The sequence below is a fragment of the Bemisia tabaci genome, chromosome 2 (assembly GCF_918797505.1).
Source record: "Bemisia tabaci chromosome 2, PGI_BMITA_v3".
Classification (NCBI taxonomy): domain Eukaryota; kingdom Metazoa; phylum Arthropoda; class Insecta; order Hemiptera; family Aleyrodidae; genus Bemisia; species Bemisia tabaci.
Window position 1 is genome coordinate 21,672,394 of NC_092794.1, and position 104,272 is coordinate 21,776,665.

The 104,272-nt window shown below is 37.6% G+C and overlaps 6 protein-coding genes across 10 annotated transcripts; 2 read left to right on the top strand and 4 right to left on the bottom strand.

Moving 5' to 3' along the window:
- Positions 1-17,652: 17,652 nt before the first annotated feature.
- Positions 17,653-30,045, bottom strand: pyd3 (beta-ureidopropionase pyd3). 4 transcript variants are annotated; one of them, XM_019060969.2, is made up of 10 exons: positions 29,904-30,045; positions 25,190-25,329; positions 23,592-23,696; positions 23,051-23,205; positions 22,064-22,158; positions 21,124-21,324; positions 20,425-20,549; positions 19,931-20,123; positions 19,015-19,101; positions 17,653-18,159 (listed from the first exon to the last, which is right to left on the bottom strand). In XM_019060969.2, exons 2-10 carry the CDS (start codon positions 25,309-25,311, stop codon positions 18,079-18,081), a joined length of 1,164 nt encoding a protein of 387 aa, XP_018916514.2. In that variant the 5' UTR covers positions 25,312-25,329; positions 29,904-30,045; the 3' UTR covers positions 17,653-18,078. The 4 variants fall into 4 exon arrangements, with proteins under 4 accessions (XP_018916514.2, XP_072153022.1, XP_072153024.1 ...); XM_072296921.1 differs by lacking the exon at positions 29,904-30,045 and adding an exon at positions 25,921-26,064; XM_072296923.1 differs by lacking the exon at positions 29,904-30,045 and adding an exon at positions 25,954-26,040.
- On the bottom strand, positions 26,767-30,003 carry Arl2 (ADP ribosylation factor-like 2). Its single transcript, XM_019060970.2, has 2 exons — positions 29,214-30,003; positions 26,767-27,107 (listed from the first exon to the last, which is right to left on the bottom strand). Exon 1 carries the CDS (start codon positions 29,770-29,772, stop codon positions 29,218-29,220), a length of 555 nt encoding a protein of 184 aa, XP_018916515.2. The 5' UTR covers positions 29,773-30,003; the 3' UTR covers positions 26,767-27,107; positions 29,214-29,217.
- A 3,098-nt stretch (positions 30,046-33,143) lies between the features above and the next one.
- Positions 33,144-64,580, top strand: LOC109043642 (sodium-independent sulfate anion transporter). Of its 2 annotated transcripts, XM_019060925.2 has the most exons (13): positions 33,144-33,440; positions 46,904-47,079; positions 52,120-52,346; positions 54,701-54,896; positions 56,094-56,314; positions 56,883-57,051; positions 58,588-58,752; positions 59,364-59,525; positions 60,244-60,384; positions 60,911-61,056; positions 61,434-61,601; positions 62,470-62,623; positions 63,141-64,580. In XM_019060925.2, exons 2-13 carry the CDS (start codon positions 46,944-46,946, stop codon positions 63,233-63,235), a joined length of 1,980 nt encoding a protein of 659 aa, XP_018916470.2. In that variant the 5' UTR covers positions 33,144-33,440; positions 46,904-46,943; the 3' UTR covers positions 63,236-64,580. The 2 variants fall into 2 exon arrangements, with proteins under 2 accessions (XP_018916470.2, XP_018916471.2); XM_019060926.2 differs by lacking the exons at positions 33,144-33,440; positions 46,904-47,079 and adding an exon at positions 50,258-50,509.
- Positions 63,969-78,961, bottom strand: Wdr81 (WD repeat domain 81). Its single transcript, XM_019060924.2, has 7 exons — positions 78,760-78,961; positions 77,457-77,602; positions 75,873-75,999; positions 75,051-75,210; positions 74,153-74,376; positions 73,025-73,216; positions 63,969-71,732 (listed from the first exon to the last, which is right to left on the bottom strand). Exons 2-7 carry the CDS (start codon positions 77,564-77,566, stop codon positions 67,377-67,379), a joined length of 5,169 nt encoding a protein of 1,722 aa, XP_018916469.2. The 5' UTR covers positions 77,567-77,602; positions 78,760-78,961; the 3' UTR covers positions 63,969-67,376.
- A 154-nt stretch (positions 78,962-79,115) lies between these two features.
- On the top strand, positions 79,116-84,661 carry LOC109043670 (uncharacterized). The gene is made up of 5 exons (XM_019060962.2): positions 79,116-79,375; positions 80,071-80,169; positions 81,362-81,508; positions 83,053-83,231; positions 84,208-84,661. The coding sequence occupies exons 1-5, from the start codon at positions 79,268-79,270 to the stop codon at positions 84,365-84,367; spliced, it is 693 nt and encodes a 230-aa protein (XP_018916507.1). The 5' UTR covers positions 79,116-79,267; the 3' UTR covers positions 84,368-84,661.
- Positions 84,662-85,134: 473 nt separating this feature from the next.
- Positions 85,135-103,781, bottom strand: Bx42 (Puff-specific protein Bx42). The gene is made up of 12 exons (XM_019060961.2): positions 103,622-103,781; positions 102,229-102,364; positions 100,842-101,009; positions 99,562-99,744; positions 98,610-98,734; positions 97,996-98,065; positions 96,876-96,941; positions 89,616-89,732; positions 88,812-88,953; positions 88,506-88,605; positions 87,368-87,646; positions 85,135-86,529 (listed from the first exon to the last, which is right to left on the bottom strand). The coding sequence occupies exons 1-12, from the start codon at positions 103,633-103,635 to the stop codon at positions 86,325-86,327; spliced, it is 1,605 nt and encodes a 534-aa protein (XP_018916506.1). The 5' UTR covers positions 103,636-103,781; the 3' UTR covers positions 85,135-86,324.
- Between the last annotated feature and the right edge of the window lie 491 nt (positions 103,782-104,272).

Consider the following 104,272-nt stretch of genomic DNA (forward strand, 5'->3'; position numbering starts at 1 on the left):
GCGTTTCAAAATTTTCCCTTCACTCAAAAAAATGTATGACTTCGAGACCCATAAAAAATGGCTTGGGGATCCATAATTTCTAACCAAAGTGACTTACCGTCTACAATATGGCTTTCTGAGCCATACCTTATTGGTCGTGAACCTATAAGCATGGCTCCACGAACTATATTTCATGGCTCCATGATCCATAACTCGGCTGGTAAGTCACTCTTCCCATACTTGTTTTTTGAGTGTTCTATTTTGTTTTTTAGAAGAAAATTAAACTGGCCTCATACCTTGAACTTCATATAGAATATTATAGAGAAGAGAGATCAAGGCGAAGGTTTCAAGAAATTATGTTGACTAGATTTTCGAAGAAAATGTAAATAATTACATTATCGTGATGTATTTATTAATAGCTGAACAAGGCCATATTACTGCGAGCAACTATTACTACTCCTAGGCCGCTCACATTGCCTACTTTCGTATTGAAGGCGAACTGGTCACAATTAGCGCGCAACGATGCACTGCTGATAGTAGTCCACTAATACAATGTTGAATGCGAATAAGCGTGGTTAGCGTTACATTGGTATTACTGCGATTCCGCGGTTTTCATGTTTACCTAAATTCCTTCAGATAATACCGAGAGATCACCACGTATGGAGTTTTGTTTGCTTGTGAACTTGGATCAAAAATTCCTTACCGTATGACATCTATGAGGCTTAAGAATGACGTTTCACCAGCAATTTTTTTAGTGTATTTTCCAAGGGAAATGCACTATTTTTTCTTTTTTAGGTACCGATTTCCGAAACCATCGTAAAGTCACCTTAGCTGTAGAAAGTTTTCCGATTAGTGATAAAAAGGTCACCCGGTAAAACCACCTTGGCAGTATACGGAGAAAATTTTCTGGTTAGGGATATGGGCATCACCTTCCGGCCAAAGTATATCACAAGCGCTATGCAACGTTTCCAAATTTTCGACACCATTTTATTTTTTTTTTTCGGAGAAATTTTTCAACGAAGTCGTCCGAAAATTTCACTAAATTTTCTTTGAGCTGCCCATTAAATTTGATGAAATTTTCAAACAGATTCAACCAACAAATTCTCTATAAAAAATAAAATTGCGGCGGAAATTTTGAAACGTTGAATGTCGCTTGTGATATTTTGGCCGGAAGGTGACGACGTGGTAACAACGTATAGGTACCGTTTTATTTAGAGGTATGCGGTTCTCACGACTAACGTTTTATTTGATGGCAATGTACCGACAAATAACGTCAGCCCTAGATAACTTTCAAAGATTTTTCGTTCCCCCTTCCTGTCATACATTAAACTGTAATTTTACTGCCGTAATTTTGCGGAGATTTGGCAAGAGTGTGTGACAAGCTGTTGAGATGAGAAAATGATGCACGCAGCGACGCAGCCTCATATAATGGCGCTGAGCACGTGTTACACCTCTCAAAATTAAGTAATCGGTCATTCGGGTTGTTTCCGTAATAATAAAGTCATTCCATTGTGTAGAACATAAGTGGATTTGACATGCTTTGTCTGTGATGTCATGAATTTTAACTTAACTTAACTGTTTTCAACAGTAAAAAAAAAAAACAATTTTAGCATGATACCTAATTCAAAATCTTGCAGACGGAACTTCAAGTTAAACCTTCAAACGATCGAAAGGCTATATTCTATAAGTATATAAAACATACTTTAGAGGCCCACTACCTGACCTCCCCCCCCCCCCCCCCTTCCGGTGCATCAGATAGATGACCGTGCAAAATGCTGCTTGTCAGTCTTCAATAATATTTGTACACAGCGAAGATTTTACCTTTCAATTTATTTTCATTTGTATGTCACGGCGGACATTCGTGAGCTATCTTTGATAGAGTGACTTGCTCGTTTCCGTATGGACGCAAATTATATTTGCTTTCTATAAACTTAATCTAATTGGCTGAGTTTTGATTACTTTCCGATCCAGTTATGCTCGAAAAGTACGGGTAACCTTGACCTCAAAGTCAACGATGTCAGTTGCAGCTGCTGTGTTATCACTGTGTTGAAAAATTATTATTTTGTACGTTCGAACTTTTACTTATCTTCCTGTGTCGTCGAGAACTTGGGTTATAGAGGGACCGTTTGTAAATTACATCAGGTTTCCGTTAGTTGATACCCGCATTGCAGGGGGTGAAGGGGTGAGGGGGTGACTTAAACAATTGAACGAGGCATTTCGTAAAATATTTTCTAAGTATAACTTTATCCAGAGCATACATCTGAGTATTTGATGATGGTTACTTTAAAAAATCCGTTCATTCCTTGATCGCGGGGATTTACAAAAGCGCTTCCTCAATTCAGAGGGAACAGAACACGAAGGGGGCTGAGGGAGCATAGTATTGCACATGCTATTCCCCTTCAATTTTCAAGGTAGGCCACGAAACATATCCCGTGCAGTTAATGTATTGCCTATTGCATTGCATGTCTTCATAGTTTGTCTCGCTATCATGTTAAACTCTGCTTGATAATTTTGAGACTAGCTCTGTGAATGTATTTTTCGAGCGAAATACACTACTGCGCTCTTCACTATATTCAAATCTAGACCAAGGACTATGAAGGGAATGAACATGGCTGGAGGGATCGTAAATTACGGATGTGCATACAGCTCAAATTCATTTTTAAATGTATTTACAAAGGTAGCACAAAACTGCGTCTTGAGTTCAACAACAAAGAGGACGACTTAAAGAATTACGTAAACGAAAAGAAGGGGGGTATTTCAAAATTAAAAAGATCACCTGCACATTAAAAACACCCTACGGGCTCAAATCGTGACAGCGGGCAATGATATGAAAGAAACTTTTCTTCTCATTCGCTAAATCATTGTCATGGCCGGCATGGGGCCGAGTAAGGGCGGTAGGCAGCTTTAACAGTTCGGAGGAAGAAAAAGGAGGGGAAAGTCCCTAACTAACCAGTGTTGTTCATTGAAATAATTTAGGATGTTTCCAGGGCTGGATTTACTTACTTGCCGCCATGGGCCGCCTGGATTTTGCCCCTTCCCCTCCCATTCATTTTGAAACATCAATAAAAAAAACCATCAAGTGAACGTGCCGGAGGGGGAAGGGTGCATAAGACGCGTTTACTCGTGTTTGACACATTTTTTGCGAAAGCCCTGTCAACACTACTGGCAAAAGTTCACGGAACTTGGCGCGAAAGTTAAGTTCCGTAAACCTATCTCTGTGCGGACAAGGCCTTCCATTTGTATAAAATGAACGAAAAAAATATGAAAAAACAAATATAAATGTATAGTTTAATAATTTTAACTTCCGCCGCTGCGCCCCGCTGACTGCACTGTGAAAGACGCAATGCGTGAAGTATTCATGCAGTCTTGTAGGCGCTATGCGTTTCACGCCGCTGGCTGCTGACCGCAGCGACCGTGGTGTCTTTGACGCAATGCGTGAAGTATTCATGCAGTCTTGTAGGCGCTATGCGTTTCACGCCGCCCGCTGCTGACCGCAGCGACCGTGGTGTCTTTGACGCAATGCGTGAAGTATTCATGCAGTCTTGTAGGCGCTAATATGTCTTACATGCCGACCGCCGCGCCGAGGGTTTCTCTTTTTCATCTCAAGTCTTCGTCATCATGCTCTCTGCGCCGCGCTGTTCCAGGCCAAATTCCGTGTTCGGTTTCTCTCTTAGTCTTAACTCGACTAATTAAAGGTGCTGTCTGTTGTATCACAGAAAGACGATAACATTAGAGATATACTCTCAGGAAATGAGAGATTTGGTCACCTTTTCTCGTTTGTAATTTTTTTTTCTGAATCCGATTTTTCTTTATAGCTACATTTAAAAAAATTGCAGAATTTGCCGCCCCCTAAATTTGCCACCCTCTAAATCCGGCCCTGGATGTTTCAGCCAAAAAGAGTCTACGCAGCTGTATTTCTCCTTTGCGATAGACTCATTGAAAAACTAATTTAAATTAGTTACTATCAGTGACTCGTTTCTAAAACACTAACACCGCTAATTATTCGCCAGGCGCACGAGGAAATCATAACTGTTCTTCCCGCTCAAAAAAAAAATATTATCACGAAGCAATTTGCATTTTAGACTCTTGGTCACGCATCAGCGCGGAATGGATGAGCAATGACCCTAATAAACGACGGGGGGGGGGGGGGGGGGGGTTACGTCGCCTGTTAATTTGGCTAGTGTCCAAAACGAAAATGGATTGTTCGCAGTATATTGCACCGATTAGCACCACTTAATTTGAATATCTCGGCAGCCGATAGCGGCTCATGAGGCGGGCACTTAACCTCCCCAGGTGAAATTTGTGCGGGCGGTACATTGACATTGCATTGCCTTGGCCGGTCGAATTTTACAAGTTCAAGCTCACACGCGTAATGAATGAGTCACTACATTTTTCACAGAATCGGATTTTCATGATTTCATCCTGCGGGCACCGGCACGTGCCACAGAATCGTGTTTTGATACCTAAATTGAGGCACTGGATGCAAAAAGGGCACTTCTTAGTTACAATGTTTCAGAGTCTCCTCTAATATTTCATTCATTCTAAGGAAAAGAATGCATCCATTTCATTAAACATTTTACTGGATATTCCTTTAGATTTTACAATTTTCTATGGAAAAATTACCCATTAAATTCTTCACTAAAGGATTTATGAGCACCGCAATCGAGAAGTGCCCTTTTCGCATACAGTGCCTCAATTGACCTAAATTGATTCCACTGAGTATAGCAATCATAAGTCTATCTACAATTCTACACGCCTTTGTGTTACTTTCCGTTAATACAAGAAAAACATATTTTATTCATCTGTTTATTTTTTGTCATAGGTTCTTATAATGATCCACCGACCTCCTTTTTATGATTTTTCTGCTATCCACGAGTAATAATCTTTCTTTGAGCTGGCTGACTTTGAATAATAAGAGAGCGACTACGGGGTCATTTATTAACACACAGTGGCCCTTTGAGGGTTGGCCAGGGTCTACATCCTAGTAAAAACATAAACTTAACTTATTCGACGCGCAAATGTCATTACGTGAGCTTTGCAGAATTCGGATATTACGACACAGAGGCAATAGATGATATAACCAGACTGCATACCAGATTGACGACTAATTGGACGTATTTCTGTCAAACGGAACTATGTGCATTAAGACATGAACCCTGAGGCCCATAAGCACACATGCATCGCAGGGCTCACGTCGTATTGCACATAGTTCCGTTTGACAGAAATACGTCCAATTATGACGTGAGCTTGTAAGAGCTATTTATGCGCCCACAGATGTAGTGCATCGGCCTTAATAATTACTAGAGCCAAAATCTACATTCCTATAACCTCTGGGTCAGTGAGCACTCCAATTTTGACCTTGCACCTCTCGATCAAATATGAATCTTCTGAATCAGTGCGTGTTCAACTGAACCGAACGATAACATGCGCGCCTACACGCTCCTTTTAAACGGGCCGAACTGTGCGCAGAACTAGAATATGATATTCAGCATAACGACGGTGTAAGTCGGCAATCACATATCGGTTTGCGACGTCGCAGACTTCCTGTCATACTTTATTTTTAAACGGAAAACTAATCAACGGAAGTTCTTTAAAACTGCCGTGATTTTTCTTCACTGTGCGAAGTAAATTCTGCAAAAACTTCAAGGAGTAATGCCAATTTTTTCCCCTTTAAAAAAATAACATAGAGGCGGAGATTTTCAGACACCGCAAACGAGTTATGTGATTGCCGACTTACACCGTCGATAAATTGTGACGGTCCAATAGGTATGGAATGCCAGTGATCGTCAGAAAGTCAAAATTGATTATTGATACCAGAGTATGGAAAAATGTTCTGCGAACATTTTTGAACGAAATTTACCTAAAAATATGAGTTAAGCTGAAGTTTTTACAATCGAAAGTATGCAGTTTACAGCTTGATATTTTGGAAGAAAAAGCTTTTTCAAACACTCTGCCATGCCAAAGGGCACAACATTTTTGCCGAATTATGACGCAATTGTATTAATTGGTATGCATAAAACCTTCTGTTGGACAAATATCGCTCGCATCTTATTTTTTTTTATACTATCGAAAAATGTCCGTTGTAATCTCAAATTTCGATTTTTCAACCACATTCGACAAAAATCGCTCAACTGAAAATGTCGCCTCCGTCGACTATGATCCCTTTTTCCGTGGGTTGTGAAGACTGGGAATGCCTTTTCAGAGCTCCATGTAAATGGCCTTTTTTTCTTCGCGAAATAGTCTACATGAATACGAGGACAATTTTTTTAGAAATGCTTGTTTTGAGAATAAAGGAGCAAAATTAAAGCAAATGTGCCTTCATTTCCATGACCAAAATTTTACATTGAAAATATGAAAAAAAGAGGTTAGATATTTATCCATGCAGATTACACTAGCACTGTACTTGCATGTGTAGAGTGTATGAAGTCGAGTGTGAGAGAAAGGTTGTAGGCTTTATCGTGAATTTGCTAAGACGTTGGCTCCAATTAAAATTACCAGCTGTACGCATGCACCCAAGCCTTTCATTTGTCGTTACTTTTTTTTTTGTCACGCAGCCTCATTTTCGAGATATAATGAGCGAATGAGTCAGATTTTAGATAAAGAGTATGTATTGCGTACTATCAAAACTATGCACAAATCTAAATGTTGCTAAACAATGGACCAAACATGTCACAGTTAAACTCAGAATAACTCTTAAATAACATTACGATTCGTAAAAATTATATCATACGGTGGCACTCAAGTGCTCTCAACCAGATTTCCATCAGCGCTGCAGAGTGCCGAATTGAAGTAGAATTGAAAAATATAAAGTAAGAGCTCTTGTCAAGTTCAGTGATGCCACTTAGTTGAGTGTAACTACCCCTAAAGTCTTCTGTAGATCAGTCGAGAGACTTGAACGCAGCACCACAAAAAACAACTAACGAGCTATCTTTTTTTTTTCAATCTGGTTTTGGTGTAACTTTCAGTTTTGGTGACGCTTGTCAGCTAGAATACAAATATTATGATTCAATCAAATGAACATATTGAATATTTGTATTATTTTTATCACAAATGATTGATACAGTCATTTATTCCACGACTTCATATCATTCATTAATCACCAAATCATTCAAGTATCTTGACTTGTCGGATTAATTTTTTTGTCATTTCCCTCTAAAATACCTGGATAGTAGCTCATTGGGCATATAAAAAGATCGAACAGTCGGATTCCCATAATTGAAATGAATGAGGAGATGGCCATAATCAAATTCAGCTAAATTACTGTAAGGTACGACATCTATCGTGCATTAGGTAAGGTATACATTCAAATTCGGGGAGTGCAATTTCTTGAGACTTTTTTGGAAGGAATGGTTTTATTATTATTTCACAATTATTAAGGTGCATTGTAATGCGATAATTTCAGGTCATGAATACGGCAAATTACAATTTTAAAAAGCTCCTTCTCGAATTAATTACTTATTGCAAACTGCGGACTTCCACTTGCTACAACCTCGGTTAGTTTTAAAATATTTGGACGAGTTGTACCCTCTAAGCTCGGTTTCTACAATCAAAAAGAGAAGCTAAAAATGGAATAGCGTTGCGATTGTTAAATATGTCCATCAAGATAGATAGACGGCTTTTTGTTCTATAAACCGTATACAGACCATCGAATGTATGTCTTTTAATACTCTGTTCGCGATTGATGTTGATATTTTGAGCTCCTCACTCTGACCGTGGAAACACAGCTTAGATATTCGCACAAGACTACTCAATGCTTCAGAGTTTTGAGTCTTTGTGAACTGAGATCTGCGGGCTGATTGTTGAAATTGATAGACAAAGCTATAGAAAAAGATGATAAAAGGGATATGGAGGGATCCTATTGGTGGAAGCGGGAGGTTGCTTTAGACAAAGAGGGTAGATAATAGACTGATTAACGGCAACCCACGAGAGACCTTATAGTTAGTCCATCATTTTTCCCTTAGCCTATAGGAGCCAAACATTTCAACCAATAGGATCGCTCTATACTCCCTATGTCTTCTTTGTCTATCACTTTGTCTGTCAATTTCAAACGAGAGACCCTACAATTAGTCCATCATTTCCTCCTTTAGTCTATGGAGCCAACCATTTCAACCAATACACGGAGAAAAAAAACTCGTGCGTGGGACCCGAAGTTTAGGTCATATGGATCTCTGAAGTTTTCAGATTGAGCATCTGAACGCTTTAGGTCCAGCTGCCGAGGTTCGGATCACACATCTGAAACTTCAGTTCTTACATCTGAAGTACTTCAGATGTGAGAACCGAAGTACTTCGGATGTGAGAACCGAAGTACTTCGGATGTGAGAACCGAACCTCGGCAGCTGGACCTAAAGCGTTCAGATGCTCAATCTGAAAACTTCAGAGACCCATATGACCTAAACTTCGGGTCCCACGCACGAGTTTCTTTTCTCCGTGTAGGATCGCTCTATACTCCCTTTGTCTTCCTTGCCTATCAATTTCAACAATGAGCCCGCTGGGTCCATTTTCCTGCGGAGGTTGAAAAAAGTTTCACACATGGTCTGGCGACGCTGGTCAGACCGGTCGTCATCGCGGCGCTGGAGCGTGCTCTCGCGGGATCCGCGAAAAGAGCAGCCACTTCCTACGGTTGATTATTTTCGCGAACGTTAAATTACACCTGTCCCGCGCTCAAATTCGCGTCAGATATCCGTTACACACTCGTTAGCCATCTCTCATGTCTTCATTAGCAATTTCGCAGAACGGCGGGAACGCGTTGCGTATGCCACTGAAGCCCCGGTCGACCGGACCGGAGACATGCCCTCCAGGGTAACTAGGCAAGGTAGCCGCGATGACCGCTCCACCAAACTGCGATTCTTAAAATCCTCGATTTTCAGCGTTCTCAGACGACGAGCCGACTTTCACTCCCGAGCAAAGGCGCCAGCAGGACACACTCCTTAATTGGAAGGGTAGGTGCGATATCATTAAGGTCCGCTGTTTGAGTAGGCACATAGGGGTGCTTAACATAGACAGCACGGTATTACTGTCGTGTTAAGGAAGAACGCCGTATGATCCTTCAGACGTTGCCTAGTTTCCTCCGATAAAAACCGACTTTACTGAGAAAATTGTTAATATTTTTTTCCCAAAATTTTCAGACAATTTTGTACACAACTTAATCTAAAATATCTGAAAATTTCAAAGAAAAATGTGCATGAATGTCGTCAAAAATACATGTTTTACCAAGGAACATTTGGCAGCTCTTGCATGTTTATACGGCGTTCCTCCTCAGCACGGCAGATTAGGCCTCACTAAATTATGTAAGTCTTACATCACTGTAAATATTGGATGATGGTCTTGATTTTTCATTGAAAGCATTAAGAAGAGTCTACCCTGGAAGTCAGCAAACATCGAGATGTTGATCACATTTTCCGAAAATACTGGTTTCACTTTTAATTTTTGCCTAGAAATGGAACGATTACCCTAGAAATTCATATTGACGGTGAAACTACCATACTGCCGTGCTGAGGAAGAACGCCGTATGAGCCTTCAGACGTTGCCGAGTTTTTTCCGATAAAAACCGAATTTACTGGGAAAATTGTGAATATTATTTTCCAAAATTTTCAGACAATTTCGTACGCAATTTTATCTAAAATATCTGAAAATTTCAAAGAAAAATTTGCATGTATGTCGTCAAAAATACATGTTTTATCGAAAAAAATTTGGCAATTCTTGAATTTTTATACGGCGTTCTTCCTTAGCACGGCAGCATATCACGAATCTCAGTTTCCAACGTTGTAGGACTTCCTGTCACACTTTCTTTTATGGACAGAAAACTACTCAACGTTAATTCTTAGAAAATTCGGTGTATTTCCTTCTCAGTGCGAAGGAAATTCTGTGAAAACTTCAAGGAATGATATTGATTCGTTCGCCTTCAACAAAATAAAATGAGAGCGGAGATTTTTAAACACCGCAAACGAGATATGTCGTCTGGTAGTTTCACCGTAGATATTAGGTAAAGATTCCCAAAAAATCTCTCTTGGAAACTAGAAATTAAAACTGATATTGTCCAAATGCAAAATATGGCAGAGTATCCAAATTGCTCAATCGTAGCAAACGATGATTTTTGCACGCGATAACTTTTGGCTTTGATTTAGAGTTTTAGAAAATATTTTTGGGAAGGAGTTAGCTGATATGTGCATTGTGCCTCTGAAAATAATCGTCTTAATTTTGGGTGAGATTTAAAGGTGAAATCGGTATTTCAAATGTTGTTTCAAGAAAGGTTTACATGGTACTTTAAAAATATATCCCTTGCTACGCATACACAAAAGCCTTGGCCAAATTTGGTCGTATGCGAACTGAAAGCTCAACTCTACCGATAATCCTCGAAAAATATCTCAAACGTTTGCCTTTTTATATCGCATTACGCAATGAAACGAGGGAATATACCTAGTCTGAGGCTATTTTCTAACTAAACGCGCAGATGGGCTTTTTGAAAGTGGTCGGGCCTCTAAAAAGCTCCTGAAGCTCGTTGAAAGCTGATGTGTACACAGAATATTTTGCAGTTCGCGTCGCATAATGAAGTTCGGCACAGTGAAAGCATTTTGCTTGTACCTCGCGAGATTCCTTTGAGCTCTGGACTCCTTAACGCTTCCTAATTTTTCCGTCGAAAAAAGTAATTTTACTCAAGTTGTGCTTTTTAAATTGCACCTAAGCTTGCATGGGATTTTCCCGCTAGCTTGCTATATATCATCGCAAATAATGTAGAGTAAAAACTTAGCTTTTAGCAAGTTCGCTGCAAGATTTTATGCAATATCTTACAGGGGACGATATTAATCTAGACGTAGACTTGCGGGCTGGACAGGCTTTTTTTTTTTTTTTTTTTTTTTTTTTTTATTTTTATTTTTATTGAGAATTTTTGCTGCATTTTGATACGTCGCAGGCAATTGACAATCGAAGCCACAAGTGAATAAATAAGTGAATAAATGGGGAAGTACACAATTCAGAAATAAGGGAACAAATACAGAGTACTGATTATTTTACCGGATAAATAATAAATATTTAAAAATAAATATTAAAAATTATAATAAGTATTAAAAAATATTTTTAAAAAGTAAATAAAATAAATATTTGAATAAATATTTGTTTCTCCGTATCTTAGCAAATGGCACACTCTTAAGAGCGTGTAATGAAATTCGAGACCCCCGTTGGGTTTGGATCGGATAGGCAACTAAACTAACTCTGTAACAATGCGTAGAGTATCATACAGAAATGAAGGCGCTCCAACCCATGAGCGTGCCTTTGAGAAGGCTATTATTCATTTAACCAATGCGTACTGTTGCGATTTCTCGAAAATGCACGTCATTATGCATCCGTTACGATGCAGTTGCAGCCGTTGGCAGAAATATGTCCATTTGTAGGTGGTGGAAGGAAGCAAAAGGACTTTTCAGGTGGGGAAAAACAATAATGATGTAGCTATACTGCCGTGGCATCGAGCAGAGCAGTGACGACCAAATATTCAAAATTAGGTTTTTTTTAAAAAAAGAATTCCACTGATCTAATTTTAATGCAGTGGGTGATTCTGTTAAAATAACAAAATCTCCCCCATACGTCTGAGACGCAAGGGTTTTCGGCGAATGGTAAATGCGCAGAAATTGACGTCATTACTGACACAACAGCAATGAGTCCTCATTATTTCATGAGCGAGCTCTGCTCGCTAATTTCAGAAAAATAGGAATTATGTTTGCCGATTCTATTGCCAGCTCTAGAGACTTTTCATTTCAAACACGCATAGGTCATGACATCATTAATGAAAAAAAATTATGATGTTAAATTTTGACTCGAGGTTCTTAAGAGTAGTAAGTAAATAGTGTCTAGGGTCAAAAACTGTTCATCGATATTTTGGACCCCAAATCGAATTTTTTTGCAGTAGGTTTTGAAGTTCACGATTTCCCACCTTAAGAGCCCTTTTGCCTCACTATCAAATGTTTATTCGTATAACCAAGTTTATTTATTTATACTGACTTGCAGTAAACTTATTCATTTATCAGATTTGCACTGACACTCAATACAGCTTAAATTATTGCCTCTAATTCAATTTCTTGGCCTTGATTTCCCCTCAGAACGGCGGGGACCCAGCACTACACGGAAAAAATGAAATTGCTGATTTGAAAATTTTGAAGTTTAGAAAAAAGTGACAGGCAGGTTTCAAAGTAGATTTTAAACAATAAAAAAAAGCTAATTCAATCACGCCCGTATGGAATTAGTTTTTCACTGTGGTAAAATGTACATTTGAAACATATCCGTCACTTTTTGAGCAATTTAACTGGTACCTAAATCAGCAATCCATTTTTTTCATTGTATGCAATCACCTTGTTTACTTATTGATAATGTATAGTATCCTTGATTATATCCTACCTTTTCTTCGTAGGCGAGGTCCGTGCATTTATATACAAAAAGTCTTGAAGAATGTCAGACTTCAAGTCATTTTCACAAGCCTTTGGCAGTTGTCTTGGCGCAAAAACATCCACAGATTAGCCGCGCATTCCCGCGGATTGATAAGGAAATTATCCATAATTTTTCGTAAAAAGCACCTATTCCTTATAAAAATTTTGACGGGAAATCCGAGCACTTCCTGTCCACCTCATCGAGACGAATTAATATCGGTTTACTGAATTTAAAGCTAAACGTATTTCATTCTTTACTAGCCCGTCCGGTTATTTTAGTTGTATTTCGTTGACGCTTTCTTCACGATAACTGTCGCGTTAATACCGCACGATCTGTCTCACCTCCGAAACGAGCCAGCACTAATCGCCGGCTCAGCGTGCGGTGCCGTGCCGCGGTCGTCAGCATGTTATCTTTGGCCGCTGACAGAGCGCAAGACAGCGCTATCTGTGGTCGCGGCCTCGAACTCGCTGATTTTTATTTTTTTAATTTTTATATCATGGAATGAAAAAGGACCGTCGCATTACTTGGATTATCAAAGAGTGATCGGAGAGGCAGTTCTTGCGGATCCTCCAAGTAATACTGTGCGACGAAAATTGGATGTTGAAATATAATCGCGATTATGCTTTTAACTGTACCTACCTAGTTAAATTAATGTCAGAGAAAATATTTAAAAAATGAGTGATTTTTGGCTTCAGGGAGAACTAGAGATCTGCTGGGCCGATTTTCACGAAATAATTTCTCAAATAATTGGTAACTATGCGTCTGAAGATTGGTCAAATTTGATCTGATCCGAGCATTTGATAGCCTACGATACATACTTTTTTTTTTTTTTTTTTTTTTTTTTAAAAAAAAAAAAGAAGCGATTTCTCCCTTCTCCTTCTTCTCCTTCTTCTTTTTCTCCTGTCATCCTTTCCTTATGTTTTCGTGTCTACAAAAAATTTGCTGACAAAAACCATCTGGCTGTTATAAGGGGATGATACTACTATTCGACCGCGTGGCAACTTGTGTTGCCTACACTAAAAATTGAAGGCAAACTGATATGACGGTAAAGTAACCTTCGGAAAGACCAAGAGGAGATTGTGGAGCGGGTTTAGAAGTACTCAGATAAGAATGAAGGAGCAATTGACAAAAAGGAGACCAACTACGCTGATATCAATGTATTACATGTCCTGCTTTTAGTTTTGTTTTTTTTAGAGACATTGACAGGTATAATCATCAAAACTATGCGGTTAAATTAAGAAAATCGTAACTTAATCAATGACTTTCCCATGATTTAATTTTGTCTCGATTATTTTAATTTCTTTTTTAAAAATAATTATGATTTTATTTTAATTTCATTTAATTTGTATTTATTTTTATTCAATTTCATTGGCTTTGATTAGAAGCCAATAATAGCAGTGCTCTCAAGTGAAGGACCACCCTCTTCTACTAATTTCTAACCTGAAAATGTGTTTGTTGTGTGTCCAAATCGCAACCACGAAATCATGCAAAAGATGCCACTTACACACGTCTGTCGTGCCTAACACAAGCCTTAACGTGAAAATAAAATATACCCTCCTTTCTATGTAATTGAAATGAAATCGGTCGATTTTCAATCATCCAAACGATTTCTAGAAGTCTTTCGGATGGTTGGTGGCAATTTGACGAAGAACGGACGCTTCTTTCAATAAAATTTTCCGGTTAGACGCTTCTGAGCCCGTTTTCTCAAAACTTGATTTTTGCTCTTAGGTACTGCTATCTTTGCTATCAATACGGAATAGGGCACCGTGTACAAGCGGAAATAAGACATTTGAGGGAGGGAGGGGGGCTCAGAAGGGTAGAATTAGATCGGAGAAAGATGAGGTTGACATGTCGCACAGCTCTGCCGTGCCTAGGAAAAACGCCGTATGAACATTCAAGAGTTGCCAATTTTCCAGCCATAAAATGTTCATTTTTGCGGAATGTTATGTAAATTCCTTAAAATTTCCTAATGTTTTAGATTGAGTTATTAACAAAATTGCCTGAACAATTGGACGTATTTCTGTCAAACGGAACTAAGCGCCATAGGGAGAGGAAGGTAGAAGGGGGCTTGGATTGGCGGCGGAAACGGGCGTCCTGCTCGTTCCGTCTTATACTCGCAATGCTTTTCCATGGCGCTTAGTTCTGTTTGACAGAATGCGCTATCCGGAATTCTAAATTCCTCAAAAGGAACTCAAATTGGCGCTTAGTTCCTTTAGACAGAAATACGTCCAATTGGAGGAATATTATTCAAAATTTTCTCTGTAAATTATTATTCTATTGAAGGCAATATGGCAACGCCTGAAGGCTCATACGGCGTTCTTCAAAGGACGGCAGGGCTGTAAGGCGCATACAGATAACTTGGAGCAGCAAGTGGCGTGCGCCGCGCCGATCGTAATCTTTAAATGCTCATTTCTCTCGCTTCCATTGTTTTCCGGAGAAATATAACAAATCAAAATATATGGAAAAGCGCAAGTAACACAAATAAACAGGTTCTCATTTGGCCTGTACATAGGTCTTTGACGCTGTAGGTACTTATTCTTAAGAAGTCGATCCCGAAAACATATGAAAAATGGCAACATTGCAAACTTAGATTGATAAAACTTCCAATTTTGTGACGTATTCCAAAAGGATTTACTTTTAAAATAATTTCCGCGTAAACCGCACTTCAAAACGTTACTTTTCGGTAGACGTGAAATTTTATAGTTTTACACTTAGCAACGCTGCTGCGCGGAAATAAATTCGTTTTAAGCCTTGAGAATTGACAGATAGGCATAAGTCGATACGCGGTAGAACAACAAAATAAATTGGTTAGGAATCCATGCTAAGGATGTCGATTTTAAATAAACCCGGTAAACTACGGTAAATGCTGTCTAGTTACTTTACGAGCAGACTTGCAAGGAGTTTATTTCGTTGTCGCATGCTAATACAGCTCGTAAGATAAATTACTGCAAAATTCCTATCGAAATCTCCGTATTTAATCATGTTTTACGGCTTTGGAAAGATTTTACCGTCATTTGCTCATTCGACTTGGCAACACGTAGTACAAATACTACGCGTGTACTACGTTGAGTACTACGAGAGTACGATGACGGTCTCTCATTGGTCCGCTCTGTTGCGAATGGTTCATTCATGAATTCTATGCAGCTCATAGCGCATGCGCAGCACGCGACGCAGCCTTGCACACAGTAAGTTTGTAAACATAAACAAAGCAAACGGCGATTCTTTGCTTGATCAATTATTTGACAAAAGTATTTTTTGGAACTCACTCCAACAGGTGTCGTTGCGCACAGGAATAAAAGGAAAATCCCAAATTATTACTGGCAAGTAGTTCCTGTGCTATTTTAAAATAATGCACTGGTTTGTAGAGTCTGCTCATATATTCTGTGTACTGAAATTAGCCCTGTGGATATCGAAACAGGAGATCCCGTGAATATAATTATAGGTATAGGGTTTTTTCTTCAAGCACTAAAATCGCCCTGCACTATCATTCGGGTGTACACCTATTTTTGCAGAAAGGAATTAGCTAAGTGCGTGCAAATAAATGAAATCAAAAGGAACTGCCTATGTTGCATACAGGCCCCATGCACAAAGCCTCAATTGATTTAATTCATTTTCATGTGATCAGGGCCGGATTTACTTACTTGCCGCCATGGCATGGGCCGCCTGTATTTTGCCCCCCCCCCCCCCTCCTCATTCATTTTGAAACATCAATGAAAAACCATCAAGTGAACGTACCGGAGGGGGAGGGGTGCATAAGACGCGTTTACCTACTCGTGTTGGACACATTTTTTGCGAAAGCCCTGTAAACACTACTGGCAAAAGTTCACGGAACTTGGCTCGAAAGTTAAGTTCCGTAAACCTATCTCTATGCGGACAAGGCCTTCTATTTGAAGAAATGAACGAAAAAATAGGAAAGAACAAACATAAATGTATAGTTTAATAATTTTAACTTCCGCCGCCGTGCCACGCTGACTGCACTGTGTAAGACGCAATGCGTGAAGTATTCATGCAGTCTTGTAGGTGCTATACGTTTCACGCCGCCCGCTGCTGACCGCAGTGACCGCACGGTCTTTGACGCAATGCGTGAAGTATTCGTGCAGTCTTGTAGGCGCTAATATGTCTTGCATGCCTACCGCCGCGCCGAGGGTTTCTGCTTTTCATCTCAAGTCCTCGTCATCATTGCTCTCTGCGCCGCGCCGTTCCAGGCCAAATTCCGTGTTCGGTTTCTCGCTTAGTCTTAACTCGACTAATTAAAGGTTCTGTCTGTTGTATCACAGAAAGACGACAAAATCAGAAATATACTCTTAGGAAATGAGAGATTTGGTCACCTTTTCTCGTTTGTAATGTTTTTTTCTGAATCCGATTTTTCTTTACAGCTACATTTAAAAAAATTGCAAAATTTGCCGCCATGGGCCGCGGCTCAGGTGACCACCCCCTAAATCCGGCCCTGCATGTGATTCCGTTCAATATAAATACATCCATTCATTCATTTGCAGTTTTTTTTCAGCTAATTTTTCTTTTGAGACCACTCAATCTTTTTCCATTTTGAAAACCGTTGACAACAAATTCATGCTAATATGTCAGGAAATGGCGTCTAAGACATCCAAACAACTGACAGATTTGCTTTTTTCTAGAAATTAATATAATTGTCAGTGAAAAGGAAAATTCAGCTAATGCTGGTTTGTATACATGTCATCCGCAGATTGCTATGCAAAGCTGCAGATGCTGTAAAAAATATTCAGCCTGATCAGCCTTTTACCTACATTATTATAATTTTGCCCTCAGGTAATATTTAAGTTAAATGAAGTGACCAATAGTTTGATCAAACAAATTTAAATTAAATTAACAGTATTAGAGGGTTTTACCTGTATTGTGTGTAGCAGGTACACAGGAACCTGACTTGATTTCACCAAGTCTTTTTAACTGATTAGGACAAGGGGCTAGGTCGCTGTTTACGTTGGTCAAGGTTAATGTACAACATAAGCCTTCAAGAAGACACCTCAATTTTTTTTGTTCTTAATATTTACTATTTTTTCTTTCATGATACGGATATCAAAAATGTACTCACAGGGAAAATACTTCAGGCTTCTTGTTTGTGATAGAGATGTAAGTTTTTGGAGGATCCTCAGATTTTTGGTTTTTTTTTTTTACTATGTATTATTGTGACATTAAGGTTTGATTGGTGGACGGATGGGCGTAGGTGACAAGGCTACATGCTGATGACAGTCACATACAAATGAAAAACGCTTAAATCAGTAATCAACAATAATATAAAATTATATTTTTTTTTAAAAAAAAAAACAAACAAACAAATTAATATAAATTTACATTTAAAAAAAATAATTTGGATTAACACATTCAAATAGTACAAAAATAAGGATTGTTTTCAAAAATTTCTCAAAAATTTTTGAGATCAGGACAAGAGTCAGGAGCATTGTTTGCAAAAAGCGCATTGAGTTGCCATACCTATTCCCTCGATAAGAGGTAGTTTACCTTTCTACTAATTTTGAATTATTATGAGGAGGGGCCTCCTGAAAGAAGAGAACACGCAAGAACTATAAAAATAGCACAACTAGCAATCCATGAACTTTATTATTTTGACTTTGGCATCAAATGCGACGTGTGACTCAATGCACTATTCATCTTCTGCAACTGAATTCTGGGTTTGGTTACCTCCAGTTCTTGTCAGTTGATCCGCTGTGGTTGAAAGTCAGATTGGACAACTTTGGCAAGTGAGGCAGCATATAAGTCAAGTCGCTGAGTCATCTATTGCAAAAACACATTTGAAAACGAATGATCAGAATAGTGAATTATGAGTGTCTGAAATCGTAAAACTTTTTGAAAATAAAATAAAATAAAGTGAAAAGCTACCCCTAAACACATACTTACTCTTATGTTACCAGCATTTAGTTCACCAGTGTGTTCAAGTGTTAGACCTAGTGCTGATCAAAACTGATCAGTTTTGAGTCTTAAGATTTGTCTTACCAATCTGACTGTCGTCCATGCTAATAATAGATCTGATATCTTGAATGGGCTAGTTGATGCTGTACTTTGCACAGTAAATTGCAAAATTTGACAACAACATACAGAAGTGGTCTCCTGTAATAGTATGTGTATATTAAAGGTTTTGAAATTTTGTTTCTTTTGGTTCTCACCAAAGGGACTTTAATAAGCCTAAAATGAAAAGTAAATATCAGAAAAAAAGAGAAAACCATTTGGTCAATCCAATCCATTTTCTCCATCTCCATACTTTGCTGGTCTTTAGACTACTCATTGATTTTGGTATTAACCAAATAACTTAAGATGAAAGCCTTGATTCATCATCCCATGGCTGTCCATAACAGCATTCTCAAACACCACTCATCCTCAGCCGAAGCCCCCACTATTCGCAGATTTCAGAATGTCTTCTCTAAAGTGGAGTCATTAATCAACTTACATGTAAGAAGTATGACTAGCAAGACACTATTTTGCTCATTTGCAACATTTTGATAAGTATTTTTTGGAGTTCCCTTTGATGACAGAAATTTGAAAAGAATAATGCAATAAAAAACCAAATATAAAAAAATAACACCTCTGAGAAAATTTGAAAAAACATAATGTATCGGAGTTGATAGAACTTACTTGGAAACCCCACCGGTCCTTGACCTGGCGACAAAGATTCAAATCAAGTTCTGAAACAAGGAGGCCATCTCTAACACGGGATAATCCCTGTGAACCAACCAAACAAACAGCATTAGATTAGTAGGATAGCAGTAGGAACAGAAGTATTCGCGCCACTTGCAAAAAATATGAGACTGAGAAAGCAGAGGGTGCATTGTAGTTTTCATAAACGTAACACACTCAAAATTAAGAATGAAAAAAATGCGGCAATGTCATTGCCGAGACATCTGTATTTTTGTTAGGAAATGAGGACATTTAATAAAAAATTAAGACTGCTTGGGAAATGAACGGTTGTATACTATACTGTATAGATATTAATTAATTTAGTTCATGACAGAATAATTGACTTTTAACTCATGACATAGGTATTCAGCTGATGTAGGGCATTCAAAAAAGAATTTCACGGAACTGATAAGAATAGAGGACAGGAGCAACGTAGTGCTATAGGATTTCCAAGCTATTTAAGATTGGATAAAATGTAATTATTAAGTTGAATGTAGGATGGAGAAAAAATGAGAAAATCATACAACAGCCTAAAGGAGTTAATTCTGAACATAGCACAAAGAACACCAAAATAATCTGAAAATTTACTCTTTGAGAGAAATTCAAAGTTAGAGAACGATTAAATCCCAAACTTTAAAAAAATGCAACATAAGTTTGCCAGCCTTAGAGACGATTAATTTCAAATGCTTTCAGCATTACATATAATGCAACTTATGATTTGCAATTTTGACATATTAATCTTGAGATTTGTGCATTAAAAACTGAAAATCAGAATTTCTGACTGTGATTGGATTTTTTTGCTGTACCAACTTAAATATAGGACCTTCAACCAAGTACCATTTTGCAATATTCTATTATATTCAGTGATACTTACGGGAGTTCTGCTGCCATCTGGGGCAGCCACATAACTGGAGCCGTAAAAATGGCCGAAGTCTTGATGAGCTGGGTTCCCATCACCTGAACTAAACTCATTGGGAAAAATTTCAGTCCCGACGCGGTTTATGGCACAAGTAAAGTAGGTGTTTGCAATGGCAGCATTTCGCGCTTCTATGCCCCAAAGCGGCTCACTGAAAGAGAGAAACCAATGCAATGAATGTCAAAAGCCAATGACACCAAAATTAAGTGTTAAATAACAATATACAATTGATTTAATGGATGTAGGAAAATACTTCAGGCTGAAAAAATTCAGAGTGAAAGTGAGATTGTAATTGGACCTTTGGATGTTTAAATACAAAATGAAAATTTTGGCAAAATTTAATCGAACTTTAAAACTTTTATTACCTACGCCTTTAACCCCATTTAACTTTTTTGAATTAAAATGGATATTTAAAATTAAGCTTGCAATAAAAACTTAAAATTTAGACTCACCTTAAACCAGTGACGGTGGCAGAAGGGTTAAAAACTATTTCTGCACCATTAATTCCAAACATAAGCCAGTTCAGCGGATGATGTCTTCCATAGCAAATATTGATCGCTACTCTGCCAAATTCAGTCTAAAAACAGAAGAAATAAATAATGTAGGAGATAAGAAAGGATATTGAAATCGACCGAAAAGGCCTCAATTTGACTCTCGAAAACATTTTTTAAGTTACTTCGGGTAAGAAAATGAAAAATGGTCAAGCAGCTTGGTCATTATTGGAAGATGATTTAATCAAGCTTACATTTTGGAGCGTCTAATCCTAAAACACTGAATCTGTCTTACTAAAAATACCTCTAAAATCTGGGGGTGTAATTAATGCAGCAGACTTATTTGATGCAAAGAATTTATGATTATGATACATTTGTGTCTACCAAGTATAACTTCTTTTCCTACTTAATGATATGAAAATATGAAGATATGGATGATGGATAGAGATAGAGGCAACATAGCGGAGTAATTTGGGGCAAGGAGGAGGTTTAATTTCACTTTTTTATTTTTTCCCTGAAAACATGAGAAGAAACTTCAATCAAGTGCTAAAGCCTATTTTGCATCAATATATTTTAGGTGCTTGTCTAGCACAGCATATGTTATAGGTATCATAAACCTTTATCAACAAAATCAAAATAGGCAAAATATAAATAGCGCACCTCAAATACAGGATGTCCTGTGTTTCCTTCAAAATAGTATGTAGACTCATTAAAGTCACCAACTCTTGGGATGTGATTTTTCCGATGTTTCCCAAGCACTTTCCCATTATTGTCTATGACCACAGCAGTGTTCCAAATAACATCTGAATTGTCACGCTCTAAAATTGGGGATATAATTACCATGTTGTACTGCTTGCTTAGCTGGAAAAAAAAAAAAAAAAAATTTAGCTTCAATATTCATATTTCAAAGTGAAGATCGTGTAAAATATTTACAAGATTTTCTTTCCTCAGGGATGAAGAAAATTCTTCGCCATCCCACTATTCAGATTACCCTTTCTATTTTAAAACCTTCTTTTTCCTCAAAGGTGTCTGATTGACGACCATTTTATTGCTCTCGAAGTACAAATTGCAGCGATTTTGCAAAAAATAAACAAATAACAATTTTCACAGCAGTTTTGCAAAAACACACAATTTAAACTTCGATTTTGCGGAAAATACATACTACTTTTGGTAATGTACAGAGGCCTTCCTCTTTTTGAAATTCATTTTTGCGCACAACGAACAGCAACCTGCTATATGTTGTCGAGAACTCTCTGCACCCCTGCTTTTCTCAACTGAAGAAAAATATAAATATGTGTTGAAAGAATTTTTTATAAAAAATAAATCCTAATATCATTACGATAAATTATTTCTAGGTATAGTTGACTCAATAAAATTGAATCTGATTACTTTTGAGTGTTGGCAGCCTTGTAAGAGCAAGGTAAAAAGCAAAGGGATACAATCTCATTTCGTTACAACAACAAAGAAAAGCTCTCCCTACTTTTAGGCTTTTGTTTAGCTTGTGACTCATTCAGCCTACTTACTGACCATGATCTAAAATTTCAAAAGCACAGTCCTAATAAAAAGATGATTAAAAATTAATGAAAAATAAAATACTTACAGTTTGGAGAAAGCGAGTCGTGGGACCATTTTCTGCTGACTCTGCAAATTCACACCATGGTCTCTTTTCTCTAGTGCAAAATGCAAATGGCATTGCTGTAATCGCAAAAAACGTAAAATTAAAACTCATGTTCCTTCCTTCAGAGAACATAATTAAATCAAGAGAAAACACTAGGGACAGCGACAAGAATGTTTAAAATAGAAGTTATGATTTTATTCAGGAATAAAGTTATCAAGATTTATTTCAGGATCATTTGGGCCCACAAAAAATTAAAACTTAGAAAACACTCAACACATCTAACTCTACAGGGCTACCAAAGACTTTTCCCAGGACAAACAGTGTTAAATCATCGCTCACATTTTATTTAGTACCTACAGGAGAAAATAGGTAAAAAAATTATGCAAAATTTGACAGGAGTCATCATTTCATTACCTAATATAAAACCCACTTAACCCTCTGCTGGGAAAGGTCCTTGATCCACAAAAAGTCAAGAATGAGTTGTTGAATTTAAACCATAGAGATGATGGGAACCATGACATAAAAAAAACCGCCCTAAAATGTCAAACTATAAGTACCATTGGTATTGCAGTTTTAGTTTGTGATTTCAAAAAACATTTTTTTAAGAAAAAGCTACCTACGTTAAATCTGCCATGTTCAAGGCACGTAATTTCAAGATTTTTATACAATTACATGCCCATTCATACTGACATAAAAAATAAGTAAACTACTCGCAACTCATTATTTATGACACAGGAGGGAAAATTTTTCATCACAATCTCAAACTGTTTTTTTTTTTTATCCACAATGGCAAAAATTATACAGCAGAAAATTTTGCCTCTGGGCTGAGGGTGGACGTCACAAGGATGCCATACTTTTTATGAAAATGAAATATTGGCTGAGTAAATGTGTGCTAAATCTGAAAATAAAATATAAATTTTGCATCAATAAATTTTAGACAAAGGTATATTATTTAAGATTGAAACTTACTCCATGCCTCTTGCAAGCAAAGTATGTTCACACGGCAAAGTGCGGCAGTTTGAATTATTTTACCAATACGGCCCCAAAGAGCATTTCTTTGCTCCTCAACAGGTAGTATAGTTGGAACCACGATCTTATTTTGAACGGCTCCTACTCGAACAATTCTGAAAAATTTAAATTTTCACAGGGCTTTCAGAATCACACTTCAGGAGGAGCTAAAAAGCATCGTTTAAAGCATATTTAAAAAAGTTGAGATTCAACTCTTTTTAATAAACTTTTTAAGATGTGCAGGAGAGGCTACATCAGACACATGTCATACAATTTCAAGAGAAACAATGCTTTTTTTTTTTTTTTTTTTTTTTTTTTTTTTTTTAGGGGGAAGGGGTTAACAAACTGGACAACTTATTGATAAAAAGTGAACTAAAGCAAGGAAACAATCTAATTTTCGTATGACTAAATCGATAATTTTCCCTCTCATTATTTAATTAAAAAATATTTACGAAAACTACATAGGTAGTAAGGATTACTAATGTTGACAAAAAGCACTTACCTTGGAGCTCTCAGCTGCTCTGTTGGAACATCAAATTTATAGCCAGCTAGCTCAAAATCTTCTGCAGTTGCAATAGCCACAGCAGTTTTTGGAAGTGCCAGTGGTCTAAAAATTAAAATTTTGATGAAAATAAGTGAAAGAGGTGCCTATCATTTTGACCATTATTTTGTTTTTTAAAATGCTAGTCCCAAATTTAATTCTGTTTCCACCCATATTATGAGATTTCAAAATTTAAAAAGAGAAATTAATTGGTACCAGACAAAATTACTGAGAGGGGGAATTCGAAATAAAATGATAAAATGTACCTAGCCTCCTGGGTAAATTCAGGTTGACATAAAAGTTGTCGAAAAATTCTAATATTGTGAAACGTGAGTGCAATCTGTTCAAAATATGAATATATTTTTAACTGGTTCGTTTCCTTAGCTTCTTTAATATAGTAGTTTCGCAACGTTCCTGCCAAAATTAACACCTCAACTGCATTTTCAAATTGATTTAATGACGTTATTTTTGGTAGTTGCCTTGTGGGTTGATGTTTGCATCAATTGATTTTATTTTTTGCCAAATGTAGTACAGGGGTAGTTCCTCAGAAATGAGACTCATGCTGCCATTTTTCAGAGTTTTGTGCGACGAACTTTTCTTAGTAGTAGGTAAAACTAGTGGTAATTTGGAACCACTGTATTGGACTTCAGCCCTCTGCAACCTCCTATTTTTTCGCAGTGCACTTTTTCCTGGTGGCTATTTGAGAAGATCTTTTACTTTCTTGGGTGCTTCAAATAGTAACAGATTTTAAAATAACTTTTCATTGGCTTCATTAGAAATAGGCTCAAAAATACGTTGTTGAACGAATTTTAGTTTTTTGACGGTTTCTATAGGGTCCAAAGAAAGGATGGAAATGAGTAACTTTTCGCAAGTTCTATCTGTGGATGCATTCATTGGCAGATGGAGCTCTCAAAGAGTTCCATCTGGCCTAAATTATTCATTAGTATTTTCCAACAATACATACAGCTCATTAAATTACTTCCATTGAAAATTAAAAAATCAGTTTGAGGAAGAGCGTCACTCTACTGCTATTAGTGCATTCTTGAGCAGTATACCTAAAAAGATACATATCTTTTGCTGCTATACAACAAAGTGGTAAAATAAAGCTGGGTCCACACTTTCTTGCAGGGAAAACAAGGCCAAATAGTCATAAAATGTTCAACCAGAGTAAACAATTTTGAGCTCTAATGAGTAGATACCAGTACAAGACTGAGGGGGGCGGGTGCTCCGCTCATACAGTATGGGCCACGTTTCTCAGTGTTTTTTTTTTTTTTTTCCTTTCTTTTTTTTCTACTTTTATAGTCCTGTCTCTACTAAACTAGCTGGCTATCTAGCTAATCCACATTTGCCTCTACCTATCAGACTTATTCCTTTAAAATGATAGCCCAGGCTAAATTGACAAAGAAATCATTCAGCAGAGTAAATCTCCTCTCTTCCTTCAGCTGTGCAATTGCAGGAAAGTCTGCTTGATTTCGTCTATTACTAGTTTTTTTATTTTTTTTCTTCTTTTTGGACTAGTTTATGGGAATTTTGGTTAAAAATTGAAGAAAATAACTTACTCAAATTCCTGCCCATAGAGAATTTTTTTCACTTTTGAACGTTGAGGCTGAGGGATATGCTCCAAACAACTTTCAACACTTGACAATTCGTCTGAAGCGACGGACTCTTGGGCAGATGACATTTTAGGGAGGGGTTACCGCTAAAAAAAAGAAAACAAAATTTTGAAGTCTTGGAAGATAACTGAACTTGATAGAGGAAATAGTAATTTGCAAGATTACCCTAAAGGAATTATCAATAATTAACGCACTATCAATTATTTACGCATAATCAATTTAAAGGAAAAGCTGAGATTTTATTTAGTAGAGTGAACAAGCTGATGATGATAATATGGATCCCAGATATGATTATCTTTTTCTTTGCTATGGATTTTTCAGTGAGTTTAAAAAAAGGGACTAAATGTATCCAGCCAGAAGATTAGTTTTTTAGTTTTTTTAATTCTAATTTTTATACTTTTTTGGATTATATTAAAATAATGATTCCCATGCAGTGTACAGAATATCATTAAACACAAAAATGAAGGCTTCTGTTCAACATGGAGACTGTCATTGGCTAGGGGTTAATGCTTGAAAAAAAAAATAAAAATTGCTACAGGTGAATGTCATGTTAAAAGAAAAATGTTTAATAAAAAATGTTTGAATTTCTTGCTACAATAGTCCAGAAAACAGCCCGTTAAAACTGGCGTCTTGCTTTCCAATACTGCAGTAGATTAAACTAAATAAAAATATATTACAATTAAAAAAGTAAAAAAGCTACAAAAATGTACAATATTGACAATGAAACACTGAAACTCTTCTGACTAGGCACTGAGGAGACTGATTTGCATGCTTACAAATTCTTATCATAAAACTGATAGCTTATCTATCATAGTCTTTAAGATATTCTGCATTTTGATTACTGAAGAGGTGCTTACCTCAACAGGGACACTCATTCAGGTGATCTTTGCCTTAAAATTTGTTTTGTAATTTAAAGTTAGAGCGTCAATTTTGCAGACAGTTATGATTTTCGTTTTTATGGGAGAAAAAAAAATAGATGGAATAGGAAGGAGATAAGAAATGCAAAAATCTTTGATAATTATTGTGACATCGGGATGAATGGATCTCATTAATCGTTTTTTACATTCTTCAATGTCACTTATCTTCTTTTTGCTTTTTCAAATGACTTCTAAAATCTTTCTTTTTTTTCATTTTTCTGCTCTCCATCATCATATTTGAGACCCTTTACCAACCTACAGATAGCTGTGTAGGTACAACAAATAAAGCTAGATATTGTATTTATTGCAGTTGTTAAAAACCGATTTTTTTATTAATTTACCTAATTTTTCAACATATTGTTATTACAATTTGAATGGAACAGGTACAGGTAATAAAATAAAGGGTCTTGGGCTTGATATTTGGAAATAAACTGTGAAGTCTAAAAAACAGTGAAAAAACTGGGGTAACATTGGTAGTAGAGATATAGTAAGAGGTCAACTCTCTTAAAAATCCACCTGCGAACAGGAAATGTTACACCAGATATTCAATTGTGAATGATTGAGTTTTTATGACTTAGTTTATTTCTTTTTATACATTAAATATAATTAATTGCCCATTAATTTTTAAAAATTTGTTAGTTTTCGAACAAATTTGTAGTTTTCGAATTTGGTAGTGTTTTTTTTTTTTTTTTGTTAGTTTGTTGAATTCGATGCAAATTCTCTTTGAGCGAAGCTCAAGAGCAATAATGCTCAAAAAATTGTAAAAAGAGCAACTGTTAATAAAAAACATGTTCCTGATGACGGCTGAATGGAAAGAAATTTTTCCTGTACGTAAAAAGCCATGCGATGACATGAGCGTTGTGTTATAATTATACCCCTAAACTCAGTGAGTTTAAACATGAAGTAAAGTTCCGTGTAGACAGCTGACTTGAGATATGACATTCAATCTGAAACATGAAAAGAAGGAAAAATTAATAAAACTCACTTTCACCAACACATGATCCAACAAAAGAGTTGGTCAAGACTAGATATAAGAAATCTCACTAAAAAAAATGCATGTCATTCAAAATTAAAATTTCTACTAACATTTTTATCCCTGTGGGAAGATCACACCCTCCAACGCTTAAAGATGAGAGGGGTGATTGCAAATGCGTTACCTGATTTGTAACAGAGGGTCATCAAAAACGATCAATTTCCGACCTGCTATTGATACAATCAAAACTAGATTTGTTGTTCCCTCGTCTAAGACATGTCTCTTAATTTAAAAAAAAAAGTTCTGAACCTAGATACCAAAAAAAAATGTTCCATGTAACAAAATTGCATGGTTGCAAACATTAAAATACTATGCTTGGCCAATAAGATGATATAAAGTCATGACCAGGACCAAAGCTGTTCCATAATTCAAGCTATTTCAATGTGAACATGCATTGATTCAGTTTTCTCATTCTCATTCGGTGCTGCTGAAATCTTAAAAAGTCTCAACTTTAATTTGGAAGGAAAATGGTCTCATCAATTTTTACATGTTTCATGTGCAACAATACATCATAGCTGACAAAGTAATGATTTTTTAGGCAGATCTGAGCGTCTTTCTGCATTTTTTGGGGTTCTAGAATAATCACTCGGAGGAATAAAAGTTACAATGAGGCACCAGGGATCAAACCTGAGACCAATCAGTCAGAGCGCAATGACCTGAGACCAATCAGCCAGAGCGCAATGACCTGAGACCAATCAGCCAGAGCGCAATGACCTGAGACCAATCAGCCAGAGCGCAATGACCTGAGACCAATCAGCTAGAGTGCAATGCTTTACCAAACTCTTGTAGGCAAAATACAACACATCTCAATGGTGAAACTACAAGACCATGTATCTCTTTGCAGTGTTTAAAAATCTGCCCTTCCATTTTATTTTTTAAGAGAAAAAAAATGCATACCATTCTTTGAAATGCTCACAGAGTAATCTTTGTGCAGAGAAGAAAAAACTCGGAAGAGTTCAAGAACTTTCCATTTTATTTTTTTAAGAGAAAAAAAATGCATACCATTTTTTGAAATGCTCACAGAGTAATCTTTGTGCAGAGAAGAAAAAACTCGGAAGAGTTCAAGAACTTACATTCAGTAATTTTCCATTTAAAAAATAAAGTATGAGAGAAGGTCTGCAATGTCGCAAACCGAGATACATGGTCTGGTAGTTTCACCGTCCATTACCGATTACATTACTAATTACTTAGTTCGCTACTTTAGCCCGCAGCCCTTTTTGCCAGTTTTTGGGCAACTCCTTAACGGAGCCTATTCCCATTTGCAAAAACGATGAAATATGAGTCCTTTAATTTTGTCTGAGGAAACTTTTGGCCACATTCTGATTAAATAGTAGGTGGGACACTTTTTGACCCCTTGTGAGTGTGGGTTGTATGCTTGAGTTCTGAAAAACATTAAAAATTAAACATAGAGTACAATAGAGTCGCAATGAAGTCAATCCTTGAATGGTATATTCCAAGCCTCGGACTGTGTACTGGAAGTGTGAACCAAATGGCATTTTCAACAAGGTCATGAGAGAACGGAATGGTTTTTCAGATTTATTACTTCAACTGAATACTTAATTATTTTCATGAATTTGAGTACATTATACTGACCAAAGTCATAACAAATTAAAACATGAATGAAACTCCTGGTTATTATGAAAGAAATTTTCTACCTGTATGTTCTAGGTAAAATCCAGAGCTGGGACCCTGCGCGTACAGCATCTCCAGTCGCCGCACTTCAGTCTCAGGAGTACGAGTACTGGACAAAACAGGCTCTAAAAGTGACTTCATCAGTGCTCCAGCAACTCTATCGTACTCTATGATATCAAACAGCCTTGGGAAAGAGGATAAACTTCTATGCACTGGCTGAATTTTAGCTTAATGATCTTCTCATGAAATATTTCACAGCAACAGCAGATCTTCTCCATCTTTCTTTTCTTTCGAGACACTCAAATGTTACCCTACCTGATAATAATAATAATAATAAAAAAAAAAAATCGACGCGGTAATAAAACTTAAGATAAAGATTTTCACATACCTCATCAATCTAAAGTGAATATTCTTGCAGAAATATCCGTTACAAGCCAATCCATCCCTGGGAGTAAATTATCTCCTGTGACAGCACTGCAGTTGAATATTTGCCAATGGTGCGTTTTGATTTTTGGCAGTTCCAAGAGGTCACGGATTTCTTCTGCAGATAGAGCACCAGGAAGATCTTGTTTATTTGTGAATACAAGAAGTGTTGCTCCGGCCAATCTTTCTTCTTGCAGGAGTGAGAACAGTTCTTTTTTACAGTCAGCGAGTCGACGTTTGTCAGCACTATCTACCACCCATATTAGACCATCAGTACTCTCAAAGTAATTTCGCCAATACGAGCGTAAAGACTTTTGACCTCCGACATCCCACATATTAAGCTTGAAACCTTTGTAATCTAATGTTTTTATGTTAAAACCTAACGTGGGTGCAACAGTGTCGATCTCTTCGCCGTTAAATCTCCTCAGTAGGGTGGTTTTGCCGGCATTATCTAGACCCAACATTAAAATTCGCATTTCCTTTTCTTTCTGTCGCATTTTCTTTAAAATCGTTAGGAATCCCATGGCAGAACACGATAACAGCAAGAACAGATGCCGAGAAGGTAGCCTCTGTCACTTGAAACTCGGATCACGACAGCCGTAAGAAGACACCGAATTGAATTCCAAAGAGAGTTAATTGAAAATGGTTGGCGTACCTTTGGTTTTAATTGCTGTAATAACTGACTATATTCACGGATTCACAAACTTGTATGTGATTTTTAAAACCCAAATTTTAATAACAAGTGTGCTAGGTGATAAGGTGTTAACCTAACTTTCAAAATATTATTTATTTCTCTCTCGAACGCTACCTGGTGGCTGCGACTTGCGAAATGAACGTCGCGTCGCTAAGAGCGCGAAATGGCGCGTAATTCAATTTGACAGGCCTGGAAAATCGGCGCGCATTTATTACTGACTTAGGAGGTTTGACGGCGTCGTCAGAAATTACCAAGCGTTCTCAAGTAAAGCTGAATTGAGGGGCTCGGCGGACAAGGCGCATTAGTGAAGTTTTTGAGAAAAATTGAGATATTGATCCAAGTAAAACCAGCCTTAATGCAATCTCTGAGAAAAACTCGCTCCCAAATTCCAATTTATAAGCATCTAGAGATCAGTTAGAGCTTTCTCTCCGCCATAAAGATGCATATAATTTCGAAACTTTAAACACGTGTGTCGTATGAAATAATTCACAGTCGCGACTTACTGCCTTACAAAAGAGAGGAAAAAATCGGAACAGATTCAGGGAAAAATTCATTACATACTGTCGGATGAGTTACTTACGACTAGAGAACTAACTTGCACAATCTTAGCAGCACGGCAAGTCTTACAGCCTTTTTACCGAAAAATGCCTCAAATTCTAAACTAAATATTGTGCTATGATATTAAGCTTCCATCGCCTTGCTAAGGCGCAGGGATACAACTATTTGAACTCTCCGGAACGCGTGAGGTATCACGCCTCAATTAAAGGCGTTTTCGAATCCTCAGTGTTACATGACGAGATTTTTCAAATTGTTTGGCATTATATTGTTGATATGAGTACCTTTTATTATTTAGTTAAATCTCTCCTGCTTCTTAATTTTTAACTATTCCGCAAAAATTATCCATTTTCGAAATACAATCCTGGCTTTAGCGCCCTTTAACTACGGCCTTAACGGTCGAAACTGCAGTAGCGGCACAGGAAAACCGAAAAACCAAGCGGGGACGCTACTTCAATATTAAGCTTCCATCGCCTTGCTAAGGCGCAGGGATACAACTATTTGAACTCTCCGGAACGCGTGAGGTATCACGCCTCAATTGAAGGCGTTTTCGAATCCTTAATTTGCGCATTTTTAAAGAGAGTATAGCGAAGTACCTAGATTTTAACTGTCCCGCAAATATGAGTTTTACACATTGAATTAGTTTGTGTACAAGACGACTGACCTACATGAATCGTGTTCTCTTTCAAAAATTAGATCTAAACCCCACTATGTACATTTTAAAACAACTATCAAAGTGACGATTTCTGACTAAAAATCTGGAGGGACGCAGGACACTGACGCCGGAGTTCGGTCTTTCAAGCGCATAGCTATTTTTCGCCTTCAATTTCGGTGGTAGGCCAGAGAGCATTCTCTGCGCAGGTGGTGTCTGCTCAAGGATTTCTGTGTCGCGCAGTCTTTGATTCTTGCCTCCTTGTCAAATTTCAGACTCCAACTTGATGATTTTCAACGCTAGCTCTGTTTTTTTAGATGCCATGGTACTTTTCTTATGATTATGATGAAGTCATGATTGATAGTCTGGGTTGATGTTGATTTAATTATATTCCAATTTATAATTACATTCCGAATTCAACTCATAAGTTAGAAAAAAACGATGTTGGTTTACGTTAACGTTAATTCACACTTCCCGCTTAAAGAAGAGCGTAAACTAAACCGAAATTAATTTAGTACTCAAATCTAATCGAGCACTAAACTAATTTCGGTTTATTTTATACAATGTGAGAATTTTCCGGTGTACTGACTCTTTTTCCTCAAAAAAAAAAAGAAAAAAAGAAAATCAACCTGTATGCAAAAAGGTATAAAGAAATGTATGTGAATCCAAGTTTCAGTTATTTGTACATCGATGGCCGAAGTGCGAAACCACATATCTCCGTCTGCGGCGTTGCAAGCTTCCCGTCATACTTTAATTTTTCCTTGGAAAAATAATCGACGTAATTTTTCAAAAACTTCCTATATTTTTCCGCTCGGTTAGTAGAATATTCCGTGAAAATTTCAAGCAATAAAGTTGGATTGTGTCTCCTCGGAAAAATAAAATGGGAGCGAAAATTTTGATCCGCCGCAATGGAGATACGTGGTTTCGCACTTGGCCAATGATATGTTGATTTCAATGTATAATTTCTCCTACGTTGATTATGGTTTTTCCATAAGTGGAGAGTTTGAATTCACTGCGCTTTTTATAAAAACGGCATGAACTTTTTTATCTCGTTGGTTAATTCATTTGAAATTTGTTGATATGCTGAACGATTTTTGCGTGAAATCTAGATGAGAATACGTGTGCTGTAGTGCTTAATCTCTAACTCTGCCTAAACTGCCGTGCTAGGGGAAAACGCCGTATGAGCCTTTAGAAGCTGCCAGATTTCCCTCACTAAAAACCGAATTGACTGGTACAATTTTGAATATTTTCCCCCAAAATGTTCAGACAGTTTTGTACGCAATTTAATCTAAAATATCTGTAAATTTCAAGGGAAAATATGCCTGAATGTCATAAAAAATACATGTTTTATCAAGGGAACTTTCGCGACTCTCAAATGTTCATACCCCAAGTAGCATTTCTCAACGGAAAAATCGCTATATATTGCGATTTTATCGGCGGTAAAATCGCCAGGATCATCATGCATCTGAGCGATTATCCTCGATCTCGCGATAAAATCGCGCTTTTACTGCCCGGCAATTTATCGCGATATTTTCGGAATTAAAATCGAGATAAATGGCGATTTAATCTCGATTTTATTGACAAAAATCGGTCACGATTTAATCGAATCAAAAATTGCGATTTGTAGCAATTTAATCGCCGTATATCGCGATTTTTAATGCGACAATATCTCATATATTGCCACCGATATAATCGCGATAACCAACCGATAAAATCGGTATTTATCGCGATCACTGCTACTTGGGACGGCGTTTTTCCTTAGCACGGCAGTAAAGGTCAATTGCAGCTTCATTTTAATTGATTTTTTCAATTGATATGTATCATCAAAAATCCTAGGTCATCTTCGGAGCCCTCTTTGAGAAAATTTCGATTTATTTACCTTTGGCATCGTCGCTGATCCGAGTGGTAAAAAACGGTTGTCGGCTCGACGTCGGGGCCTTACTCACGTGCTTAGAAAAATAATAGAGGGAAAGCATGATAAGTGGCTCATCATCCAGAGGTGTTGTCTAGAGATAGCAACCGCGCCACCTACGTTAGTGAGTACCCGCGAGCCGCAAAACCACCTCGTTTCATTTGCCAGCGTCAAGTTCGTGCCGCGCATTTTCTCATCAATATTTCCTTCGTAACCTCCTCAAAGTTTAAAAAAGAAACATTTCGTGCGAATCGTTTAAGTTGCTGAACGGTCGCTAGTTGTTTTAACATAGTGCTTGTGATTTTTGGAAATCTCTCCGTTCAAGGATTCCAACGTATGCCCGATTACCGCCCTAAAGATAGCCTTGTTTACATTCCAGGTACAGAATTGAATTTTTTTATATCATATCAGTGCCCCAGAGCCAAAAGGTACCTAACTCACATTTTTGGAAAAGTTGAGTCAGCGGGCCGATTATTGATATTGATAGACAAAGCGATAGACAAAGATGACATAAGGAGTATTGCGATCCTATTGGTTGAAATGGGTGGTTCCTATAGACTAAGGGAGAAAATCATGTAATTAAAAAAGGAGCATAAGAGTAAAAAAACAAATAAAAAGAAAAACCATCGGGTCTCTAGAAGATTGCCGTTAGTTAGTCTGTTACCTTAGTCCTTTGTCCATTGCAACCACCCGCTTCCACCAATAGGATCCCTTAATGTCTCTTTTGTCTCCTTTGTCTATCAATTTCAATAATCACCCCGCAGTGGCGATTTGAAAATCTCCATCAACGGTCCCATTAGTGTGGAAAATTTGGTAGCCTTATCTTTTGCCGGTCATAAGATACGGAGTTTCAAAAATTGCGATTTACATGGGAATCAATGGGGCCAATGCGCGGTTTTCCCGTGATACTCAAAAATACTGAAATGGAGTTAGGTACCTTTTGGTTCTGTGGTACTGATATATAAACATCAAACTAAAAATAAGGCCAGGTTAGGAATCGAGCATCATAATCATGTTTTCTCCTAAAGTTCACGCTAAACATGAACACGCAACTGAATGAAAATTTCCAAACTCAACTTACGAGAGATTTCCGCGTTAGAAGCTCGATTTTCCGCACGTGAAAAACCCAAAATCCACTCGAGTCAAGCCGGACACCTCCGTGTACTTTGCGAAAAAATAATTTTTTTCAGTTACTGAATTTATCAAGACACGTTCAAAGCCACGTTGTATAAAAAAGAGGACTGCTTTTGTGAAATCAAAACTTAGTAACATCTCGCTGTCTCCTAAGCACTTTTAAGTTTTGTAAGTTTGTTCATGATGACCATTGAATTCCGCTGATTTTGGTTTCTTAGCGAGCGGGAGGTTTGAATTAACTTATTCTAATGTGAACTATAAATGCCTAAGATTATCATAATTATTATTGACAAAATCTCCTTCCGAGAGGTTTCCGAGAGACCAACCCCCTTCCATTACGCACCCTGGTAAAAATTGGCAGTATAATCTGTGTTCCAAAATACCATAGACCTACAGCCGGCTGTAAGATTTCTAATAGCTTCTATAGCCGGCTACACAATGTCTTATAGTCTTTTATAGCCGATGGCGATTAAGTAACAGCCAGGCGATAAAGTGTAGGTATGCTAAACGTTACTAATTACGGATGCTAGGACTTTGTGAATTTTTTGGAATACTGCTCTCTTTTTGGGCCGTAGTGTCTTGATTTATTTTGCGAGGAAAGTTCCGTACTTTTGATGGATGCCTGCCATTACTAATATATTAGAGCGCCTTTAGTTTCGTATGATACTGTGCAATACCTCCGGTGTGAAATAGTTGCTTCAAGCGCCGTGGCAGGCGGGCAGCCAGCGCGAAACACGCATTGGCGCCTACAAACCTAACTGGGATACTTCACGCGTTGCGCATTGGGTGAAGTATCCCTGTTAGGTTTGTAGGCGATAGTGCGTCGCCGCTCCGCTTTCTGTTAGGCTCTAATATTTAATCTGGCGGAGTCAGCATTATTCAACTCATGATTTTGAAATGTTTGCACATCCTGTATGGATTATTCTCATTCTAATTGATGAAAAAAATATGTATTAAAGGAAAATAATGCATAATTTTTTATCGCTTCTTATAGCCCGGCCGTATGATTTTCTCCGCATTCTACAGCCAGTTATATGATTTTCTGTAGCCTTCTTTAGCCGGCTATAAGAATTCCTAAGGTATTTTGAAACGCAGCTCTTATCGCCATTTTTTACCAGGGATTGGTGGTACCATCTCTGTTCTACGTCATTTTTCATGTTCTTCCCGGAAGGATAATCAAATTCAAACCCAAGTTCAAAAATAAAGTTCACAGTCCTCACATTTGTATTCCTGCCCCTCCTCCATTCCCTCCTTTCATGCTACTTTTGCACTAGATTCTCTTCGAACGGTTAATAGTTTGTGGCGATGCTTGCAGGTTCGTAACACAATTTTTCCTCCATTTAAATCAATGAAAATAATCGAATCAAGATGAGAGAACCTTGCTGTCTCACATAAAATTGATTATATTTTACACACACTTAAACGGACGAAGCCCGCACTGTTGCCAAATTAAGAGAATAAGTTTAATATGATGAGAGGGGGGAAAAAATGATTCAAGAGTGAGAAAGTGAAATGGTCCAGAATACGCTTGCAAAATCGCATGATATGAACTTGAGATAACACTATGTGGAAAATAAAATGTAAATAAAGCCAGCGGAAATACGAGCCTGTTATTTATAATCGAAGTATTAAAAGAAGTCACGGAGAATCTGCCCATGAAGTATCTACGTATTCATTCGATATGATATGATTCTTCACAATCCTTGGGATAATCAAGCATTTCATTTACGCTTGCAAATTTTTTTATGCTTAATCCCGATCATCTTTTATCAGCATTTCGCCTTTTCCTGTCTATTATCACAAGCTATTGTTTGCTGCATCCTCCTATGAAAATGATAATTTTCTCTATAAGTCGTTGATTTTGTCATTCATTTAATTCGAAGGGGTGCTCAAGATATAATGCGCTTATTTCGGTATTTTACCCGCCCCCCCCCCCCATACTTTCTGCAACATCCACGTTAAGAGAGTATTCAGCTGTGCTATGGAAAAACGCCGTATGAACATTCGAGAGTTGCCAAATTTTCCCTTGAAATCTTCAGAAACTTTAGGTGAAATTGCGAACAAAATAATATGAAAAATTGGAAGAAAAATATTGACAAATTTTCCCGAGAATTCGTGATTTACCACAGGAAAATTAGGTATCGCCTGAAGATTCATAGGCTTTTTTCCTTAGCACGGCAGTGCTGCTGTCGGTACCTTTCTCTGATTACAATTAAATAGTTTTAAAGCTGCAGTTTTGACCTTTTGAAAATCTTTTTTGGAGAGAAGTAATTAGAAAGGCGCGTGAGACAGTTTTACGCACGTTACGGCAAGTTGCTAAGACGGGTGTGAAGCTCTACCGTAACCAGTTTATCAATGAGTTCAAAAATAACCATGAATGAACTGTGAGTTGATTCTGATTTCTGCGAATAAGCTGTACCCCCTCCCTTCCCCTGTCCTCCGACCTGAACTAGGTTACAATATTTTTAATCTCCTGAATCGGGGTCAAACTACGCAGGAGCACGCGCTGACCCTCCTATTATTTGATAAACCATCGGTAATATTTATATTCTAAAAACTATGCAATATTACATCAGAATCTCCATCAGAAAATGTTTTGCCTCAAGTTACGATACATTTTTATTTTCAATTACCTATGGGTGATTATTTTTGCCTACGCTGCATTCTAACTATTAAATTGTGCGCAAGTTATTCTGTTCAGCACTAAACACTTAGAATGTCTTGACTCATAGACGCTATTAGTGTCGCGCCATCATAGGGATTCTCCATAATATCGAACTGGATCCAAACAATAACATTGGCATAACCGCTTTCAATGCTACCAATGCGAAAACATCGATATATATCGCTTTTCTGTGACGTGGCACTAATAGCGTCTATATAGAGAAAAAAGGAGGAGTTTGCATTTCGGGCATCTTGGATTTTTTTTATGACGTAGGTCGGTACGGACGATTTTTATCATCGATTTATTTTGGAAATGGGGTAGTTTATGGATAAAATTCATTTTAAACATATAAAGTATTTGAAATTATATCATGAGTTGATTTAAGCAAAAAAATCGGACGCTATGGTCCATTTCTCATACGTCGTCTTCCGGATTTTGCTATAGTGCCTGTACCGATTTACGTCGCACGGGGTAAGCAATCCTCAAAATGTAAACACCTCCTTTTTTCCTCTTTCCTTAGGACTGAGTAATGTTCCTTATAATGTCTATCACACTGATGAGCGGAGCTAGGGAGGGGGAAGGCTGCCCCCCTCTGATCTCCCAGGAATCTACTTCTATCTACAAGTTAGAAAGGTCAAGATCCTCCTTGATTCAGCGGAATCAAAGATTGAATTACTGAGACATATCAGATGATCGGTCACTACCAGTGGTCAAGGAACCTGTGGTTAGGTCACAGTTGCAACATTTAATCGGAGAAGAAAAAAAGAAGAAACAGCCTAACCACCTTTTCCGGTAAATATTATTAACACAAGCCAGTACTAACCAAATCACGCAAAGAGGATTTAAGCCACATTTTGGCGGGAAAAAATAAGTTAGGACTGTTCGGAGTGGTTCCGAACTCAACAGGTTGTGCTCTTTTACCAGTCCAAAAATTTAAGTCAAGGGGAAGATATTTTGAGAATAAACTTTCAATTATTTCGAACCATTTTTAGTATTTTTTCTCGATCAAAAACTGGCAACGTAGGATTGATAAAATTTCTGATTCCTTTGGTGTAATAGGAATTAATATTAGTCGCAGCTGTGATGAATCAATCTATGTGCAATACTCAGGTAGAAAGTGAGCACATACTATACTTTCTCTTAAGAACATGACTGGACTATGATCCAGGCTTCCTCTTGGGTGCTGAAAAAGGGACTTGGGTGCTAAGACTCGAGTTTAAGAATTGAAATTATTCAGTAGTCAAGTCTCATTCTCATTGGCCACGGGCACAGGATCGGAAAAAGAACCGTCGCACGGTGGATCGAGTCAATGAGAGAGGTCGGACAAAATTTGGAAACTTTAAAAGCTTAAATTCGTTTATGTTTATTTGAGGTTATAAAATTTCTCGGTGCCTCGTGAAATTTCCTTCCAGAGGCACCCCTTAAAATTTAAAATGCGGAGAAATAAACATCAAAATTTGCAGTTTTAGTCAAAAATTTCACGTCCGACCTCTTTGATTGACTCGAGCCACTGTGCGTCGCTTGGTTGCCGTTACCTGGCTTGTTCGATCACCCGCGCCCTTCCACTGTAGCTTTCAGTGGTGTCTTGTGTGGCACTTTGATGGTGGAATATCGGCATGTCCGCGCTAAGTAAAAACCTCTTATCTGCGTGGAGTTTATATTGGAGTTGTTCGGTTCTTGGATTCAGTCTGCGATCAATGACCAAATTACTCTGACTTCGCATTTGATATGCGTGACGTGTGCGCAGTCGAAGGTTCGATCGCTCGGTTCAAATGATTCAAGCACACCGGTACTTTCGAGGGAACTGTTTTAATCGGACAACATCTTGAAATTAGTAACTGAGGGTTCTGGCTCATCCGTAAAAACAAATCTTTTTGCATAGGGAAAATTGGACTGCGTCTAGCACACGGGGAAAAAAAACACATTGGATCTAGATTCCGGACTCTTGAAAACATCGACAAGAAAAAATACTCTTGATACAATCGAATTTTAGCTTAAATCAAGAACCAACCCTGGTAAAAATTGGCGATAAGAGCTGCGTTTCAAAATACCCTAGGAATTCTTATAGCCGGCTAAAGAAGGCTACAGAAAATCATATAGCTGGCTGTAGAATGCGGAGAAAATCACACGGCCGGGCTATACGAAGCGATAAAAAATTATGCAGCCGGGCTATAGTTCCTATCGCCGGGCTTTACCTACACGTTATCGCCTGGCTGTTGCTTTTTCGCCATCGATTATAATAGGCTATAAGAAATTGTGTAGAAATTCGTGTGTTTTGGAAATCATTAAGTTTGATACGGAACCACCTTGACATTTACAAAACACACATTATATTTTTCTTTATTACATATTTTCTTTCATCAATTAAAATGAGAACAATCCATACAGGATGTGCAAACATTTCAAAATCATGAATTGAATAACGCTGACTCCGCCAGATTAAATATTAGAGCCTAATACAAAGCGGAGCGGCGGCGCACTGGCGCCTACAAACCTAACAGGGATACTTCACGCATTGCGCAACGCGTGAAGTATCCCTGTTAGGTTTGTAGGCGCCAAAGCGCGTTTCGCGCTAGCCCGCCTGCCGCGCCGCAGCGTGCCACGGCGCTTGAAGCAACTATTTCACACCAGAGGTATTGCACAGTATCATACGAAACTAAAGGCGCTCTAATATATTAGGAATGGCAGGCATCCATCAAAAGTACGGAGCTTTTCTCGCAAAATAAATCAAGATACTACGGCCCAAAAAGAGAGCAGTAGTCAAAAACTCACCAAGTCCTAGCATCCGTAATTAGTAACGTTTAGCATACACTTTATCGCCTGGCTGTTGCTTAGTCGCCATCGGCTATAAAAGGCTATAAGAAATTGTGTAGCCGGCTATAGAAGCTATTGGAAATCTTACAGCCGGCTGTAGGTTTATGGTATTTTGGAACACAGATTCTACTGCCAATTTTAACCAGGGAAGCCTCTTACTTAATTTGAGCGGATTTCCTTTTGATTTAAGCTTAAATCTGATTGAATCAAGAGTATATTTTCTTGTCAATGTTTTCAAGAGTCTGGACTCTAGATCCAATATGTTTTTTTCCAGTGCAGAAAGGAACCAGGTCACATCAGCAATTGCCAAATTTAACTGGGCAATTTAATTTTTCACAAGAGATCGTTTGTGCGGATTCCTCTCAACATTTTAAGGAATCAGCTTTACTGTGCAGAAAAATCACCGAAATTTGCCCAAAAATCCACACAACCGTCTTTGAATAAAACATTAAATTACCCAATTAAATATGGGAATAGCTGATGTGGCTTGATTTCTTTATTCTGCTCAATGCGGTCCAATTGTTCCTAACTTTCTACTCCTGTTTAGATTTTAAAAGATGAACGAGCAAGATTTACAGCTTGAAATTTTCGCAGAATATTTGGCAAACACAGGAGAAAAATCGAAAAAGTTTACAGGAAATTAAGTTGACTAGTTTTCCAAAGAAAAATTATGACAGGAGGTCCACAACGTCCCAAAGAGAGATACGTGGCGTGGGCCCGCACTTTGGGCCATCGATACATGTCGACGGTGAAACTACCAAACCACGTATCTCGTTTGCGGTGTTTAAAAATCTACGTTCACATTTTACTTTTTTGAAGTAGACCAAATCAATATCATTCCTTGAAATTTTCACGGAATTTTCTCCGCACAAAGAGGAAAAATCACAGGAATTTTCAAGACTGGATGTTAAGTAGTTTTTCATTTAAAAAATAAAGTATGACAGGAAGTCTGCGACGTCGCAATCCGAGATACGTGGTTTGGTAGTTTTACCGTCGATGTATGATTTAAAGAGGGAATAACGGATATCACAGTTTGGCGCCGCAATAAGGCGTACCTAAACAAAAATATAAATAAATGACGCAATTTTCTGACCTTCGTCGCGAGACCCCAGTTCAACGAACTTTTGAAACTGGGAACTGGAGAGCCCTTCAATATGTGAGTACCAAGCGGTGACATTACACCTTGTTACCCACGAGAAAACAGTCTTGTAAAAATGACAAAAATTGATCCAGCACTCAACGACCATGTCCACTCTCTTGAAACTGGAGCCTCTTGGTGAACTACTTAAAACTAGTTTTAGTGACTGGCTGACAATTTGACGAAAACACGTGCTAGTGTCGTTCATCAGATTTTTTTGTTTCATGAAATGATGCAAAAGACAGGATTTAAAAATGATTTAGTGGTAGGCTGCTGGTCGGCGAGTCATAGTGCAATCCAGAAGACAGTTTATCCAGGTAGAGCTATTCCAAGTTTTAATTTTATTTGCCGAGGCCACGGCTCACAATGGACCACAAGACAAAAAGCGAATTCAAGCACGGCTTTAGATATTTCCTTAATTCACTTGTCGTAATTTCAGGTAGAATACAATGGACGCATTAAAACGTTCCAAATTAGACTCAAAAAAGACGGAACAGTGTCTATTGTTCCGCAAAAAAATTTGTTTCGTTATTAAATCCAAGTGCAAATCAGTACGCTAAAAAAATTTCAACATTTGTATTCATCTGACCTGTATCTGATCTCTGGTATGGTTCATAAAAGCTATTCGAAAATATTGCCATCTCGCTGCATGCTTCGACTCAGACAATATAGACGGAGCGTGATTTTGTTGGTTGGTATCGCCCTGTTAAGATCCGCCTTCAATTTCACCGTATAGGCAACGGTAATACCGGAGTGCGCGAATAGTTAATCGTTCGAGGAACACACATTCACATTGCGCCATAAGCTTCGACCGAACCGATCCACAATGTTGTTAACCCACCGTAATGGTAAAAATCGTTCATTTGAAGTTAGCCTTCCATTTGCTACATAGCAACAAACATACTGAAGTAACATACTTGAAATACATACCTACATTAATCTCCCTCCATAAGCTTTACTAAACCAGTATTAAAAAGTTATAAAAGTATTCATGCAGTCTTGTAGGCGCTTTGCGTTTTACGCCGACCGCTGTCGACCGTACTGTCTTTGACGCTATGCGTGTAGTATTCATGCAGTCTTGTAGGCGCTAATACGTGTTTCATGTCGAGATCGCCGCTCACCGCGCCGAAGGCTTCTCCATTTCATCTCAAGTCCTCGTCATCATTGTCATTTGCACCGCGCCACTCCAGGCCAAATTGCGCGTTTGCTTTCTCTCATAACTCGACTAATTAAAGGTGCTGTCTCTTGTATCACCGCTAAACGACAAAATTAGAAATTGCTATACTCTCAGGAAATGAGAGATTCTGTCGCCTCTTCTCGTATGTAATTTTTTTTTAAAAAAAATTACAGAAATTGCATTTTAAAAAATTGCAAAATTTGCCGCTATGGGCCGCGGCCCATGTGGCCACCCCCTAAATCTGGCCCTGATAGCCGATGTGGTTTGGTTCATTTCTGTTTAACGCGGTTGAAATACACTTCGCGATGAACCCCATTTCTGTACGGTTCAATGATTTTCACGGCTCATCTCTCTGTGCAGTTACGCCCTTTTGTCAGCCGGGCGACGTATCGTCCGAAAGGCGGTATACTGTTCAGTTCGTTGTGAGGAATAAAAAAAAAAAGAAGAGAAAAAGAAAAAAAAGAGAAACAAATTGAACGAGAGTATGCAAAGCAGCGTAAAATGTAGTTAGACTGATCCAGCTCAAATCTGTCAATTACATAGTTGCATCTTGAAATACCCAGGCAACGAAATATTGCATTCAAATTTCAACGGCATGAGTCACGGCTCACGTGGACGGAGCTCATGACGCTTCATTCTGGTAAATCTTTTGATCCCGAGATGAGATTAAGAGAACTAGAGGTTTCGATGGATGAGAGAACCCGAGAGCCCAAGGGTTCCATTTAACTTAAGCCTTTACAAAATAAACGAAACGTTCCAATAAAACGTCTCCTCCCAGCCAAAATATCACAAACGCCATGCGGCGTTTCAAAATTTCCGCCGCCGTTTTATTTTTTTACAGCGAAATTCTTGCTTGAATCTGTTTGAAGATTTCACTAAATTTCATGAGTAGCACAAAGAAAATTCAGTGAAATTTTCGGATAGCTTCGTTGAAAAATGTTCCTGTAAACAATTAAAATGGCGGCGGAACTTTTGTAACGTCGCATGGCGCTTAAGATACTTTGGCCGGAAGATGAGGAAAAGTCGGCAGTCTTGAGTGGCTTGGATCGGCAAGTGTGCATCGAGATTAACACTGTTTAGCGACTAATCTGAAGTTTGATGTATTGGTGCGAGTGAGTGCCAGTGGCTCGATTGTTATTTTAGAATTGTTATCGAATGACATTGATCGATATATAGCGTTGTTAAGATAGGCGTTGAGCGTTGAGTTATCGATCAAGATCATTCGATAACGATTCAAAAATCGACCTCACGATCCCGACGAATCGCACTTCAAAGTTAAGCTATTCTAACACAGAGTCATGACGTACCAGTCCGACTGAACCGCATTTACTAGAGGAAAAACTTGGCAACTAAATTCACTGGCCCTATCAATTGAGATGAACGAGGAAATCGGAGTTCAAGACTTCTGGAGGCTTGAGCCTTCTTAGCAATAAACGTTCAAATCGGTCTCTACTTAAGTAGCAACAGTGAACATGTGCAATTACGATGTGCGAATATGTGAAAGAGTCATTGAATGGTTCTCGAACCAATCTTCGCTTCTTAGCTAGTCTCGAGGTCTTCAGCAGACTGAGACGAATTTTCGTTACTGATGGCCAAAGTGCGAAACCACATATCTCCGTTTGCGACGTTGCATTGATGGTTTGCGACTTTAGCCACCGATATCTACCGCAGTCCTATAAAATTTACCATATGAGGTTGTCGTCACAAATAACGTGGTATCAAAATCTAGATGACAGGCAAAAATATGGTTATTTTGACTCCTGGGACCTTAAAACGTCTAGAAATGATGAAATTTCAACTTTTTTTTCTTTTTTTTTTCTTGGAGGATGACAATACTTCCTCTCTACCCTAGGGGAGCGAGAAAGTAAAAGTCTATCTCACTTTATTTCCATGTGTATGAATATTACTTCACCTAATCTCCTAGTGCGACAAAAAAGAAAAGAGAGAAAAAAATGCCCCCCCCCCCCCCTTCATACGCAGGGAAACTGAGATTTGTCAATGATAATGGAGAGATCATTTATAAAAATATCAACAAATGATGCAAATTCCTAGCAGTAGCCGCTGAGTTCAACGAACTTATCCAAAAGAAGGATTTCAGCTACTTTAGAATTGAAGGAGGAAAAACTGTCGAATGGATACAAACATAAAGAAGTCGAATTATTTCATCATTTCCGAGGGAATAAAATTGATCCACACTTGAATTGGGCATACTCTCTCCAGAACTTATTTTTTTCATTTGATCTTGGATAGACAAATGTGCGTTGTTGTTCTGATATTGACAATGCTAGATGAGAAAATATTGGTGCCTCACCCTCCCCCTCCCCCCATATCCCCACGAGAGGCTAAGTAGGTTTTTCATACAAAACTCACACTTTATACTACTTCTTCTAATTGCCTTTCTTTCAACTCTAGCACTAAGCATGAGGTGAATTTTCAAGACACCCATACGCAGCAAAATATTGCGAGTATATTTAGGTGAAATTTTATGGAAAGGCAAGACTATGAAAACGGTGAAACCACTGGATCGCGAATTTCAGTTTGCAACGTTGCAGACTTCCTGTTACACTTTATTTTTTCATAAAAAACTAGGTGTACAACGTGATTCTCAAAAACTCCTGTATCTAATTTTCCCTCTCTGTGCGAGGGAAATTCCGTGAAAACTTCAATAAGGAATTATATTAATTTGTTCTCGTTCAAACAAATAAAATATGGGAGCGGTCTGATGGGTTAACCGTCGACATATCAGTACTAAGACCATCACGGACAAAAACCAATCTAAATTGTTTCGTGTAAAAATTTCTGCTCCTGCTACATTTCCTTCAAAAGTAATTGTTGGATGCATACTTTGCATAGATTGGCGTGCACTGAACTTATAAGTTAACTGAATTTCCGTGAGAATGAAAATTCCTTATCAAAAAATGGAGGGGAGGGGGGTGGATAAAGAGCTGGCTCGGTGCAACTCATTGCCAGTTTGGGAAAGATCGTTTGTGTGTGCGGAGGAATGTCGTGAACACAAATCAATCGACTCACAATTAACTAATAGAGCACGTGATAATAATTATTTAGCTATTCACCTGCAATCAGGAATATCAAGTCGCTCGTCATGTTCTCACTGTTGACGTTTATTATTAGGTCTATGAGATGAGCTACTGCTACGTCACTCAACAGTCAACAGTCATCGGTACTATCTCGTTTTTTTTTTTTATCATCCTCGTAATCCTCGCACGCGCGCAACTTCGACCTCTCTCGCCGGAAAGATAAACATTTAATGGTGACGTCATGAGTAAAGACCGATCTACCACAGATAAGGTGGCGCTATACCTCAAGCGAACGCTCGGAAACTGACCGAGCTGATCGCGAGCACACTATTTTCATGCCCAAAAAAGTAAATCGAGAATGGAAATGGGCCTGTTGCAAACTTTTGCTAGAGCAAAACTAAGAGTTGTTTCTTATAGATAATGCCTCAAAAATCACGATGAGCGCATCGGCAAACTCTGCATTGCACTCATAACTTCACAATCTGCGTAAGAAATTTGCGGTTTTTTGAGCTTCCCGCTTCAAAAACGATACTACGGCACAGGTGAACATTTTGTAAGAGGAGTCGTTCCATCGGCGGCAATAATCATCATAGCCGACGCCAATCCGCCAAAACACGTTTGATGGGACGAGATAACACCTGAACTGGATTAGACCAGATAACAATCGTGTGTTAACGTTCATATTTTCCACGCCCGAATTGATTGACCTTGAACTCTCCTTGAATTACGCGCGGAACTGCGTGCAAGCGTCGGCCATGATGAATATCGCCGACGATGGAGCGACTCCTCTAACAAAATGTTCACCTATGCCGTAGTATCGTTTTTGAAGCGGGAAGCTTAAAAAAACGCAAATTTCTTACGCAGATTGTGAAGTTATGAGTGCATTTCAGACTTTGCCGATGCGCTCATCGTGATTTTTGAGGCATTATCTACAAGAAACAACTCTTAGTTTTGCTCTAGCAAAAGTTTGCAACAGGCCCAACACTGGAAATCCGGGGGAGTGGGATTAAGTGAAAAGCACCGCGCAAAGAATAAAAGAGACATCCTGCCCCGCGATATACTAGATCAGCGAAAAACAGCTGATTACCTGATATGACCCGCACTGCGGGTGTAGTGTATTAAACTTATTTTTTGAAACAGATACCATTCAGGGGTGCGAAATCTCCGCGATTTTTCGATCCGCGGATTGCAGGTTCACTGGACGAAAATGGTGTGAGCCGTGGTGGATCCGGCACCGAGAAATTATGGATTTTCAACGGTTCAAGCGCGAACCAGGGGGTACGTGCAATGCGTGAACTATTCTAGCTGTCTTGTAGGCGCTAATATGCGTCTCTCGCCGACCGCACTGCTTAGCGCGTGGGCAACACTTGGCGCAATGCGTGAAGTATTCTAGCGGTCTTGTAGGCGCTCATATGCGCCGCTCGCCGACCGCACTGTTTGGCGCAATGCGTGAAGTATTCCCGCGGTCTCGTAGGCGCTAATATGCGTCTTGCCGACCGGCCGACCGCACTGTGTTTGGCGCAATGCGTGATGTATTCCTGCGGTCTTGTGGGCGCTAATATACGACCATGCTGACCGCAAGGTGTTCAGCGCAATTTGTCAAACTCACCAAGTCAACGTTCATCGACTCGTTATTACCATGGAGTTTCGCACACTCTTTATGGCAATGAAATGATCGATTATCGATATTTCTCCATTTAAACCTATGGCAAAGAATCGATTATCGAGGTGTTTGTTGCAAACACACTGTTTATCGATCCTTTCCGATAGGTTTAAATGGCAGATGAATCGATTTATCGCAAAGTTTCACTTTTCAGGTTTTCACTCACTCGGCAGGTTTTCACTTGGATGCTCATAATATCTGCTTTTTTCCCAGGCAAATGACTCTGCTGTGAGGAAGGGTGTCAACTGGGAACATGACAGTATCAGGCTGCAGTAGTGATGAGGACATATCGCAATGTTACCATGTCGCAATGTCACCGGACACAGAGAGCAACCAGCAGACGGCTGCCAGACTGTTTGGCTCTCAGTCGCCTTATCTGCTGAAACAACGTAAGTGCTCAGTCTCTAATTTCTCTTATTTAATGGCTCTGTTACGCACAAAAGATACAACCACCTCCTGGGCACGACTGCACGAAAGCTGAATGAAAAATAATGTACACTGTCACTAGGGTAACCAAAATTTGGCAATGCCGGAATTTTTTCGGTCTTAACCCCTGAAATTGATTCATTTCATCAAGAAAGACCCTCTGCCAAGTTTCATTCAAATCGGCTGATATTAACCCTCGCCGGCAGAAATTGTAAGTGCCTATTTTAAAAATGAGAAAACGCTTTTTATTATTGGGAAAATGATTTTACCGAACCTAATTACCCGATTTAACCTGACTTGAATTTTTCGTGAAGTGCCCATAAAACGATTTTGCCGCATGCATCATTCTTAGATCAGCTCAGAGGAAGTAGGGGCCGCGGGTCACATCTTGGGACGTCATCTTGTCATATATTTAAAAAATAAAAACATTTCTCGTAAAATTGACAATGTCGCGATGGAAATTGGGAGAAGTTTACTTCATCGGCACAATAGGCAACGCTGGAATTCAGTTACGGTTCGAGAAAAACAAGCACAGTGCCCTGAGTTCGTGTCAAATGCGGTGAACACTCAGTTTAACTCCTGGAAGTCCTGGATGCAACTATTCGAGCTCCACGGATGTCCGTGTTGCATGCGCACGAAAAGGAAGGCGTTTTGACTATCCAAGCACTAACAACTTCATCAGCCGCGGCCGTCAGGCGCGGCATCGACGGCGGGTTTCACCGCGAGGGTCCAAAACAGCAAAACGCTTTCAAATCCTCATTTATACTACAAAAATATCATCTAGGCGCTAATAGTTGCCTATAGGTGTAGAATGTGAGTATCTCTTAGGCCTCATTGTCAGTCTTGATATGACGATAATGTTGAGCTTGATTTGTAGATCAAATAATGGACCACTAGACAAGGTACGAATTTAAGGATTCTGATATATGTTTCTTAACCAGAATTTCACGTAGAACACGATTCTTGCATCGAAAATTACCGAAATCATTCATATTAACGTTTTTATTTTACATTGGTTACGGGCACTTTGAATTGCCCGATCACACGAAACTCAATACTCTACATGAGTCCAATCGCGTACTATAACGGTTTCGGCAGGCTTCTCAGTCAGGCAGTGTTCATTACCCATCTTGTGTTGTTGAAACTATAAGCAACTTGCTACAGCTCAGCCAAAGCGTCAAGATAAAGGTTGCTAGATTTTCATATAGCAAAGAGTGCCATGGTAATTTTTAGTGTGCGATTTGACTCACGTAGACCATTGAGTTTTCATGAGCGGGAGGTTTGAATTCACGCGTCAAGAAACATTAGGTATATTGCTTAGGAGTTAATGTCAGTAATTTTCGTTGCGCTAACCGTGTTCTACGTAAAATTTTGGTTTAGAAGCATGTATCAGAATGCTTAGATTCGTACCTTGTCTAGTGGTCCATTCACGCTTAAGATATGTCTACATGTCTTCAAAGTATTAAGGACGGATTAGAGGCACTCTGCCATTTTAATTCGTCGCCTTAAAACCCGCCGCACAAAGAAACGTGCCTTTCAGAAACGTTGGACATGAAATGTTCGACTAAAGCTGCAAATTGAGATGTTCATTTCCTCACATTATACATTTTATGGGGTGTGTCTTGAAGGAAATTTTACGAAAAAATCAATGAAACTACTTCTAAAACTTCTACATTCCGTATTGACATCGATATGAGCTTTTAATGTTTCCCCATTTTGTCGGGCTCGTCTCATTGACTCGCTCCACTGAGCGCCACTGGTGAGGCGGTGTCTGAGGTCAAAACGCCTTCAGATTCTTGCGTATGCAACACGGACATCCATGGAGCTCGAATAGTTGCATCCAGGCCGCCAGGCGTTATGATCAAATTCGATTGGTATCCGTCGCGTGCGACACTAACTGAACTTTCAGGTGACTGTCTCTCTCACTGCTCCTAAATTTAATTCTAGCGTTGTCTGTTTTGCCGATGAAGAAAAGCATTATTGATTTTTATTCCGGAATCGGTGTGCCGCGATGAAGAAAAACCATTAAGTACTGATTTTTGCCTCAAATCGTCAATATTCCGAAAAATGCATTACTTAGAGGTACTTCAGCATTTCCGGCCCTCGAAATCGCAAAAGTATTGGGTACCTAAGCATGATTTGTAGAGTTTTATTTAACCTACTTTGATGAATCATCCTTTGTTCGGATTTTTTTTCCTTTGGGAAAACTTGTACGAAATTTTCATACAGCAATCCTAATCAATCGCGCGGACTTTGGAACAAACACGATGACTATTAGTTTTTTGACAAAATGTAATGGGGGCATGTAATGCGTAAACTTAATATGCATAATAAAGTCTGGTACGTATATTAGTAGCAAAGAGCAGAAGTTCTTTCCTTCCTGAAATTTGCGCCGCGCATCTGGTATACCTATAATTACACAAGTATCTGCATCCCAAAAAAATCTGAACAGGTGATAGACACCTCTAATGTATTTATTTACGCCAAGTTTGGAAGTGGTGGGCATTTTCCTTCATTCTGTCAGGATTTTGCGAAAAATCCTGCGTGAAATGAATTTTCCTCGTTAAAAGGTTTCACGGGAAAAACTCAAAGTTGGGTCATCCTAAGTCCTGCACTCTCGCAGGTATTCAAATATTCACAGCTTTCAAAAAGAAATGTTGGTAAATTAAAAAAAAAAAAAAAAAAAAAAAAAAAAAAATCGCAAATTTAAAAAAGCCGCAATAGAGAAACGCATTTTCCGGCTTCATCTTTTGGCATTTTTCCTCCTAAAGTTCAACACTTGCTGCGCTCCTGGCACAACGAGGTTCGTATCTACATGGCGCTCTTGCGAGCATGACGCTCCTCCACGAAGTTGAATCAACTCTTGCTGGCGCGGCAGAACCGCCGACCACGGAATGAAGTCTGCATCGGTGCCACATGACTTAATAAAATAAATTAAGGGACCATCAAACATAACTACAGAGTAAAATTTGCCGCGATTACAGACGAGACGATCACAATAGAACAGATTGTCGAACTGAATAAATTATTCGCGGTCCTCCACCCGCTTTCACGTAACACTTAGAAAAAAATTATCTGCAAATTTTATAATACGCAAGTAGGCAACCAGAGGCGTTGTGTTATTATGCAACGAGCAGACAGATATACGAGGCCGGTTGAGTCTCGCGGTTATGTTTTGCTTGTAACGACCGATACGGGTTTGAAAAATTCTTTTTATCGAATGAATAGGATTTTTATCCGTTCCATAACTGATGGAAAAATCGTTCAAAATTTAATCCGCGCACCTGTTTTTCGTGTCCGCTAACTCGCGGGTTTAGTTTTATTTCTATTCTCTGCGCTGTCGGGAAATGTCTAGCAGCTACGACGTTCTGAGGGACGACGGAATCAGATTCGGTGAGTTAACCTAAAAAAGACCCATCTACACTTTATACTTAAATCTGTAATATAAATTAGACTTCTTGACAGATCCGTCTCCCTAAGTAGGTACCTAACAACTTTCGTGCGCTGAGTGTTTTTTTTTTTCTTCTACTTCTTCTTGTTTTTTCTTTAAACAATACGTGATAGGACGTTAGTATGGAACTTGGTTGAAAGATGGCGTTAACTGTCAGCATCGAATGTCGGCGAGTATTGGAGCTCCCCGGTATACATAATGTTTCACCGATATTTTAGGACAGATACTAACGTCAATGCACATTTATGTATTTCGGAACCTGCAATGCGCACCACGCACTTTTTCGAAAACTGACATCAGCAATTACCTACTTATATACGTCACATAAAACCTTTAGGTAAGATCCAAAAAAAATGGTGGCGCTCTTAAAGAAAGTAGGTACGTAGATGGGAGCGGGTGAGAAAAGGAAAGGAGTAATTGATGTCAAACTTAGATGTTTATCACCTGTCGCACCTGTTGACAACTTTGACACAGGAGGTTCAAGTCAAAAATTTTTCAAAAGTAATTCACAACATTGGTTTTAAAACAGTAAATTCGGCTAACTAGGTATGCAATTTGAGTAAAGTTCACGATAGTGCCTGCAAACACGTAGGACGTCAAATAATGTTTTGCGCTACTTACTAATCCGAAAGTTTGCCCCTTAACTTAAGGCAATTTATTTTCTATTTTTCAATAGCGTCGACTAAATAATCAGCTTCCGGGTGGTTTGAGATCCCAAGGTCAAAAATTAACACGACTACATATGTAGAGAAATTAATGGGTATTTTGTTTGTTTGTTTATTTTTTTTCTTTTCCTTGATGTTATTACCGTTCCTCTCATCAACTCGCCACATCCAAATATTGCTCCTCTCAACCCCTCTCACTTCGTTAGAAACACGCGCTCGATAAAGTTCAAATCTTTCCTTTCTTTCTCATTCCATGTGCCTACCTGAGTATGTGATAAGGAGAGTTTCTATAAGTGTGATATGTATGAAGTTCTCTCGTGCTATGTATAATTCAGAAAAACCAAAACTAACTCTGTGCTTACTTCAAGCAATTTTTTTCTGAGCATGTAGTGGCTCGTATCGTACCTCAGAAGAGATACACGGAAAAAGACGCTTTCTCAAAGAACTTAAGTGAACTATTTGTACTTAAATTAAAACAGATTCTTTAGGAAAAGCTGCAACATCAAAATCGTCAGGTTGGAGCTACGCATATTAGTGAACAAAGCAAGAGACGCAAATCACCGAACAAAGCGCAGTGTATAAGGAGGATGTGTTCTGGCCTACCTCAAAAATTGAAGGCGCGCAAGTGATGTGCGTAGGTGCGCAACATCGAAAGAGCCGTGTAACTTATTTCTACGGTGGAGCTACCGTGACACTTGGCTCAATTGCAAAATTTCAGAATTGCAATGGCGTTTTCTTCATGTAAATGAGCGTTCATAATAATGAGAGTTTTTTTTAAGTAACCGATTTAAAATAACTTCAAATTGATTTTAATTTTCTCCGTGGACAGGAAATTTGAAATCTCTAACTCGTTGTCATTTGGCCTGATTTTCGACTTTGTTTTTCAGATGGTCTTGTGGATGAGAACGAGAGGAACTGGCTAATGACGATGAACGAGGCTGCGTCGGTTTGCTGCACCCCATCGAACCTCCGACGGCGCCTTCCGATCCTGTCGTGGGTTCCCACCTACACCACCAACACACTCCTCAGGGACTTCATCGCTGGTCTCACCGTCGGTCTCACCGCCATCCCTCAGGGCATCGCCTACGCCGTAGTAGCCGGACTTCCGCCCCAGGTACCCTCCATTTTTACATCATTCACATATCGTGACCTTCCGGCTAAATTATCACAAGTCCCATGCGACGTTTCAAAATTTCCGTCGCCACTTTAATTGTTTACAGAGAAATTGTTCAACGAAGCTGTCCGAAAATTTCGCTGAATTCTCTTTGCGCTGCCGATACAATTCAGTGACATTTTCAAACACATTCAACGATCAATCTCTCTGTAAAAAAATAAAATGGCGGCGAAAATTTTGAAACGTCGCATGACGCTCGTGGTACTTTGGCCGGAAGGTGACGATATGGACTGCATTTTGCAGTTATGAAAGCTATAATTTTGAGCTCTGCTGTAAAAACACGTATAAGCATGGGGAGTCAAAAAGCACATACGTTGTTTCTAAACTGAGCCAGAATTTGTAGTTTCGAATTGCGAAATTAAGTCCATACATAATGCATGTGCGGTGAAACCAATGGCACTATCGTTTCCCTCGCGAAATTTTAACAGGGACGGGTTGATTATACAATGTGAATAAAAATTCTATCATAACAGCCGAGTTTTCGGTATATTGTATCGAACAAACTATCACTAAATTTTGGTGAAGCGAAATTTTTGTTCGTGAGATTGAACTCCGAGGCACTGATGATGGGTTCAATCAGACCAAAACAGCGTCTACAGACGTCTCCCTGATTGGTCGTAACTAGTGTTATGCACCAAGCAGCAAGCTCTCTGAGGGAAAAATCATGCTCGAATGAACCTTTTCCCTCTGAAAAGGAGAACGTCAGTAACATACAGATTGTAAATTTTGACGTGGGTTGGCAAAACTACCGATATTCTGTCTAAACGACGCATGCATCCGACTGCAGTCCATTCGGAAAAAAACACGTTCGTCGTATTATTGACTCAAAAGTGAGTTTATTGACTCAAAAGTGGACGTATTTCTACCAAACAGACCTATGTGCAAGTGAGAAATATGGGGTGTGCTCGTTAGTTCTCTTTGCGTAAGAGTGAATGAGAATAATAAAGCGCCAGTGACGTCAACGGCAACGAACGAGCGCCGGCACAACTGGGTGATCGTTGGAGGGCGTCTTTAACTCATGAGCCCTGTTCACAACGCTCTCTTGCCATGCCCGCGGCTCATGACTCTCGCATTCAGTTGGCACATAGGTCTGTTTGATAGAATGTAAAATCCCGCTTTTCCAATTCTTCAAAAGGAATCACGCCCACTTTTACATTGCTTCTTATGCAGCTTCCACGAGCACACCCCATATTTCTCACCCGCACATAGGTCTGTTTGGTAGAAATACGTCCAAGTGAGTTGTGACTAAGCAGAAATTCGTATCGTTACTAATTACACGCGCAACGGCAGCATTGTAGGAATTTGCGACGCTTGCCCACGAAGATAAGGTGCAAAAACAATGCACTATGCCGGCTAATATTCGCTAAAAAATTGATGCATTTAAAGTTAAGTAACTGACAAATTAAACGGAGTTGTGTAACTCAACGATAATATCTTGTGAATGAGAAATTGAAACCTCACTTTTTTTCGGCACCGTTTCGTCCATTCCTTCTAGTGTACCTGTATAGAGTGAGAATCGCCACGAGAGGGCCGGTGCGCGGTGCGCGGTGCGGGCGGTGTGCACTTCAGCTGGCACAGTATGCACAGGTTTGCACACCCTAGCATATGTGTAACGGTGTAGCGCTTGAGGTATGCATACGACGTTGAAGGCGCTAAATTGAGTGCGCACGGGCGCGCCTTTTTTATTAGTTCTATTGCCCGCGATAAGTTTAATTCAAGGCGTCAACGGCAGCGTGTTGTACATAACAACAACAAGTACATAAGTCATTTTTGCTAGAAACTCTGCAAATGCTTTGATTTTACAAAAAATGTATAGATTACTGCTTACCTACTGACTTTCGTGTAAGTAACCGTAGATGCGCTAGGGTTTTGTTGACATTTCCTAGATTGCGCTCATTTTTCTCGTTAAAATTGCCGCAGTGATTTTTAATAAAAATTACCTCAACCGCGAAAATTTTTCTGGTGAAATCACTCCGATCGCGCTGTGTAATAGTGCGTGAGGAAATTTAAGGATTGCTGCATGGTGAAAGCGTACACTGAAGATTAAAGAACTTTCTGCGCCCTCAACTGCTCTCTCTGTTCAACTTTCTGCGAGAGTCAAACAGTCAAATTCTAAGACACCATCTGGCAAATCCGCTTGAATATTTGATTGCAAAGTAATTAATTACTTAAATAAAAACCTATGAATGTGAGTGTCGGACTCGTCCGCTACAAATGACTTCATTTATGAACTTACCTCTGGCAATTGGTTGGGATTATGATGTAAAGTATTTTTCACCTCTTATTTTTTCCAGTATGGGCTGTATTCTGCTTTTGCGGGCTGCTTTATGTACATATTTTTTGGTAGCTGTAAGGACATAACAATTGGGCCGACGGCGATTATGGCTCTGATGACCGGCAAATATGTTAAACTATATGGACCGGCCTTCTCTGTTCTCCTCACTTTTCTTAGCGGCTGTATAATTTTACTTTTTGGAGTTTTACATTTAGGTGAGTCTTGTTGAAAATTTCTACCGTAATTTTTCCACCATTTCCACCATTTTTGTAATTACCAAGATTTTTAAGACGAATGATTCCACAACAGGGAAGATAAAAAGACTCGAAGGTAGATCAGTCAGGAAGGTAGGAGCATACAGGCATGGATAAGAATAATAAAATACCGTGCAGAACCTTTTTTCGGAAAATTGACAGAGCCACGTTAAAATCAGTGATAGGTCACTCCGTCGGCACAATAAGCAACGTTGGAACTAAATTAAGAGGTAAGATACGCAAGCGCAGCTTTCTCCGTTAGTATCACATGTGACAACATTTAACGAATTTTACTTTAACGCCTAGCAGGATGCAAATGTTCGAGTCCCACGGATGTCCGTGTTGCATACGCACGGGAGTGAAGGCGTTTTAACTCTCCAAGCACTCACCTCTTCATCCGCGGCGGTGGGCAGCACTGCGAGGATCCAAATCAATCCTTCCTTCATAGTACAGAGACGTCTATTCAGCACGAATAGTTGCACACAGGTTTACGACGTATCGAGCTTCACTTTTTGACATCGCGATGTGCTGAGTATAATTTTTAAAATAACTATTTGAGTCCAAGAGATATCTCTGCACCAAAAATGAAGCATTGAGGGTGCTCTGTCTTTTTGGATTCTCACAGAGCTGCCCGCTCCTCGTTGCGCTGCGTCGAGGGCCGCGAGTGAAGCATCTTGAATGCCTGAAGAGTCAAAACGCCTTCACTTTCGTGCGTATGCAACACGGACATCCGTGGAGCCCGAATATTTGCATCCAGGCGTTGAATGTTTGTTTATTGATTGTTGCACTCGCATGCGGCACTAACTAAAGGCGCTTTGCATGTTTCTCTCACACCTAACGTTGCCTCAGAGTAATATCGAACTAGCGCACTAGTTGACCGGGTAAATAAAAAACGAATCAATGACAAAGTAATTCAAAGAAGCCAGCCTAAAGTTCCGCCTATAAAATCCTGGGTAAGGCGTCGAAAAATTTGTATAAATATTTCTCCTTGAGTTTTCCTTTATTTAGGTATTTTCGCTTTTGGGGTGAGTCTCGACACACTCCTCTTGCACTTTTGGGCTAATGCACAAGAAATTAATGTATTTTTAGACATAACCCATATGAGTGCTTGTTATAGATGCTTGATTAATTTAAAGTGCTTTTTTTGTGATTTCTTAGGTTTTTTAGTTGAATTTATTTCTTTGCCGGTGACCGTTGGCTTCACTTCTGCGGCAGCTCTCACTATTGCCTCCTCTCAGATCAAACCTTTATTTGGGTTGTCAGGCTCATCAAACTCATTCATGTCTAGTCTTGAGAATTTATTTGCTAATTACAAAACATTCACCATAGGGGATTCAGCTCTTGGACTTGTCACTATCATAATTTTAACAGCGATCCATGTAAGTAGACACCTCTTTTGTTCGTTTCTCCCTGCACTGAACCACAATACCGTCCTGAAGAAAGATGTTACGAGTCCATCTACATTAAAACACCTCTCTGTTTTATGACACCCAAAACCGTGTCCCAATAGTGTGGATACTCTTTGATTAGATTGTTTATTCGCACAGAGAATCAGGCTGAGCACAAAGTAGGTAATAGGAAAAAAGGCAGGATTTTTTTCCTTCCTTCTTAAAAAAAAAAAAAAAAATGCTGCACATTTTTGAGGACTACTATATCTACCCAATCTGCACTTTAAAAAAATACAGAAGGGGTCTTAATTACCTATGGCTATGGCTTTGCATTTACTGAGCCCTTTTTTTGTCGGCAAAATCAGGGGGGACAAAATACTTTCAACTCATTGCTTGTTGATAATATAAATGATTACCTATACCAAAGGATGAGAGATAGGTAGGTACTCGACATGAATATACTTTGCATTATGTGCTACTTTTGCAGTTTCTATTTCACACATCCGATTATTTCTATGTACCTAGTTTCAATGAAGTTTGTAACTTTAACTGTTCCTAGCATTTTAAACCGCGAGCTCCATGTCAAGAGGAGGTGACTACTGCTCGGAAAATTCTTCATAACTTCTTGTGGCTTTTTGGTCTCGCAAAAAACGCCATTGTGGTTCTAATAGGAACGGTGTTGGCTTTCATATTTTTTCAAAATGGATTCCAGCCATTCAAACTGACAGGTAAGTCCTGATTTTAAGTACTAATAATTTCCATAGGAGGACACCGGGAGGAGGCGGGCTCAGTTTAGATACCTATACACATATACACAAGAATTAGGGCCGGATTAAGGGGAAGCCACATGGGCCGCAGCCCATGGCGGCAAAATGTAGGAGGCGGCAAATTTTGAAATCTTTTTGAATGTAGGTATCAAAAAAGAAGGAGAAAAAATCGGATTTAGAAAATAAATTACAAACGAGAAAATGCGACAAAATCTCTCATTTCCCGAGAGCAAAAGTGTAGTAATTTCTAATCTTGTCGTCTTTCGGTGATACAAGAGACAACACCTTTAATTAGTCGCGTTAAGAGACAAACCAAACACGCAATTTGACCTTGAGCGGAGCAGCGTAGGGAGCAATGATGACGAGGACTGAGATGAAAAGGAGACGCCCGCAGCGGCCTGCATGAAACGCATAGCGCCTACAAGACTGCATGGATACTTCACGCATTGCATCAAACAGTGCGGTTAGCAGCGCGCGGTCGGCGTGAAACGCATAGCGCCTACAAGACTGCATGAATACTTCACACATTGCGTCAAACACATTGCGGTCAGCAGCAGTCGGCGAGTCGGCGTGAAACGCATAGCGCCATCAAGACTGCATAGATACTTCACGCATTGCGCCAAACACAGTGCGATCGGCGCAGCGGCGGAAGTTAAAATTATTGAACCACATTAATGTTTGTTCTTTCATAATTTTCTCGTTCGTTTGTTATAAATGAAAGGCCTTGTACGAACATCCGTTTACGGTACTTAATTTTCGCGTGAAGTTCCGTGAACTTTTTGTTAGTGTTGACAAGGCTTTCACAAAAATTGTGCCCAACACGAGTAAACGCGTCTCATACACCCCTCCCCCACCGGCACGTTCACTTAACGAATGAGAAGAGGGCGGAAAAATACAAGCGGCCCATGGGCGGCAAGTTTGCCGCCCACGGCCACCTACTACTGTTCCGTTACTACTAAATCTGGCCCTGGCAGGAATATATATCATTGACATTCTCTTGTTTGATCCATTTTCCCTTATAAACAATTAGGGAGAAGAAAAATGGATACTTAATGAAACATGGTCTTAAGTAGACAATCTCAAAAAAACCAAACTCATACCTATTTTCAAATAAACTGGACAGCTACCTCCCCTGACTGCTTCAGGGTCCAACCCCTCGGGAATCACTTTGCTCCACAGGCGTTATGCGATGCATGTTACTCACATGATTTTATACTAATGAGGATGATATGAGAATTTAACTTTTTAATCCCTCCAAACTCGCGATGCAGAGGAATGCTGCTGAGTACACCTGGGCTAATATCTGGTCTCTGTACTTCTCAGCTGACCTCATTCAACCTCAATTAATTGGATACAGGATTAGGTGCTGAGTAAAGAAAAAAAAGTTCATCCAATGATCTGATAATTTTTATACATTAGGGTCTATCTCTCAAAACTAGCATGAAACAAGATATATGTATTTCTTAAAAATGATTAAAACAAAATGCATGTTTCTAGGTCCAGTAGACAGTGGTCTTCCTCCATTTCAACCCCCACCATTCAGCACAGTTGTACATAATAAAACACTCTCATTTTTTGACATGACTTCACGATTAGAGTCAGCTCTCATTGCAGTGCCTATGGTTTCAGTATTAGAACACATTGCCATTGCCAAGGCATTCGGTAAGTGCTTACATACCATAATCTGATTCTCTTTTTTTCAGAGGCCCGTTGGGTCTGATTGGAATTTCTGCATTTATCTCTCTACTCAGATGCACATGAATATTAGAGAGACATTTCCTGCATTCTGGGAAATTTTCAAAGGAACTTAACTTTCTTTTACCTACGGTCAAGAGCATATGAGGAATGCCAGAGGAGAATAATGAACGGATTGCATTTAGCAAAAAGGAACCAGCATGATTACAGTGTTTTCAAAACCGTACAAATTCTTTTTTTCTTTTAAAAATAATAAATATATGTACAGTATTAAAATTTACAAAATTATTTCAATTTGAAATGAACAATTTTTTGGTGGGATGTAAAAACTATTTGCTATTTTGAGAGACTTTTTTGACAATTATGAAGAAGCAACATTTAAACAACACAGTTTTTGCGCTGGTTCCTTTTTGCTAAATGCAATCAAGATTTTGCTGTATTAATTGATGATATTATTTTAAACATCAGAGATTGAGGAGCTCATTGCATAAATATTACATATTTTTCATTCATAAGGCTTATGATGATCTATATTATTCCCAATTCCACAATGGTACATTTCTTTTTTTGAAATTTAGCGAAGGGAAAAAGTATTGATGCGACTCAAGAGATGATTGCTGTTGGACTCAGTAATATTCTAGGATCCTTTTTCTTGTCTCTCCCAACAACTGGCTCTTTCACTCGCACAGCAGTCAACAATGCATCTGGAGTATGCACACCACTTGGCGGTTTGTTCACTGGTGAGAATGTTAAAGTTGATTCTCCCTTATTCAAATTTGAAAGATATCAACATTTTTATAGATTTTTCACCCATAAATCACTGAGCTTGTTCATTAATCTCTGACATTAAATTAACAAAAGTATAATTTTTTGTGATTTCAATCTTTGAAAAGATGTTAGAGCGCTCAGAAACGCAAAATATGTACCTAAATCACCCCGAGTTAAATCGAAATAAGTCAATGTAAAAAATTCGAGAATACAGAGGGCCTAGTGGAACTAGCCAAGGAGCCAATTGCACGGATTCCTAATTTTAAAATAACAAAAATTAAGGTAAAATTAATTTGGGTAAAAAAAATTGACCAAGCTTGTCTCAAAAAATAAGAATTGGGCGTTTTCTTACTGACAACTTTCAATTTCAGGACCACATCTAGGAAATGAATGAAAAACAGGTTTCTAAATTTAGGAAATTTGAATTTTTTGCTGAACTAAATCAGAGCGTCCGAAGGTGACCTTAAGAGAGGGCTGACATGAGTCTACTTTCCATGACCTCCAAAAGCAGTCTAAGTAGACATGTCAGTTGTTCAAATCAATAGGTAGACCACTTCAACTAGGTGCTCATGATGTTTGATCATACTTTATTTTGAAGTTAACGCACATTTCATTCTGAACCTTCGGACAGAAAGGATCACACTTTAAGTTACCTACATATGATCGTACCTATTATGTTTTACTTTTCAGGAGTTTTGGTGTTATTGTCACTGAGCTTCCTTACTTCTACGTTTTTCTTCATTCCAAAAGCAACATTGGCTGGAGTCATTTTCTTTGCTATGTTCCACATGATAGAATATAAAATTGTGTACACACTTTGGCATACAAAAAGTAAGTTTTCTGGTATTTGTCACACTGTCCGTAACAATATTTTAGATTTTTCTTTGGTTTGGATCTGTGGCAAAACAAAATTTGACTCCAAAAGATTTTTGATTTGCCTGATAAAGGATTATTTGGGCTAAAAAATAGATGTCTTGAGATAATCAATTCAAAATTACCATTCCTAAATTGATCAATCAATACATGACATCCCTGAACGATTTCAAAAACAGGTAAGTAGCCAAAACTATACCTGCAAAAATGAGCATGTGAACATATCAATACACCATAATATAAAAGAGGATTCTCGACTAAAAAAACAAGAAACCACTTCCTGAGTTAACTGGGTACCTAAAACTCAGAATGTGTAATATGTGAGATACCAAACTGAAAGAGTGTTAAATCACTCATGCTATTTTTAATTTGATGATGCTTTCTTCAGAATTTCTAGTTTTTTAAGTAGAATATAACATTCTTCATAAGAGCAACAGAACTTTGACGTTACTATAAAAGAATTCCATGTTTTTTGTTTTTCCAGAGCTTGACTTAATTCCTCTTTTTGCCTCCTTGCTCTCGTGTCTGCTGCTAGGATTGGAGTATGGAATGTTAATCGGCATTCTAGTCAATATTTTATTCATTCTCTACAGCTCAGCAAGACCAAAAGTCTCCCTAACATGGCTTACCGTAAGAGACAACCTTTATTCATTCACGTAACTTTTACTTCATGATTTAGATTGGTTTTTTACACATTGACATAAACAAAAAATGATTTAATGTGGAATTCAAAAATACTTGAATTATACACTTACAGTGACATGAAATTTGTGTCACATTTTATTCTGATTTTAATGCATGGTGGCAAAGATACAATCTCTGTCAATGAAACAATCAGTTAAAAAAAATTCAAAATTCAAAACCAGAAAGAGTAATCGTTTGGCCATCTACCTACCTAAATAATCATACAGCATATTTTTTAAGAAAATGTCCTCCCGTGAAGTTTGAATTTTTTCCTGTACTCTGTGTCACTCATGCTCAACCTCCCTATTTAATTTTCTTTGCAGGTACAAGGTGAAGAAGTATTACTGGTCACGCCAACCCAGAGTTTAGTTTTCCCTGCTGCAGATTATCTAAGACAACTCATAATCGACAGTTGTCATCTACGAAACAGTTTAGCTCCGGTCGTTGTTTATGGCACACACATTCATTTTATAGATTCTACGATGGCTAAAGTAAGTTCACGAATTGAATTTTACCGTGCACATAATAAAAATCGTTTTTTTACAGGAGCTAGGTGCAATAAAACGTGATTGAAGAACGCATGATGTCGACGAACCTCAAACATTAGAATGGGCGTTTATTGCATATCGACGGTGAAACTACCAAACCACGTATCTCGTTTGCGGTGTTTAAAAATCTACGCTCACATTTTATTTTTTTGAAGTAAACCAAATCAATATCATTCCTTGAAATTTTCACGGAATTTTCTCCGCACAAAGAAGAAAAATCACAGAAATTTTCAAGACTGGATGTTAAGTAGTTTTTCATTTAAAAAATAAAGTATGACAGGAAGTCTGCGACGTCGCAAACCGAGATACGTGGTTTGGTAGTTTCACCGTCGATATATTGATGCATTTAAAAATTATTTTTTATGAATGAAAATTGGAAGATGAGAATATGTAGTTTACATCTGACAACAGCTGCACATGTAATGTATAAAAATTAAAAAAAAAACAAAGTTGTATGATGTAAGTAGATACTTAGATGCTAATGGCATATGATACTGTCACAAGCAGAATTTTACAAACTCCCAGTTGAAAATTATGGTTTCCGGTAAATTTTTTCCATTTTGCAACTAAGTAACTTATACAATTATAGATTTGTTGCTCCAATGGAAAAAAAGCTTTCCCCTCAATTCTGCTCTTCAAGTTTTCAGCAAGAAATGACCAATCTGTTTCTTTAGCTTCGGTGAAAGTTAGAAGACAACTTGCACCAAAGAACATAAAATCTGTGTTAAAAATGCACAGACTGCCCTTTGAGTTCAAAGAATTTTTGATTCTCCTCTTTCACACAACTTAAAGAAAATGTTTTAATTTTCAGGGACTAAAATTATTAATAGACGACTTAATTATCAGAAAACAACCTATCTACCTTTGGAGGTGGAGAGAAGCTGCAATGCTGACATGCCTGGGATTCGATCCTGACCTAGCTCAGTATTTTAAATTCGATGACTCTATCGAACAGCTCATAAAAGGTGAGAAAATCCTACTATTCTGGTCTCACTACTTGCAAAATATAGGTTGAGCTGCAGCTTAAGTACAATGAACCTCTGAAAATTGCAGAAATGAACATCGATGCGACACCAACATCCTCACCAAACATTCTGGAGACTCTTTACTTTCATTCCACGACTTAATACTGTTCATCAGAAGGCTAAAAATATATGGACTGAAAAAAGACTGAACAGAAACTTTCAGATCAAGAAAAGAAGGAGACTTCCTTAATATTCAGCTAAAGCAATTATTTTTTAATTTAGATACAGGAGGGTAAAATTTTCATGGATCTTCAACACCAAAAGAAGTCTAACAACTCTCCAAAAATTATTTATGTCCTCCTTCCGTGTATATTGCTAAATGTAGGATTCAATGTGAAGACAGAGAATAAATGGTGAAGTATTGTAGATTCAGAACTGAAACAAGAGTTAATCTACCTTACTCAAAGGTTGCATTCTAAGAAAAAATTGAAATAACCTTTTTCTCCCTTTTTTTCAGGCCCAGAAATCTTTGCACAACCGGAATCAGATCAAGATATCCTGAGCGTATATCTGGGACCTACAGTAACAAGTTCAGCTCCTGATCTCACATGATTGATATCTGTTGCCTTGAGTATATTACGAAGAGTATTTTCGAAAAAATAAATTATTCCACTCATTAAAATCTTCCCTGATTTTGGAAGAATTCAAGGAAGAGCAAAAGAGAGACTGACGACAATTTCATCCAAAAATGATCCAAGGAGGAACTTTTTACCTCCATTGGATTTTGGATAGCTTTATGTTCTTTGGAGAACAAGTATAAATGAGCCGGTTGTTTATTATGAGATTCAAATGGGATGATAATGAAGAGGTGATTGCATACAATATTCGTTGCTCAGGGACAGCTCATTTCCTGATCGCAATCTCTCCCAATGCAATAGTTCACTGAAATGGAGTGATCTAGACTTTAATTTTACTAAGGTCAACCTAACAGCCATATACCTGAATAGTTTTAAGTTTTTAAATGATGTGATTGATAACGTGAATTAAGCTTGAAGTCAAATGAAGTATTTCATATTTTACGAAAGAACGAATGAATCTTGATGGGACACTGTCAGAAGCGAATTAATGAAATATTTTAATACACGAGGAAAATAATACATGTGGATCCCTTTATCTCGTGGATCTCGTAGTGGTGGTTCCCTTTGTTAAACCTGAGCCTTGTCAACCTTTCATCAGTAGCATCAATGTCCTTCGATATTTTATCAGGGAATGTTCCTTTATTTTTTATATTCACCTTGTTTTTTAAGTTTGGTTTTATAACATTGTGTTCAGAGAAAATGAAGAAAACATTGTGTTCAGAGAAAATGAAGAATTTTGAACCTTAATAACAGACAGGTAACTTTGATCATACTTCTATGCTGATATTTGTATTATTTTGGCGTTAAACTTGGAAAAAGCGCGAGGGGTAAGTAGGTGAGCAGAGAACTGTGAAAACTCTGTAGAGAAAATTTCAGGAAGGGCTAAAACTTCATAACAATTCCAAAAAAGGCCAATTCAAAAAACATTAGTTCAAAATAGGTTTGAAAATCGGTATGACCTGATGTGCATAATTTTTTGGCCATCCTAGATGTTGGGATTCTTTGTTTTTAATTCTTTGGAATTCATACAAATCCAATTAGCTCCAATGAATTCACATGGTTTAGATTAGCAGTTTTGGATCTATAGTTAAATGAATCGGGCCAAAATGTAAGACAGTCCACTGACAATACACGATGCATAAAATTCTGCTTCTTATTCCTACGAAGTTATATTTTGTGTTAATATTCCTCTGCTCAAGATACAAAATGTTAGATGATTTTTTTATGTTTTAGATTGATAAACTAATTAATTTGTTATGTGCATTTGCATACTTTGTTTGTGAATAAAGTTTAAAAGAATAAAATGCATTCTCTTACTTTATTTTTTCATTGATTGGTCCATGTGTGTGATTGAAGGCACTGCTCGTAATTGAGAGTGTATCTACGGCCCAGCACTAGGAGAGATCACTATTTCATTTATAACTAAAAAATCAGGACTTGAAGGAAGAGCTGACAAGAGGCGTATCCGTCAGGACCCTTTAATGTTCTTTCAAATAAATTGTATCAGTTAGAATTTTTGAAGTAGAAAGAATGGAGAGGTGTATGAGCAATTTTGATTAAAGCCAAAAAAAGGACTATCTAGCATATAAGGCTAGATAAAGCCAACAGCCTGCTCAAAGTAACCATTGACATATTCTAGATCTAGTCGAACAATCAAGCAAACCAAACGATTGCTGAATATTTCTCTCAACTCTGAAGTCATCAAACTATGCTAGAGATAAGCTCTAATTTCATGGAGGTGTTATCAAATGATGCTGGTTGTTTTTGGTAGAAATTGAACGCGACTTTGTGACTAAAAAGCCTTAAAGAAAAAATGAAGTGACATTTGATTAATCATTTCTCAATAGCTGGCTATCAACCCTCTACAGCATGAATTACTTCTGGAGGATTCTGGGGAACACTAATCTATTTATTGTAGCTTGCATATAAAACATAGGGTACCAAATTTTTTTTCAAGATTTTAAACCTTTGGGAATCATTCAAAAAAAGAAAAACAAATGCAAATTTGCAAAATCATACCTCAGAGGAAAAATTCAATTTTTAGAAACCCAAAAAGACGTTGATACGAATTATTAACGTTATTCCATAGAGGGTTAACAACAGAATTACACTAGAGGTAATGAAAGTGGAGTAGCTACAGGTACAAAATTGTTGTGCACCATGAGACAGTGTTGGAAATGCAGAGAGAAGAGTCATTTGATTTTCATTGAACAAAACAAATTTTTATTAAAGAGGATGTTGAAACAATAGTAACATTGTACTTTGACCTAATTAAAAATTAAGAGGAATCTGTGTAATACTCACAAATTAATTTTTCTTTCTCAGGGTGTGTGCATAGCTGAACATATTATGAGTGCAAATACTCTAAAGGACATGATCATAAGACAGATTTCAACTATGCTGCCGTGCTAAGCAAAGACGCCGTAAATCCATCAAGATTTTCCCGCGGTTTTTGGAACTTAACACTTCATAAAATAAAGAATGTTTCACCCATGCACCTCAACTTTTCAGGTTAAGTTTTTGATAGTATTTGCAAAAGAATTCTGCAAAAATTTTGTCCCCAGGTACACAAGCTTTTCTGCTATAATACATTGTTCCCAAAAAATTTAAAATGACGTTTACGGCGTTTTTGCGTTGCACAGCAGTATACTTCTGAGAGCTTTTATTTGGAGTCCATCGAAAACTTCTAAACAATAAAAAAGACAAGGAGGCTTTTGAATTCTGTCACAATATGAGCCTCATCTAATGAATTTTTCTTGAAAGTAGAGATCAAAAGCTGAAATGTTTGCTCATTCCCATAAAAAATTTCTTCAATTTCAGCAAGTTTTCATAAAAATCAATGATTGTGACACAGCAGGACAAAATGTTGCGCAAGGTGGGGGAGACAAAATATGAGACAACTATACCTACCTCAACTAACAAGATTTAATTCTGTATCATTTGGCTCAACGATTTCTCAAAAATTGACCCTTTGGTGGCAATTTTAAGTTCAAAGGCAAACAACAGAGAAACGTCAGATAAAGTTTGCTTGCACGGAACAGTATTGGGAAAAATTTACTCCAAATACTTTAACATCATTAAAAATTCGAAATTCAGCTTGAAAATTTTACCCAAAATTCTTCAGAGGATGTATTAGAGAGTTTTTGGGATCAAAAACAATCTTTAGATTTTGGCCCCAAACCTGTTAGTGCCCTGAGCTGAAAAATGTGAGTTTCCACCTCACGGCACATTTTTTCCTGCTATGTGCATCACAATTTTCTTTCTCTCAGCGTTAAAACAAAAAACACAAACTTGTTTGACAGTGTTGAACAAAGAAATCGATCGGTTATTGATACATATATGAAAAATGCATACATCTTTACAAAAAAACACCAGTATAAATTCATCAAAATATATCTAATCCGGAAAGTATTGATCTACGAATTCCTTCTTAAGTCCAACAGAAAATTCATCACAAACTCCACTTCAAGTTTGAAACTAAACACAGAAATCATTAATCAATAGGTTAAAAAATGTGTAATCTATTGATCAATACTTAACTTCACTGAGATAATAACAAGGAAATGCATTAGATGCATGTAAAAAATTTCTCTACCATAAAAAACAAGAATGCCGCAACCACAAATCAGATTTTGTGCCTACATTTTTACCAAAAAAATTTCATCTAAGAAAAAGCGGCGCACCTTCAGACTTGGTGGTTTTTATCATATTTTCAATAGTATGATATGATCATTTAGGAAAATAGAGAGAGAAACAAGGGCTGATTTTCTGGTGAAAAAAAATTATATTTGAAAAAAAAATGTTCAAATTTTCAAAATGGTAAGTTGCAGCATTCTTAATGCATGGCAGAATTTAATACTAATTATTATTTAACAAATGAATACAAACATGAAGGAACATCCTATGAAATACAAAACACACACACACAGGTCACCCTAGTACATAGTGGATAATTCAGGTTTTTGTCACAAAATCTTAACCTACATCACAGCAATATAATAGCAGATGGCCTTCAATGAAGCCGTGGGCTTGAGCTTTTGTTAAAAAAATATCCTCCAAGAATAGCTCCCGCCGTCACAGATGGTTCAGTTTCGTAAATCCAATGTAATTGGTTTTCAACAAAGCAGAGTGATACCACCATTGTCAAATCCGAGCAAGAGTTGTCTATTCAAGGGTAACATAGCTAATGAAGTGAGCACACCTTTGAAAGTCTCAGCTTTGAGTTTAGTTGACGAAAATGTAGCTCCAGCATTGACACTTGAGTGAACACCGATTTTATTGGCTGTTGTGCCTGAAATCAACTGACTATTAAATAGTGCCAAGCAGTGCACTGGTTCGACAAGACCTTTAATATTTGTCTTAAGTTTACCATCGCTTATATTCCAAACGCAGACACTTTGATCTAAAGACGAGCTAATTAGCGTAGACTCGTTATAGGCTACAAGCTGTAGTATCTCTCCTTCATGTGCTTTCCAATATAGTAAAACCATGCCTGTCCGCAAGTCTAAGACAGTTAAGTAACCAGAAGTTTGACCAACTGCAATCCAGTTTTCTGCAGGGGATACAGCAATGCAGCGGATTAACCCAACCGGACCAATTGACACTTTAAGCTCACTCACATATTGTGCGATTCTTGTGTCAAGAACCAAAACAGATGCATCAGTATTAGCGGCAAGAATGTTTGACGTAGAGGACGATATCGTTTTCAAAGTGTTGACACAGTGATTTGTGTTGATCTGATTCAAAGATATACCCAAAAACGGGTCCCACAGATGAACAGTTGCGTCTGTTGAAGCGATTACCCGATGTTTGTCGACAAACACAAGAGACATAACGGATTTCTTGTGCGAGGTGTACGTCCACTGACAGTTGGACACATGGTTTCCATCTCCCTCATTGTGTATGGACCATATTTTGACTGTTTTGTCACGACTTGCAGAGAGGAAGCTGTTCTCATTATCAAGTACACAGAGACTTTTTATACTGGACTGATGGCTATTGAACTGCTGAAGCTTGATTTGATTGAACTGGAAGTTTGAATTCAGCTGATTCAATTCATGCTCCCAATAAGCCAGCCAGTTTCCACAGAGGTACCTTTGTCTGTTGGAAAAATCATTGCTTTGCGAATTGCTGGCTGGAGAGGAATTGGGCTCACTTTCATACAAGTCAATTCGATTCCCTGTAATGACAACACTTTTACCAAAACTTCCTGCAGATCCACACAAGTTGGCATCTCCATCAGAGTGCTTGTCTCGTACAATATTAATTTTATCGGTGACTTTAGCATATTTACGATAACTATCACAAAGTTCTTTGATAAAAGAATGATTGAGAATTACTCTTTCCATGAATGATTCGCTAAAATGTTTCGAAAAGTGATCATACACCAAGTAAGCTAATTTCGGAGAGAAAATTTTTCTTAAAATACTAACCACATCATCACAGTTATTTGGTAATTTTTCGGCAGCAGAGGCTTCTAAATTTTTCGGGTTACAGTGAGAAAAACACTTGAAAAATGTTTGCAAGATTGGTGAAATTGTATGTAACTGTTTTGGAGGAACAAGGAGGGAGATAGTAATGACGGCATCAATAAATTTAAGGATTAGACAGGAGCGGCTCACAGAATCACTGGGGAATTGAACATTTTTTGATGATATCATCAATATACATGGGTACAAAATATTATCACAAAATGTGTCTTGAAACAAACTCGAGAACTGCTCAACTGGTATGCATGAGACAATGTGTTTGAGAAGGACAAGACTTCCTATCAGACCACTTTCTAAATTTGGAGTTATTTTATTTTTTCTGCTGGTTGAAATTATGTCAATTATGTGAGGTAGGTACTGCAAAACTATAAAATTTTCACCATACAAGGTCACACAAAACATGAGGCATTTCAATATATTTTCTGATAATTTGTCCCCAACTACTTCTGAGTTAAGGTACGAGGCATGCTCGGATTCGATAGGCTCACACATTTCCAGATGATTCACATCCGAGTATGATAACGTCAGCATTCGTAGCAAATTACGCGTCACATACCTAGCTGTGAGGACAGGTCCTATACGACTTGAGAGCCAAATCAAAGTATCTGCAGCAGTTTCCGAGAATTTCATTTTATTATCACTTTTCCCAGAACCATCCTCATCATCCAAAATACTATCATGAGCGTTGAACTGGTTGTCAAAAGTTTCAACTCCAAAGTCTATATCAGCACAATTTGAATCTAAATTAATTTCATCCTGTCCATTTCGGGATCCTTTTAGCACTTTAGTGCTTTCCAAAGAGTCCCCATGAGCTTGGACAGAGTTTTTACAAATACCGCCTTTTTTTCCCCTTTGTTCCAGAGAGCCTGCTTTATCAATTGAATCTCTCTCACTAAGGCCTGATTTATTGCAAATGATGTCCCGGTAACAACCTACAGCTTCAATGAGAGGAGTTATCAGCAATTCTAGGAATGTTTTAAAACCGAATCGGATGATTAAGCATAAAATAAAATTACGATGATAAAATTTCAAATACTTATTCTGTTTGGACACCAAAAACTTAGACTCAGTACAATTGTCAAGGTTATAGAGCTGAAGAACAGAGTCGGACAAATATTTTTGGGTTCCCTTTGTGCCAAGAAGTTTGCTCACACGATCAAACATGTACCAAATTGCCACTATACAAGTTGACGGTTCTTCAAACAGCTTGAGAATATTCGGTAGAAGTAGATAGATTAAATTATCGCTGTAAGGAATATTATCAACAGCTTTGTCAAACTCGTTTGTTAACATTCTGATGTAGTCTTCTATTAGAGGGTGATTTTCATTCTCTGAAACTAAGTGGAACAAGTCCTGGAATGTTTCGAACATCTTGTATGCAGAGACTAAATAACTTGGAAACGGTAAGAGACTGAGAGACAAATTTGATATTAATAACTGATGAGCTGACGGAGGAGGAACTCCAAATTTTGTCACAAATGGAACTTGATTGTCCATTCTATTCTTATCAAAAACAACTCGAATGAGATCTTGTACACAAAATGGAAAAGATTCAACACTGGAGTCAAAAACTGACTTACAAATCTTAATTCGTTCTTTAAGACTTATTTTATCAGTGATACCAAAAACTCTCAATTTGGGAGCAGCAAAAATTTCAACAACAACGCAACACAGTGCATAAATTTCATTCCCTCGCTGGGATGTAACTGAAGATCGTATGCCATCTGCAGTCAAATTTTCTGGTGCTGACACTGCTTCTTTTACATTTGTTGTTTCATGAGGATAGGCAAAGGATTTCTTCATGAAACTAACATATGATTCAATAGCAGAGAGCAACTGAGCAGGATTGTAATCATGTGGCAGATATATATCCGCATTGCACTTCTCACTATTTCCTGGACTCGGTGAATCGGTGCTACCAGCCGTTAATAATGAGTTCCGGGAGCGACTTAAGAATTTTGAAAGAGTAAGTGAAGATGAAGATGATTTTACACTTGTATGAGAATCAAATGAATCATCCAAATCTTCACTGTATACCTCATCACTTGAGCTGTTGTCTCCATACTTGTTCTTTTGAGCAGAAAAAATGCGTAAAGGAATGTTATTGAAATAAAATAATGCTGGAGTTAATTTCTGAGGGTGGGGCTGAGTGAACAATTGCATAATTCCGGATGATGTCAAACTTATATGGTTGTCAACAAGTTGAAGACAAACATTTTTGGATTTGACAGCAGCATTTCCGGACAACTTGTAGCCGAACGTAAGATCAATCCAATGGTTCAATTTTTCTGATACATAGTTGTTTTCTAAGATTGAACGATGCCACTTGATAAAATCTTCGAAGCTTGTTGCCCACGATGGTATTTCTAAGTCTGGTAAATCCTCATGAATGGACTTGAACACATTAGGATCATAAAAAAATTCTGGAATGCATTCATCAGGAGTCCATGACTGAAGTCGCTGTATGGAGGAGGGATACTCAGCAGGTACCCACTTTGAGCGAACATACTGGCAAAGAATATTTCTTGGCATTATCCGCGACAGGTAAATATAGTACGTGATTTCCGATAAAACATCAGAAATATGGTGCGGAATTTGCTTTGATGACGTGTTGTTGACAGACACATCAAATGTGAGATCAAGTTGTCGGTCACCTTTGTTTAATCGATATTTTGATTTCGTGAGGTCTCGAAAATTGTTTCCACTACGCGAAGAGAAGTCAGATACCCATGGAAATATGTAGTGGCATTTGGGGTCCCCAAATTTTCTTCCAGCCAAACGATTCAATAACATTAAATAATCAAAGTTTGAGAGGTTGCCATAGACCCACTCCCTGCATGCATGACTTAAATTCGAGTCTACCTGTTTCAAAGACATTGGATCACAGTGATGTTTTTGCTTTAGAATTTCTGCATTTGATGCGAGATCAGTTTCTTCACCTGGATCTATATGAAATATATTATCTTCTAATCTTGGAGACACCTGCAATACATCCAAAACAGTGAATGATGAGAAACTGGAGAAAATTCATTAAAAACAACAAAGGCACAGAGAAAAATGAAAAAGCTGGAGAAAATTCAAAATTTTTAGGACCCAGCTTCCATAAGAATTTGCAGAGTTCAATGTTCGAGAAGACTTTAACTATATTTCTTGCTTACAATTAGACTCATGTAAGGCTCCAAAAAATTTAAAAAATTTAAACTTAAAATCCACTTGACAAAGCATGTCTATCGATGCAAACATTTGAAGGGTTCGAATTATTGGAATTTTCTCATATTTCATCCAAGAGCTTCAATTCCTTTACTATTCATCGTTTTTCCTGCTAAGAAAGAGAGACCGTTTTTAAAGAGGTCTTCGAAATATAGAAATGAAAACCTGATACAAAAACTAGGTTCAGTACCAAATGTAACATAAAAAAATAATGAATATTCAAATAAAATTGAGAATAAAATATTGATATCAGAAATATTTAATTGAAAGTTAATGCTGCAAATCTATTGGTTTGATATCATAGCCACTGTGATGGATTACTAGACAAGGTACAAATTTAAAGATTTTTACTTGTCTCTTAACCAGAATTTCACGTAGAACACGATTCCTACATTGAAAATTACCGAAATCATTTCCTACCTAAAATATTTACGTTTTTATTTTACATTGGCTTTGGGAAATTTGAATTGCCCGATCGCACGGAACTCAATACTCTACATGAGTCCAATCGCGTACCACAACTGTTTCGGCAGGCTCCTCAATCAAGCACTATTCATTTCCCACCCTTTGTTGTTCAAACTAAAAACAACTTGCAACAGCTGAGCCAGAGCTTCAAGATTGAGGTTGCCAGATTTTCATATCGCAGAGTGTCATGGTAATTTTTAGTATGTCATTTGACTCTTGTAGACCATTGAGTTTTCATGAGCAGGAGGTTAGAATTCACGTGTCAAGAGACATTAATTATGTTGGTTGGGAGTTAATTTCAGTAATTTTCCTTACGCAAGTCGAGTCTTATGTAAAATTTTGGTTAAGAAACATGTATCAGAATGCTTAACTTTGTACCACGTCTAGTGATCCATTATTCACGATTAGTAATAAATACCCTTGTATTTCGGCAAGTCTAAGCACTGACTTCCAAACAAGACTTTCCAACCATAGGAAAAATAGCAGAGCAAATTCTCTAAAATACTTTGTCTCTCGTTCAGTCTACCATGCTGAAGATATAGTTCAGTGACATTAATGATTCATAAGCAGTTCCCATTTGCTTTGTGTGTTGAGCTTACCTGAATCCACAAATCATCTGAAATGAAAATTTCAGAAAGTTGGATGTTGCCAAGCATGAGACCTTTGTCATGTAGCCACTTCGCTGCTTGCAACAGTTGATAAATTATGAACAATGGTTTGTAGTAACAATTTCCGAGTAAAGCTGGGCTTAGGCTAACGCTATCTTGAACCGTGTAAACCAAAGTTGCATCCTACAGGGGAAAAAACAAAAAAACAAAAACATAGTTATCATTGAGAAAAAAAATGGTCAAAAATATATTAAGTTAAAAAGACGATATGCTGTTAAAAATTACAAAGGATTTATGATTTTTTTTACTAAATTTTAGGAAGCCTTAATGAATGAAGTTACTGAGAAAGTTTTCCCAATGATACATTACTGAAGACGAACCCACAAGATTCAAAATGCTTGAGCCTATTTACAGAATTGATAAAAAACAAAGACATATATTCAAAAACAGCAAATTAGATGAATGGTGATTCCATTGAGGACTTATTCAAACATATTTTTTGCAAATTACAACGTAGGTTTCATTCATTTTTTCAAAAATACAAAATTGTATTATGTAAAAAATCGAGAAAATGTGAACAAGGCAAATTAAAATTAGTGCAGCACCAAAAAGAGAAACATTTCCTTAAAGAGCAATTTTTAGAAAATTTTAGCTTTGGCTAGATTGCAGAATTCCTTAGAGAGCTGTGCCATTTAGGGGTTTCCTGGAGGAGGTTTCCTGGCAATTCTGCCAGGAAAAAGGAAATTTTTCCTGGAGATAAATTCTTCAGAAAAAAATGTCTCATATGCTCGCAATCGACAGATGAAAATTTTAGAAGTCTCTGAAGATAGGCAATTATTGCTGTTTTTTAGTAAAACTCTGCCCACTTTTTTGATTCAATTTATTTTTTACAAAAGAGTAACACCCAGATATCTAAAAAAATTTAAGGATTCATTTGAGCTCCATGAAGAGTATTTGCTACAACTTCAATGAAATGCAGTTGGTGAACTATGTTTTTTTGGAAAACATAGCAGTCCTTTACGAAAATTATAATATGTACAAATGAAACTATATAATGCCATTAGATTACGGGTTCTCAAGTTTTTTAATCAATATACATTGAGAATTATTTGATCTCACCTGAATAATATAAAAATTTTTGCTGGACTCTAGGACAGCTAAAGCGGGAAGAATGTTTCGATGAACCTGAGAGGATGGTTTACTTGGACTGGTGCAAGATGATGAAGAACTGATGTTGACGATTTGACAATCATACAATCGACAGATAGCATCACGGAGCAAAGTGTTGTACTTGATTGAAGTAACAGGAGGATTTTCTTCAATGCTATGAGGTAGTGAGCACCCTGAAAAATTGATATTAAAAGATAAGAGATTAAAATTCGTACTTAGAACTTTTTTTGGTTTTCAAAGATATTTTCAATACGTGTTTTGACGGTTCACGTCAAATACGTCAAATTTTCAGAAAATGCTCACTGCAAAAAAGTAAAAAAACATGGATAGTTTTGAAAGATAATGTTGATTAGTTCTGTCTTGATGAGATAAATGGAAATAACAAAGTTACAATGTTCTAAAAGTTAATACATGCTTTAAACCTGAAATGCAATGAGCCTTTAGATAAGGTCTGAACAGAAAACACATCACATGTTTTCTCCTCAAAATCTTGACAAGAATACATTTCACATTATGGTAAGTTTGGAAATGAGCTCCTAAGAAAATACAATTGACAAAGCCCGCCTGCGGTCTTTCCACATTTTTTTCATCAGTTTTCCACAAAATTTCCCACAAATTAAAAGGAAGATTACCTTCTTTTCTGTTTTGTATTGACTTACGACTAATGTCCCTTCAAAATTTTCCCTCCTACATTTTAGGGGGCTATTCCACATTTTAACAATCGGGCATTTTCTGCACCCCTGTCAAGGTTTAAAATGTTCACATTAGTAATATTCTTTGTAAACCCTCTAGGTTCTCCTTATGATCAACACTTCCTTGCATGATTAATACACTGATTATGAATTACCAGAATACTTCTTAGTTGCTTCTTTCCAAAGGTTCTTGTAGTTTGTAACACTAACATAGTGCAAAATTTGAGAGAAAGTGAGTTGAGAGGATCCTTTTGTCTCAGGAATGTTACGAGCTTTCGCAAGAGGTAAAACCATTTTATCCTCTTTTTTGATCACCTGGAATTCAAATTATACTGATTAGGAAAAGCTGAGGGAACAAATGACAAAATTTAATTTAGCATAGCATTCAAACGGAAACATTAAATGGAATTATATTGTAAGAAAAAAGTAGTTGGGGATATAAGCATTTAGTCCTGGCTGTATTTTTCACTTTTTTACATGATGTTCCTTACAACCTCTTGAGTTTAACTTGAGAAGTGCTAATTGTGAGAAAATTAGGCCTGAATTTTTGGACACTTTTATTTGAAAAGTCTGATATAAATATTGCTGCATTGCTGTATCCATGACCAAAGAAAGCTCTCTCTTCCTCACCGGAAAATTTAGACACACAGTGCTTGCCCTTAGAATTCTGAGAGATGCAAGTGGGTACGATATGGCATCGATATTCCAGCAAAATCCGAAATTCAAAGTATGGACAACAAAACACATTATTCGTTGTTTTGGCATATAATTCAATACAATATATAATTTTAAACACTTGGAATTATGACTTTTTTTTTTCCATAAACCACACCATTTTGAAGAAAATCGATTTAGGAAATGTCTGTAGATATCTACCCAGTTATGTCATCAATCTCTTTCTCAGATGCCTGAATTGCAAACACCTGTATTTTTCACTAGGAACGCACAAGTATAGCAATGAAATCACGGTTACTCACTTTAATGTAGGTTCGACGCCAAGGATGGGGAAAAAAGTCTCCTTGGAACAGCTGAGCTTTGACATCATCTGCAGACAGTGTTTCATGCTTCGGCGATTCAACAAGTGAATGAGATTCGTTTATTTTCCTGTGTTAAAGAGATAAGGAGCTTCATCAGTTGTAACGCCAAATTCAATTAGTATTCTATTTTAGGAATTAGTGACAAGATTAATCGACTGTTTCTGTTGTGTCTATGCAATGAAAGTGTGAAATGAAAAAACAAAAATTACTGCTTTCCTTTAATTTATTCATACCAATTTTTCTTCATTTCTGGAAATTACATTCTGTACTTGTCAAATGAACAAAATTCATTTGAAAAATGTTTGATATTTATTCCAGTGTAGACCACATATGTACATCCACAAATATGTAGTTGCAGTGTGAATGCAGAGGGACTGCAAAAATAACAGCGGTGACGTTTCATTGCTATCCTCCATAGTATTATCTGTTGTTTTCTTCAGTTTTTGGGAGAGCAAGCTCTTGTGTTAAGAGAGACCGATTTTCAGTTCAATTAGGAATAAACTTTTTCTTCCCTCCAGCTCCTCTAAAATAAAGTCAAGTTTGGCTACAGGGTCCGAATTCTTATTGAATGATGGAAACTGAAAAACTAATAAAAAACTCTGGAGGTTTGGTATAATACATGAGAATATGAAAGAATCTAATTTTTTTAAAATTAATTAGAGCTATACTTTCTATGGACTGATTATGTCTGTGTTTATTTTTCAAAATCTACACTTCCTCTGCTGAAATTAAAACATTTTAAGCACTGGTAGTTCGTAACATAAAGCTCATGATAAATTCATCTCATGAGGTTTTCTAATTCATTCATTCATTGAGGTTCATTCCATTGAATGATCTTGTTTTACAAAAATCAATGATTACTTCAGGGGTACCTACAGAAAGTTCTTGGCCTTCACATTTTTGAAGCCAGCCTTTGCATTTTTTGAGGTTTCCTTTACATTGCTGTCTACATGAGACCTGCAAGCTTTACTGTTTCCTTTGCATAAAAGAGTAAATTTTACTATTGCCTTCCCATAAAAGAGCACACTTCACTATTTTCTTCACAAAGGAGAGCGCAATGCACAGTTTCCTTTGCAAAAAGCTATGTCGACGGTGTAAGTCGGCAATCACATAACTCGTTTGCGGTGTCTGAAAATCTCCTCCTCTATGCTATTTTTTTAAATGAGAACAAATTGACATCATTCCTTGAAGTTTATGCAGAATTTTCTTTGCACACAGAAGAAAAATTAAGAAAGTATTAAAGAAATGCCGTTGAGTAAGTTTTCCCTTTAAAAAATAACGTACGACAGGAAGTCTGCGACGTCGCAAACCGAGTTATGTGATTGTCGACTTACACCATCGATGTGCTTAGCAGGTTTAGGCCTTCTGCTTTGACATTTTTTCCCTCTGTCAAGATGCCGTCAAATTTTTTCGACCCCTTTTCAGGTGCCTTCACATTTGTTCCCTGATTGGTCTGCAATCGCGCGCTTTCTGAACCCCTGGATTACTTTTCCCTAGAAAATTGTAAACCTTACAGAAACTTACTTTAACCAATCTTGATGAAGAACAGCTTCGAACCAATTATCTTTGGAGGTGCTTTTGACATAGCTGGCAGATATTTTCAGATCATCTTGAATACACTGAAGAGATACCATTTTGTTCGTCTTGCAATTGCCTGATTTCTCTTTAAGCTGAAACAAACATTCCAAAAATGCATTAGCTGGAATGTGTTCCTTTATATATTTTCTGACTACTTAAAATAAGCAGGTTGAGAACGATCTGTTGGACTAATACATCAATACTTGATTATCTTCCCATAAGGACTTGTATTCATCAGGTAATGCGGTTTCTGAACAGTCCAAACTGTTAGGTTAAACAACACACCTCAAATTCACAACCATCACCATCCACTTTTTTCTTTCTTTTTTAACACACAGCTCATAGCAGCGTGGCAGCAAGCAGGCCAGATATGAGCCCGGAATGGGACTTGTTAGCTGAGGCTCCATACTAACCTCCTCCATTTTTTTGTCTTTTAAGTGTTCATTGACTAGGTTCTCAAACTTTTTTGCAACAGATCAATAATGATCAATGAAGGTACATCCATATCAACAGAACAATTTGACAGTGTTAGCCGGCAATCACATAACTCGGTTTGCGACATCACAGGCTTCCTGTCATGGTTTATTTTTTAAACGGAAAACTAATCAACGGCGAGTATTTAAAACTGCTGTGATTTTTCTTCTCTGTGCATAGAAAATTCTGCGAAAACTTCAAGGAATAATGTCAATTTGTTCTCCTTCAAAAAAATGACAGAGGCAGAGATTTAAAGACACTGCAAACGAGATTTGTGATTGCGGACTTACGCCATCGAATTGTTCATTTTGGCTGAGTTGACACTAAATCAACAGCTGTCTATTAAAATGAGAGGAGAAAAAAAAACCATATGTATAGAATTCTTGTGAAGAATTGTTGAATTAATATAAAACCATTCTTCCTGATACTTTCGGACTCTACATTTTCAGGCAGGCCGGTGGGAAATCTACATTCCTGGGCACCTCCCTGCAAAAGGTAACTTCAGAGTTTGATTCTAATGTTGTCACTATGCTAGCTCTTGCTGTCTTGCATGTGCGACCGATCACCTTGGCTGTATTTTTCACGATGAAATTATTTAGCCCGCCATGATCGAGGCAGCAACTAGTACACAAAGCTGATAATAAAGTTTCAACATTCAGGCTGCTGTTCCAAGGGCTGGATTCTCTCAGCTATGCTCTCACCTAGTTGTGAGCTGTCAAAATCAAAATAACTATGACATTTAGATGATTATGGATCTCATTGACTGAACATTTACCTGATGTGGTAATCACAATTTCACTTGATAAGCTCGGAAACATAATGTAATTAATATTAATATGGGGAAAACACTCGAAGAGGTTGACGCAGTATGATCACTATTTCTATCAGAGTTATTTTACATTTTGTATTCGTATGTCTATTCACTTTTTCGATAAGAGAACAGCAGAACTGCCAATGCCTCGGGAAAGGAAAAGGTAATGCAATGCGAATGCAGGCAGCTCTGCCATGTCCCAATGTCAAAACAAGTTATCGACCAATGAGAGAGAGGAATGAAGGGTTTTTGATGACGCATACAAATGTTCGTAGGGCATTTGGAACCTACTCGGTTTTCTTTCTTTTTTGCTTCCAAACAAAAACAAACAGCTAACCTTAAAAAATCTCATGATGATTTGTTTATTTTGAAATTTTTTTAGTTAATTGCTGTGTCACGTTCACGTTATAGTTGGGAGCCGGCTCTCGTATTATAATTTAACGTGCTAAATCAAAGTTTAACACCATTTACAATGTCTCTCAATGCCGATGGCATATTTGACAATGCTTACAATGGTAACATACCACTGGTGAAGAAAGCTGTGGAGGAAAATAATAAAGTTCTTCTTGAAAAAGACACCGTAAGTTTTTTTCTTCTCTCCTTTTTCTTAAAATCTTTCTCTTTAGATGTATCCAATTGGATATATCAGGCACTTTATTGGCATTAAGGTCTATGTCAGTACATCCCGTGGAATCTATTGCATCAGAGTAAAGGAAGTGGTTGCACTCTATTGCACTACGGGATGCAGTTTGAAGCTCTCCAGCACCTCAGATCTAACGACTATTCAATAGAAGGAGAAACATTTAGACTCCAGAATTGCATATCTTGTTTTCAGTGTTCCTAAATCCCCACACTCATTTTATTTCATCAAAGGAGAGAACACCAACACTAATGCTTGAAATTTTCTTATATGAAGTATTCTTCATACAGAGGAGAAAATTCTGAGAACCTTTCAAGAATTGACTCTAATTACTTTCCCATTCAAACACTAAAGTATGACAGGAAGCCTACTAAGTCACAAAGTGTGATACATGTTCCTGCAGTCTGAATTTTGCTTTAAATTTCCCTCATAATCAATTTTAACATCAACGTTGAAGCTTGAACATATTTTCTATAAGTATAAGAAAATGGCATAAATTTGAGAAAACACAGCAACTTAGGGGCAGGACAGCAAAACAGAAGTCAATATAGTGTGCTGAATATCAATGAAAAATAAAATTATAATAATTATATAAATCAAAATCTTGAGTTTGTGCAATTTTTTTTTTGTTCTAGAACCAGCGGCTATTGATTCATTGGGCAGCTCTCAGTGGAAGCCTGGAACTTGTTCAATACCTCCTGGATAAAGGCTCTCCAGTTGATCCTGAAGATGACGTAATTTTTTATTCTAGAATTTTGAGTTAACAGAACTGACAGTTAACAGTCTCCACAGAATTTTGAATCTTTCCAACCCTGAATGGGTCTGAAATTTTTACGCTCCATTTTATCAGTCTATAATTTTTAAAAAATCAGCTGAAAAAAGTATGAGGGTGATTTTTCCCGTTTGTTGCGGCTGAGGTTGCACTCAAACTCACATGATGGGGGGGGAGGGGCAGTAAATACCATGTGGAGCATGCAAGCCCTTGTTTAAGTGTGACACAAGGGAATACCCTGTGAGGATTTTTTTTTTTTTTTTTTTAAAAAAAATTATAAAAAATTTTTGCATTAAATAAAAAATTCATTCAAACAGTTTTTTTGCTCTGTGCTGCCCAGGTCAAGGCACATTTGTTCCCAATTTCTAACAAGGAGAAGAATGAAAAAAATTGATGAAGCCGAGGCTAAAAAATTCTTCGCTATGAATTTCAAATTTAGTAAGCCCAGAAAAAGCTTTTTGATGCGCATTTCAAAGCAGTTACCTGTGTTGTCTGTAACTAAATTTAGTCCTGGCTATTATGAGATTTTAATTAGTAAATAAGTGAAAAAAATAGAAATGGGGAAAAAAGTGAAAATAAACTGTAAAAACTTAAAATAGCAAATTTGTTACACAATGATAGGGGCATAGAAATTGTTGGACTTTGACCTCAAAAAAAAGCAATTGATGGCAGTTCTGACAAAAGAGAATAGATTTTCTAAGTCCTATCAAGTGTAATTTTTAATCATTATCTACTTTGATGCCAGCGCTTCGATACAGACAGAATGTACTTTGCATTCCGAATCAAGAAAGCATGTTAAAACCTTCCTATCAATGTTTTTACATAATGCATACACAACTTAACATGGGTTCAATACGATCCCATTGAGGAGGCACAACGAATTATTTTATAAATAACGTATGTACATTTAAGCCTGCTTCAAACGTAAATTGAAGTAAATTCACCCACTCCAAACAGCTCTTTTACATTATAGGAGGCAATAAATTAACTGAACTCCAACGTTAGTACAAATGCACACTTTTTGGATCAAATAGGATTTCATTAGAACCAAAACTGACCAGGAACTGAAGCCTCTGTTCTGCACGGTCAAGACTGTGTCTTAACTTATACATAATAATTAGTATTATTTCCTTTCTTTTCATTCTTTTTTGTAGACTAATACAACGCCACTAATCATTGCTGCATCTGCAGGGAAAATTCAAATCGTACAGCTACTCGTCTCAAAAGGAGCCAACATAAATGCTCGAAATGATCAAGGTCACTCCGCATTGCAGCACTCAGCATCAAAAGGATGGCAAGATGTAAGATTTATTCTGTAAAAATATTTGCGCTCGGTGCCAAAGCAGGGTGTCTATAAGTCCGGAATTTCCAGAAAGTCTGGAAATAGCACTGACTTTTCAAAGGCGGTCCAGAAGTACTGAAAAAGTGCGGACATTCCACAAAAAGGTCCAGAATTGTTTTAATTTTTTGTCATTTTTGTCGCAATTTCAAATTTTTGAAATTTTTCTAACTTCATCAAATGGAGGTACTGAAAAAGTACGGAATTTTTTTATCAGAGGAGATACTGAATTTCTTGAGAGTGTACTGAAAAAATACTGTAAAAGTACTTATTTTTGACCAGCCTGTTTTAGTAGACACCCTGCAAAGACCTTGAGAGTTCTAACCCCAGGGAGTCAAAGTTTTTCAAGAATTTTTCTTCAGCTTTCTCTAATGCTTTGTAATTTCCCCAACACAGTGAATTCAAAATATTTGGACCAGTGGCGACTCTTGAAAGTGGGCAACCCTGTTTGTCCTCCATTTAAATGTATGCAATACAATCAATTCCTAGTGAGGCAGCCTGCCTCACCTGAAATCCATATTTTCAATGAATTTAAATGGAGAAAAAACAGTGTTGCCAACTCAAAAAATCGCCACTGATGCGAACAGACATAACCACAATTAGCTCAACTACATCTTGCATTATCTTATTCCCTTTTTTTGTTTCATTTTTTCAGCAAAAAAATGTGCAGCTTCACGCCTTGAAACTTTTTATAAATTGCCCTTGGACCATCACTATGAGAAATATATTCCCACAATTTTGAACCAAAATTTTGTTCAGATTTCCGTTTAAATGAAACATGACAAGAAATCAGGCAGCAGGTGATGTTATCATGGAGATTCTAATTGAATCCATCCACTTGTTGCCTGTCTCTGTTTCACTTAAATTGGAGAAACCTTTGAGGATTACCTTCGCTCTTTAAAATTTATCAATCTACTCAGCATACTATTGATGGCCAAAATGCAAAACCTTGTATCTCCATATTGTGGTGTTTTAAAATTTCTGCTCACATTTTATTTTTTTGAGGAGAAACGAGCCAAATCTATAGCTTTTACTGAATGTTCTGGTAATAGAGGAGAAAAATCAGGGAAGTTTTCAAGGAATGATGATAAATAGTTCTTTAAAGAAAAAATTTAGCATATCAGGAAGTCTGCAACGCCGTAGGAGATATGTGATCTCACACTTTGGCATTGCTATATTTTTTCAAATGCAGTAAGTATGGAATTCATCCCAGGAATATAAAGTCCCCTGACAGCAAAAAAGAAGTCATACTTACTTTTTCTTAGTAAGCAATCTTCCTCCTTCAACATATTTGTAGAGCTTATAGACGTAGTGCATTCTAGCCTGGTGAGGGTGTTTTGGAAGATAAGGTATTTTCCCATGTAATTACTGGTCAGAAGAGATCCTCGAGAAGTGTCTGTACCTTTCCTCCTAAAATTTAATGTGTTTTAGAAGTGCAGCCATCAGCATGATGTAAAAATACTTTTTTATTCCATAATTTTTTCTGTATTGCTCGTTCATTTTCAGATTGTACAGTTCCTATTAATAAAAGGGGCAGATATTAATATACCAGATAAAAGAGGAGCTCGGCCATTGCACAGAGCAGCATCTAAAGGGAATATTCCAGTCTGCAAAGTTTTGCTAGAGCACAAAGAGAAATGTCACCTACTTATTAATCCTCAAGATATATATGGAAACACTCCTTTGTAAGTATTTTAAGCCTCAGTTTCAAACTAAAGTTGACTTGTGAAAAATAGAGGCTTTGGTCTATCTCTCCTTTTCAAATGCAAGAGCGGATAAACTGGAAAGGCATCATGAAAAGCAGCTCATTTTGTTTTGGAAATTCACCAGCCCCTCAACCAGTATCTCATTTTGTTGTCACGAGCGACAAATATTCCTTACAACATCTTAACCAGATCAGCAATTTTTAAAAGTTCTGTAATCATCGTCATAAATACTTCACTACAAGCATTTCAATTATCTTTCAAAATAATCATTGAATCATGAGAGAAAAAATGATTGAATTGCTCTGAAATCCCATGCTTGAATTCCCATTTTAGATGTGAGAATAAGAGCATTAGTATGCAATGTAGTCTTGATCTTAGTAACACTTTGTGTGTCAGTGTTTTTCACTTTTAAATTCACACCTTAAATGTCAGGCCTGTGAGCTTGAAAAGGTCTGAAATATGCTGATTTCAATAATAAAAAAAATCAGAATAGCAAAATAAGTAATGCAATCGGTGAAATATTATCTCGCATTAGGTTGAAATTAACTAAATTTTGCACTGAGGTTTCCTTTCATTCTCAGTAGGCTTTGGCTAAGTTAAGTTGCCTACAGTACTTACTTCCTTCTTAGTCCAGATTATTTTGTCTGATGAATTTTGGTCCAATCCTACTCATCTTAAAAGTGTGTACCACCTACATTAGCAATATACATTCATATGGAAGCAACACTTTTTTAAAGTCAATATTTTTAAAACACTTTGTCAGTGATGAGATCAAGTGAAAAACTTGATCTATGAAAGTTGGTTACAGCATTTATCTCAGCAATGCATGGGGCTCAGAGTGCTTGAATGGGCTCTTCAGCCCTTAAAGATTGGACGTAGCTGTTTAATTGGTTCAGCCTGCCACCAGCGACTTTTTTCAGCAAGGAATTTCAAGGATTATTTTTCCTTCTTTCAGGCATTTGGCATGTGAAGAGGGCAGACTAGAAATAATAATACTCCTTATGAAGCATGGAGCATCGACAGAAATTTCCAATAAAGAAGAAAAAACACCTCTGCAGTTGTGTTCTCCTCAAGTACTAACACAAGTGAAAAATGCCCAGAACAGTCTACTATGAATTTTTTCCCTGTTCCAGTCCTCCTCCACTTTGAATTTTTCATGTAAAAATTGTAATGTGTAAGTTTTTCTATTGGCAAGTCATTTTGTACATAAACTGTGACAGTGAAGAAGTTTACTCTGAAACTGAGAATTATCACCATTTTAGATGTTCCCAGAGACACATGCCAAAAAGATTTGAAAATGAACATTCTTTGAGAAAAATTAACGGATATCTTGATTGATCCCCTGTGTGATTTGTAAAATACAATTTTTTCATAATTTTTTTTTTTTAAAATAAATATTCAAATAAAAATCTGAATTTTTAACTTCTTGATAATAACTGTACCTGAAAATTCCAGCTTTTGATAACAGTAATGTGTTATCAATATTTTAGTGCAAACCGTTAAAAAAAGTTGGAGAAGGCTGTAGAGTTCAGGAATAAATAAAATTCAACTGTTGAGGCTATACTGCCTCGCTGAGGGAGTGCACTGCATATCAGAACAAAACAGGTATTTACTGCTCGTTGCTCTATTCTATAATCTTGTTCATCGCTAGTGAAGGAAATAAGTCGAGCAAAAATGTGAACGAAAATTGAATTATACGTGTGTGAGATAGGAGTAGACATGGGGCAGATCCGCTAATGTCATGTAATTGAGCCAACATTAAGGTCAATTTTCTCTGAAAACCTATCCTTCATAAACACTGGGGCTCCTTAGCAGAGCAGCTTGAGCACCTGTCTGTTTAATCAGCACATAGAATATGGGAAAAATTATTAAAGCAACAAAATCAAGTACTAGAGATCTATACTTGCGCAAAAAATTAATTTTAAACAAATTTACATAACAGAGGACAAATAATCTGAAATAAAAATACAAACTTTACACAAGACTTTTACAGATTCTAAAGTCAGATATCAATAGCGCAATAATCTGATTCTTAATCCATTGTTCTCATTAAATACGTACAGATGATGCAGTTTAACTCTGTGTTCGATATGTTTTAGGGCTGGGCGAATATTCGAAAATCTCAAATATTTTTCTTATATTCGATTTGAACTTGAACTCTAAGGCCAAAAGCCCATATTCGCCCAGCCCTAATATATTTGAAAGAATATTGATACATTCGAATGTTAGTCAACAATGAAAAGGGATTTGATATCCAATAGTGATGAAAAACACATTTCATCTTGACAGGAGATGAATTTTCATACTCCATTCACTAAATGCTTAAGGTACATTCAAAAAGACCTGTAAATACATACTTGAGAATGTACCCCTGAGGTGAGAAGTCTTCATTTACATATGACAATTTATAAAGCAGTGATGATTGCCTACAAAAAAAGGGTTGTTCTTGAAACCTCTTTTGCAATTATTACCATGTGCTTTAAAATAAAATGAAAGAAAGGAAACAAAAAAAATCAAGTTTCTCTGATTCGGGTTTCTGAGCTGAGATACTATGGAATGTCAATTAAGATTTTGTGTGCCCAGTTTTCCTCATAAAAAAACAGGACTCTTTCAATTCCTGCGATTAAGCACATTATAATCACAGCTTTACCTAAAAATCTTTAATTTTTTTCGAATGGATTGCACACTTCTGCATCCTTAGAATAAGTCCCTAGGTTAATGTTTCAATACATAAGAATAAAAGTAAAAATTCCTGGAGATTTTGTATCACTGCGTTTTACAAAAACACTTCGGTTCTTCAGATGAAAAACATTTCAGAAATATGTCTCTTAAGGTTATTAATTGCCTATTTGTCGCTTTTGACGATTGGTATAGGAAGAACAAGGGTGGACGACAGTAAATATAAAATGGATCTACCACTGAGGAATTTTCCACTTTGTTGCTTTCCACCTCAATAAACTTTACAACTATCAAACAGTGCTGAAGGTCCAAAACGAGCTTACAGGTTAGTAAAAGTAACAAGTTTGAATCACCGCAAGGGTGAAAGGTTCCATAATTTCAGGAGAGGATTTCTTAATCCCTCCGTTTCCTCTTCTCTGTTTTTTCGTCCCTACGACTGTCATGCTGTGGTCTTTTGGAGGCACGTTTGGCTTGCGTCAAGAACTGACCGAGGTTGAAGGGATCTTCTTCCTCCTCATGTTTCTCAAACTGAACAGGGCCACTGCGGCTGGCTCCAGCACCTCTGTCAGTTCCACTGAATTCTTTGTCCGGAACAAATCTACAAAAAAGAGAAAATCTTGTTCAGAAGGAAATACAGAGTCAATGAAATAGTAATGGAAACTCGCCGTAAACGGGAGAACACAGAGATCCATAAACACGGGTAATTTGCTGCGTCTAGGGAGCATTACATTTTCTAGACAACTTGAGAACAATGGCAAAAACAGAGGTCATACTAAACCTGACAGAAAAATATGCAGGAAATTTTTGAATTTCTTCTTTGGATATAATGATCAGAAAAGTGATAACTACGTAGTAATGCAGCTGAATATGAATTTTCTGGAAGAGACTAAACCATCAGCAGCGGAATAAAAAATCTTATAGCGCTGAATGAAGAGACTTTCATAATTCTTTTTGTAACTAAATTTTGGAGGGGCCCAAGTTTTGTCACTTCATGCACCACTTTTTCAGAAAATCAAGTTTAGTCCTGATAACAGTGCTGCATTGAGGTGAATTTTGATTTTAAAATGTGTCACAGTGTGAAAAAAAGGTTACCATTTTGAATTCTGAGCTAAATATTGAAAAAAAGGGCAAGACAACTTTTACACCTATCGTTAGAATGGTACTTCGTAGAAGAGTGGTACTTAGTAATGGTCCAGTAGAATGGACTTCTTGGAAATGAATTACAATTAATTGACACTACACAAATTACGACGTTGACCCTGAGTTGATTGATGAAATCATGACTTTATTTTACTTGTCTACTCCTGAAGTAACACTCAGGATTTTTATTGCGCATTTTCCATCACACCAACTGATAATAAATGGAGTCTACAAGGTTGGAAAAGAATAACTCGTAATATAACAGCTATAAATTTAAGACAATTATCAATACACACCTGTTGGTTTTGATAAGTTTGTCCAGGTCATCTCCATAAACGTCTTTGTCTATATTACGAGATGGACGATACAGATGTTGACTGAGCGAATTACCGTCACGCCACGGTTTGTCATAAACGTTATATGCTTCATCGTCCCCGTAGCCAGAGTCCATTCCCTTGGTTGAGTTGAACAGTCTGTGATCAAACTGAACATCATCGCCACCAACTGACTTGGCTGGAAGCCCGAGAGCAATCTGTTCACTAATGTCACGCTCGCGTTCACGTTGCGCCTTGTTCCTGTGAAAAGAGGAGAACTAAATTACCTGACAGAACTAGATAAAGAACTGCAAGTTACAAGCAAAAATACATGTTAAAAATTTCTGCGATAAATCATTTCGTAATTGAGATTTGTACATGGTGTCTAGAATTTTTGACCAGGCTTATTCCCTGATTTTTCCCTGATTTTCTCTGATTTACAGGAGCTCATTCCCTGATAAGAAACCGTACTTTTCTCCTACTTCCCCGAGATTTTCTGGGGGAAAAGAATATAACTCTCCAGAGTTCCATTTGTGAATAACAATTTTAATTCCGATAGCGTTCCGGATGTTTATAATATCAGGTGAATGAAAGTTTCTCCATTCTTTTAATGATTTGAAGTTTCAAATGTGTCATTCAAGAAATCAAAAATAGCGCTCAATCAGATTAGACCGCAAAATTTAAAAACGAAATGATCCCTAAGCGTTAGAAGTAGAGATTCCCGGTTTTTGGAACAGATTCCCTGATTTTTCCCTGATTTTCCCTGTAAATTTTCATTCCCTGATGAATCCCGGTTTTCCCATTCTAGACACCATGGATTTGTAGAAGCTCCATCGTTGCTTATTTTCCGTTTAGATTTGACTGAGCATTTGCATGTAGCTACGGCAGAAAGGGTACTCACGAGTGTAACAGGCCAAAAAATATTTTCAGAGAATGTTTCACTGGTTTCTAAAAACTTTCCTGATTGTATTTCTGGTCCATAACATGCATTGACAAAATGCAGATTGCTTAAGAATTATCTTGACGAGACATTTTAAAAATTGAGAAATTGGTTTGAGCCGCTTAGGGGTTAAAAAATACAGAAATAGGAGTGAAAGAGAAAGAAAAAATCAGAGCAAACCTCTTGTCCGGAGCTGCACGTGCAAGATTACGTTCTCTAGCTCGGTCCTTGTGTCTTTCGTACCTAAGAGCATCTCTTTCTCTCGCCTCCTCATCTTTATCTAAAAATAAATTGAAAAATAATTATTACACACAACGTAAGATTTACAAAAAAATGGATTTTAAACAAAAGCCGCCTAATGTCATTAAAATCGAGTTTTATCACTAAATAGGTACTTAAAATAAATAGTATGCCCTATTACTTTCAAGTGCTTTTGCATTTGAAAATTACTGATAAAAATAAATAAATGATGCAAAAGATTCTCACCTGCTGCTGCTTGACTTTTGATTCCGGCACGCTCATCACGGGCTTTCTGAGCAAGTAATCGCAAGTGTTCTTCTTTCTTCTCTTTCTCTTTCTGTGCCAATTTCTTCTCTAACTGAGCACGAGCTTCGACAGCTTCTCTTGCCTGAATAAAAAGAGATTGAACTGAATTAGCGAAAGATATTATTGGTAGTTTCCAATTTCAACCATTTGAAGGATATCATGCCACAGAATACCTTTTGAAAAATGGTAGTGGTTGGAGAAACCAGGAGAGACTTTAGAAAAAATGACCAACACTCCATTGCAGAAAGACTCATGTTAGGTGAAGGGCCTGCTGCAAACTTTTGCTAGAGCAAAAATATAAGTCGTTTCTTACAGAAACAGGCTCAAAAATCACAATGGGCACATTGGCAAATCTGAGATATGCACTTCTAACTTCACCATCTGCATGAGAAATTTTCTTTCTTTGAGCTCTCTGCTTCAAAAACGATACTATGGTACAGGTGAACATTTCATTGGAGGGGTTGTTCAATTCAACCTTTGCGCACTAAGATGTTGCGCAATACTTAACATGGCCAACGCTTCCGCCCGCGGATCAAGGGGAGCACACAGTCAATTAAGGTGGATCTTCATCAATGCAAGGAAAATGTAAACGTAAACACGCCCTTTGTAAACAGGTGATTAGAATCTCATCCTGTCACATAGAGTGAAAAAAAGTTAGCAGATCCAATTAAGTGCGAAAGGAATTGAGTTAAAAATTAGTTGGCAATGAGTATTGCGTATCTGCAAGAAATGATTAGTACTTACTTTTCTGTCAGCTATACACAGGGCTTCGGCAAGTTTGGCAAAATTTTCGTTTATGTGAACTTGCTGTAGTCCTCGCCCATCTGCTGCCAATCTTTTGTCTAATGGTATCGTGTAACCCTGAAATCATGAACAAAATAATCAAAGTTTTGACAGGATTTATGTCTGCTGGTAGTGGACCAATGATAATGTGAAAAAGACAATTTTCAAGTAAAAATCGAATTTAATTTGCAAAAAAAAAAAAAAAAAAAAAAAAAAAAAACCCACTTTTTGACACAAAACGACAAGAATAAAAGTCATCACTTCGTAAAATTTGGAAAAATTATATAGAGATTGTAAGAAAAGAGGGGAAAGAACTATGTGCAATCTTAAGTTAACATTATTGCCACAGTTTTCTCTTGAATGAATAGAAAAAGCTACCAAGGTCAATAAATTACCTTTAGATAATGAATAGCATTGCAAAAATTTGCGTTGGCAAATGACACCTAAAGCCCTTGAATAATTTTTCACCCAACATTTTGACTAAAGATCAATATTTGAACAATAACTGATAGCTCATGTACAACTTGGGTCATGATGGCCCAGCATCAACTTCATACAAAGATATTTCAAATTCCTTTGAAATGATGTTTTTAATAGGTAATTGGTAATTATTGGATCATCTATTTATTAGGGGTCTGTAATTAATTCATAGTAAATAAAAAATTTAATCTCAGCGATGAAAAGAGAAATGAAACAAGTAGCAAAAGCTACCTGCTGAGGGGGCGCCGCCCCCCCAGACCCCCCCTTTCAAATTATATATGTGAGACTTTGAGTATCATAGAAGTCGTGCGGCGACATGCCGAATGAAATGCCACAATTAAAATTATTGATCAGATGATGAGCTGATAAAAGCCTTACGTAGTAATTTGGGAACATTTCTGACACAGTTTGGTGGCTTTAACTATCACTTTGATTTGCGAAATACAAATCGTTTTCACTTCGCATGTAGTTAAATTTGATTTGGACTGACTTAGTTTCTGATGGATTCAAACTCATAATATACATTTAGGTTCCAGGGAAAGAAAAATGCAGATGAGCTACACTTCACATGAATATAGATTGATTAAAAATAAATAATCCGAAGAAGTGATGGAATAAATGATAATTGTTTACTAAAGTAAATACTATACCTAGGATTCATAGGAATTTTAAATAAAATCCCACCCATCACTAAAATAACCCATATGTATATACTCGTGGTGCCTGCTCTCGGCTCGATTTCGCCAAATGGAATTCTTTATCATCGCAGTTGTCCTTGTTGCGTGCAGGAGGAAATGAAGGCGCGCTCGCAGTAGCAAGAAGCAGACGCGCCAGGTTGCTTGCGACGCGTGAATGTAGCTTAACCTCCACAGATTAACAAACCGTCGAGCAGCCACGCGAAAAGTCCTATACCTACATAGAGAAAAAAAGGAGGTATTTGCATCTTGAGGTTTGTTTACCCTGTGACGTAGGTCTGTACAACCTGGCCAGCGAAATCCGAAATTCGAACTATGAAAAATTGACCATAATTTCCGATTTTCCGAGGTGTAAAATACACAACTCAGCAGAAGAAAGAAAGAAAAATCGATTCGATATTTCTGGAGATAAATGTATGGATACGGACGATATATCAACGTTGAAATATCGATACAATATTTTGGTCTAAAATATCGATAGTCTGGTGGCGCGGAGCGTCTTTGGGAGGGGACGGGGAGGGGGGGGGGGGGGTTGGGCGCGTAGACGATAGAATATCGCACCCGAACTGAGCCTTAAGGCTCGAAACGCTGATCAATGTTCCCACAAAAATGACGCGGCGCAACGGCTGCAGCCACGCCGGAGCGTGACTGTAAGAGGAGGAAGGGGGGAGGGAGGGCCCCCTTCGGCCCTGAGCAGACCGACGAAAGTAATAAAAAGCGAGAGTAATAAAAACAAAAAACTCAAGTTTACACGTGCAGAGCTCGAGGCATTGGAGCCAAATTGGTCTGTTTGTTATTTAGGGATAGTGTCCTAGCCTAAGTTTATTTAAAAAACAATTAAATAAGAGGAAGGATTTCAACCCTGAAAAATGTCTCCGGGACCACGACAGCCTGACCCTGGGATCTGTGTCAGTTTTGGTGAGCATAGTTACAGAGATGGACCATTTTTTTTAGGGAGCGAACAAATCAAAATTTTGAGCCTTAAGTTGGTCGCAACCATATCCGGAAGTCGTTACAGTGACATTTTTGTGCAATATGCTTCTGTGGAAAGTGCAATACTTAATGAATACTTTTGACAAATCGTGTTTTTTCCGGTTTGCGCTTCAAACGTGATTTATTTGTGGAGTGTAATACGTTCCTTTTTGAATTGAAAAACTCGTCAGATGCATTAGATAATCGAGTACAGCATCTCTCTCTCATTTCTTAACGCAGGGGGCGGCAAATTTTGCATTTTTTTAAAATGTAGGTTTAAAAAAAATCGGATTCAGAAAAAAAAAATTACAAACGAGAAAGCGTCTTTCGGTGACACAAGAGACAGCACCTTTAATTAGTCGAGTTAAGAGAGAAACTAAACAGGCACGCAATTTGGCATGGAGCGGTGCAGCAGTGATGATGAGGACTTGAGATAGAAAGGAGAAGCCCTCAGCGCGGCGCACGGTGAATCGAGTCAATGAGAGAGGTCGGAAAAAATTTGGGAACTTGAAACGCTCATAACTCCGTTTATACAAGAATCTAATGTTCTGCAAGCTGTTCCACTGGTTTTCTCGTGATATTTTCTTCCAGTATCACCCCTTGAACTTTAAAATGTGACGAAATAAACATCAACATTTGCAGTTCTTGTCAAAAATTTCATGTCCGACCCCTCTAATTGACTCAATCCACTGTGCGGCGGTCGGCGTGAAACGCATAACGCCTACAAGACTGTAGGAATACTTCACGCATTGCGCCAAACACAGTGCGGTCAGCGCGGCGCGGCGGCGGAAGTTAAAATTATTAAACCACATTTATGTTTGTTCTTGCATAATTTTTACCTTCATTTCTTACAAATGGAAGGCCTTGTTCACACATATGTAGATAGGTTTACGGAACTTAACTTTCACGCAAAGTTCCGTGCGAACTTTTGCTAGTAGTGAGGGGCATAGTGTCCTTTCTTTTAATTTTTCTTGTTTTGCCGGTTGAAAATGCGGGTGTGATCCCTGCGAAACGTCCCGGGTTTCTTATTATATTTTATGTGTTTCTTTTTATTATTTGCGTCCTTAGTCCCGTTTTAAGTTGTTTCTCTGTTACTGTTTCGGGCCGATTAAGTTGTTTTTTATTGATGTTTCGAAACGAATGAGAAGGGGGCGGCAAAATACAGGTGGCCCATAGGCAGCAAGTAGGTAAATCCGGCCCATGGGCGGCAAGTAGGTAAATCCGGCCCTGTTTTTTAAATGAATTTTGAGTCAAATTTACGTTAGAAATTGATTTACCAAGATTATTTTTCTTAATTAAAATTAACTTTCTTTTTAATACAGTTTTTACGTAAATACATTTGTTTGTAATTTCCAATACTTTTAACGAAATTTTTATGTTAATTTAATTGTTATGTAAATTTGACTTCCTTTTCCGACTTTTTTCTTTTTTCGCGTTTTTCTGTGACTTTTAACAATTTTAGACTTTCTTTCCTTACTCTAGTAAGGATCTAGTCGTCAGAATCTATCCTGAACGACAACTTACATTCATGGAAAATAAAGCTTTAAATGTTCCTGACCATTTTTTACCATCCAAACTCACTAGAACACATTGTACAGGTATATGAAAAATTTGAAGAGCATCGCTGTCAAAAGCTAAGTTCTCCTTCAATTTAGCTCTTTTTGTATGGTCTACAGGTAAGGACAAAACTAACTGTTTTTGCTAAACGCGTACTGTTTTTTATTCATAAAATTTGAAAGTCTCAATGAAAGCAAAGCTATGTCCAATCACAGCTAGGTATTTTTATTTTGAGACTGCACATCCCAACTTCTCCCACTTTTTCAGCCGAATTATTATTTTTTTTTTTTGGCTAGATTTTGGTTGGTGCAGTAATGCTGATGGTTATTTTTACGAGGGCTGTCCCAAAAGAAACCGGACTTTTGTCATAGAAGGCGAACAGAGCGTCGTAATGAAGTTTTCTTGGGCTTGTTTGAAAGCTGATAAGCTACTGAAGATGCTTGTTTTTACAGAATGCAAACATTGGTCTTGGTAAGGAAACTACATGCTTTGGAATAAAGGAAAGTCAAACTCGAGTTGCGATTTTTGTCTTTATTTCAAGAAAAATTTAGATACAACTTTAAAAAAAACCCAGGTTTTAAGTTAAAAACTTCGTTGCAATCTTATTCAAATGCTTAAAAATAAGGAAATCAACATTTTAAGCAGCTTACCGAGTCATCACCTATCCCCTTCAAAATACTCGCCAGCTTTGTCGATGCATTTTTGCCACCGTTTCTTCAATTGGGAGAAACACTGTTGGAAATCCTCAGGTTTGAATGATCGCAATTCCTCCAAGGTGTTCTCTAGAATTTCCGGAATGGTTTGAAAACGTCGACCTTTCAAGGTAGATTTAAGTCGTGAAGAAAAAATCACACGGAGCCAGGTCAGGTGAATAGAGGGGATGAGGGAGGACACTCATGGCATTCTTTGCACAAAATTCGCGAATTTGGAGGGATGCTTGGGCAGGTGCATTATCATGATGCAGAAACCAGGAATTCTCTCTCCAAAGCTCGGGCCTTTTTCTGCGGACATTTTCGCGTAATCGTCTCAGAACACCATTGTAATATTCTCGGTTGACAGTTTCACCTTGAAGGAATTGCGATCATTCAAACCTGCGGATTTTCAACAGTGTTTCTCCCGATTGAAGAAATGGTGGCAAAAATGCATCGACAAAGCTGGCGAATATTTTGAAGGGGATAGGTGATGACTTGGTAAGCTGCTTAAAATGTTGATTTCCTTATTTTTAAGCATTTGAATAAGAGAGCAACGAAGTTTTTAACTTAAAACCTGGTTTTTTTTTTAAGTTGTATCTAAATTTTTCTTGAAATAAAGACAAAAATCCAAACTCGAGTTTGACTTTCCTTTATTCCAAAGCGTGTAGTTTCCTTACCAAGACCAATGTTTGCATTCTGTAAAAACAAGCATCTTCAGTAGCTTATCAGCTTTCAAACAAGCCCAAGAAAACTTCATTACGACGCTCTGTTCGCCTTCTATGACAAAAGTCCGGTTTCTTTTGGGACGGCCCTCGTAGAAGACTATGATGGTGAAACCTAATTTTCCAATGATATTTTATCAGCATAGTAAACTCAACCACGACTTCAATCATAAATAATTACATTTAGCGAAATCAAGCTGAAAGGCACAAGTAAGGGTTCATGAAAGTTGAAGTCATAGCTCAACATTATAGGGTAGGTTCAAGTAACTTTTAACGTGTTTTAGACTTTTTTTCTTACCGTAGACCCTGAAAAACCACTTAAATTCAAGGAAAATAAAGCCTTAAATGTTCATACCCATTTTTAAATGTCAGAACTCACTAGACCACATTATATTCATGATAAATTTGAAGAATATCGCTGTGAAAAGTTGAGTTTTCCGTAGATTTAGCACTTTCCGTATGGTCTTTAAGGTAGGAGAACTCAACTTTTGACAGCGATATTCTTTAAATTCATCATGAATATAATGTGGTCTAGTGAGTTCCGACAGTTAAAAAATGGTTATGAACATTGAAAACTTTTAGTTCGATGAATTGAAGTTGTCCCTTAGGGTCCATTAGCGCTAAGGAAAAAATTCTAAAACTTGTTTGAACCAACCCTATAATATTCTCCCACAGGATTCACTTTCAGACAGTATGTAATAATTAATCAACATAAACATCAACCATTACTGATAAATTATCAAAGATCCTATTGGGCGAAATTCAGCCAAAAAGCACCAGTTTGGAGTCTTGACATTTTGGCCACCATTGGTTGCTTATTTACGCTATTAAACTGTGACTCGATGATAAAGAATGCCATAGGGCGACATTCCGCCGAAAGGCACCTGTGTGGGTTCTTTACATTATGGTCACAGTTGATTGCTAACCGCTACCAAACCATGGCTAAATGATCAGAAATTCCATTTGGCGACACATGTTAACACTCTTTTAACATCTGAGGTATGAGTTCTGGAAATTTTGGCTATACTTGGTTGCTAAACGCTACTTAACAGTAAATGTTCAACAGTGACTTGATGATAAAGAATGCCATAGGGCGACATTCCGCCGAAAGGCACCTGTGTGGGTTCTTTACATTATGGTCACAGTTGATTGCTAACCGCTACCAAACCATGGCTAAATGATCAGAAATTCCATTTGGCGACACATGTTAACACTCTTTTAACATCTGAGGTATGAGTTCTGGAAATTTTGGCTATACTTGGTTGCTAAACGCTACTTAACAGTAAATGTTCAACAGTGACTTGATGATAAAGAATGCCATAGGGCGACATTCCGCCGAAAGGCACCTGTGTGGGTTCTTTACATTATGGTCACAGTTGATTGCTAAACGCTACCAAACCATGGCTAAATGATCAGAAATTCCATTTGGCATAATGGAGATGTTGCATGTGTGAGGAATTTGCGATTTGACTGTTGAATCTTGTGTAAAAAGTCACGAGAAACATGATGGTGCCACTGGTTTTCTCTGAAATCATCTCCCAAGCTCAAAAAAAGCACTCAAGTTAAGGCCAAAATGGAGGGAATATACCACCCTACCCTGAGAGTCAAAGCCTAGATCAAGACCTATTCTCCATGCAAAGATAGGGAGCTAATACATTGACAGGGCTACCAATTTATCTGGGGACTCCAAAACTGAATACACGGCAACCCTGCTAATGTATTTGCTCCCTATCTTTGCATGGAGAGTTTGTCTTCATGTAGACGTGGACTCTCAGGGTAGGGTGGGATATCCCCTTCATTTTGGCCTCAACTTGAGAGGTTTTTTTGAGCATGGAAGATGATTTCAGAGAAAACCAGTGGCACCATTGTGTTCCTCGCGAACTTTTATACAAGAATCAACAGTCAAATTGCAAATTCCTCGCACATGTAACATCTCCATTGGGCCAAAATGCACCGATATCAATACCTCATATGTTACTTGGTTCCTCGAAAATTCTCCTCTTGGACTTAGCCTAAAAGTGTGGACACTTTTTAGCCTCCGGCGAAACCTAGAGTCTATACGGCTTCGCCGCACGACTAAAAAAGACATGGCAACTTCCTTACCTTTGCGTTTTTCCAGTTGGAGATACATGGAGGAATTTTCCACTCTTTTTGTTCTTTCACTGTCACCTAATCAGGAAACCAAGACATAAATTAGAAAAATACTTGGGAAAAAATACAAATAAATGTACATAATAAAACATCAAATGTGGAGACAAGCAAAAGATGAGGGAGCAGACTGGGGAGACCTCTAAAATATTTGGAAAACTAGTGCTCAATTTTTAAACAAACGAAAGCTACTGAACATCAGGGGTGGGAACCGAAACCGGAACAGGAATCTGGCACCCTTGGAACTGTAATATTTTATTGGAACCGGAACCCAAACAGACGACCTGAGAGGGTATTCTCAATGAGACACTCTCAGACTTATCATCTTGCTCACATAATGCATTAGTTATCAATTCTAGTCCTATATGATGACTATCTTGCTTTTCAAGTGATCAGCAGGTGATTGGAACGAATTAAAATTAAAACAAAACAAATATTGTACCTCCACCATGTTGTCACCATCAACAATGTTACCACATATATTAAGACAAAATTATTAACAGGATTGATTGAGGATATTGGTCTTATGAGTCGGACAAGAAAATAGCTCAGACGATTTTAAATCTTTAAAACTAACTATTAAACCTTTGAGCTGATGCAAATATAACTCTGAACATCTGTAAAAACAGGGTACAAGAAATTTCCACAATGACCATTTCTCGCAATCCGTGATTTTCACATCTAAGTCAAATTTCTGAATAGCATCACAAAGAAATGCACAATTTTACAGGGAAATGTGACGTATGTCCCACTTCTTCAAAATAATAAGCAAAAAAAGAGAGAAACCCTCATGACTTATGGAAATTTTCTCACAGCCAAAGATTGGTTTAACATTTGCTACAATGATTGAGAGATCAGGCATTTTTTGTGCCCCTTATTCGAGGTATGCTGGAAATTGCAGCAAGCAAAACATCATAAATTAACTCACTGTCAAGCTGAATAATATAAAATAGACGAGATAGCTTATATCTAAGAATTTAAAAGAAACCAAAAAAGAAAGGAAAAGACTTTCAACGTCCATTTGCTCTTTGGCAGCCTATATCTAGGAATTATTACAGTAAATAACAAAAAATACCTTTCTTGTAGGAGAGTGCATGACGGGTGCGGGGGGTGAAGGTGGACCTCTCGGAATTTTTTTGTTAATTCTGAAACAAAAATAATAGAAATCAACTGCGTTGTAATACACTGAGGAAAAAAAAATAAGTGAGCGGACTTCGTACAGAAGTGGGAGCAGACTGTTAGTTAACTTTTGATGAGGCAGGCTGGTTCTAAAATTTTGAGTAATTTTGCACAAAATGGGGCTTTTATAATTGCTGCTTTCAGACTCGCAAAAAAAACGAGATCTCTCAAAACTCCAGGTTTCTCCTCTCGATGTTAAGAGAGATAGCACCCTTTCAAAAATATGATGACTGATAAAACCCGTTTCGGTAGTGCATGCCAGGGCTTTCTGTATCTCAGTTCTATCAATTCTGTACCTTTGAACAAATATTACAAAAGTCAAAATATCATCCTCAAATTTCCATTAATTGGAGCTTTGCACATGACATGTCTTTTTATTTCTTTCATCTAAGAACATCCAACAAAATTTTGTTGAAAAAATATTTGAAACACATCTTGATAACTCCAGTCTGTATGATCAAATTTTTATAAATGCCTATTTTTCAAATTTATAAGGAACATAAGACTTACTTAAATTTAGGAGGCTCGATTGGATCCTTTTGAGCTTCTACCATTCTGATGACTCTTTGTTTAGCACCTGAGTTGAAAGCTGCGCCTTGCTGTGATGGTGTGTAACGAATAAATTGAGCAGGAGCCTGGGTATTGAAACAGAAAGACAAATGTGATGGAGGACAAGTGGGAATGTCAACATGTTCAAGTGAAAATGTCCCTAGACAAATTATTTCATTTTATGATTAAACTTGATTGTTGCGAATGGGTATTCATTTTGATTTTGAAATCTGAACGGTTGCTTGCAAGCATTGAGAAAGTGTGCCTCCTCTGCAATGATGGATGCAGCAAATAAGGTCCAATAAAAATGTTTATTTTGAATGCACAACTAAAGGTGCCAAGAGTACTTATAAAGAAGACAAGATTAAACTGATCTAACCTGCGGGCGATCGAATGGTAACTTTCTGCTGTTATGTTATTACCCCACAGCACTTTTCTAATCTTATATTCTACGGCAGGAGAAATATTTGAATAAAAAATTAATTATCTCTATTTCTACCATTGATAAAGATATAACAGAGTGGTATATTTACATCAGTAAAAATAAGAAATGCAATGATCAGCCCATTTTTTAATGCAATCTTCACACTGATGAGCAAGTTTATCAGTGACAACTTTCACTAAAACTAATTCGACTTTTTTCCATGAGACAGCCGAGCCAAATACCAAAAGCATTCACTGCTGACTATATTTTTAGAGAATTACTGATTGGCTCTACACCAAAGGGAAAAATAATTAGGCAGATTTATAGAAAATCATACTGAATTTTAAAGAGGTGCTTCAGAGTGCGTACACCCGCGGTAGTCTGGAAAAATTACACCCTGATTAACTGCAATTCCATGCTAGCTAAAAAAAATTACAATTCGGTTTTTATCAGTCTTACTATTGATTCATAAATAGATGCCTGACTCACCGCTTTATCAGCACATCGAACAGGCATAGCTGCAGCAATCTTAGTGCTCGATAATTTTTCCAAGGCCAGTCTTGTTTTCTCTGTTGTTTCAGCTATTTCCTCAGCATCTGGTCTCTGCAAACTGGGGTCATCCTCTGAGAGTACCTCGGATGGGAGCAAGTCTTGCAGTTTTGAATACACAATCTGTAAAACAACATAAATTGCTATACACAGGGTTGTTAGCCAAATTGTTCCTGTCCATTCACTTAATTTACCCTGCCTACCGGGTGATTCCCTTTACCTTCATGTACGAGGCTGACACAGTCTGTTGAAGTGAAAATAAGAGCCATTTTATTTTAATTTACTTCTGATGATTAAGATGAACATTTGCAGCTTAAAGGTTAGTGGAAACTACTGATTACAATGGCTATGGTGTAAGTAATCCAAAAAATGTTATTGACAGTTAAGACTGGAACTTGAGGCTCTAGAGAAAAGGTTTCCTCAGGACAACAAGCAGTGATTACTAAATAAATTATTGCCCACCAACAGACTTTTAAAATTGTTAAAATGTTTCTGGTAAACTATACATCATATTATGAAATATTTTCAACAGTTGTTGTAATATAAGTACACATTATTCTTTTACAGCAATATTTTTTAATTAGATATTGCAATTTCTTTGCCACCATTTTGATTGATTTATTATGATTTTGTGGCCTTCTCCAGAAGAAAAAGCAATCAACAGAGCATCTGAGATTCATGAGGATTTTGCTGATTTACTGCAGAGCATAACGAGGCATTGCTGATGTTGAGGGACGAACATGCTTATCTTGATCAAAGTAAGTGAAGAGAGGGTATCTCTCCGATGTTACCAATGAACTAGAATGAAACTTAATTTCTAGGGGTTTTTCGGTGCTGGAGGACCCAATATGACACCAGAATTCAAAAATGTCAAACAACTTTCCAGTTGGAGGTCCTGAAAATGGCTGAAAGTTAATAGATATCAACAGCTGATAACTCCATTGTTTACAAATGGATTAGGATGATGGTCTCCAGGTGATTGTGAGGCAAAGCTTACTGCGTTTGCAAGCCTCTTATTTAGTTTACAAATCCTTACAAGCTATGACAAAAAAAGGCAGGCAATTTTATTCCACTTTTTTTAAAATCATTTCATTAGCCCCCAAGAGCTAGTCCCACTCAGCATTTACCTATAGCCATCAGAGAAAAAACACTACAGTCATCTGTACCATTAATTTCTTGAAAAAAAAAAAAAGGGCAGAGTAGGAGTTGAAAACACTCACTTTATCCTTCCCATGTCCTTGGCGTGCTATGACGTCATATTTTACTTTGCCTTCCGCGTCAAGCTGAATTGCTAAGGCGTTTGATGAGCTTTCTTTGCTCTCTTTGCCCATGTTCAGTGGATATTGAGCGATTGGAATTTCTGGAAAGGCACCTCCATCACCAAAATCCTGTAACGAAAGCAAATATCTTAAAACAAGGCATTAAACATAGAAACTTGCAGTTCAAAGCTATAATTTTTTCTATAATCTTTCCGCGAAAGGATTTTTAAAGACCAAGCCTTTTTTAAAAGTAGGAAGACCTTTGGCTCTTTACATTCACCGCAGAAGGACTGGCCCAAAAAACCAGAAGACAACCCCTACTATTACAGTGTAAAATGAACAAAATTGCATACATTTAAATTGCAAATTTCTGACCTCAAAGTTTTAGAAAATGCATTATCATGGTAAGTTGCCGTTGATAGAGGGTACATGCACCATGTTTTGAGCCTGGATGGATTGCTAAATATGGTAGTACTTGATACTGAATTTGAATAAAGCCCACATGTGAGCATGTTGTTGGCTTCCAGTGTCTCAAAGTTGTCATTTGATCAAAAAAGGGCAGAGTTAGAGGAAATATTAAGTAAAATAAACAAAACAAAGATACGCTAGATGACAGGCTGATGCGGAATACTGTAGACTCTCAAAACTTGATGTAACTTAAGGTTGGACCAATACTCATGATCTTTTGTCCAGTGCTATCACAGCCATCTGATAGAAATTCAGATAATGACTTGCTAGAACTTGCATTCAGAAAGTTCACACTTGTTTCATTCTCCCTATCATTCGCAGTAGACTGTTTAATGTACGTAAGTACGCACGGCAATGACATCAGCCAACCTCAATCACTATCGACTAGCTGCTGCGCTATTGCTTGCGAACCGAATTTAGACAAAAGTTAACTTATCTGATAAAAGTTTTATCATTTCTAGGCTGAGAGAAGGAATCCATCCGCAAGTCAATTCTAAGATGTCATCATCGCTAAGGTGGCTGCTTCTCCATGTTTTATTCCAAAAAAGATGAGGTTATCTCCCCTTCCAATCTCATGCTAAGAATATGAGCTTTAGTGCAATAATACCATAAGAAATAATACAATTGACTCACAGAACACACGTAGTTTAATGACAGATACTGAAATGACAAATACTGAACATAAGAGACTGAGGATATCTTGACTTCAAAGGGATGATAAAGTAGAAAATGTACGAAGCAAGGACAATCAAAAACCACACAAGCTACCACTCTGATGCACACTGAAAAGATGGTAAAAAAACTGCATTTCTATGGTAACGGTGACGCAACAGTGGGCGTAGAAATCAAACGATAATAAAAAGAATAATACGAGCAGTACCTCCTGAGATCTGGGTATCCATCCCCTTCTTTGGCCATATGGTGGGGCTGTTGGTGTTGCAATAACCAGGGCAGATGAGACTGGTGTGCTATTTATCTCTCTATCCTTTACCGGCATGGTGGGTGCCGGCAATAAGCTGCAAAAAGAAAAGATTTATGAGATAAGTTGTGAAAATTCAGCAATAACATTCGTGCGACATATTTATGGCTAAAGTTTATAAAAGTTAATCTCAGACTGCAACATTGTAGGTATCCGTTCATGTTTTATTTTTTAAAGGATAACTGACCAGTAGTTTCTACCTACTGATTGAAATTTTCTCAAAATATTCCTGACCCATTCTAAAAAAACCCACATAAAATTACATGCATTATTTTCATTATTTTTTTCTAGCAGAAAATTTTAGTTGAGAGGGCAACAGAAATATACATTTTTCGCTTCCAAACATTAATATTGTCCAATCTGACCTCGCAAGCTGACATCTTTACATTTTCAAAGCACTTCTTCTTCTAGACGGTACCTTTACCTTTGGAGTCGCCACCCCAATCTCGCTGCGCGCACTTCCAGAACGCAGTTTTTCTCCATGCCCTGAGTCGGCATTTTCATTTTGTTATTAGTTACTCTAACTGGGCTTGGGCTACCCATGCCCACTTTCCCAATTCGTACACCTTACTTTAATCTATTAGCCATGTTTGGCATCAACTTAAGTATGTTCTTCATACTAGACGAACCTCTAGAAGCCAAACAACCTGTTGATAAGACAAAAATACTCTGTCTGCTTGGTTGGAAGTTAGGTTAAGCCCGTTCGTTAGACCTTTCGGGATGCTTCTAGTTTTTAGACCATACAGGATACTTCTCCCAGTTTCTTCTTCAAAAATTTTCCTTTTTAATCTGTATCCAATCACACTATTTTCCACAGTAAAACAGAGAGAAGAAAACCAAAGTTTCACACTGTTCCCTGTTTAAACAGCCTCCCTATCACTAGCTCAGCAATGCTAAATTAGCGGAGTTTTTCACTTTTAGAGGAAAACTACTTCACCCCAATCCCTCATCGTAGTTTCTCACTGTTTCAATGCCAATTTAAAACTTTTTCATGTTAACGTAGCCCTTATCAAACACTCTTGGCGAGAGAGCGATTCCAAGACGTCGTTCCTAGACGAACTGCAAACCGGAACTTTTTGAGTACTACAGTGATTACTGCAAATTTTGCTGGGAGCATTAAATACTTTGAAATAGCTGATGATTATGTGCTAGAGCTAAAGCACTTTGTTTCTATACAAGCCACAGAGAAAATTTCCTGAAAGTTGAGGCACAGCGAGGCTATGCAGAGGTGAGGAAAGATAGCAATTGAAAGGAGAGCGTTCATTGCTCACGGAAAAATACAGAAGATAATTACCTTGAGAGAGACATCCTGGTAAGCAAACAAAATTTTCTAGTTTAAAAAAACGCTTTTTACAGAACGAAATTCACAAATTCTAAAGAGAGAATCTAGAGAATTTAGGGACTTTTCCGCGAAGAAGAAGAAGAACAGTATGTTTACATGCATCGCAACGGTTTCTTCGTCCGACCCAAAATCATTCACCAAAGGAATCGCTATTTCGCGGGAAATATAAAATGACGCGCCTGAATGAATTAGCCGAATTATTAAGAGTCCTTTCGTATTATTTAAATTAACTCCATATATGTACATATTATAACAAAGAAAACGCATTCAAATAAATATTCGAAAATTGTCTGCTTGTTAATATCTAGCAAAATTATGTTTTTATCCTTTGTATAATTTTTTAATATTTTAAATTTAGAAACATAAAATAACTTTTTACATTTTAGTTACTTAGACATTATATTCACTTTAATTATTAACAATTATACCTTTACTTGTCTTCCAAAGAAAAAAGAGTTTTGCGTTTTTAAATGTGAGTCGCATACCCTGCTTCTGAAATGAAGGTTAAAAAAATTAATGAGTTCTCATTGTCGCCCCCCAAAAATTATGGAACAGAATCTGTGGGCCTTGTCTCCACGGGACGTTTTTCATGAGACTTGTCCT

Excerpts from the sequence above, each read along its gene's own strand:
- pyd3 (XM_019060969.2), bottom strand. The coding sequence starts at position 25,311 with ATGTCATCTGCCCAAGAGTCCGTCGCTTCAGACGAATTGTCAAGTGTT. Across the intron at positions 22,159-23,050 it reads TTGCTTGCAAGAGGCATGGA|CAATGCCATTTGCATTTTGC; the intron begins GTAAGTTTCAAT and ends TTGCGATTACAG. Across the intron at positions 20,550-21,123 it reads CAGGACATCCTGTATTTGAG|ACTGAATTTGGCAGAGTAGC; the intron begins GTGCGCTATTTA and ends TTCTGTTTTTAG.
- Arl2 (XM_019060970.2), bottom strand. The coding sequence starts at position 29,772 with ATGGGATTCCTAACGATTTTAAAGAAAATGCGACAGAAAGAAAAGGAA.
- LOC109043642 (XM_019060925.2), top strand. The coding sequence starts at position 46,944 with ATGACAGTATCAGGCTGCAGTAGTGATGAGGACATATCGCAATGTTAC. Across the intron at positions 54,897-56,093 it reads TTTTGGAGTTTTACATTTAG|GTTTTTTAGTTGAATTTATT; the intron begins GTGAGTCTTGTT and ends GTGATTTCTTAG. Across the intron at positions 59,526-60,243 it reads ACTTGGCGGTTTGTTCACTG|GAGTTTTGGTGTTATTGTCA; the intron begins GTGAGAATGTTA and ends TTTACTTTTCAG.
- Wdr81 (XM_019060924.2), bottom strand. The coding sequence starts at position 77,566 with ATGGTATCTCTTCAGTGTATTCAAGATGATCTGAAAATATCTGCCAGC. Across the intron at positions 76,000-77,456 it reads CTTCATCAAGATTGGTTAAA|GAAAATAAACGAATCTCATT; the intron begins GTAAGTTTCTGT and ends TCTTTAACACAG. Across the intron at positions 75,211-75,872 it reads GGCGTCGAACCTACATTAAA|GTGATCAAAAAAGAGGATAA; the intron begins GTGAGTAACCGT and ends TTTGAATTCCAG.
- LOC109043670 (XM_019060962.2), top strand. The coding sequence starts at position 79,268 with ATGTCTCTCAATGCCGATGGCATATTTGACAATGCTTACAATGGTAAC. Across the intron at positions 79,376-80,070 it reads TTCTTCTTGAAAAAGACACC|AACCAGCGGCTATTGATTCA; the intron begins GTAAGTTTTTTT and ends TTTTTGTTCTAG. Across the intron at positions 81,509-83,052 it reads CATCAAAAGGATGGCAAGAT|ATTGTACAGTTCCTATTAAT; the intron begins GTAAGATTTATT and ends GTTCATTTTCAG.
- Bx42 (XM_019060961.2), bottom strand. Across the intron at positions 99,745-100,841 it reads AAGGACATGGGAAGGATAAA|ATTGTGTATTCAAAACTGCA; the intron begins GTGAGTGTTTTC and ends GTTGTTTTACAG. Across the intron at positions 96,942-97,995 it reads TGCACTCTCCTACAAGAAAG|GTGACAGTGAAAGAACAAAA; the intron begins GTATTTTTTGTT and ends TTTCCTGATTAG.